This window comes from Onychomys torridus, chromosome 3, assembly GCF_903995425.1.
Source record: "Onychomys torridus chromosome 3, mOncTor1.1, whole genome shotgun sequence".
In the NCBI taxonomy this organism is placed as follows: Eukaryota; Metazoa; Chordata; class Mammalia; order Rodentia; family Cricetidae; genus Onychomys; species Onychomys torridus.
The window spans coordinates 148,031,526-148,175,704 of NC_050445.1; the positions used below are offsets into that span (position 1 = coordinate 148,031,526).

The window sequence follows — 144,179 nt, forward strand, 5'->3', positions numbered from 1 at the left end:
GTTCTTTCAGCCTATAAGAGTGCTTAAGAAGAGCTTTGAAAAAAGATTGATTTACTTATTTAAAATTTTCTATCTTTATTGTTATTGTAGGAATGTTTTACCTTCCTGTGTGTCTGTTTGCCACATGTGTGCCTGGTCTCTGTGAAAGTCAGACCAGGGCATCAGAGCCTCTGGGACAGGAGTTACAGGCAGCTGTGAGCCACTGTGAGGGTGAGGGGAATCGAACCAAGAGCAGCCAGTGTCTTAACCACTGAGCCATCTCTCTAGCCTCTATTTATTTATTCATTCATCCATTCATTCATCTCCCATATGCCTGCATAAGTTTCTGTGCTCTGTGTGTGTGTGTGTGTGTGTGTGTGTGTGTGTGTGTGTGTGTACGTGTACGCAGGCACCCGTGGAGGTCAGTGGGTGGCATGGAGTTCCCTGGCATTGGGGTTAGTTATAGGCAGTTGTGAGCCATCTGATGAAGGTGCTGAGCACTGAACATGGGTCCTCTGTGTGCTCTTAAGCTCTGAGCCACGATCTGCAGCCCCAGGAAGAGTTTCTAAACTGTCACTCTGCAGATGTGGCTGCTGAGGTGAAGCTTTGGGAAGCTGAACGGCTTACTTACTCTTCTCTCCTTCACAATCCCCTGTCTCTGCTAAGTCTAAATGACTGTGTCTTTTTTTGTTTGTTTGTTTTGTTTTTCGAGACAGGGTTTCTCTGTGTCGCTTTGCGCCTTTTCCTGGAACTCACTTGGTAGCCCAAGCTGGCCTCGAACTCCGAGACCCGCCTGCCTCTGCCTCTCCAGTGCTGGGATTAAAGGCGTGCGCCACCACGCCGACTGTGTCATTTTAAAATTATTGTCTGGGAAGGTTTTCTCAACGTTCGTACTCAGCGCGCCACTTCTAGAATATGACCACTAGAGGGCAGCAGGAACCTTAACATTTTAATGAACTCGTGAGTGTGTTGGGGAGAGGTAAAGGGAAGTGCTTTTCAGTGTGATTTCTAGATCTTGCATTAAGTAGTTTACTCACTAGAGGGTCTTGTCTGGAGTGAGGGAGAACTTTATAGCCTTACACGATTCTCTGCTGTTCCTGTTGAGATTGTGAACTCTCAGGCATGTCAATTTTATTGCAGTATTTCATTTTATTGCAGAATTTTATTGCAGTATTTTATTTCATGCTATTCCCAGGAAAGCAGCTTGGTAGTCAGAATATTTTTGAGCTATTTGTATTTTAACTTCTCAGTCCTCATTTGCCGTCAACATCTTTAGAGAGAGTGAAGCTGGCAGCTACTGATGTGACTGGGGATTCACTCTTAACTGTTGAGAAGCAGCTAATGCTGAATCTGCACTCCAACATCTTGAAAGTGCTTGTTGAATGAATGAATGAATGAGTGAATGTGTGAACAAATACTCCAAGTTTCAGTACCTACTGTAACTCATTATCTCAATAAGTCCCTTCATTCTGGACAGACCTTTTTAAAAAAAATTATTTTTTATTAAATATATTTTTATTACTTCTTTGAAATTTTCATGAATCTGTTTTGATCATATTCACTCCCCACTCCTCCCCTTGGCTCCTAGATCTTCATCCCCATCTTTTCTGTAGATGGATTTTTCTATCACACCTGCCAGCTCCCAAATAGCCACATGGAGACTTCTTGGTAATTATGAAAGCTTGGTCAATAGCTTAGGCTTATTCCTAACTAGTTCTTACAACTTAAACTAACCCATATCTTTTAATCTACGTTCTTTTGTGTGGCTGGGGTGCCTTTACTCTGTACTGCCCATGCTGCTTCTTCTCCGTCTGCTGGTGACTCTCTGTGGCTCCGCCCTTCTTCCCAGCGTCCTCTCTGCCCCCAAAATCCTGCCTAGCTATTGGCTATTTAGCTTTTCATTAAATCAATTGGAAGGCACTTTGGCGAAGACACATCTTCACAGTGTAAAAAAGATTATTCCACAGCACTTTTCCCCACCCCTCCCAACTTTGTATCACTTTAAAATTTCTTTAGCTGGGCTGTGGTGGCACAGGCCTATAATCCCAGCACTCGGGAGGCAGAGGCAGGTGTATCTCTGTGAGTTCGAGGCCAGCCTGGGCTACAGAGCTAGTCCAGGACAGGCTCCAAAAAAAGCTACAGAGAAACCCTGCCTCGAAACAAAACAAAACAAAACAAAACAAAACAAAACAAAACAACAACAACAAAACAAAATTTTCTTTTAAAAAAATCCCAGTTTGTGCTGCCCACATACTCACATATTTGGGGTCATCCTCAGGGGTGTGATTGGCCTGCCAGGGGACACTACCTTAAAGGAAACACTCTACCTTTCCTAGAAGTCATCAGCCATCAATAGCTGCTCATTTAGTAGTGGGGGTTTGTCTTTCCTGCTCCATGCTGGCGTGTTGACTGGCTCCATGTGTGCAGGCAGCCACAGCTGCTGTGGGTTCATGAGTCCACTGGTCCTGTTGTGTCCAGAAGACACCGTTACACCCTGGTACTTCCTGACACTGGCTCTTCTGTGATGGTTCCTGAGCCCTGGAGGGTGTGTGTGTGCTACAGATGTCCCCATTTGTGGCCGAGTACTCACTCCCCTGACACTTAACTTTCCACTTCAATCAGCTGTGACTTTCTGGGCTATTGTCCACTGCATGAAGAAACTTCTCTAGTGAGGAACGAGAGCTGCAGACTCAAAGAACAGTATGATATTATGCTCATTTAGAAAAATAATAGGTGTAGACTCACCCCTGAAGCCTGTGAATACCTGGACCATGAGTTCTTGGTCAGATTTATAGGACCAGGCATGAGTTTCTTTCTGTGTGGCAGGCCTTACATCCAATCAGAAAGTGGTTGGTTGTAGATGTAACTATCTTATTAAATAGAAACATAGAGCCAAATACAGAGTTGAGAGCCCAAGAGATCAGAGCAATAGCTGAGAGCTGAAAATCTTACCCTTCACTGCCGCTGCTGTCCTTCCCCTCAGCAAAAAAAGAAAAAGAGAAAGATATAAAAATGACAAAAGGTAGATTATTGAAACTTCTATGAAAAGAAAAAATAGAGAATATGAATATGATAAGATAAAAAGGTCAATTTTTGAATCTACTTTTAAAAAGGAACTACTTGTTTTAAATAGGATAAGTAATGAAAAATTTTGAGTTTATCAAATGTTACTGGACTGGACATTGTTAATATATATAATGGAATTTTTATCTGAATCTGTCAAATGTTAATGGACTAGACATTGTTAATGTAATTCTTGACTGTATATATTGTATATACTTATTTATAGTTTTTCTTGTATTAGTTATAAGCTTTTTTTAAAATTTTAGACAAAAAAGGGGAAATGTGGTGGTATTGTGTTCCCTGAAATATTGTGTACCCAAATAAACTTATCTGGAGTCAGAGACAGAACAGCCACAATTAAACATAGATGATAGGCAGTGGTAGCACACACCTTTAATGCTAGCATTCCAGAGGCAGAAATCCATCTGTTTAAGGATACAGCCAAGCAGAGTGACTCACACCTTTAATCCCAGGGAGTGATGGTAGAAAGAAGAAAGGTATATAAGGTGTGAGAACCAGAAACTAGAAGCTTTTGGCTGGTTAAGCTTTTAGGCTTCTAGCAACAGTTCAGCTGAGAGCCATCCAGTCTGAGGAAACAGGATCAGCTGAGGAACTGATGAGGTGAGAAAGCTGTGGCTTGTTCTGCTTCTCTGATCTTCCAGTGTTCACCCCAATACTTGGCTCAGGTTTGATCTTATTAATAAGACCACATAAGATTCCTGCTACAGTTGGTTACCCCAATAACATTTGGACCAATGCACATATTTTACCATGCCATTGTGCATATCTCTTAATGGCCCTTAAGAATTCTAAGGCCCAAATTAGCAGGCAGGCATATGTCCATGGATGGGGGCTGAGTCTGTCCAAATTCTAAGGACACAACTAACAGCTGAAGACCCAACAGAGCTCTGGAACTATCTCATCACCTGGGCAGAACAGAGTCACCAAGATTACCAGGTACAGGAGTAACCATTTGTTTAGAGCTGTTTTCAGTTGCTGAGTATTATGGGCTAGGAAATTGATAAAGAGGCAGAGTCTTATGTAGGCCGACATATGTGTCACTACACCTTGCTTTGTCCAGTTCTAGGGGTTGAACTTAGGGATTCATGTATGTGAGGTGAGCATTCTTCCAATGCAGCCACATATCCAGCCTCAATAATTAAGATTTAGGGACCAAAGTAACTCATTGGGAAGAGCACTTGCACCAAGACTGATGCCCTGGACCATCACAGTAGATGGAGACAACCTACTTCCCTACATTGTCTTCTGACCCCCAACATGCTAAGTCTATCTCCCCCAAATATTTTTAACAAATAAAAATGTATTTAGCACATGGCTTTGCAGATTGGGATTCCTAACACCTGGTGGAACCTTCTTCCTGTATCTCAGCTGGCAGAGGGTATCACATGGTAAGAAAGTGAGTGTGCTAACTCCATGAGGGCTAGCCTCAGGATCTCACTTCATCCTAACTACCTGCCACAGGTCCCACCTTCAAATACTGACTTAGCATAGACTTAGCAACTAAGTTTCTACAACATCAGTTTTTGGAGGACACATTCAAACCACAGTACCATTTATTCAGTTTCTAGTATTGTGTCTGGGAGGCAGGAATCCTGTGTGAAGTCCCAGAAATGTAGCAGTAACCAAATGATGTGGTACCAATTCCCAAGAAACTCAGCAACACTTCGTTCTGAGGGTCATCCCCTAGATAACAGTGGCAGGAGAGTTAGGGAGAGATGTAGGCAAACAGTGCCATTTCTCAAAGGGAATACCAAACCAAACCAAACCAACAAAATTTAAAAACTACTATTCAGCTTAAGTCGCTGGGGAAGTGAGATTACAACTGACAAGTAGTCCCAAATTGTGAATTTTAGCAGAAGAGGAAAGCTCTAAAGACTACAAGCCATAATGCTGAGGGTGCTAGACATTACGTTCTAGGGAAGAATGCCGTCCCAGACAAGTCTAAGGTCAAGATATAGGATGGAAAGAGAAACTACAAGAACCCCACATCTACTATCAGGGCACTGGGTCCCAGGTCCGTCCAAGGACCCCATGTGAGGCTTATAACAAGCTGGCCAGACACAGAGAGGACCAAGCTTTCAGAGATGGAATGAGTGGGCTCCTTTGTGGGGATAAGGGTTGAAGAAATGGTTGACAGAGCAAAGGCCTAGGAATGTTGCTATATGAACATCAGCAGCGTTATTCTAGTCAAGGTTTTTAACTTTATGTGTATGTATAGGTAAATTATTTTTAGAATCTTCTCGAAACCCAGACCCATGAAGAATATGTGTTCATTCTCATTTTTCCCCCATGAGCTGAGTTTGAGGCTATGCCAGGAGAGAGAGAGTCCCTTCCTCCACATAAAATAAACTCAACAGAGGCAGGAGGAGGAGGAGACAATTCCCCATCTGCTGGTGGCCATGTCAGAGGAACAGCAGATGGCAGTTGACTTCAGGGTGTCAACTCACCAGGAGGGGAATACCTGATGGGTGAATCTTGTATAAGCAAGGGCCTGAGACCCCAGACCCCAGAGTGGCTTTTGCTTCTCCTGTGCCTTCACATGTTTGCTGCTGCTGTCTTTCTCTGGTATCTGGCATGGTGTGAATGAGTGTGGGGAGATCCTCACTGCCTATAATATAGGGTGTTTAATCTCATGGAAACATTCTGTTCTACTGTCCATTTTTACCTGTGGATTGTTATGAAGATGATTTCTTTTTAAACTGTGCTGTTGATGATAATGTTAGTTTAAATAAGTTTTGATGATTAAAAATAAATAGAAGGAGATGTTACACAGCTAGGACCTATGTGTTTCACCTAAGGAGCTGCATAGATCACAGTTTAGGCTAAGGATTAAGAAAAACAATTGAGTCTCAGGAACCAGGCTGACTTGAATTCTTTGAATCTTAATGTTGGGAGATGTGTTCACAGGTTTCAGAGTGCATCATAGCCGAAACAAAGCCTTAAAATAACTTCGGGTTAAGTTTTGATTATAGCTTCGAGATGGAAAACCCTAGAAAACAATCTGAAGTTCACAAAGACACATAGCTGAGTTATAGATCTATTAGGTTAGGGTGAAAAATACAAAGCAGCTCAATTGTTACCAGCTGACATACTTTCCTTGCTAGGATTGGTTGGTGATCAAAGATAATGATTAATATTAATTCCTTGTACCCATTTCTGCCCTCAATCTCTAGATATAAAAAACTATTGATGAGTGGGTATGCATGCTAAAGATTTAGAGTAGAGCTGAGTAGAGCTGACTAATTGTTTTTCATGTATAAAAGTTTAGGTTTGTGATTCCTTCAAGATTCCTTATATGGTAACCTTTCAAGATAAGTAATAAAGTGATTGGTATTTTCTTTGTAACTGCAAAATGCAGCCTGCTAGTAAAAGAATACTTATACTGTTAACCTATAACAAGTTGCTGGGGTATGAATGTATGTAGCTTCTTGAGATAATTTGTTTTACACCTGAAATATGTAAAATGTTTAATCATGTAAGGGATATGGAAAACATATCTGTTTTTACTTGTATTTATTAACTTGAAAAATAGAATGTAACCACATTGTAATTTTTATATTGCCTAAAAGATTTTGCTGGGGTTCATAAGCTATAGAGGAAAAATAAAGATGGAGTTAGAAGGAAAATATCAAGACTGAGAGAATAAGGAAGAATACAGATAAAGGAGGAGGAAAAGAGAGACAGAAGGGACATTTCTGGATAGAGACAAAGAAAGAGGATATAGAACACAGAATAAAGAATGCAGAAGAAGAATAAAGAAAGAAACCATTAAGAGAGTGTGAGTGTCTTTTCCTCTTACCTCCTCAGATGATAAAGTGTAGTATGCTGACCCGGTGGATTCCTCTCAAGCCAGGCCGTGAAACCCATGCCAGTTCTGTGGTGCTTGGGTGACAAAGCCTGCTGAGAACCTGGAGTAGAACAGAAGCCCTGAGAAGATTCCCCAGTACCCCCAAACCTCCCACTAAACATGAGGCACAGAAGCCCACAGCTGTGTGAACACAGAGCTGTGGTTCCCTTAAGTGACTCCAACATACCTAAACCGAAGCCCAGCTCAGAAGCTCACTAGGTTGGCTGGTTGCTCAACAGAAGACAAATGTGTGTTCATTTCAGGGACCACTGACTGCTGTGGAATGCTGTTTTGACTATGTGAAGTTGTGTTACATTGTTTATGCTGCATTTGTTTAATTATGAAAAGATGTGTTACATTTGTTTCACCTTGCCTGCCTAAAGCATCTGATTGGTCTAATAAAAAGCCGAATGGCCAATGGCTAGGCAGAAGAGGGATAGGCAGGACTTGGGGACAGAGAGAATAAATAGGAGGAGGAATCTAGGCTTGAGAAGAATGAGAGAGAAGAAGAGAAGAAGATGGAGAAGAGGACAAGGGAGAAAGAGAGGGACACATGTGGGGCCAGAAACCAGGCAGCTGCCAGCCAGCCACACACTGGAGGAAGCAGGAAAGTAAAGCAGAGAAAGGTAAAAAGCCCCAAGGCAAAAGGCAGACAAAGAGAAACAGGTTAATCTAAGTTAAAAGAGCTAGCCAGAAATGAGTATAAACTAGGCTGAACATTCATAACTAATAAGTCTCTGTGTCATGATTTGTGAGCTGATTGGTGGCCCCAAAGAAAAAGCCTAGTACATTGGACCTCAGACTTCACTCTCTCTACACACAGCTCCCAAAACTCAGAAAATTGTGATACACACACCTAAATAAAACATTAATTCCTCACACAATTGGCTGCCAACTGTGTACGAACAAAGTCGAGGGTTTCCTGACTACAAACAAGGAATTCAGACCATTGTTAAGAGATCAAGCAACTCTCAGAAATATAACCAAAGCTGTACCAGACACGGTAGCTGTTAGACAGGGATTCACACCTTAAGTTCCCACGTTCTCTGGAACCTTCACACATTTGCTTAATTTTTTTCTTAGATTTTCTTGCAGCTTCTCTAGGCTCTAAAACAAATTTCTTTCAGTTCCCATGGCCTTCAGAGAGAGCACCAAAATTATAGTAGTGCAACAGTTTTATCTTTTTTGTTTGAAAGTTTATTTTTGTCACAGGGTTTTATGTAGCTCATGTGGCCTCAAGCTAACTAAGTAGCTGACTGGCCTGGGATCCCTGGTCCTCTCCTGCCTCTGCCTCCCAGATGCTAGGATTACAGGCTTGTACAACCATGCCCACCTAGAGTTGGATTATTTCAAAATACCTAATTTGTTCTAGAACTTGACATTTTTTTTGTGTATTATGTGTTTTAATTTTGTATATCAGCCATGGGTTCCCCTGTCTTCCCCCTCCTGCGCCCACCCCCACCTTCCCCCCAGCCCCTCCCCTCCATTCCCATGTCCTCCAGGACCAAGACACCCCTGGGGAATCATTTAAACCTGGTGGATTCAGTACAGGCAGGTCCTGTCCCCTCCTTCCAGACTGAGCAAAGTGTCCCTGTGTAAGCCCAAGGTTCCAAACAGCCAGCTCATGCACTAAGGACAGATCCTGATCCCACAGCCTGCATGCCTCCCAAACAGATCAAGCTATTCAACTGTCTCACTTATCCAGAGGGCCTGATCTAGCTGGGGGCTCCACAGCTGTTGGTTCATAAATCATGTGCTTTCTTTCGATTGGCTATTCCCTGTGCTTTTTGCAATCTTGGATTCAACAATTCACGCTCTTGCAGTCCCTCCTCTTTCTCAACAGTTGGACGCCTGGAGCTCCACCTGGGGCCTGGCTAAGGATCTCTGTATCCACTTCCATCAGTTATTAGATGAGAGTTCCAAGACAACTGTTAGGGTGTTTAGTCATCTGATCACCAGACTAGGTCAGATCAGGCTTTCTCTCGACCATTGCCAGCAGTCTACAGAGGATATATCATTGTGGATTTCTGGGGACCTCTCAAGCACTCTGCCTATTCCTGTTCTCATGTGGTCTTCATTTATCATGGTCTGTTATTCCTCATTCTCCCTTGCTGTTCTTGATCCAGCTGGGATCTCCTGCTCCCCTAAGCTTTCTTTCCCCCAAATCTTGCCCTTCATTACTCCCACTGTCGTCCAGGTTGTTCATGTAGATCTCATCCATTTCTCACAGACAGTGAGAGAAACAATCAATCAATGGGACCTGTTGAAACTGAGAAGCTTTTGTAGAGCAAAGGACACGGTCAACAAGACAAAGCGACAGCCTACAGAATGGGAAAAGGTCTTCACCAACCCCACATCTGACAGAGGGCTGATATCCAGAATATATAAAGAACTCAAAAAATTAGACATCAAAATGCCAAACAGTCCAATTAAGAAATGGGCTATAGAACTAAACAGAGAATTCTCCACAGAGGAAGTTCAAATGGCTGAAAGACATTTAAGGAATTGCTCAACATCCCTAATTATCTGGGAAATGCAAATCAAAATGACTCTGAGATACCACCTTACACCTGTCAGAATGGCTAAGATCAAAAACACAGAAGACAGCTTATGCTGGAGAAGATGTGGAGCAAGGGAACTCTCCTCCACTGCTGGTGGGAATGCAAGCTTGTCCAGGCACTTTGGAAATCAATATGGCACTTCCTTAGAAAATTGGGAATTCAGGGTTGGGGATTTAGCTTAATGGTGGAGCGCTCGACTAGCAAGTGCAAGGCCCTGGGTTCAATCCCCAGCTCAAAAAAAAAAAAAAAAGATAAGAAAATTGGGAATCCATCTCCCCCAAGACCTAGCTGTAGCACTCTTGGGCATATACCCAAGGAATGCTCAATCATACCACAAGGGCATTTACTCAGCTATGTTCATATCAGCATCGTTTGTAATAGCCAGAACCTGGAAACAACCTAGATGTCCTTCAACTGAAGAATGGATAAAGAAAATGTGGTACATATACACAATGGAGTACTACTCAGCAGAGAAAAACAATGACATCATGAGGTTTGCAGGCAAATGGATGGATGTAGAAAAAATCATTCTGAGTGAGGTAACCCAGACTCAGAAGGACAAACACGGTATGTACTCACTCATAGGAGGATACTAGATGTAAAACAAAGATGACTAGACTGCTACACAACTCCAGGGAGGCTACCTAGAAAACGGGACCCTAGGAAAGACCCAGGGACCACCCATTGACATCTTTTTATTGCCAAACTTAGGTCCCATAAAGCTGAGAAGAGACAAGAGCTTTTGTTTTAGATGCTTTTGAGCTTCCCAGGTGAGTCAATGGATCCTCAGAGCCGTCGAACAGTTGGCAGCAATTGTACCAATGGTTAAGTTCTCATTCTTCAGGTGTGTGAGTGGTGGGGGAAATGGGTAGGCTTGCCCAGGCTTTCTGACTTGGTCTTGCTAGCTCGATGGATTTCTGTTCCGTCATGGATGTTTTAAAGACGACTATAGGTTTGTTGTTGTTGTTCCTATAGAAGAAAATTATGCTGTGTACATTTTGCAGATAGAGGCTTTTCGAGCTCAACACGTGTTTGATGGTAAATGTGTTCATTGAAGACATGATGCTATTATACTAAGGCAGAAAACGGCAAGATACATTTTAGCTGAAATGTAACATGCACTTTCTGGTTTTGGTGTGTGGTTTCATTGCTTCATTAATAGTAATTTTCTTTCCTTAATTAAAAAAATATATCTTTGAATGTTGTTTCAGGCTGGCAGATCTTTGGGTAAAACCCTAGTTGCTGTCAAGGAAAACATAATTTTCCAGTCAATGTGCTGAGACCGCAGTTACACTTTCATGTAAGTACAAAACTGTACTGTAAGAGAAAGGAAAGTTTTGGGCACCTGGTGCCTCTGGATTCCCACTGCAGTCACACAAACATTGGTGTTTTGTGACTAACAAGCAGGAAAAACGGCTCCTCACACCCAGAGTCCATCTGAAGCATTGCTTACGTACTGACCTGGTAGGATGGCTGGCTCCCTTTGTCTCCGAGCTGAACCATGACTTCCCAGAGCTGGCAGTGACAGATCTCTGCTCACTCGTGTGTGCCGGGCCACCCTCAGACTCTTGACGCTTAGCTAGGTGTTCAGGCCGCAGAGGTAGATGACACTTGAGCAGAAGTCATTATGGAAAACTTCACGGGGTACATAAGACTGGCTGAATATTGTTCACCGTGGGGAGATTTTTAACAAGGGCATGAACTGAGGAAGCTGGTAGCAGACTCCATTTTACCTAGAAACAAGGAGTCGGGGAGAAGGAAAGCGAAATGAGAGATACTGAATAGATGGATTTATTTTAGTATTTTACATTTTTTAATGATTAAAAACATCAGTCAGATTTAGTTTAAAAGCACTTAAAGAGGTCAGAGAGGTGGCTCATTGGATAAGAGCATTAGCTACTCTTTGGGAGGACCTGGGCTCTGTCCCCAGCACCTACACAGCAGCCCACAGCCATCTGTAACTCCAGTCCTAGGGGATCCGACACCCTCTTCTGCCTCCATGGGCTCTGAAAGCACATAGCACACACATATAATGCAAGCAAATACTCATACATCTAAAGTAAAATAGATAGTAAGTCTTTTAAAGTGGATTTGAGTTTCAGACAATGCAGAGATACATAGTGCATTTTCATATTTCTATGTATAAGATAGGAAAACCATTGTATTAAAGATTTTTGCTAGGAAATTTAAAACAAAGGTGATTAGGAATCTATTAACAAATAATTACTATGTTATATTCATTTAATTTATTCTTTGCAGTGTTGGGGATTGAACCTGGGCCTCACCTATTATAGGCAAGCCCTCACTCCTGAGTTTGGAAGCTTTAAAGCCTTCTAATGGCAAGATTTACAAATGCAGTCCAGCTTATAGAAAACCATGGGCCTATTTCGCTTTGCCTCAGACCTTCTTTTCCTTCAGGCCACAGAGAACAAAGTGAGTAAAACTCTCTTTATAAAATATCCTGATTTTTAAAAGTCCTATATCGGGCGTGGGGAGGGAGGGAAGAAAAAAAAGTCCTATATCAAGAAGTATGTAATTGAATAGATAAAAATATCTAACCTATTTTAGGTACACACCCCCCTTATGCATATGCTAAACATGAACTTAGTGGCGTAAAAGTTCTTGTTTCCAATTTCACTCTCATAATTATTCATTTTACCCTATTTTCTAGGCAAGAAAACTGAAACAGGCTAAGCAACTTTATTAACTAATACACAACTGGGATGTCTCAAGAGTTAATTCCTGTCCCATCACATGGACCATCAGACCACTGAGAAACGTGCAGTCCATCCTCACATTAGTATCATTATAGCTAAGGTTCTCATGCAGTTTTAGTTATAGTTGGGTTAAGAGTCACAAGCTGCTTTGAGAGTACAGAAAGTTCTTCCTTGTCAATTCTCAGATGACAGTTGGCTTTCTGCTACTGTAACAAACACTTGAGGCAATCAACTTACAGAGACAGAAGGTTTATTTGGCTTATGGTTTTTGGGAATTCCATCTATGAAGGTTATCTTCACGGTTCATGATGGATTGAGCCCGTGGTAAGGTTTGTCATGGTGGGTGTGCATGGTGGGTATGCACACTTACTTCATGGCCAGGAGGTGCCATTATCTTCTCATAACCTCTCACCCTTCCCAAACCCAAGCCACTATCTCCTAAAATCTGCACCTTAAGATATTTATGATCCAAACAGTAGCATTTAACTATGTGCTTCGAACAAAGGCTTCAGTTGCAATGAGAACAGAAGAGTAAAGTTAGTCATGTAAGACACTGTAGAGCATCTGTGCTGATGAAGGTAGAGTCCAGATGTGGGTCTAAAATGCTGGCTGTATCAACTTACACAACTCAGAAATAATGGTAACACAGTTCTCATAGGCCAGCCTCCTACCTTCCTGTTTCTGCATCTTCATAAACCGTGTAGCTAACTCCATCCTGTTCTGAATCTGTTGGAAGTATTGAGCCCATACACCTCTTCCCTTTCAGCACAGATCAAAACCACAAGATTTTAAGGCTGGAGTCTCCCCGCGAATTAACAATTCAAGAATTGCCCTCCCTTTCTCTGTTCAGTTCCACGTTCAAATGTGTCTTGTCGTGAGAAGTATACCGTAGGGACCCTCTCCAAACTGAACTTCCCTTAGAGTTTGCATTAAGCCAAAACCTGGTTTCTTTGTCTTTATTCTTCAGTCATAATTATACCCACAGGAGCCACTGTTTCCCTTCCACAGATTGTATCCTTTGCACGCCACTATTTGTATGACATTTGTATATTGTTCATCTTAATCCTACAGTCTTCTCTCTCTTACTTCTCTCTCCCTCTCTCCTCCTTCCTTTCTTCCTTCCTCTTTTTGGTTTCATTGAGACAGGGTATCACATAGTCTAGGCTTGCTTTGAACTTATTATATAGCCAAGCATGGCCTTGAACTCTTGATCCTCTTGCCTCCACCTCCTGAGAGCTGGGATTACAGACATGTGCCATCATACCTGATTTTATGCAGTACTGGGAATTGAACCCAGGACCTTGTACAGGCTTGTCAAGCATCTTAAAACCGAGCTATGTCCCTGGACTCACTGATTACCAGGCTTAGTTTTATATCCCTTTGTGTTTTGTGTTCCTTCTCTGGATGGCAGCCCCCTGATTTCTAGATCCCATGGCTTAGGCTCACGAAATGAGCAGGACACAGACATCCATTCTGATTTAAGAGATGCAATCCCTTGGACTTCCAAAAAATTGTGGGAGAGCTGCATGAGAATGACCTGTGTGGGGGCTCTGCTCCCCCAGTTTTAGAACTTTTTTCCTTTAGAGTTTTGGGACATAGGAAGGCATAGCAAGGGGTCCTGAATAAACCCCAGTTAAGCTCTGAGGAGAACAGCTGGGGATGAAGATGATTTGCATCTTGCACCCTTCAGAAGGAGCAAGCCTTCCAGCCCAGTCTTCCCAAAGAAGTACAGCTTCTAAAATGCCAGACAAAGATGAATTGTGGCAACAAAGCAAGAAGCAAGATCACCCAATTGGGAACACCCAGGAGCCCTCACTTACCTGAAACCCCCATCTCCCAATGTGTTTTGTAGTCTGTTTTGCAGTTGAGGCCACACACAAAAAAGCATTTTGTCAATTTTCTTTGAGAACCCACCTCTGCAGGAGCAGAGCAGGACAGACAGCTGTTTGGTAGATAAGAAGCAGTTCTGAGGGGCAGCCTGGTGGAAAAGCCATGGGGAAGCCAGACATTCATCAACATGGCCAGTTCGAAAGCTTAAATGTCTAGAGCCTTAATTCACCCTGCCGAGTTGTTCTTTAGCCTCTACAAGTAATATCTGTTTGCCTTCACTGTGAGGAGATAAATCACAACACTGTTTAAAATTGTTAAGTGTGCGCACACCAGGCAGGCTCAGGTCTGAGCCTGGCTTTGAAGCTTCCTAATGGCAACATTATGAAACCCAGTCCAGCTTGGAGAAAATCATGGGCAGATTTTGGTTTGGCTCAGAACCTTCTTTTCATCTTTCAGGTCACAGAGTGCAAGGGGGTAAAAAAAAAATTCTGTAAATATTTTTATATTTTGAAGAACAGTTTTATTTTTCCTTCTTGCAAACTTATTTGATTTTGTCCAAAGGATCTGGTGTGTTCTAGAAAAGAGACCGATTGCCTGCCATTAGAAAATGCTTTCTTTCTCTTCATATGCCTTTTCTTTTATATATATATTGGTTTTTCAAGACAGGGTTTCTCTGTGTAGTTTTGGTGCCTGCCCTGGATCTTGCTCTGTAGACCAGGCTGGCCTTGAACTCACAGAGATCCACCTGCCTGTCTGCCAAGTACTGGGATTAAAGGCATGTGCCCCTACTGCCCAGCACCTTTTTTATATTTAAAACAAATTACTAGTATATTTTAAGTATACCGAGTGATGATACTCATTATGACACTTTCATACACATAGACAATGTATTTCAGCCATATACATTTGCCTTCTTACCGTCTCATGCCTGTTCCCCCAACTAGTCTCTGCTCACCTTCCTCCTGCTTCCGTGTGTGTGTGTGTGTGTGTGTGTGTGTGTGTGTGTGTGTGTGTGTGTCCGTCCGTCCGTCCGTCCGTCCCAGTGAGTTTCATTAAGACTGGTTACAGGAACACGGACATCTTGCAAATGGCCACACCACTGATGGAAAAGTCTGCCCCTCCCCTACCCACTCCTCAAGAAGGGGTGGGGCCCCAGGAGTTGCTCCTTCTTCCATGATGAGGTGTTGATGGACCCAATCTTCTACAAGTCTTACTCAGGAAATCACAGCTGCTGTGACTGGAGAATGACTTTCAAACAGAGTTTGAACATATGACTGTGATTTCCAAGAATGTCTTATCAGAAACCGAATCCTGGGCAGAGTGGGCTTTTGTTCTCTGTATAACATTAGAATGGTGATTCTCTTTTTCTCAGATCATTGAAAGTCCAGTCAATTTGCTTTCCATGGCCATTTAAAAATTTCCCTTCACAAAAGGCCCTTCAAAACTTCTTACCCATAACTGCTAAAGGGATATTCAGGCATGGAAAGTTGAGTCCCAGAGCAAGCTGGCTTTATGCCTGTCTGACTTTCAGTTTCTGTACTCATCGGGGCTGGAGATGCAGCTCAGTGGGCAGAGTGCTTGCCTAGCAATCACAAAGCCTTGGGCTTGATTCCTAGCTCCACATAGAACTGATCATGGTATCCCACATCCGTACACTTGGGAGGCAAAGGCAAGATGAATAGAAGTTCAAGGTCATCCTCACCTACATAACAAGTTTGAGGTCAGTCTGGGCTATGTGATACCTTGTCTCCAATGACAACATCAGTTTTTACACTCTGATTATACATTAACACCTGTTTTGCCTATTCCCCATAGATCCTGTTAGAATGAATCAAATAATTTCTGTACTGGCACTTAAAATGTACTAAAGGAACAGTTTGAAAGGCTGAATGATCACCAGATAGGCAGGCATTCATGAGTTTGTTGACTTCCTACATCAGCATTGTTATCCACTCTCAAACCCACCACAGAAATTCAACATCAGACATCCAGGGCTATTAGGTCCCAAAGTAAGGGGACCAGAGGTTTTCTAGGTCTCTTCACACAGTGGTATGTCTCCTGGGTATCTCTAAATCCAGCCAAGATGTCAATGACCTGCCATCATGGTAGGTATACAACAAATATTTGTTAAATGAATTCTTGGAAGGCTAGAGAAAGGAAGAGTAGTGGATTGGGATCCATTAGTGACTCTCAAAAGCATTCTGCAAGAGGTTGATTGACACCTTTTGAGAAGAACATTCTACCGTGAATCTTGCAAACTGATCATAATCAGACTCAAATATATACCTTTACTGATGGACCATGCAAAATGTTTTACACACACACACACACACACACACACACACACACACACACGGAGAGATATACTAATTGTAAAACCTAAAAGTCTATCTGGGCATAAAGCAACCTCTAGCAGAGAACCAGCCAGAACTCTGTTCTCTGAATATTCAGCTGGGAAATACTGACGTCACTTCCCCCTTGTATTTCCTCCAGCTCCTCAGGCTCCTATGCGTGTGGAGGAAATGAGAGCAAACTGCCCGTGGGCTTTGTAGTTTTGGTTTCATTCTCTTGGATTTTTCTACGATTTCACTACAAATATGTATTTACCTGCACAAGGAAAAGAACCTCCTTTTTCTGAGCTCCCTAATTTTTGGTACACTGGAATGTTTGGGATCCAACTCACTGCTAGGGGTAAATCACAGTACTTTAGAATTTTCTTTAAATAATTTTATAATACGAGAACCATGACCCATTCTGAATGTTTCGAAGATTTCTCCTAAAGGGTCAGAATTCTCAAGCTGTTTGAAAACATCCCTGCATGTGCAGATTGTTTCTTACTTTATTAGCTGCCAGAAGGAGTGGCCGTTATCCTTAGATGAAAGGGGAGGAGACGAGACTTGTGTGTCCCTGTACCCAAAGTAAAGGGATCAGAGGGTTTCTAGGCAAACATCATAAAAAGTGTCCTGTTTTAACTAAGTGGGCAAGGAACACATTTCTTGAACAGTATTTTTCAAAGCCTAACCTCATGCTTTAACAACCCCAGATGACTCAGGTTGTTGGCTTTCATGTTTCCTGGTTTGCTTTCAATGCCTGAATTCAGAAAAATGAGAGATGGAAAAACCCCCTCGGGTCACCCAGTTCATTTCTCTAAAGGAATTACCAGATGCGTCTCAGTACATAGAACCTCCTGTATATGTCAGTATACTAGAGGACCAGGAAACTCCGTTTGCTTTCTTTTTTTTTAATTGATATTTCCATCTTTATTGAAATACAATTGACAAAAGTAATATGTAATTGAGTTATATAGCTTGATGTAGGATATACATATACATTTAAAAATAACTTCAAAATCATTCTGTAATGTATTTTTGTTTTGTTTTGTTTTTCGAGACAGGGTTTCCCTGTGTAGCTTTGCAACTTTCCTGGAACTCACTTGGTAGCTCAGGCTGGCCTTGAACTCACAGAGATCTGCCTGCCTCTGCCTCCCAAGTGCTGGGATTAAAGGTGTGCACTACCACTGCCCAGCTCGTAATGTATTTTAAAGTAAAGCATACATGTCAAATATACACTCAATTTTCATAGTCTATTACTCCATGTCATTGATATGCATCTTACCTCTCTCAAGCCATTTTTAACTCACTCCTCTACTTCATCCTTTCTTTCTTTTTATTTTTGCAAGTTCTTATCCTTGCATTTATTACCACATTTCTAGGTCATTATGTTATTGTAGTAATAAAATTCCACAAATGTGACTTAAAATGGCAAAATGTATTAAGCTATAATTCTGACAGTCATAATTGAAGTAGACATTGAGAGGTTAAACAGCGCAATTCCAGCAGGACTCCATTCTCTAGAGGATTTTCTATGGCATGATGCCTGCAGGACTTGATTCTCTGGAGGATCTACTACATCATGATGCCCACAGATTCTCTAGAGGATCTACTACATCATGATGCCCACAGATTCTCTAGAGGATCTACTACATCATGATGCCCACAGATTCTCTAGAGGATCTACTGCAGCATGATGCCTGCAGGACTCGATTCTCTAGAGGATCTAAGTGAATTCCAATTCCTTTTATTTTCCATTTCTTGAGCTGACCAATATTCTTCCGCTCGAGGTTAGGAGTAAGCAACTCGATCATTCTAGTCTCTACTACCTGTTTACATATCCCCCTGATATGACTATAGTTTTTTATAAATAATTTTTGTCATACTCATTGTGTGATGACGTCATTATTTTGTCTCACACAGGTGGCTCCATTTTCAAGCCAAAGAAATACTGGGGTCAGTTTAAACACTATGGTAAATGTAGAGACTATCAAGAAAAGTCCCTGTCTTTAGTCTCCCTGTTACTCAGAATATACACAGTCACACACTGAGCAGGTAAGCTCACTCAGGCCGTGGCCTTTAAACCTCGAGGAGGCTGGAAAAACGGAGATAAGAGGAGGCAATCATAAGAGTGGAAAATATAGTTTTAGGGCCTTTATGCCCTTGCACTGGAACATGGGCACAAAAAGGGATGCAGCTGAGAGGCAGGGTGGCTCTCTTTAGCAAAGGGAAGTTTTGGGAGAGGGACTTGCACAGCTAAAAGTGATCAGCTACCTGCCTGGGAGAAGATTAGGATGCCAGCCATGGAGCAGGTATCTGGACAATGTTCTACATCATCCATTACAGCAGCGGTTCTCAACCTTCCTAATGCTGTGACTCTTTAATACAGTTCCTCGTGTTGTGGTGACCCCCATGTAAAATTATTTCATTGCTACTTCATAACTAATTTTGTTACTTTTATGAATCATAGTGCAAATACCTTTGTTTTCCAATGGTCTTAGGTGACGCCTGAGAAAGGGATCTTGACTCACAGGTTGAAAACCTCCACATTACAGTCTATCTTCACACTAGCTCGCTCTGGTTGGTCTCTTTCCCAGGAAAAAAATGATCATGGAGAGGTTCAGGTTACTCCTGGATACTGTGCTCATTTGATGGAAATGTATTTTCCAGTCTTCGTCTACTGGAAGTCTCTTTTTCACCAGGATGACACGTCCATCCTTCGGTATCAGCTTTTGTGGGTGGTAGTTCACGCCTATGAGAAAGCCTAGCTTATGAAGGTTGGGGACTCAATACAGCTGCTGTCACTGCAGCTGGCTGCAAGGCCACCGCTAATGTTTGCTTTCTCCCTCCTGGTGCCTCACTTAGCTGGGGAGATGGAACCCCATTCTTGAGTGTGGTGAACTTTGGCCACCTCATCTTTTTTGAGTTTGCTGTCTTATCTGTCTACTCACAGCTCGTCAGAGAAGTAAAAAGAAATGCACCAGTGCAGAGCCAGATGTCAAGTGTGGGCTTCCTGCCTCTCCAGGAGCCCTGCCTTCTCCTGATGAACAGGGTTGATTATCCCTATCAGGAAGATGACATCTTCATTTGCTACCTGGTCTCCCAGCACAAAGGACCTGAAGCTCCAGAGTATTTGGAACTGTGTGGAACTCTTTCTGGGTCCTTTAGTGAGGTTTCCCCTCCATGGGAACCAAGCTCTCCAGACCCATTGAGTAGAAGCACGGAGTTGAAGATATAAATCCCTCAAAGGGAATAACCCCAGCCTCTTTTGCTTTCACACCTTCATTGCTGGCTCATGTGTTCTACTCATTGGACACACTACTACAAATGTTTGTTTGTTTGAGGTTGTAACACATTCTACTGATAGGTACTTAGTATGCGGGAGTCACGGACTGGATCCACAGACTGGGTCAGCCTCTTTTGCTCCAAAGTGACACTGATGGCTGGGAATTAGGTACTGGGAAGGGGGCAGTAATCAGATAGATGATGATGTCTGCGTTTCTGAAGAGGGCCTTCAGGAGTGAGGCCAAGCCCTGGCTGATGCATAGATTAAGCAGAAGGAGTGTAAGCAAAGTCTCAGGGTTAGGAATAAAATTAATTTCAGGATAGAATTTTGAATCATTGAAGTTTTATTTTGGCTAATTTTGTTGAGTGGAAGAAGAGACAATCATAAGACCAGAAGATGCTAGTATAGGGGTCTTTGTACACTGTGTGTTGACCAGCTTTGGGATATGAATTGTTTTAGGATAAGGTTTTGAGTAGGGCAAGGTGACTCATTTTAGTGACTTACTTCAGGTGGGCACCTTCTCTAATATGTGCATACCCACACACATATACACATTAATAAAAGTAAAACAAATCTACAAAGAATGATATGAATGTACTATAAAGTACACCAATGGTTGTAGTTTCCTCTGATTGAGACCTTTCTTTTCAGAATGAGACTCAGGATGTAAACAAGCTCCACCTGATGAGGAAGCAGAGACTCAGACCTAGTCTGGGGTGGGCTTTTCAACGAGGAAACTGCTGTGGAGTTGGTTCTCCTCCTGTAAGTAACCCTTCACCCATATCCCTCTATGTGACCCCAATAGGATCTCAATGGTTCACAGCTTTGGTCTGTCATAAATTCCCTATCTGGGGATGAATAGACTTACGTGTGCATGCATGCATGTGTGAGTGTATGAGTGTGTGTGTGAGTGTGTGTGTGTGTGTGTGTGTGTGTGTGTGTGTATGTCTATGTATGTTGTGTTTATCGAGGAAAAGTCTCACACAATATCAGCTTATGTAGATGTTTAAAACTGCATTCATAGACTATTCACTTATATGATCATGGACAGAGTTAGATCAAACTCTGCCATTTTGTCACATGATTTCCATTGCTGTCTTTTCATTTTTTTTTCCCTACATGACCTTGGTACAGAGGTAATTTTTTTTTTAAATGCATGAGAGATGGGAAACAAATGAGGCAAACTCTAATTTCTATGTGGTTATACTTCCCCTCCAGAGTACACACAAGATTACCATAATCTCTGATTCTTGGTTAGGCCGGCTATGATTTCAATTTCTTAGCATTTTCTCCGAAGAAACTGAATTCACAAAGTGAAAGTATCAAACCAGAATTTATTATATATAAACACATTTCTTAACACTGTTCTTTCATTTCTTTCAACCTGGAGACAGGAAGGAGTAGTGCAGCCAGACAAGAGGTCATGTAGGAAACAAGCAATGCGTATGTGTTTGTGTACTTTGGTACTGCTACTGCAGGGGGATATAAAACGAGACTCGGGAACAGAATTATGGTTTCCTTGTTCTCTCATTTGGCTCCTCGGCGCTGCCTGAAGTAGCGGTTGTAGGCAGCGTTGTATCCATAGACCATGGCATAGCGCTCACACAGCTTGTAGTCGTCACAGGCTTCCCTGTTGATCTCATAGGCAGGCTTGTTGCGTTCCCGGACCCTGGGGAGTGGAGAAAAGAGGCCACGAATGAAGGGCAGAAAGATGATGGTACAGTCAGAAGAAAGGAAAGGTTGGGGGATAGTGGGTAGAGCCCTTCCCCCAGTACTAAGAGTGTTTGAAGAACAGGCATGGGGGAGAACAGGTTTCCATTTTTATATTATGTTTATGAATAAAAATAGAAGTTCTCTTTCTGTCTCCCTTCCTCCCCATCTCCTTTCCAGCCCCAAAGCAAAATAGTTTCTCAACATTCTGTTTTCTCTGCTTGCTTTTCAATTCTTTGAGTTCAAGCCATAGAAATGGTGATAAAAACCCTTCCCTACTCAGTTCAAATCTGTCCTAAGACACTGGGAGAATGGCTACTCCCATCAACTTGGGGTACACACCTCTCTTGGGCTTTAGCTCGCCATCTCTGCTGAGGGGACATAAAGGTGTTGGCGTTTCTCCTGTTGATGAAGGGACCTGAAACAGAGAATACATAAGTGTACTTTTAGGGAAACAGCTGATGAGAATATTTTGGGAATAATCTGAGGGGCACATACATCTGAAATCTCATTAATCTCCTATATATGTAACTAGAGATAGACAAAAATGTAAAAACCATATAAAGTAGATTCTATAAACTGCATGAGCGAAGGAAATGAATAACCATTTATGTGTCTTGGGGACTTGCCACACTGGCCACACCAAATCTTATCTGTTTTTTCTTTGGGCAATCCTTTGCTACTTTTGGTAATACCCACTCAGGGTGTTTGTAATGCATTTCAAGAGGAATTTTCTCACCATTTGACCCTATAAAGTAGATCAAAGACCACCAGCACAAGAACAAGTTAAATACTATGAAAATGAGGAACAAATTAGATACAAGAGTGAGGCCTGGTACAGGCGCCACACACTTGTGAGCCCACTCCCTGGGAGGTGGAGGCAGGAGGATGAGGAGTTTAATCTTATCCTCAGTTGTGTGCTGAGTTGGAGGCCAGCTGGGCTACAGAAGATAGCCATGGAGTCAAAACCCAAACCAAAACTGAAAAGCAAAACCCTCCAAATTAACCAAACAAAAATGTGGATACTGTTCTCCTGGCTGTAACCAGACTTTCCAAGTCTGCATACTCAGGCGCCAAATCTGCTGCTGACGCCTGTGGTCTCCTGGCTGGCTGGTCCCGTTCTGTGCCTCCTCAATTCCCATTACTCCTCATTTTCCATTTGTGTGGCTGATGTGATGTGCACTTAAAACTTCCAAGTGTTCTGGATGCAGTTTAATATCCTATTACACGGCTTGGAGTTTCAACGTTGCTCACTGGGACAGTTTTAGTCACTGGGTTGAAAATTCAGCTCTGGCATCCCTCCCTCCCTTCTCTGTCATAGACCTGATGGGCACTTTATTTAAAAAAAATAAGGTGATAGTCTTTAATGCAAGCAACTGAAATAAGGCAGCCAAGTATTTACTTACTGATTTCATAGGACTCCATGCTTTCGTGAGATTCTGAAATTAAAAGAAAGACTCGTGTTTTAGGCTTAGTTGTCACATGCTGCCATTGTTTAAATGTAGAGGTGGAAGGGGAAGGGAGATTTGAAAAGTCGGGACGAGCGCATTTAGCGAGGCGATTGTTAAAAACAAATTCCAATAGTATAGCAATTGTGAGTTGTTTCTGTCATGGCTTTGGGTGTCTCCATCTTGTTCGTCTTTCTGATATATTCAGGGGCCGTTTGAGAACAGAGTCAAGGAAGTTAAAGGTGGGTACGCGGCACTCCAGGGTGGTTATTGAGCCGCATGACCCAGACAGTTTCTAAGAGGGTTCGGAACGGCTCTTAAGAATGGGTGTTAAATTGGCAGCCTCACAAACCACCGGCTCCCTCTCACAGTTCAAAGCGGGCACAAAGCCAGGGTGGAGAGGACGTCAAAGCGGACGATTCTGCTTTCTATGTCTCTCTGGAACACAGCGGGCAAAGTGGGAACAGGAGACTGTGTGTGTAAGTGTCTGCCTGCCCACAAAGTGAAAAAAGGAGGTGAGGAAATCAAAACCGTACACAGAAAGTTTATGAATAATTCAAAAGCTGAGATGCATAACATTAGAGCTGTTCATACAGTTTAGGCTTATATACAACTAAATATGGTCAACACAATTTAAGCAGAATGATGTAAATAATTTGGCTTCAAACCTGTGAACAAATCACAGATGACTGAACAACATATAGGTAGCAGAAAAAAAGTATGCTTTGTAAACAGTTATGAAATTGATGCTTTCCTAAAATTCCAGCTGTAAAGTTTCTTTAAAAAATTAATTCACTGAATAAATACACTAAGCTCATCATATTTTCTGTCCCTAAAAGGGCTATCTTTAGCTAATACTTCCCATGAAAACTTATTTTCTTAAAGTAAACAATTCACCAAATATCCTTAACCCGTCAACACTCAAGTCTGACCAAGCATCCTTAAAGATAATACTATCAGGGTTGAGAATCAGCACATTTCTGAAATATCTTGGTTTCCAGGTATGTAGATTCATCCCTGCAAGAACTTGCCTGTTATAGAGCTCACATGCATCGGGATGTTTAGAATGTAAAACAGATGTGATGGAGACAGGGTTCGTGATACTCTGGGTTATAACAGAGAAAGGGGAAGGAAGAAGACGGGAAGAATGTAGAAGTGAAGGGAGGCCAGAAGCAGAACAAGAAAACCCCACTGACAGCAGAAAGAAGTTCTCACCATAGCACAGGGCTGCCACAGCCAGTGCAGCCAGAATGGCCAGAGGGAGCAGGCTCTTCATGGTGTCCCGGTGTCCCGTGAGTCTGCCTCTGTGTCTGGTACAGAAGCAGAGGAGAGGCTCTTACATGCTGCTGGAAAGGCTGAGCTGTTTTTATAGGAACTTGAGCAGCCGAAGGGGGAGGAACCAGCAGCAGGGGGCTGGGAAAGGTGGGATGGCTTGGCACTAAACTTGCCTTGGGACTTCTCCCAAGTGCTCATTCCTTCCAGATAGTATCTACACAGCGTGGGCAGTTTCCTCTCACTCCTGGTCTTGGCTCACTCCCCCCCCCCCTCTCTCTCTCTCTGTGTGTGTGTGTGTGTGTGTGTGTGTTTGTGTGCAGGATGCTGTCCTGGTGCAGAAGTTGTGGCCACCCTATGTTTTCGAGCCAGACCTGGGCACATGTCCATGGAGGGGGCAGTTACCACAAACACAGGTTTGCCTTTCGAATTCCTTCTCTGATCTACTTGCTGGCCCTGACCACTGGCCACTGGGGCTCAATTGGCAGACAGAACTGTAGTGTTCTCTTTGCTACCCAGCTGGATGGAGGAGAGGTCCTGGGGGAGAAAGGCTCCCACTCTCTATGCTGTGACAGCTTAGACATCCAGGTGATAGGCACTTTATGAAGTTTTTCCAGGGTTTCAGTGGGGTAAAGATGTGGGTACCCCAGTTTTGTTCATTAGCTACACAGTAACTCATTTAGTTTTGTGATGTTAGACTAGTCTTATGCCCTAATGTTCTCTCAAATTAATGCTACTGGTTGAGCAAGTGGGCAGGGATGAAGATACTCATTGCTCATGTTCTCACAGCACTGCCTTGCTGCTGAGCCAATGTGATAAGATTTTCATGGGCAGGATAAGGTACATGATACTGTGCTTAGGTGCTGTGTGCTAGCTACAGACCAGCAGCGAACCTCCCTTAGGAGTCAGAAATAGCTCTGGCCTATGCTCTCTACCCTTGACTGTAATGGACCTTCCCATGCAGGTTTTCACAAGTCTGTATTTCACTGTACTATAAGGTCTGGGGGCTGTTGCTTATCTAACAGGAGAATTTCAGTATGGTGCCTCTGACTATCTGAAGGATCTCTTTCTCTCCCTCAGGAAACTTTTCTACCCCATGGTGTCTTGTCTGCTTGGCCCAACAGTTCTGGGTCTCAGAAGCACACTCTAGAAGATCTGAGGCCTCAGGACCTTGAGCTTGGCATGAAACAGCAAAGAGACAGGCTGTGGCCTGCTGGACTTTCTGTCTTCCTGGGACACTACTGTCCCTCCACCCTGGAAAGGCTGTTACAGATGCTGCAGAATTCCTGTTAGACAATCTGCCAGATTAGTGAGCCCAAGAACCAATAAACCTCTGCTTTCCTCTTCAGTTAAAAAAGAGTTTATGGGCTGTAGAGGTAGATGAGCAGTTTAGGGACCTGCTCTTGGAGTGTGCTGGGGTTTATTTTTCCAGCACCCACATTGGATGGCTCATGACTGCCTGTAACTAACTATAACTCCAAGGACTCTGATGCCCTCTTCTGGTTTCTTTGGTGACCCATACACATGTACATGTACACACACACACACACACACACACACACACACACACACATCTTTATATTTTTAAAAATGTTTTTTGTTTGTTTTTGTTTTGCTTTTGTATCTATCTATCTATCTATCTATCTATCTATCTATCTATCTATCTATCATCTATTTATTCGAGCAGAGTCTCACTGTGTAGCTCTATCTGTCCTGGAATTCACAATGTACACCAGACTGGCATTGTATTCATAGAGATCCACCTGCAAAAGCCAAGTTCTGGGCTTTGTGTGTGTGTGTGTGTGTGTGTGTGTGTGTGTGTGTGTGAAGGTCAGAGGGCAACTTTAGCAGTTGGTTCTCACCATTCATGTTGTTTGAGGCAGGGCATCTAGTGAGTTCCCTGGTGATTCTATCTTCCTCTCCCATATTCCCACAGGCATGTTGGGATTGCAGATGCTGGTGGGGTTCTGGGGATTGAACTCATGTCGTCAGATTGTGTGGCTAGCACCTTTCCCCACTGAGCTACCTCCCTGGACCTGTATTGGTCCCTTAAAACAATGGAGTCATGAATGCCCTGCTGTCACTTCTGCACAATGATCAGATCAAGGCAACTGGCAAAGTTCTGGCTTCATGCACTCAGCTCCACGGTCCCTCCTCTGTCCAGATGGCAGCAGTACTCTTTCAGACCTCTCACGTTCCCCGAAACCAACACTCCTTGTCCTACCTAGCTTTTCAGCTTTTATTGCAAGTGTTTTAGGGCTGCCGCCACCAGATCCCTCGGGCTCACCAGCTTCTCTTCTCACAGTCTGGGATTTCACAAGGTCAATACTTTTCTTTTTTCTTCTCATTGTTCATCTATTTTTGAGTTTCCAATGGCAAACACCACTCATAAAAGCCATTAATGTTTTCAAATTCAGACTTTGCATTTCCTGCTATAGTACCATTCATTCATTCCCTGTCCAAATCTAATTTTGTAGACATTAGCTCTAATCATGTGATTCTTCTGATTGTTCCTTTGAGGTGTTGGGACTGTAATATAGAGCTGGCCTTATGCTAGCTAGGCAAGGCAAGCCCTCTGCCATTGAGCTGTATCATCCATATATGTAAATACACCATATATATATATATATATAATGTGTGTGTATGTGTGTGTGTGTGCGTGTGTGTGTGTGTGTGTGTGTACCCGTGTGTGTGTGTGTGTGGAGGCTGGAGGTTGATGTTAGGTGTCTCCATCAGTCACTCTTCACTTCATTTTTTGAGACAGGGTCTCTCACTGAACCTATAGCTTGCCAATTTTGTTTAAGTGGCTAACAAGCACACTTCAGGGATCTTCCTGTCTCTGCCTCCCCAGCTCTGTCATTACCATTGTGCCTGACTGTTTTATATGGGTTCTGGGGGATCCAACACAGGACCTTGTGCTTGTATGGTGAGCACTTCAATGACTGATATATTTCCTTAGGTCCTAATAAATTCTCACAAAGAGGACTTGGACCAACCTGTGAACAGGCATGGGCTCTGCACTGCAAAGGGCCCAGATGGATTCATTTGAATAAAGGGAAGAAAAGAATGGAGATAGAAAAGAAGTGGACAGGGAGACATGAATAGATCTTTGGAGTTTATGGTGAGTTTAAGATAGTTTGTGTTATAGAGATGAAAACCTCTAAGATACTCTTGGAATGTGAGATATGCTAAAAATAGACACAAGGAAGACAAAGAAGCTACTTTGGTTATTGATAGGATTGTTTGGGATGATAAATTATCACTTGAGAATCACCGCGAGTTATTGGAAGTTTCATCATTAATTTTGGCTGACAGTATGTATGCATTTTCCTAACAGCTAACTTGTAAATTCTGAATCATCTGAAGTTCCAACTTATGTTTGGATGTAAATAATTTTGACAGACATCTAGAGAGCCATTTCTCCTTCACCAAAGAGAAGTGCTGCTTAGAAAGAATGCTAGAACACTCTCAGGGGTGTCTGCAAAAGTGTAAGGCAGCCACACAAGTGCAAGTTTTCCTAATTTACAGAATTTTCTTGAGCAAGGCTGGCTGGGTGGTAACCAGGTAACAGAGGTCACAGAAGAATACAAGATCTCCAAACCTCACTCTCAGGAGGAAGACAGAAAATCATGGTTTAGCTAAACATCATTTGCCCATCCATCCATCCATCCATCCATCCATCCATCCATCCATCCATCCAACCACCCATCTGTGGTGGTATTGTGTTCCCCAAAATATTGTGTGTTCACCGAAATAAACTTATCTGGGGTCAGAGAGCAGGATGGCCACAAGATTAAACATAAGGATAGGCAGTGGTAGCACATGCCTTTAATCCTAGCATTTCAGAGACAGAAATACCTCTGGATCTCTGAGTTCAAGGCCACATTAGAAACAGCCAGGCATGGTGACACACGCCTTTAATCCCAGAAACCCAGCCTTTAATCCCAGGGAGTGGGGGCAGAAAGAGAAAGATTATATAAGGCGCAAAGAACAGAAACTAGAAGCATTTGCCTCGTTCAGCATTTTGGTTAGTTAAGCATTCAGGCTTTGGAGCAACACAGTTCAGCTGAGAACCATTGGGATGAGGACTCAGAAGCTTCCAGTCTGAGGAAACAGGATCACCTGAGGAACTAGCAAGGTGAAGTAGCTGTGGCTTGTTCTGCTTCTCTGATCTAGCAATCACCCCAATAACCTGCCTTGGGTTTGTTTTTATTAATAAGACTCTTTAAGATTCCAACTACACCCATCCACCCATCCATCCATCCATCCATCCATCCATCCATCCATCCATCCATCCATCCTTCTGTCTACCACCCATCCAATGTATTGAGTACTTTCTATGTACAGTTCTAGGATAGAAATACAGGGAAGGGGAAAAACACTACTATGCTTCTTATCCTTGTGCATCCAGGAGCTTCCAGAGTACAGATTTAGTGTGTCCTTTTATTTAAAGCCTCATTTGCAGCCAGACAGACTCAGAGAAGAACACGTGACAAGCATGGCTTATCACAGGGCTAACCTTTTCTATGTCACCCAGGTGCATCTTTGTATCAAGAGTAGCAATATCAGGGAGAGAAAGGGAGAAAGTTGCCAGCAACTACTGTGGGGAGATGCTTCCCAGAAAAGCATATTGGAGGTGTCCGCAAAGAGTCATCCCGTCTTTGGTATTTGTGAAGCTATTATAATGACACAGGAATTACAAAGTTATATTTTCTGCACCAACCCTGCACCCTCTCTCTCTTCTTACCTATCCATTTCTAAAAAGTCTTTTATTTTTTTTCCAGATGGCTAAGCATTTTGTATCTGAGAAATTTCCCTGGTCCAAGCAAAATAAAATAAAATAAAATAATAATCTTGCTGTCCCATGAGATTTATTTGCAGAATATTGGTTTTATGAGGTTGTTTTTTTTTTTTTTTTTTTTTTTTGTGGCAGAACAAAACTATTATTCTTTCCGGTAAAGGAAAAAGCAACTGAGAAGAGAGCAAGTCGGAGCCCTGAAGGTGAAATCAGAAGCCACTCTTGGGGACATTAGAAGACAATGAAATGAGAAACAGAAAGGAGCCTAACATTATGGACTCTTAAATCTATTCTTTTAATGTAGTGGTTCTCAACCTTCCTTATGCTGCGACCCTTTAATGCAGTTCCTCATGTTGTGGTGACCCCCAACCATAAAATTATTTTCATCGCTACTTTATAACTGTAATTTTGCTACTGTTATGAATCACAATGTAAATATCTGTGTTTTCTGATGGTCTTAGGCGACCTCCATCAAAGGGTCATTAGACCCCTAAAGGGGTCATGACCCCCAGGTTGAGAACTGCTGTTTTAACAGCCATTTCATGAATGGATTCTATGTCCCTGACTTCATAATTGACTTGGTTTTCCAGACATAGAATCATTTACTCCTTTTCTTGATTTGTCTGAGCTGAACTAAGGGAGAAGACGCAGCTGTCAATCTCAGGCAGGGGTGGATCTGTGAACTGCCAGTCAGGAGTTTCCAGGGCAACGCTAAAGCAATGGAGCTGCTGGTTGGGACAACTGTACCTTTTCTTTACCCCATACTATGTAAGCCATGTGCTTCTTTCTTATTGAAAATCTCATTTTTCAGAAACAACAGTGCCCTTTCAGGTAGGGTGGGGTTGTAGGAAGGCCTGTATAAAAGGCTTGGTCCTTAGAGTGGTGCAGTGGGAGATGATGATGGGAGTTTTAGTGGTGGCTGTGCATGCTCAGGTTGTTGGGGATATGGATGATCAGGTCACTGGGGATGTGGATGCTCAGGTTGCTGGGGTGTGGATGCTCAGGTCACTGGGGGTGTGGATGCTCAGGTCGCTGGGGTATGGATGCTCATGTCTCCAGGGTGTGGATGCTCATGTCTCCAGGGTGTGGATGCTCAGGTCGCTGGGGGTGTGGGTGCTCAGGTCCCCAGGGTGTGGATGCTCAGGTCGCTGGGGGTGTGGATGCTCAGGTCACCTGAGGTGTGGGTGCTCAGGTCCCCAGGGTGTGGATGCTCAGGTCGCTGGGGTGTGGATGCTCAGGTTGCTGGGGTGTGGATGCTCAGGTCACTGGGGATGTGGATACTTAGGTCGCTGGGGTATGGATGCTCAGGTCCCTGGGGTGTGGATGCTCAGGTCGCTGGGGGTGTGGATGCTCAGGTCACCTGGGGTGTGGGTGCTCAGGTCCCCAGGGTGTGGATGCTCAGGTCGCTGGGGTGTGGATGCTCAGGTCGCCGGGGTGTGGATGCTCAGGTCGCCGGGGTGTGGATGCTCAGGTCCCTGGGGTGTGGATGCTCAGGTCCCTGGGGTGTGGATGCTCAGGTCCCTGGGGTGTGGATGCTCAGGTCCCTGGGGTGTGGATGCTCAGGTCCCTGGGGTGTGGATGCTCAGGTCCCCAGGGTATGGATGCTCAGGTCCCCAGGGTATGGATGCTCAGGTCCCTGGGGTGTGGATGCTCAGGTCCCTGGGGTGTGGATGCTCAGGTCACTGGGGGTGTGGATGCTCATGTCTCCAGGGTGTGGATGCTCAGGTCCCTGGGGTGTGGATGCTCAGGTCCCTGGGGTGTGGGTGCTCAGGTCCCTGGGGTGTGGATGCTCAGGTCCCCGGGGTATGGATGCTCAGGTCCCCAGGGTGTGGGTGCTCAGGTCCCTGGGGTGTGGATGCTCAGGTCCCTGGGGTGTGGATGCTCATGTCTCCAGGGTGTGGATGCTCAGGTCCCCAGGGTATGGATGCTCAGGTCCCCAGGGTGTGGGTGCTCAGGTCCCTGGGGTGTGGATGCTCAGGTCCCTGGGGTGTGGATGCTCAGGTCGCTGGGGTGTGGATGCTCAGGTCCCTGGGGTGTGGATGCTCAGGTCCCTGGGGTGTGGATGCTCAGGTCCCTGGGGTGTGGGTGCTCAGGTCCCTGGGGTGTGGATGCTCAGGTCACTGGGGGTGTGCCTTTGGGGGGGGATTGTGAGACTCTGCCCTTTCTCGGTCACTTTACTCCCTGCTCTGTCAGATGAGCTGTTGTGTCCCACCGCACATTCCTGCCATGAGTTTTTATCTCCTCACAGGCTCAAAGAAACATGGCCAGCTGACACAGACTGAAACCTCCAAAATGGTGACTCAAAATGACCTCCTTGCAAGTTGATTGTTTCAGATGTTTTGTGGTGGAGAGAGAAACTAACCGACACAGGGACGAAATAGCAAAGAAGAATTGCTCCACTAACCCTGAGACATGAGTCTGTCCTGGGAAGTTTGCTCCTGGTTTTCATTCACTGTGTCATTTACTTTGTAAAATAATAGAATATTATCCACACTTAAGTGTATGAAAGCAGAAGCCTACGAGTCTCTAGTTTATGGAGGGTCACATGGTAAGTATGAGGCAAAGGGACTCGAAGAATATGGCTTTCTTTATAGAGAATAACCACTCAATATCCCCCGAGATTCTGACATCTGTTTACGCCACAGATTGTGTCCACAGAGCCAAAGCTAAAACTAAACAAAAAGATGTACATTTCAAAAATCACACTTTCCTCAGTTTCTTTTAAAATAGAACATCAGGAATTGAAGACTTATATATTACCATGGAAACCCAGAAAATGAAAATGACTTATGAAGCAGAAAGCGATGAACGTGGTATTAGATCCTAGCCCCGTGTCTCAATCCAGCACCCTGTTTTGTCTGCCCAGACATGTTCCAATTTAAATACGCGACATTCCAAAAACCTTTCAGCTCACTTCAGGAGTCACCGCGTGTGTCTCCTCCCAGTCTGGGACTCAAGTTTGCTAACTGTCATTTGACACTAGCTCTCTCTGGTCGGTGTTCTCTGGCGGCAGCCTTTTCCCAGCGCCTATAAAGCCAGTTTCTATAGCTACTTAGACCTCAAGGAGGAGAACGGGGATGTAGACTTAGTTTACAAAATGCTCTTTCAAGTCAAAGCAAAATAGACAGCAGGTTCTGTCGCCAGCCTTGGCTAGGGATGAAAGGAAGGATGGCTTTCTGCTTACCCTTTTAACCCTAGCAGTTTTTTCTGGATGAGAGGTGATGAAGATGAAGTCCAGAGACATTTTCCCATGGCACCACGGTCCTAGCTGGTCCAAGGCATCTTATATAAACTCTTTGCTGTCGATCCAGTCTCTGCTACATCTCCAGTGTCTCCGTTCACCATTCCAGTTCACTAAGATGAAAATACTCCTTCCTCTGCTGGGGAAATCTATCACCCCAGAGAATGGAGTGAGCTGTGGGGATTGAGGGAGGGGGTTGATGATTGGCAGGCAGGCTTGGGAGAGTTAGAGGTGGTACCCTTGGTGAGGTGGAGCTGCCAGAGAATAACGACAACAGGTCTCACCAAGTGGTGTAGAGACAGAATAGGGCTGTGTTCCTCACTTACAAAGCCACAAAGAAGATCATCATCTTACCCAGTTGCTACACACAGAACTCATGTATATATGCCTGGTACTCAGGACACCGATCCTGAATGATTGTGAGTTGCAGGCCAGAGCTACATAGACTGGTCCTAAAAATAAAAGAAGATGGAAATAATAACACTTTAGATAATGCTGACTGAAAGCAACTTTAAGAAACATCCTTTAAAAAAATAACATTAGGAGGGTGAGCCTCACCCGGCTTCCCTCTACCTTGTTGCCCTCTCAATACTTCAGTGCCTCTAAAATCAGCCACTGCATTAGCAGAACAGGACCCTGAAGGACAGACAGGCTTTATAGAGAGTAACACCTCATTGGCTAACATATGCTGTTTGGGAGATAAGAAAGCCTGGATTTGGACATGAATCCTGGCTCATGTATCTGCTTTTTTATGTGACATTCAACATGTTATTTAAAATCAAGAACCTCTTGCTTATTAGTGACATAACTGGCAGTTATAAAATGCAACTCTGAAGAATGTTGGCTAAGTAAGGACAGTACATATAGAGTTACCAGTTTAAAGGCTGTCAAAGATATCATGGAGCGCGCGCGCGCACACACACACACACACACACACACACACACACACACACCCATTACTAAAACAACAATAACAACAAAATCTCACTTGCTCATCTCCATCAAGAGTCACCTCCCCTACCTCTTCTTCAGCACTTGGGGACTAGACCACCAGTGATAATCAAAACAGAGGAAGAAATACAAAAAATAGATCTGTACCATTGAATCAACAAGGTCTTGTGCAGCCAGAAATGAAGTGGACTCTTGAAAAGCCTGCTTTGTTCTGACACCACCATTCCGTGGCCATGTGAGTCCTGAGCAAGTTATGAGTGCTTGTAAACAGAAGGGATGGGTTAGCCTGCTATAGTTTTGGGCTTCTAAATTATTCAATCTTGAAAAGATAAACAAGCTGGAGAGACAATTCTATGAGCCAAGGCCTGAAGGAACACTCAGTTCTTAATACAATTTCTCAAGGTCCTTCATGGGCTGCCTGCTCTTTGAATATACACACCTCAGCCTGCAAACCAATAGCAAAATAGCCTGCAAAAGCCCTTCAGAGCTCTGCCTGCCCATACATTCCATCTACCGCAACTTCTCAGTTCACCACAGGCTTTGAAATCTGTGCTACAAGAAAAACACTCTCTGCAGTCAGGGCTTGGATCCTGAGAGAAAACCCATTCACAGAGATCTAAAACTCTGTAATTTGTTTCCTTGACTACATAGTCTACTTACTGTAAACTAAGAAGTGAGGTAGATAGAGTCCATAGAGGAAGCTGAAAGAGGGCTCAGAGGAAACACTATGAGGTTAATATTAAGCATGGCAGAATACAGGGGTGTACCCTCGCTGATTGAGCTGAGAAGTGAACAGGCCTCGAGAGAGGAGTGTTTCCACATCCTAAGTCTTGCTAGAACCATGATGGGAAAAGTGCAGAGAAGAGGGGTTCAGTTGACCTGTAGAGACTCATATCAGCTCCGCCCTCTCGAGCTTCTGCAAACCTTCTATAATCACCGTTTACTTGAATTTGGGTGGCCTGGATGCTGGCTGAGAGTCTTCTGACTTATCAGTCTTTGAGTTTCCTGTTTTCTCTCTATCCTCTGCTATTTATTCCCTGACATAATGAAATTTTGGAAGAAAATTTTATTTTGATGAGATAATGAAAGACAAGTATTTGCTGGGATTCTTTGGGTGGGAGATACATAAGACAGGAGACAATGAGATTCCTTTCTTCACTTGTTCTAAGACAGTAGGAGAAGGGCTTGTGGAGCAGGTATGGCAAGGGGTCATGGTGCTGTGACTGAGAGTCTGACACAGATATTTATTGATTTTTATTGTTCTATCAGACTGTGAGTGAGTTCCCCGAAGGTAGCCTCTGGATCATTTTCATCTTTATTTATTTTTATTTTTGAAACAAGGCCAAGGCTATATAGCACAAGCTGGTTTTAAACTCAGAATCCCCCTGCTTCAGCCTCCCAAGTGCTGGGATAGCAGGTGTATGCTACCACAACAAATCTTGTTTATCTTTACAAAACACAACAGCTTCCCATTGTTTCCTGAACTCAGTGAGCATCACTCTCACATGATTCTCAATTCTGTGATGGCATAATCAGAGACCAAGAAAGAACTAGCACTTTGGAGTCAAGGGGACCCAACATGAATTTAGCAGGACTTGCCACTAACAAATCTCTATCATCTTTCCAATGCCCCCTTTTATGAGTTTGTTTGCTTTTTAAGATAGGGTTTTGATGACCTTGAACTTGGTATGTAGCCAAAGCTGGCCTTGAACTCTTGATCTTCCTGCCTCTATTCCAAGTGCTAGGATTATTGGAATATATCCACATGCTTAGGTGTCTTTCTTTTTTAATGTTTTTGTCTGGAAGAATAGAGGTGGTCATGGGAAAAACATAGTCATATAGTTATAGTCAGGATGTGCTATGAGCCACAGGAATATGAAATAGAGATTCAGATGTATATGATAAAGCTTTACCTAGAAGGATCAAGGAATCCTTCTGGAGGAGAAGCCAAATATCAAGGAATATTTGATGTTATTCTGCGTCTTCTGCTATGAATTTCATGCATGCTCATAACTTCCACAAGAACATTTTTTTTTTATTTTATTTTCAAGACAGGGTTTCTCTGTGTAGCTTTGCGCCTTTTCAGGAACTTGCTTTGGAGACCAGGCTGGCCTCGAACTCACAGAGATCCACCTGGCTCTGCCTCCCGAGTGCCGGGATTACAGGCGTGTACCATCACCGCCTAGCCCCCCAAAACTTTTAACAGAGTATTTTACCTGAAATTCTTCTCAAGCATCTTAGGCCAAAATGGCAAAGGACCAACCGCTTTGTCCTGAGTTAAGGTAAACACCCTTAGGGAGACACCACCTTGTCTCCTAGGCATAGCTTTGTTTCTTGTGCTAATGAAGCTCAGACTCTCTTTTCTCTCACAGCCCAAACTGACATTCCAGAGCAACTGACTCAGAACAAAAAGGTTTTGTGCACACCAGGTTCAGTGTTGCTATGAGGCAGGTCTCCTAGCTCCTGAGCAAAGTCACCACACCCTGCCAGTATATGTCGGCATAGGAAAATAGAGGCAGTTTTATTTCAGTGACTTACGGACTCTTTTACCTAACAACCTGTAAGACTGTAGTTTGAGCACATTTAACTTGTAACATTTCACCTAACCACTTATAAGAATATATTTTGAGCACATAAATTCCCTTTCTGACTCATTCCAGGCCTTATCTGACTCCATCTCCTCTCTTCATCCCCTTTTTGGGTTGCAAATGAAGCTGACTATCACTCCTCTTGTAGGAACCTTGGAAGCTGTGCATTGTATGTAAGAGTCAGGCTGCAGGTAGGGCTGAGACTAGTTCTAGAAGGGGAAGGGACTAAGATAGAGAGAAATGAAGATGAAGATGAAAAAAGAGCTTGGTTAGAACTAGGACTATAAGAGGACAGGAGAAGTGACAGAGAGGAGCAGAATGTGAGAACAGAATTGAAGCTGTGTAGATAGAATCTTGACTCAGAAAAATAAAGTGAATGGACTAAAGGGTTTCATGCACATAGACTTATTTAATGTCATCAAAGATTAGATTATCAGCTGGTCATAAAATCTTCCCGGACCCCAGGAGAGGTCTATCAAGGAGCTGGACCCACTGTAGACCTTAATAGGGATGAAAGGATATAATACATCTGTAGAATGTTATATGAAAATAGCTATTATTATTTCTAAGTAGCCATGTGTATTAGTCAGTTTTCCAATGCTGTGATAAAACACCATGACCAAGGCAACTTACAGAAGAAAGGCTTTCCTTAGGACTTACAGTTCCAGGGGGATTGGACTCTATCACCATCATGGTGGGGAGCATGGCACAGGTAGACAAACACAGTGCTGGAGCAGCAGCTGAGTGCTCACATCTTGATCTACAAATGGGAAATAGAGAGCACATTGGGATGAGAATGGAAGCCTCAAAGACACACCTCCTCCAACAAGGTCACAGTGGCTAACCCTTCCCAAGCAGGTCTACGAATCTGTATTCAAACACATAAGCCAATGGGGGCCATTATGTGACTCCAGGTAAGTCCTGATTGTAACATATGAATGACAATTGTCCCATGAATTGTTGTAATGATTCAGTGAGATGAGCCTTATAAAATATTGAGAATGTGTACCATTATTAAATGCCAGTTCCCCTCCGTTTAGGTCCAGTTATCTTTCCCACTTAATCCTCTTACTGTTTCTCTTCCTGGAACACATCCTCCAGGTACACTAAATACTCATTGCAAGATGTTTCTGTGTTGGTTGTCTTACTTCTGATCATTAAAAAAAAAAAAAATCATCTTTCCCTGTTTTCTATCTCTATGGCAACCTCAGGCAACTTGCTTCCCCTGTGTGTGTGTCTTTTGTACTGTATGTGTGTCTGGTGCCCCAAAAGAGAGAGGAAACTGTCGTATCTCCCAGGACTGTACTTACAGATGGCTGTGAGCTGGCATACGGGTGCTGGGAAAAGAACCTGGGTCTTTTACCAGAGCAGCCAGTGCCCTTAACTACTGAGCCATCTCTCCAGCCTTCAGGTATCTTTTAAAACTTAGCCCAAACAAGAGCTGGTATGTAATTTCTTATTTAGGCTCCCTGAGAGTGTTATTTTCCCGTTCTTTAGAACTCTCTTAGTTCTGTGTTCTGTCTCTCACTGGCACCTCTTCCCACTCCCCATTATAAGTATTCTGTGCTCTGTCTTGCCACCATGCTCATCCCAGGTATTGTGGACTAGCCATCATCTCTCCTTTCTTCTCTGCATGTGCATCTACAGCTCTGTGCTGACTCACTATGCAGGAAATTGTTGTCTCTGGAAAGGCGGAATTTGGTTTTGCTTACTGAACATGCATATCATGTTAAATGTCTCTTGTGAGTTTTTGCACTAACCCCATGACATTTTCTGTAGCTACTCATTACAGAATATTGATACCACCTGATTTCATGGCTGTATCCCACTGGATCTTGAACTTCTCAAGATAAGTCAGGAATTATGTTTTCTATCCCTTTGTAGCCTATTTCTGATATTTCTTCTGGCATACAGTAGGTGTTCATTTATGTTTCTTGAATTGAGCCAATCTGCAAATTGAATATTCATTGAACACAACAAAACTTCAATAAACTTACCCTTAACATTATAGTACAAGAGTGTATTTATTTATTTAGATAGAGTTTCTCTGTGTACTTTTGGTGTCTGTCCTGGATCTCTCTCTGTAGACCAGGCTGGCCTCAAACTCACAGAGATCTGCCTGGCTCTGCCTCCTGAGTGCTGGGATTAAAAGCATGTGCTACCACCACCTGGCTATATATTTATTTTAAAACAAGGTCTCACTATGCAGCCCTGGCTGTCCTGGAACTCACCACATAACCTGGCTGGCTTCAGACTGACAGAGATCCACCTGCTTCTGCCTGCTGAGCACAGTTATTAAAGGCGTGCCCCACCATACCAGATTAGTCTCTTAACTTTAATTGAAAATATCCCTACCCTTTAACTAATTGACATATTCAATTAAGATTTCTTGCCAGGCGGTGGTGGCACAGGCCTTTAATCCCAGCACTCAGGAAGCAGAGGCAGGTAGATCTCTGTGAGTTCGAGGCCAGCCTGGGTACCAAGTGAGTTCCAGGAAAGGCGCAAAGCTACACAGAAAAACCCTGTCTGGGAAAAAAAAAAAAAAAAAAAAGATTTCTCCCTCCCTTCTTTCCTTCCTTCCTTTTGTTACTTTATGTGTATATGTATTTTCCATGCAAGTACTACAATCTGTGTACCACATGCATGCAGTGCCTGAAGAGCCAGGAGAGGGCTTCAGATCCTCTGGGACTGGAGTTACCAATGGTTGTGAACTGCCATGTGGATGCTAGGAATTCAACCTGGGTCCTCTGGAAGAGCAGCCAGTGCTCTCGAAGGCTAAGCCATCTTTTTAGCCCTATATGAGGATTATTTTTGAGACAAAGTTTTACCTTGTAGCCCAGAGCTTGTGATCTTCTTGTCTCAGCATCTGAAGTGCTGGGATTACAGATGTGTGCCACATGCCTGATCTACATTAGGATAAGAAATGGTCATATTTGGAGATATAAAATAATGATATGGCATGCTCACTTTTGTGGTGATGTATTTTATACCCTAATAAAATTTGCCTGAAGATCAGAGGACAGAGCAAGCTACTTGTAAGGAACATGTAAGGCCAGGTGAACAACCCTGGTCAGGAGTGATATGCAATAGAATGATGTAAGAAAGCCACAGATGGAGTAGTGATAAGCTATAAGCTATGTGTGGAAGTAGGGATAAGACTAGAAACCTAGCCAGGAAAGAATATAAAAGATAAAGCCCCAGACCCAACCAACAGAGCTTGTCAGGCCCTCGTGTGAGATGACTCTCCTCTGCCAGAGATGTGAGATCCTGTCCCCAGTGCAGACATGGCTGACCAGGGGAAGGCTGACCCAAGATCCAGAGGAACAGATGTGGCAAGTCTGGACCTGTACACCTGGAGCGGTACTCCTGCTTCCACTTGGAAGACAGGATAAATATTGCTTGTAATCTTACTGTGTGAATAAATGAGTGTTATACCAAGTCTGAATCAAGAGTGAGTATTCCTCCCTCGTAACTGGGGTATATGCTCGCTACACTGCTAGATTAAACATAGAAGCCAGGCAGTAGTGGCACACACCTTTAATCTTAGCACTCAGGAGGCAGAGATGAGTCTAGATCTCTGTGTGTTCAAAGCCACCCTGGACTACATGAGATTGACTCAGTCTAGGAGAGAAACAGAGCCAGACAGTGGCGGCGCACACCTTTAATCCCAGCACTTGAGATTTAACACCTTTAATCTCAGTATTTGGGAAGCACACACGCCATTAATCCAAGCGTGAGGAAGGAAGTAATGGCTGGGTGGAGAAAGGTATAATGGGGCACGAGGAGACGGGAACTAAAGCTCTTTTCAGCTGAAGAGTCCTAGAGGTAAGATATAGCTGTGGCTTGTTCCTTTGTCTCTCTGACCTTTCAGCATTTACCCCAATATCTGGCTCTATTTTTTTTAATTATTATTATTAAAAGACCATTTAGCAATTCATGTTACATACTTTATTTGTCTTTGGCTGAGGTATTAACCCAATTACTTAAGTGACTGTCCTTTTATGAAATAGCAATATTCCTAAAAAGTTTTAAGATATTAACACTGGAAACTTAAATTATAATGTATACAGTCTCTTTAAGGAAAATATTAGTGAAACTTCTAGAACAGCAAGAATTCCTCAAGAAGAGCATATTATTTTTAAGAAGTTTCCTTACTGTGTTTGGGATGTCAATTCTCCTTCTAGGTATTTTTCTTTACATCTAGTGTCAGCACACAATATTGGCTACTCACAGGTAGAGTAAGTTCAATGGGGAAAAAACCTCACAAATTTAGGCACAATGGTACAAACTTATAATTCAAGCTCTTGGAGGCTGAGGCAGGAGGATTGCTATGAGTCTGAGGCCAGCCTGGGATACATACTGAGTTCCAGGATAGCCAGGACTACGTAGTGAGATTCTGTCTCAAAAATCTGTCTCTCTCTCTGTCTCTCTGTCTCTGTCTCTCTGTCTCTCTGTCTATCTGTCTTTAAATGTTTGTGCATGGGGCTGGAAAGATGGCTCAGTGCTTAAGAGTACTTGCTGCTCTTTCAGAGGACCTGAGTTCAGTTCCCAGCCTGTCTGCCTGTAACTACAGCTTCGGGGATCCAACACTCTCTTCTTGCCTCTGAGGCCACATGTATGCACATGGTGCCCATAAAGTCACACAAACACACATATGCACATAAAATTAGAAAAATGAATAAACTTTCAAATATTGGTGTATACCATTAGTGGGGCTTTTCTCCTCCTAAAATGTTACTTAAACCTAGATAGTTTAACAGACGGGTGCAGTACAAATTCACTCAGAATTGCTGGCTGAAAGGCTTTACTATCTTTTTATTTAAATCTTAATCTCAGGACACTGAAATGCCCCAGGACTCTCTCAGCGGCCTGTATTTGAGTTTATCTAAACATCAACCATGTGGAAACAATTCCTGCAAGTCGGCCTTGCCAGGGCTGTCTAACCACCCTGTGCTGCTGCTCTTTGTTCAACAGAGAGACGGGGAGTCGGTTTTTCACTTTGAGCCTATACAGGAAAAATCTCAACCAGACTGCCTGGCCCAGCTAGCACAGTACAAAACACATTGTAAAGATCAGATGTGGGGGCTGAGAAATCCACGTTAGGTTAGGTTGCTGGTTTAGTTAAGGACAGCGCTGGCCCCAGTTGTTCCAAGAACATTTTTATTATTGCACCATATCCCATTAGATTTACTTCTGGCCACACAGCATGAGGCATTTAGGCACCACTGTGGTATAGAGAGCAGCCAACATCTGCACCAGAGTTTCTACTCATTTCCAGGATCCTTTGGCTCCAAATCGCATATCCTCAGCAGTGTACAGCTCTGGTCCTGACCTTGTGAGAAAGGTCATACTGAAGCTTGTTCCAACAAATACACACAGATTCTTGGGGAAAAAAGAACAAGGAAGAGCTCAGTAAATGTGTGATTGTTAAAAACAAACAAACAAACAAACAAAAAATGCATTCATAAAGAATGAAGGGACTCCGGGAGACCCGTTTTTCTTCATGAACTTTCTGTTTGTTGCCTGTAGACACTGAATTTGTCTTTTTCTTTTTAACTTAAAAATTGTGCCTTGGTCTCTAGTAAGTTGACCAAGCCCAGTGGATGGCCTCACATAGGAGTATACGTGCAGCATAAATTGAATGGGATGGGTTCTAAAAAAAATAAGTCACAAAGTTGGGAGTGGGTCTGGGAAGAAAAGGGGTGAATAAGATCAAACTATACTGTAGGAAATCTCAAAAAAAATAAAAGAACTTTAAAAATTGTGCCTTATTTTAAATTATGTGGCATAAATGAGAAGCTTGTTTGGAGTAGATCAGGGAAAGAGAGAAAAGAAAGAAAGAACACACTCCTTAGTATTGATTATTTGTATTAATACAGTGAACCCACAGAGATCCACATTCTTCTCTATCCCAAGTACTGGATTAAAGGTGTGCACCATCATGCCCAGCTCAAAAATCTTATTATATTTATTTGTGTGTGCGTGCATAAGTGTGTGTGTGTGTGTGTGTGTGTGTGTGTACCATGGTGTGCACGTGGAGGCCAGAGGACACCTTGCTTGAGTAGGTTATCTCTTTCCACCATGTCAGTGCTGTGCATGGGGATATTGTTCTTTGTTTCTGCACTGATCTAGCATGTGCAAAGCCCTGGCTTAGTCTCTGGAACCACAATTAACAGGGCAAACACATAAACAAAAATGTCTTTAGCCTCTGAAAAGCCCCCAATTCCACACAGCCTGGGGTAATAAATGGTCTTGGCTCCTTTCTCCTGGATCTGTGTACAGTTTCCAAACATGGCTGAATAGCATATGAGGAGCAGAAAGAGAAGGCTCCCCATAGGAGGTGATTTTAGGGGGTGACTGCAGAAAGTGGTGTTTATTAGACTCCTCTTTCTGGCTTATAGTTTTCAGTCAGTTTTACCCATTCTTGTAAAAACATAATGGCAATTATAATGGAAGAGATAGAAGAACACATTTCAGTAATGTGGCCACACAGCTCAACATGGAATTTTGGTGTACGGTGCTTTCTGCAGCTACCCTGGTGTTGTGCTCCGCTCTCCAGTTCCATGGATCCTTACACTTTTTTTTTTTTGAGACAGGGTTTCTCTGTAGCTTTGGAGCCTGTCCTGGACTAGCTCTGTAGACCAGGCTGGCCTTGAACTCACAGAGATCTGCCTGCCTCTGCCTCCCGAGTGCTGGGATTAAAGGCGTGCACCACCACCGCCCAGCTGGATCCTTACGCTTTTATCCTGATTTTTACAGACATCATCCTTTCTTTCCTTAGACTCAGTCACAAGTTCTTTTTTTTTTTTTTAAGCATAAGAGCCATTTTTCTGGAAATGATAAATTAAAGCTTTTTTCCATTTGAATATAACATTTACTTTCACTCATTTTTCAAAGTCTAATTTTTTGAACTCCCTACTATGTGTAGGCAGGTTTATGCACAGGAAGCCAAAATTCTGTTCTCACAGAGGTGAGTTCTAGTAGAAAAGATAAAGACTAAGCAAACAAGGGAACCTCTCAGGGAAGGAAAGGGAAAGCTGGAAAACAACCTCTGAGAGTGTGCCCGTCTCACACGAGTTCCTGTCCACGTCTTCACACTTTGATGCTCTTCCAGGTCAGGTCACCTCCGTCTACCCTCGACAGATCTCCATCACTGCACTGCGCTATGCTAATGGACAAGGGTGGGACATCTCTTCCCAGGGGAAACAGTGCTTATGGAATGAAATAATTGTAAAAAATGTATGACTATGAACTCTGATAAAATTTATAAGGGAAAAATACAGTTAAAAATATGTCCACGTCACGGGATCCAGATGTAATCTGGGGGTTTGGAAGTAATTTTTAAAGGGACGGTCAGTCCACAATTTCAGTTATGAACGGGTGGAGGTGTGTGAGGAGAGTCTGGAAGACTGGAGAAACGCGCATAGCAGGTTGCAGGCAGAAGGAGGCTCTGAAGGTGACGTAAATTGGACAGGACTGTGTGAAAATGCAAAGCCCCTGATTTTAAAGGAAGCCCTGAAGAAATGCAAACACTGACTAACTAGGTGGGAGAAGAGAGCCACAACCCTATTTCAGTTCTGTAAGTAGTTAGACAGTGTTGTTGGAAACGTATAGACAGGGCAGGAGCTAGTGCAGACAGTCAAGGGGTGGGCGGGGCCTGCTACAGGTGACAGTTATTCAAGCTGTGACAGTGTCATGACAGAAGAAGGTAGGGCATGGGGTGGCATTTATTTAGGAGGCCATGCTGCCTCAGTTGGCATGGGAGTGAATGTCTTGTGTCAAGGATGGTGCCTTCAAATCTGAATACTACAATTAGTGATAATCTAGAGCAGCTCAGTTTTCAAGGAGAAAGTAAAAATGGATGTAATGGGTTGAGATTGTTTTGTGATAACTAGAAATGTAAAAACAAGCCATTAACTTAAGGCTTAGGGAATGTCAAGAAGGAGGGATCAGAAAGACCAGAAATCCAGAGGACCCAGGATGTCTTCCTAGAGATTATGTCTTCTATTGAGACAGGGAAGCTATACCCATGAGCTCTCTCTCAACAGTATGGTTTCCTAAACAAGATATCCACAGTGACAACACCAGTTGATATGCTAACATGGATGGGAGAACGTTACTAGGTCCCACTCCTAGATGAAGAGCTAGAGGCAGTTAATGGCTACCAAGGGAGGGAGAATTAATCCTCTCCAGGGCTGAGTCCCTTGATCCAACCCCAAGTGGCTAGGACTAAATATATATACATATGAACAATATTAAATGGACAACACTAAATGAACTCAGCAGGGGACACATGCTCATGTGTGCCTATGTGCATTCATGCACGTGCGCACGTGCTGCACGCAAACACACTTATAAGACAACAAGAAAGAGATCACAAATTTGAGAGGTTGTGGAAGGCACAGGAGGTGCTAGAGGCAGGGAGAGGGAAGTGTGGAGATGACATAAATACAGTACTCATGTGCGAAATTCTAAAAAATAAAATAAGTCATTGAGGTTCAGTGTTGGATCTGACCCAGAAATACAAACTTGGGATTATAAATTCATACAAAAAAACCCACATGCATCCATTTTCAACATTAATGAATATTTTCCTCTTCCTGAATGGGTTCCCACTTATTTCCCCTGTGGAATGCTCAAGTATTTTTACCTACAATGGGTAAAAAGATGACTCTTTATGAATGAGTGTCATTTCTGTTTCCCTAGTCTTGCTCCTTCATGAGTAATAATAATAAAACCAAACACTGTATTGCATAATTCAACAAAATTGAGTTAAATATAGAGAAATTAAAACCCATGAGTCCACGGGTGGTGATTTTCATAGAGTAGACACGCTTGTGGTTTGACCAACTGAAAATACTGCTAAATCACTTTCTTAGGGATGACTCTAATTGAGTTTGTGTTCCCGTTTATGAAGACAAGAGAAAGTCCTTTCCACCCTGGAGGCTGACTCCAGCTACAAAGGCAACTTAGTCACTGGCAGGACTTCAGACCCAAAGTTTCAATCTGTCATTGTTTTTGTGTGCTGTGGGCCTCATTGGCTAATGTAATTCAGCAAATATGGAGTGTTTTGTATACTTTTGTAAAAGATTTTTGTCTTTTTTTTTTTTTTTTTTAACCACAAATCTTCCCTAATACTCTGCTTCAGGTAGATTAATGACAAATCCTATTTTCTATTCCCTATCTAGAGACCAAGGCCAAAATGAACCTTGGCCAAAATAGCCTTGTGGGATCAGTTTGAGCAATCTGGAGGGACTGGAACAGACAAACTGAAGGTGCTGTCACTGAAGGGAACCATAGGAGTAAGCCTAGGGACTGGCTCTCGGGAAGGGTGTGAGGATGTAGATGGGATGCGTAGGCAGTCAAGAGTTGAGGTCAGTAGCTCCCGGCAAGGAGTCCAGGAAAGGAAACTCCTAAAAGAGTCTGTGACTACATAGAGATGTCCTGCGTTTCTTGCCCCAGAGCTGGGCAGGTTTTGGATGGTGTTTAAAAGCTCAGGACCATCTTAGTGCCTAGTCTCTTTGCTTCTTGTCAAGGCATTCTTCTGAAATGTGTTCCTTCACTCATTTGGCTCCTTCCTGTTTTCTATGGACCAGCAGAGGTCCTATTTCTTATGTAACCACTGATAAGCTATTTAATTATCCTTAAAACAATTTGGGTATAAATCTGTTTCCTAATCTAAATGCCAACACATTATACTGTGTTTATTTCTGAAGGGACATTTGAAAGCCCCTGTGAGTCTTAAGCATGGTGCTCTTTCTCTAGTAATTTCAGATACTCTTATTTAGCTAGGTTTTAAAAATTTCTAGCCATTAGGAACTAAATAAACACCTAAACTAGTTACATTTTAAAATGTTGCACACAGTGCATGTTTGTTATGTGGGAACCTGCTTGGGTTTAGGAATCATGCTTCCTTTATATTGCTTTATATATTTTGTAGAGCTAATAACAGTACTCCCTAGTAATTAAGTCAGTTGTTCTCAGTGAGTGGGTTGCGACCCTTTGTGGGTGGAATGACCTTTTAACAAGGGTTGCCTAAGACCATCAGAAGACACAAATATTTACATTATGATTCATAACAGTAGCAAAATTACCGTTATGAAGGAGCAGTAAAAATAATTTTATGGTTGGGGATCACCACAGCATGAAGAAATGAATTAAAGGAGTGCAGCATTAGGAAGGTTGAGAACAACTGTTTTAAGCGCTTATTATATTCAAGACACCTCGCTTAGTTCTAATTCTCATGGAAAAATTTCTGGGTAGGAATGTTGCTCATATTTTAGGCTTGGAAAGCTTTATCTGTTCATAGATAGACCCAGGGAAGGCTAAGGCTGTGATCAGAACTCAGATCTGAATTCTTTCTACACTCTGGGTTACCTTAAAGTTATTGTTGTTTCAATAATATGAATTGTTGCTTGTATAATTCATCGTTTTCATCCCCTAGAGCTTTATGATCATTTCTGGAATCAGACTGCAAGGAAGGAGAGTGGGACTGGGGGAGAGAGAGGAAACAAAACCTCAAGTCTGCTTTTGTCTGTACTCTTTTTATCAGTCTTGGTTCTTCTTTTTGTTTACAAACCCTCATGTACAAAAAGTAATTTCTTAGATTTCAACTTTTCCTCTTCCCTGATACAATTCTCATTATGAATGTTTGGGGTTGGCTATGTCTACAAATTTCTAAAGACTACTTGAATAACTAGTTAAATTTCAAAATATTAATTTGCTCAGAGGGGACTAATTTATATGATCATCCTGGGAGATACATACACACAAAATTTAAAATTTTATTTTATTTTAAATTATATGTGTGTGTCTGTGCCTGCATGTGCTAGTGCATGTGACTACAGGTTCCCAGAGAATCCAGAAGAGGTCATCAGCTTCCCTTGAACTGGAGTTATAGACAGTTGGAAGTTGAAAGACATGAGTGCTGGCACCCTCATTATGTCCTCTGTAATAGTAGCAGCACTGTTACCCACTGAGCCATCTCTCCAGCCCCTACACACAGAGTTTTTAAAAGTAATTTTTTACAAATTTTCTTAAGGTTATAATCATGTCACTTCCTCTTCCCTTTCCTCCCTCTCCTCCTCCCATGTACCCACCCACCAACCACTCTCTTACATGGCTTCTTTTTCTTTAATTATTGATGTATCTATCTGTACAGATAGATGACATAGAGATATGCACACTGTATATATTAAAAAATACAACAAGGCAACATGCTCAGTATGTATGTTAATTATATGTTTGTTTCAGGGTTGACCACTTGGTATTGGGTAACCAACTGGTGTTCTCCTCCCTAGGAAAGACGATTTCTGCTCTCTCAGCATTCCTTAGTTGCCCATAGTCTTTTGTCTGAAGTTAAGGCCTCAGGAGCTTTCTCCCTTCTGTGTTAGCATGCCTATTGACATCGTTCTTCTTTGGGTCACGGTTAGACAGTCATGTTGGTGACACTTCATAGTTGTTTCTTTTGATATTCCTAGGAGACACAGTCTCCCAGCAAGTTCGCTGTTCCTCTGACCCTTGGAATCTGTCCTCCACACACTACTTTTTAGAGGAGAAAACCAATGGTTTTAACAAGTTCATTTTTGGTGGTAACCAAGCTAATTTTCCTTGCTTGTGGTGTGTGTGTGTGTGTGTGTGTGTGTGTGTGTGTGTGTGTGTGTGAGAGAGAGAGAGAGAGAGAGAGAGAGAGAGAGAGAGAGAGAGAGAGACTATGTATGTGTACTCTTACAAGGAGACCCAAACCAACACACTGGAAGGAGAGCCAAAGCCAAACATTACAGTGCAAGATTCAGATAAAAATGCAGCTCGTTCCCTGGAATTGAGGTGCCAACTTGCATAAAAGGAAAACAAAACATTCTATGAGGGTGCAGGTGAATAACTTTAGTCAGCACTAAAGATCCCGAAGAACTAACTTTATTTATTCTTAGCTTTCCCGTTTCAAAGAGGTCAGGTGCTGAACATAACCTCTAGCAATAATCACGTGTTGGAGCCCCAGATTCCCAGGGCTTTGGAGATCAGATTGGCAAGAAAGAGTGTAAAGGAAGCCGGAGGAGGATGTTTATTTAGAATAAAGACCTTGCCCTAACTTCCTGAACTGAAACCAGTCTAGACTTATTTTTTTTTTCCATTTTACACAATGTCCGAAACAGAATAAATTTATTAAAACCAAATAAACTGGGGGCTGAGTTTTGGCATGGAGTGCCAGACAGGAATGGAGTCAGCTGCTGTGGGGTTCAGGCTAAGGCTGATTTGTAAACCAGGACTAGATTAAAGCTACTTTGGCCTTAACTGAACTAAATTATTTTTGTGACCAGAGGACAATTGAGAAGGCAAACATCTGGCCTGATGTCCAGGTCAAGGGTCATAGGTCCATCCATTCAACTCTCCTTTCCTTTCAATTTTCGAAACTCAGAATGTTAGTATGAAACTTTATGACCATTTTCTCATGACTTTTGTGTAGCAGAAACTTAGCCTTGAAGAAATTGTCCACCCCTAAATTACCAGGGTCTACAGATGGGAGATCCAGTTCTGTCTCCTGTGGGCTGGGAAAACACGCACACACAGGGGTGTGGGGCCACAGAGCCTGTTCTCTATGAACTGGTAGATCTGCAGAATATCTGATTTCTCTCTTCTCACTCTAAGCTGGTTTAAGCTATCTTCAGGATCACTTTAGGATCCAGGCACCAGTGAGGGCATGTTTATGGAATGGTAGTTCCTAGGGATTTCTGAGCCCAGGCCAAAGTCAGCATGGATTTTTATATCTCAGAATATTTCCCATTCCCCATTTCCTTTTGTCCTCTGTGTGCACATGGGAAAAGGGAAAAGCTCTTTTAGTTCCATTTCACATGGAGGAAGAATGGGGCACAACAGTAACCCCGAGTTGAGGTTAACAGGGAAGACAGAATCAGAGCCCAGATCTCCCTTGTTTTAGTTTTCTTTATGACAAGGCATGATTTTTCCCCCCAGGTTCCTCCATTAAAATGAACCAGGAAAGTTGTTCAGTGAATCAACACCAAAGGGAATGCATATTTTATGGTCATTTTTGCAAAAGATGCTTTTTATTAATGTGCATAGACATTCTGGCTTTGAGAGATGTATGACATGAGACCATGACGGCAGTTTTAGCTGGACTCTATGTAACATTTGCGTGGATTGGGTGAAAGGACAGAATCATTCATTCTCAGAGCTTTCTGTTCTGAAAAGCATTCTGCCCCATCTATCCACGCAGAAGAATGGAACTAGACCCTTATCTCACCAGAGAAACAAATGTCAATTCTAAATGGACTAAAGACTTAAACAGAAGACCCCAAGCTCCGACACTACTAGAAGAAAACACATGGGAGATTCTTCAGGATGTTGGCCTAAGCAAAGTTGTTTGTTTGTTTGTTTTTTATATGAATCTAAAAACATAGAGAATAGCAGCAAGTATTGACAATTAAGATGACAGTCAGCTAAGATACTTTTGAAGACCAAGGGAAATGAAAGAATCAGGAGACAGCAGAGTGGGACAAAATATTCACAAATTATAATCTAACAATGAGTCTATATTCTGAATTTATAATGAAGTCTAATAACTCAACAGCAAAAATAATTTAAAAAATCAAATAAAAAAGTGGTTGTAAGGGCAGGCAAGATGGCTCAGCTGCTAAGAGTGCTTCCATAAGAGCCTGGTGACTTGAGATGCCTGGAATCTACTATAGAGAGAGACAGCAGATTCTCAAAAGCTGACCCTGACCTCCACATGTGCAGTGGCACACATGTGCTCACAACAGACACACACACACACACACACACACACACACACACTCACTCACTCACAAATAACTAAAAATTTAATTGGGTTTAAGAACTGACTGAATATGCAATTCTCAAAAATAAAGAAAAGAAAAGAAAAGAAAGAAGAAGTATATGGCCAACAGGTATATGGAGAAATGCCCAACAACACTAACATTCACCTGGAGGCCTTAAAGTTAAGTGAAACAAGCCAGAGAAAGATGAGCCCCTTGTGATCTCACGATCTCATCTGTGGGATCCAAGAATCCACTGGTCTCATGGATGTTGAGAGCAGAGGCTGAGGATGTTCAAAGGTCTTTGTCAGTGGTACACTCTTGGATAGGAGGAAGGAATTTTGGTTTTTATGGCACAGTAAAGGTTAATTCTATTGGCAAAAAAATATTTGTTTCAACACAGCTAGAACACAGGATTTTGAATGCACATACCAGAGAAAAACAGTCTATGTTTAAGATGATGGGCATGCTAATTATACATTGATTCAATTATTATTCTTTCTGTCACCTCCTCTGTATGTGTGCGTGCGTGTGTGTGTGTGTGTGTGTGTGTGTGTGTGTGTGCGCGTGTGTGTGTGTGTGTGTGTGTGTGTGTGTGTGTGCGCTTGTGAGTCGAAACATCACATTAGAGTCTATACAGATGTATAATTATTGTTAATGAGAATGCTCAGTCTTTGACTTCTAATGTCCATCTTCCTGTGACAGACACAGAAGTCTGGACGTTCCGAGGCTGTGCGTCAGTCAGTCCTACAAGTGTCGAATGGAGGAAAGAACCTTAGTGGGCTCAGTAGCTGCTTGGAAAAGCAACTTTATTTTTAGGTAATTTCTCCATTCTTTTGAAATACTTCATTTTCAGACAATTGTGAACTTTTCTCTAATTTCAGAGGTTCAATCTCTCTATAGGAAAGAAGAAACAGGGAGGTTAATCACAAGGATTTTGAGTATCTTTTGTTTAAGGGGTGTGTTCCATTTAGGAACACACTCAGGAATTCACAGAGAAGCATGAGAGGTTGAGGTAAGTTCCACACACAACAGGCTTTGCTGTGGTTTGGATTCTATTCTGTTGGGTGACTAAGATCTGTTGTCACTAATACATGCCCTTTCCCAAATATGCCTTCTGGGATCCTGTCGATGGTTATCACGGCTTCCCGTATACATTCCTTGGGCATCAAAGCACAGGCATCTTTTAATTTTAGTCCTGAAACTTCTCTCTCTGCTCAGAAGTTGGAAACATTGTGCTTAAGTGGGACATTTTGAAGGCTATGCACTAAGTGACTTAACTTTTTGGAAAATGACCGCACTAAGAAACCAAGCTGTGATTAAACTCACCTAGTTTGAGGAGGGACGGCTTTCTCCTGGAGGTATCTCGGGAGAACTTGGGCATTCTCTAATCTGGCAAATCAGAATGAAAGTTGGAAGTGGAGAGTTATAACCCGATGACAGTTCTCAAAAGACAGCTTTAGTAAAATCAACATTCTAGCACATGGTCTGGCTAGCTTAGTTCCGTCCAGATGGAGCATTACTGAGGCCATTCCCCACAGTTACCAGCTGGATCAGAGAGGGCAACAATTCCTGACCTTCTTACGCCCACTTTCTAAGTCAACACCACCTCGGGCAGTTCTTGCATTTCACAATCGTGTAAGTGCCTTACCACAAACCACACTGCCCTTCCTCAAACACCTCCCACTTCCATGGTTGACTGACAGCCTCTTTCCTGCTCCAGCTCTGCTGTGTCATTAGTGGAGTTCACAAGAAGTATGCGAGGTAAATAGAATGAAGTCAATCTAAGAGAGGTGTCACATCCGAGGAGTTAGATCACAGGTATCAATTTCTCATTTTCACTGTCATGTGCTTGCCAAAGTGTGGTAGAGTGGAGGTTACACATCACTCAGGTAATCTCTTTGGGACCAATATGATTCTAAGGGCTGTAGAAATTGCAGGAAAAGCCAGAACCTTTTATGTACTGTTCAATGTGTATCTATTTCCTCTCAGATACTTTCATTCCCAAGTACTCTCCTCTGTGCTCGGCCATGTTATCTCAACATACTGGAAGCTTTGCTCCATGTAACTACCTGGAGCTACTGTGAGGACTAAAGTTATGTTTTACATTTTAAGTACTGTGCTTAAGAGATTTATAAATCAAAAATGCCTCTGACCAATAGGCCCAAGGACAGATAACTTCCTAGAATGCTGAGGCTGCTGAGGGCTGTTGTTTGTGTAAGATAGTGAGTCACGTGTTTTCACTTCTGCAAATAAGGTTGGTTGCCCCAACTGCACAGGATGTGCTTGATCACATGTAGGCAGGAAGTACGTCAGGACGTCTGTTTGTCCCCATTGGACGAAGGTGTAAGTATGTAGCCTCGTGGGTTTTGCCTTTATAAGCACCTGACTAACATACTTTTAGGTCATTCTTTGGGAATCCTGGGTATGGACCTAGCTAGTGTCCATTGTCCTGGCCAGTATTTAATCAAGCTTGATTCAAATTTGGCTCAGATTGTGGTAGTGGTCTTATTCTCGTCATTGGGAGTAACACTACATCCTAGGGAGAGGAGATGGAGAGAAGCAGAGACAAAGGCTGTTGAGTTTTTAGGAGAAAGGAGGAAGAATGGGCCACTGTTGGGTAACTGTCAGCAGAAGGGTGACATTCCAGAAGGGTCGGAGCAGGAAGTGAATCAGGAAGTTGTCACTGACAACTCTTGGTATCCAAGGAAAGGATATTTAACAAATGATAAGAGACTTTAAGATATTTAGTTGGTATAACTTAACACTATGGTCTGACTAGAGCCAAATTTAACACCAGTGCTCCTAACTTGTAATTTCTATCCATCTCTGTTTTCTTTTTGCTATCTGTTGTCATTGTCCAAATATATGACTACCTGTTAAGTACATTAGAAATTCAAGCATACCTCAAAATTCACATGATCAAGGAGAGAAGGTAGTGAAATCAAGATGATGCTGTGTGGGGTTTCGTCTATCCCCCTCATTTATCGTTACCTGGTCAATAAGTGCTTGATGAAGGGCGGGGTGGGGGAAGGCCTCTCTTTCTGCCACTAGAAGTTTGCTCTAGTTCATGTTAGACATGGACTACACTGATTAAACAACATCCCCAGCCCTGCTCTGGTCTTTCTGTGATGACAATAAAGATGTATTTTCTGCACAGTCAATGAGGTATTTCTATATTTTTTTAGAAATCTTAAATAAGCTCATCCTGTCCTCAGGAGTTGCATGGCATCTACCTGTGATGATCAGTATTGGGGTAATAAGGCCTGGTCCCCATTTTCCAACTTAGGACAGTTCCATAAGACACCATAGCATAAAGATCCCCATAGGACAGTCTAAGACATTGTTATGTTTTCCTCCGGTCCAATACTACTTCCTTTTCAGTACAACTCCTAGGAGCTTCCCCCAGTAAACCTCTTGCAACGGAATTTCATCTCTTATCCTTCTCCTGGGCAATATGAGCTTCAGTCTAAGCTGTTTGTTATTGTTGAAATTCTTAGTTCACCACAGCCTGAATGGTGTCAAATACGTTCTTCTTCTCTTCCTTGAACCTAGGCTAACTTTATGTTGCCATATTGAGACCACTGGGTCTAATGTAGAAGTTGAATCATGCCATGAAGACGTGAGTAATTATTTGGAGAGTTAAATATTAATGTGCAGCTTTCCACATGACTTTTTATATCCTACAGTAGTGGCCTGACCCTGCCCAGCTCTTCTCTCCTCAACACCTTCCCACCATGGCTCAACCTTTCCATGGTCAAGTTCACAATACTACTGAAGTCTGGTTCCATAATAGGAAATGATTTATCTTACAGTTTGGAGAGGGCTAACTGTTTTGTATTTGTAGATAGGCTTTTAAAATTCATTTATTTCTTTGATTTTTCCCCTATGGTTCTTTTTCTCCAGAGGTTCAGATCCCCAAAGTCCCTGGAGCTTAGCCCCAACCTTTTCATGCTCTCCATGTCTCCATCTCTCTGTGCAAAGTCTGTTCAGCTAGGAACCAGGGGTCAGGTCCATCCCACTTCCTGTTTTCCTTTTTTCTTCAGAGACCTGGTATTTTTAGAAAGGGGAAACAAACAGGATTGGCTCCAAGTTGAGCTGTGAAATGTGATTTGTCCATGGGGAGCCTTTCCCCTTTCCTGGTAGATTTTTCGTTGTGCCTCCTCCTCCATCCCTGGAGACTCCCTTGGGCCATTGCTTACTTCCTGTTCCTTGCTCCCCACAGCACACCTCTTCTCCTTTCTCCAGCTTTCTTTGTCCTGCTGATCTCTGTCATGGTCCAGACACAGTCTGGTGGCTGCTGTGTTCCACTACAACAGAAAGTTCTCTGCTCAATGGCTCTTCATCCAAGGCCAAGCTTGCTTGGCACCTTCATAGCTAGTTAATAAATATTTAAATGAATGATTGAATACATGAATAAATGACACTTTCTCATACTGCACAAGATCCATCCTATCTTTCATCTACCCAACATCTGTATTAATACAGATTTCATGGACACAGCCTTCCTTTGAGGCACAGCCCGATGAGGTGAGCTGGGAGAGGAGCTCTACAGCAAGTGAATGATAGGATAATTTATAACTATGATGCTTTGACTTCTGAGACATCACTGGCCCTAGAAAATCTTCCCTTCCTAAAAACCTGAGTAGGCAGAGAGACCAAGAGCAAAGAGCTTTAAATCTAACCTGATTGTGTGACCTCATCTGAGCACAGGATAATGTATAATAATATAGTTTATCCCAAGTCCTTTATAATATCCTACTGTTGTACTGGGCTTTTCTCTCTGGGGGAGTGTGATGGCTTTTCTTGGTTGTCAACTTGACTACATGAGAGATTCCTTGATTGATTTGAAGTGGGTGAATCCACTTCTAGTCTGGACCTTTGAGGAGGAAGTCACACATTTATGATCCAGATCTTGAGTAGGAAAGGTACATGTTTTAAATTTGCACCTTTAGTCTGGGCCATACCTGCTAGAAGCCTATAGGGACATGGAAGAAAGCTTTGTTCGTTGACTGCTTGCTCATGCCTTGGCTAGCAAATCTATTCCTTCACTGTCATTAGGGCTTACTTCTTCAGGATTCCAGTGTCTACTGAAGACTAGCTGAGACATCCAGCCTCATGGACTGAGCAACTTCTAGATTCTTGAATTTTCTGTTCATAGCCCACCATTGTTGGATTAGTAGGACCATAGCCTGTAAATGATTCTTACATATCTCCTTTATACATATTCTGTAAGTTCTGCTACTCCTGAGAACTCTGACTAATACAGAGAATTACTTGTAGATTCCAGGGTTGCTGAGGTTGAACTCATGCACCTACCAAAAACTATTGTTTTGGTTTAGAAAAGACCATGTTTGGTGAAACTATTTCTTTTCCTCTGGATCCTAGAAATACCTTCTGAATTTTCAGGGAATTCCACAATAACATGCATGAGATTAGCCTAAGTTTTCCTTCAATTTGTGAGGTCTCTACTCCAATACCAGAGAGTCAGAGGCACTTGACCGCTTGGCAGGTGTCCTGCCCTCCTTGAGAGAGCAGTGACTGCCTTTGCTTCAACAAATCAGCTCCTCCTTAAGTCTCTGTGTCTGAGGAGATGGGTGACTCTGGAATCACGGAATCTAAGGGCACCAGGGTTAGCCAGTTTCTAGAGATATCGAACAAGCCCCTGCTATTCAAGTTTCAGATGCAAACAAACTCATAGAGAGTCCTTACCCCACCTACCTTCCTGATGGGATCTTATGTTCTAACCACCATACAGTTGTCCTACTCACCCCAGAGCCAAGCTCTAGACATCTAAGGACAGTCTCCTATGCCTGTGAGCCTGGGCATACTATTGAACTCAGCTTTTAACCCTCCTTCGTCCTCACCCTTCCTAGCCAATTCTTCCTCATGGGAAGCACTGTGAAGGCTTTTGCCCACACCTCTCTGTTGTTCACACTGCCACCCAAGTGCTGGAGGGGCTTCCCTTGTACACCCTCCCCCATGGCATAGTCAGCTTTTATTTCTTGCAAATTCTGCATAACAAATCATCTTAACACTGGCGGTTGTTTTCTGACCTGGTGGCCTCACTATGTTGAGTAATAATGAAAGTGAGTTAGAGACAGTTATCTCCAGAATTTTCCTTTCGGAAGGTCCATTCATTTAAGGAAGTCAGTAATGAGCCTCTCTTTTTCCATAAGCTGTGAAAATTGGAGAAGTGACATGATGTGGAGAAGGAACACAGAGTGTCACCGTTTCCAGACTTTCCTTAATATGTATCATCACTCTGGAATCTCAAAACATCCTATGGAAACTATTTTATTATCCTCAACAAGCTTTAAATTAACCTTCAGAGACAAAAAAAGGTTCTCCCAAACTGGCCGGTGGTGGCTCACTCCTTTAATCCCAGCACTTGGGAGGCAGAGGCAGGTGGATCTCTGTGAGTTAGAGGCTAGCCTGATCTACAGAGTGATTCTAGGTTAGCTGGGGCTACACAGAGACTCTGTCTCAAACAAAACAAAACAAACAAACAAACAAAATGGTTCTTCCCAAGTCCAGAAAGAAGTCAAATCCAAACTTTCCTGTCATGCTTTGCTCTGCCTGTGTGTAGGCCCCCATCATAGTCTTCCAAATCTTCTGATATCTTCCTACTTCCATGGAGTAACAGCACATTTCATACCTCAAAGAAAGGGTGGGGTTTTACCAGTGAGAGCTAATGAATGAACCCATGGCACAAAACATCTGAGATGTTCCTAAGTATTCCAGCAAGTGTGTAGCCCTGGGGAATGAATATAGTCTTAGCAAATGATAAACCAAAGACAAGGAAGAATCTAGACATGGCAGAAGTCACAGTAGGCCCCCGCTTTAGCCAACAGAAATCTCTTCTTTTGCCAGCTTTGGTTTCACACTTAGAATCCCAGCACTTGGGAGGCAGAGGCAGGAGCGTCTTGAGTTTGAGGCCAGCCAACCGGTTACACAGGGAGGGAACCACAGAGACTTCAAATAAACACACAAACAACCCCAAATCCCTTCTCTCTAAAGGAATTTCATCTTCTGGTCTTGAGACCTGAGAACTACAAAGAACAGGATCAGCATTGACAAGGACATGGAGAATTCCTGGCTGTTTTGAAGAGCCATGAGCTCATAAGGAGTAATTCATTTCAGCACTACAAATCCACAAGCATAAGCAAACAAGATAATATCTGACAAAATTGCTACAAAATGCCATGAACAAGCACAATAAACTGGACTTTGCTAATACCTATGGAGGCTGTGTTGGCTGTCAGCATGTGATGGAGGGTATGTTAGGATAAAAAATGGTAAAATTAACCCATTATTAAACATAATATAATTTGGGGGCTTTACTAAAGCTTGAAGTATTACTATTTTAAGCAAGAAAGAGGGAAAGTTGAGGAAAAGGGAAGAGCGAAAATGATCAAGTGATAAATACACTGGAAATGAAAATGATAAAAGGTTGGATTGTGTGGAAGACTGGACACCATGTAAATGGGCTTAAAAGTAACCAGGAGATAGCCTGAGAGTCTGGCTAAGTAGTATACCACTCACCTCACATGTGCAAGGCCCCAAGTTCAATTCCTAAGGGCACCAAAAAGGGAAAAACATGACACCCTCCCCACGAAGTTGAAGGGGCGTTTAGGTCAGTGATTCTCAGTCTGGGGCTTCTCAATCTCAACCCCACTGAGAGTGTGCAATGACTCTTTCATAGGGGCTGCATATCAGATATCCTGCACATCAGATATTTACATTACAATTCATAACAATAGCAAAATTACAGTTACAAAGTAGCAACAAAAATAATTTTATGGTGGGGGGGTCGCTACAACATGAGGAACGGTATTAAAGGGTCACAGCATTTGGAAGGTTGAGAACCACTGCCTTCCTGGTGTTAGAAATTTTCAGAGTTGCAAGAAAAGACATCCTGAGAGGCTGGGAAACTTCACTCAGCAGGGGATCATTCATCAGAAATAATTCCTGAGTGGAAATGTCAAAATGTCAAAGAAGCATTCTGAGATGATCCTGTTGCGTGCTCCTGTGACTGTGCAGCCCTGGGATGGACCCGGTGACCCCTCAAGCTCCTGGTTTCCGTGTTATTGCAAGAGCTGCTTTCCCAGTCTCTTTTCCAGCCACTGACCACGCCCGGGGCCACGGGGTCAGCCCACAGAAAGGAACAAGCAAGCCTTTCACCCCTTGTCCCTCACTTGGAGCCGCCCTTCTGTTCATCTGTGGTTTTTCAGCTCTTCAGCACTTAGACCCTTTTCTTTAGAGCCAAGGACCTGGAGGGGGCGGGAGGGCTATGACAATGTAGCATCTGTGTGTGGACAGTAACAGCCTGTGGGCAGCGACCCACAGTCAAACTCCCCTGCATCCCGGGTACTGGACCGCACACCTTACTGGCAGTAACCGTGGTTAGTCTCAGCGTGCCCTGGCACCAAATGCCCCCAACTTCTTTCTTTCCCTCACCTTTTACCTAATTGACTCCCTGGTTCCTTTGCCACATTTGTATCAGTCCTCACGCAGGATGGCTGGGGCCCACCACTCATCTCACCCACACAGGGAAAAACACATCAGTGGGTCGTGACCTAAAAGGAAACAGCCCGGGAGGGCGGGGCATGTATTGCTGAGCTGGGCCGCTGGGTTCCCTCCGAAGGCTTTGGCTTGCAGAGAGATGCCACCCTTCTTTTAACAGTGTTGGATTTTATTTATTCCACGGGTTGCTGATTTACACGGGGAGCAGCAATCACTAAATGAGTGTAGCTTTTGACATGCTCTGTTTCTGACGTGTTCAGAAACTTGGAGACATCGTTGAACTTTTGGAGAGAAATAAACCCAAAACATGTTTTTGTTCTTGGCCCCAAGTCAGAGAAGGATATGTGCTTATGAAGGAGGATGAGGTTTCTATCCTCGGATGACCCCCAAAGGAAAAGGAACTACTGTGCGAGCCCAGTGCCGGGTACCAATTAAAATGTCAGTGACCTGCCGGAACAGCCTCTCTCTAGGAATGCTTTTCCTTCACAGAGACGCCCAGTTTCTGAAGCCCCTCTCTCCTCATTATTCACTCACAGCGGGAATCTAGGCTGTGTGAGAGAGGATGGGAAGTTGAAAACAAAAGAGGCAAGAAAGGGAGATGTTCAGACACAAAGGGAGCATGGCTATCCTCCCGCCCCTTGTTAGAACACCAGATGAGATGACCATGTTTACTGCTGCAGAGATTCGAACTGCCCCCTTTTATTCAGCACGGAATAGACACATGCAGAAGTACCAGAGAGCCTCAGAGCTCCTCCTTCCCAGCATCTTCGGCTGCATTGTGATCTCTCTGAAAAACACAATGATGCTGAATTGAGAGAGCAGACTTGATAACTCTTGAAAAACACCTGAAGTCACCTTTACTTTGAACTGCTGAGCTCTTCTGTTGTTGATGCTGTTTTTGTGTTTTTGTTTTGTTTTGTTTTTTGAAGAGGTCTCACTATGCAGCTTGGGCTGGATTTAAAGTTATTATGTACCCCAAGCTGGATTCAGACTGTGGCAGTCTACCCACCTCAGTCTCCAGAGTACCTGGCATAAGCCACACTACACCTCATGCATGAGCTCTTTATATAGGATTTAAGTTATTTCCCATTGATCCTTGAATAGAAAATGGAGAAGTCCCAAGTTTTTGTATACAAATACTTTGCAAATGACTGTCTCTAGCTAAAGGTGTCCTATCTGCTCAAAGTCACCCTGCCCTGAAAGGAAATGCACAGAGAAGAGCAGCTAGAGATGGCTTTCCCTGAAGCCCCACACTCACCAGCAGCACCCTCTTTTGGAATCCATCGCAGAAGTCTCGGACTTTCTCCACTGTAACTTCTGTGATGGGCAGTGTGTCCCACTTGTCATCCACAGTTTCATAAATGGCCAAAGCCGGCAGCTGAGACTCCTTTAGTTTGAAATAGGATATCACCTTTCTGTTTTCCCCTCTGCCACTGTCCACCAGAACAAAGAGGACCTGTAGTTGGGGAGGGGTTAAAGGAAAAGGTCCAGCTGAGAGCCTGGGGACAAAGAGAGGCTAGTGATTTCTGTCACTACACAGACTGAATTCATGGTCTGTATCACATAATTTTAGTCTAAGTTAAAGCCTGGTATGATGGAGCACACTTGAAATTCTGGCACCTGGGAGGCAGAGGTAGGAGGACCAGGAGTTCAAGGCCACATTGCAAGTCAGCAAGTTTGAGACTCGCCTGGGCTGTATAAGAACAACCCCCTTCCAACACATCTTGATTAAATTTAAATGAATTTGAAATATATTTTTGTTGCTTTGGTATTTTATCCCTCTAGTCAAATTTAACTACAAGAATTTTAGCCAGTTGTGGTGGCACATGCCCATAGGATTTGCTGAAGAAAGAGGAAGCAGGAGGATCATGAGTTCAAGACCAGCCTTAGCTACATATTTTTGACTGGGCATGGTGGTGCATGCTGTTAATCCCAGCATTTAGGAGTCAGAGGCAGGCCAATCTCTGTGAGTTTGAGGCCAGACTGGTCTACAAAGCAAATTCTAGGACAGCCAGGGCTGTTACAAAGAGAAACCCTGTCTAGAGAAAACAAACCAAACTAAACCAAACCAAACCAAACCAAACAAAGAAAAAACAACAACAACACCACACACACACACACACACACACACACACACACACACACAATTAAAAAATTGAAATTTGGGGTTGGAGAGATGGCCTAGAGGTTAAGAATTAGGCTTTTAGCATACTAAACCAGGTAGTTCAACCCCGGTAACTCTAGATCCAACACTCTTACAGTCTATCTGGGCATTTTTACACCCCCCCCTGCCCTTTGCTCCCCCCCCCCCCAATTAAAGATAAAGACAATCTTTTTAAAAAGAATTTGGACTTTGGAGACACATTGATGATTCCCCAAGCAACAAAGTACAGCCTAATGATTAAGGCAGAGAATGAGGTTAAGTCTGCATCTGTCTTCCTGGCTGTGTGATTTGCAACTCAGTTTCTTTGAGACTCAGTTTTCTTATTTGTAAAATTTCTGGATGGGGGCAGAGAAGAAAGGAGATGTTACCTTCAGTAATTGTAGTACATAGTAAGAAGCCCTACCACAGTGGCTCCCCAGAGTCAGGGATAGTGCTCTTCCTTGCTGTATGTACACACTTTGAATATAGTAGCTGGTAACAAAACCAAACCCTTGTAATAATATGGGACAGTGAAAGCTCTTTGAAGCACATGGATTGTTTACTTCTGGAATTCACCATTTATTACTTTGAGCCCATGGGTGACTGGATAACTGAAATGTGGAAAATGGGACCACAGATGAGCTGGGGAGGGGGAGGAGAGGATGGGGAGGGAGCTGTTTATTAAGTCAGGTCTACCCAAATTGGAAATCCTTGTGGTCTGCTGAGCAGAGGATTGTCTGTATTCAGGAACACTCAGGGCTCCCCTTGTCAGGGGACCAGTCCTCCCCAAGACAGCTTACGTGATGGGTTTCATTAGAAAGGCTTCTGGTTGACTTCTGCAATGCAGGGGTAGATGAGCATGGCTGTTTCAGAGACACCTGGTTTTTTTTTTTTTTTTTTTTTTTTTTTTTTTTTTTTTTTTTTGTGTGTGTGTGTGTGTGTGTGTGTGTGTGTGTGTGTGTGTGTCCCTATCATATAGCCTGAATTTTACTAGTAGCTGAGGGAAGTCTTGGCATCCAGAGGTCTGCGAAGTTGGGCTGTACAGTCACTCATACACCTAGGGAGGCAAATATTTTGGGAACAATTTGTGGAGGAATAGGGCAATGCAAAATAAAGAAACAGGTACTTAGCGTAGTCACTGGAAATGCGCAGGGGCTGAGGATCAGGTCCTCTCCTCTAAGGGTCCTCCAGTTTGTGCATGAAGGTACTTACTGGTCCATGCATCTACAGCATCCCAGGCATGCACTTAGGAAGCTGAAAAGCCACTCACAAATGATGGCAGCTGTCCTCCCACAGACACTGGCCCTGTCTTCCATGCTATTTTAGGATGCTTGTCCACAGACGCTTCAGGTAGTCTGCCTGTTTTCCCTGCATCTCACTGAGCTAAAGGGCATGTGCAAGGAGAAGTAAAGATTACTAGTCTTGCATTTGGGATCAATAAGACAGAGTTGGCAACTTGCTCTTTTGAAAGGAAGAGGGTATTCACTTAGAAGTTGTGGATATTTGTTGGTTTGTAATCTGTACTTTTGAACAGAATTACTCAAGGACCCCATGGCGTCATCTGGTGGCTATTTATGTTACTGCATCCTTCTAGTTCTCTTCCCTTTCTGCCTATCACCAAAACCCAGTTTCCTCTCCCATTAGCACCTACCGCTATTTCCAGCCTGTGCCCAGAATGGACAGGGTAATGTGAGTTAGAATCAAAGAAGGGAAGTATACAAGAAGGTCTGAGGTAAGAGAACAGGGACTGGGTTAGCTGTGAGGACTGAGAGGGGGTCTCAGCGGAGACAGAGGGAAAGCCTGGACCTTCTTGTTTCCGGCTGTCTGCATTACCCAACAGCCACTATGGAAGATGTCAGTGACCACTTCGCCTTCCTCAGTGTTCAGAGAGGGTGAGAAAGATCAACAAGAGTCTACCTATTTGTTTAAGCACAGCCTGTGAAAAATGTTTCCAGGTCATAAAAAATAGAGTTAGCCTATCTTTTTGGCTAGTCCCATTATGGCATATTCCCATTATCCCACTGCTCAGGAGGCTGAGGCAGGAGGATTGTGGGTTTGAGGGAAGCATGGGCTACATAGAGAGTTGCAGGCCAGCCTGAGTTATGAGATCTTATCTGAAATACATAATAAAAAATGAATTTAATCAGTACATTTGCAATCACTTCCGCCTATTGATGGGGCACTATGGGGACAGCTGAGGCTATCTAGGACAATGGTGAGGTATGATGGAAGCTGACTTCCTGCAGACACTTTCTTTCAAAGTGCCCATAGATGAGGAGACACCGCCACGGGACTCAGAGATCCTGAAGCAGGTCCAAGGAAGACCCGATGTAGAGGGCAGACTGTTTTGAAATGAAGGGGCCTCAGATGACCACATGCAGAACTGCACCCAGGAGGGAGGCAGATCCAGGATCATGGTGCACTTGAGGTAGGCACCAGGTGTTTTGTAGGTACTCATGTGAGGAGTCGTCCCTGCTGTCTGTCCCAGCCTTCAGGGGTTATGATGAGTAAACCAATTCTGACTAGGTGATTTGGCTTCAGCATATTTATACTTACTGTCTCCGCATATGTCAGTGTGAAACAGACAGCCACACAGCTGGAAGGAAGACTGATTACTTGGGTCTTAATATTGCAAAAGAAAGTTCCTTTAATTTCAAATTTTTTCATTTCTCCCACTCCTTACTTCATACCCTTGAAACCATACTATAGTCCTTCTCTCTAACCCCATCTTCCTGTGGTGGTGACCATCCCCGACTCACCTGTCCCTGGAAGAGCTTAGCTGCCTTCTGGAATCTCAGCACACTCTGTTCATACTCTGGGGAAGCCTTGTTCATCATCAGGAGAAGATGAGTCTGAATCATAGTGCTAAATAAGCCAGCTGCAATCTGGAAAATTAAAATGTGTTATAGAAGAAGGATAGGAGGAGGAAGGAGGGGAAAGAGAGTGAGAGAGACAGAGACACAGACAGACAGAGGTATGTCAATGCAATGAACAGAATGATACAAAGGCAAATAACTTGTAAGATACTCTTAAGTTTCACCACCTTAAATGTGATCAAAACACCTTGTATACATGTATAGAATTATCAAATAATGAATAAAAATATTTTTAACAAGTAAAATTAACTGGATGTTGGAGAGATGGCTCATGGGTTAAGAGCATATTAATCCTTCTTGTAGAGGACATTCCAGCACCCATATGGTGGCTGACAACTGTCTGTCACTTCAGTTCCAGAGGATCTGATACCCTCTTCTGGTATCCCCTGGCTCATGCATATATGTGGCGCACATACATTTACTCAAGCGCATACACATATACATAAAATAAATGATTAAATGTCTTTTTAAAAAGTACAATCATTTGGGAGCTGGGGAGACAGCTCAGGGCTTAAGATCCTGTACTATCCTTGCACAGGACCTAAGTTCAACTTCTAACACCCATGCTGGGTGGCTCACAAATGGCTTTAATTCCAGCTTCAGGGGATTTGACACCCTCTTCTGGCTTCTGCAGGCACCTGCATGCATATGGTGCACATACTACCAAAGAGATACACAACATGCACATAGTTAAAAATAATGAAAATACATCTTAAAACTGGGCACAGCCATCTGGTTTTTGGTTCCTGTGTAGATCTTCTGGCCCTCACTAAACATAACCAAACTGAGTAGCTAAGAGGACATTGTGGACTTGATGGAAAATCCAAGATTAGGTCACAAAATATATAACTCTTTGTTATACCTTTTATTCTGGGGGCAGCTAGTCCAGCATGAGGCTGTCAAGGAGCCCTAAGGATGGATTTATATGGTAACAGAAGGCCTAAGGATGGATTTATACAGTGACAAGAGGAACGGGTTGCTGGCCACGTGAGTGAACCTTCTTCCAACTAGCTTCTTCAGCACTGGTGGAGCCTGCAGATGACATCAGCCTGGCAAATGCCTGCAATCTGTCCAGAGACCCAGATGTCCAGAAACATCCAGGCACTCCATGCCTACTGGCTGACCCCAAGGAAGCGTGTGAGCTGGCCACAGAGGGACTGCAGCCAAGGCAAGTGTGGTCAGATGAAGTATTTCCTAAAGGCCTGGTGTTGGACTTCAGTGACAGGTTCAGTTTACATTAGTGACACAGGGTGGTAAGTAATTGATTCTTCTTATAACAGTCTTTGTAGTTAGAGTAACAGATTCATGCTACTTAAGTTCCGAGTGGCATCCACACTTGTAAAGCAGAGAGGATTCTTGGGAAGAGTGGAGAGACAAGAGCTAAGGAGCCATCTCTACAGAAGGAATGGGAGTGTAGAAGTCACTGGTTTAATCTCATCAGACACAGCCCGTTCTGCACAGCAAAGCCACACCGAGTGTGTACATTAAATGTACATGCAGGATCAGGGCATGACTGTGATTTTCTGTCCAGTTTTTCCAGTACAAATGCTTGTAGTACATGGACAAAAAATAGCAGTTGTTGAAGGGACAGCTCTCCAAATGAGAAGGGACTTCTTCTGAGAGGTGAAGTCCTAATAAAAATTAAACATGCTTCTCTAAAGAGGTTCTTTCCTGGCTTTCTCTTGAAGTATCTTGCTGACCCTGATAATTTGAAATTTGAAAAAGACACAAAGCTACTTTGTAAGCTGAGAGCTGGGCTAGGTCTAAGAGCTCAGGAAGATGTGTCCTTGCCCTGCTTGGCTGGCATCTAGGACACTATGACACCAGGGTCATGTGTACAGGAAACACTAGTTCTGAGTTCACATGCGGTTCTGTGGACACAACAGAGACAAGAGTCAACCTCTAGGTAAAGAAAGCTATGATGGTTACTCTTGAGTGTCAACTTGATTGGATTTAGATACACCCAGGAGACACACTTCTGGTCATGTCTGTGAGGGCATTTCCAGAGGGGTTTGAAGAAAGAAGAGCCACCATGAAGATGTGTAGAACAAACCAGGATAGAACAAACCAATGGGCTTCAGTCCTGGATAGAATAAAAAGTAAAACAAGGAGAAAGTGATCTGAGGACCAGTACCCATCGCTCTGCTTCTTGGCTATGGATGCACTGTGACCAGTTCTTTTATATCCTGCCTATATTCCTTCTCATCATGATGGGTTGTGTCCCCTCAAACTATGAGCCAAAACAACCCCCCCCTCCTTAAGTTGCCTTTGTAGCAGCAACAAGAAAGGCAACGAATAAAACCAGCGTTCTTGGTCATAGCTCGAGAAAGGTGATTTAGCGACTGTCTCAGAGCCACTGACCTTCACAGAGCACACTCACATAGCAAGACTCCAGATTCCGAAGTTCTGATCCAGGGACCTTAGCTTTACATTTTGGGCTTTTTTTCTTACAAGTTGTGGTACTGGTTTGTTTATTTCTTTGTTGAGTAGGAAAGGATGAACTGGTCAATCTTAAAGGGTTAGTAAGGATATTAACATAAACAATGTGCCAGGTGTTCAGTGAAGGACAGTTACTAACAGTGTTGAGAACATCTCTGCAGTGGGGGCAGGATCCTCCATGACACAGGAACACAAACGACTGATCATAGGGTCAATGTTTACCAGAGGGTTGTATTCTGTCACCCAGTGGAGGTTGTTCATCTGAATGAAACGGCTCAGCTTGGTGGCATCTAAGTTCTCGATGTCTTCAGCATCCAAATGCAATTTTTCATTATCAACCTGGGGAAAGGAAATAAGACACAATGAAGGGCCGAGAGACCCCTGCAACATCTTTGAGATTGTTGGTAAATGACATTTGACGATGAGGATGGGACAAGCACTGAACACAGCTCCAAACACAGGAAGTAAGTTTCCTACCCTTGGGGACATTTCTCTACTTGTCTCTTAAGGGCTATTTTCATGAAATATAGTTCACTGATATACTGAATTATGCATTTTCCACCAGTGCAGCCGTTCTGAATTCCATTCTCTTAACCTCTGGCTGATTTTTCACTTAGTTACTTTCCATTATCCCTTTTTTTCTTCCTTTGGTTGGGAGTTGCTCAAGCTTTGTTTATCCCTTTAAAGACTGCCGTTATGTGACACATAGCTTTTAAGTTACCAGAATCTAATATTAGTTGGCATTTACATCTCCCTGTTGAATATTATAACATATATTCAAAGATAGAAAACTAAAAAAATTAAAAGATTATCTTAAGCAAATTAAACTTATGAAATAATAAATGTCAAAGTATAGAAATGTACTTTTAAATTAGAATATTTGGGGGGAAAATCACCCAAATCACTGGATATTTTAAAACGTGAAGTACTGGCTGTCAATATAGATCAGTGGTAGAGCACATGCTTGCTTAGTGTGTGTGAGATCCTAGGTTCAATTCCCAGCAGCTAACACACAGAAATGGGGCTGGAGATGGGTAGACCAGTTGGTAGAAGGCTTGCCCAGCTTGCAGGAAGCCCTTGGTCTGATCTCCAGCACTATAGGAAATAGACATGTTGATTCTTGTAACCCCAGCATTCTGGAAGGAGAGGCAGGATGATCAGAGACTCAGGGTACTGGTGCTGCACAGTGAGACTGAAGCCACCCGGTACACATGCATGTGCTAAAACCTAAAACACTCAGTAGGAACATTGAGAAAAAGATGAACGGACAACAGAAAAGTCTCCATGGACCTCGTTCAGCTTTATATTCCCAATATTCTTACCAAGCCATTAAATAAGTAGAAGGCTGTTGTGGTGGTTCATGTCTTTAATCCCAGCACTTAGAAGACCAGGCAGGAGGATTGCCAGGAGTTCAAGGCAGTCTGGGCTACATGGAAAGTTGTGGGCCCTCCTGGGCAATAGAAGAAGACCTTGTCTTAAAGAAACAGAACACACACAGGGGTTAGAGAGTGGTTCAGAGAACTTGCTGCTCTTTCAGAGGGTCTGAATTCAGTTCTCAGTACCCCTGGTTGGGTGACCCTCAACAGTTTATAACTCCAGCTCCAAGTAGATCGGGCACTCTGCTGACTCTGCCAGCATCTGTTCTCATAGGCACATATCCACACACAGACACAGACAAGGACACAGACATAAGGACATATTCACAAAGACAGGCAGACAGACAGACAGACAGACAGACACACACACACACACACACAGGAAAGGAGGAGGGAGGGAAAAGGAGGGGGAGAGAGAGAGAGAGAGAGAGAGAGAGAGAGAGAGAGAGAGAGAGAGCTATTCTCTTGAATCTTCTCTATTGCTTTAGGAAGGGCTTGCCAGCTGGCACAATATGTCACACTTAGGACTTTGCTATTGCAAACACTCAAATCAGCAGCAGCATAATCAAGGCCCTCTAAATACTGAGTATGTCCAAATGCTTGAAGATTATTTTTCTAGGACATAGACGCCTGGCTCCTGTGTGCAGGAGGCCCTGCCCTCCCTCCGGTTTCCAGGCAGTTCCTCAGGTTTCCCAGAATTGGAGAACTGAAGCGCCAAGAACTCCAGGTGGATTTCTGGACTCAGGAAAGCAGAGGAGAGACAAGGGTGTGCAGCAAGGGTAAAGTTCCTTCCCTGGGCAGTGAGAACGCTTCGGTCTACCGCCCCCTCCCTGGTGTGCAGCAGGGATAAAGTTCCTTCCCTGGGCACTGAGAGCTCTTTGGTAAACCGCCCCCTCCCCTGCAGGCACTCAAGTTCTTCCAAGGAAACACACCCGACTATTTCATTATTTCCTAAACTAATAAACTCAGGAGCGTTTGTGTGTAGGGCTCCTGGAGGCAAATCTTGAACAGGAAGTCTGCTTTCCGTCAAGGGGATCATTTGCATAATGCACTGGAGAGAAAGTTCTACCCCAGAACAAGACTTTGGGAACGTTTTTAAAACATCTATTTTGTGAGTGTTTGGAAGGAATTTTATTTAAGATATCCTCCCCAGGAACAGAGTCTCCGAAAGCAGAAAAGAGCCCTCTGGAAGGGCCATGAGCTCAAGCGTTTTGGACACTGTGCATGTAGAGACCTCAGCATGTTCTGTTCGTTGCTATTAGGGTACTTCTTTGCATTCCTGCGAGCTAACAATCATTTCAGAAAATTCATCACAACCCAGTTTATTCATGTTCTCTCTTGTTTTATTTATTTCATGAAGCGGGGAGGCTCGTTATTGGTCTTCTATGTAGCCAAAGATGAATCTGAAGCATCAGACCCTCCCAGCTTCACCTCCCTAGTATTGGAATTCCAGGCATGTACCACCACACCCTGTTCATCTTAGTTTACACTACAGTCATAAAGCAACTTGAGTAGCACCGAGAAAGGATTTGTCCAACAATTCCCTCATGTCTCTGATTTTATATATGTATATATGATATATATGCTCAGATGCCATGTATTTTTGCATATCTGTACACACACACACACACACACACACACACACATATACTTTTGGTTTTTTTGAGACAATGTCTCCTGTAGTCCAGGATGGCTTTAAATTTGCTGTGCAGCCAAAGGTTGACCTTTAATTCTGGTTCCTCCTGTCAGTCTCCTAAGGGGCAGCATTATAGGTGTGCACCACCATGGCCTGCTAAATGCATCCTTCACAAAAGTGTTTTGATAATTTGACATGTTATTTTTCTCATTTACTAGATTATTTTTACACACCCATGTTACAGGGGCCAAGACTGCATTTCTTGTTGGCTACTGAACTTGGTATCATGTAAAAATCTTCCATGTGTTACTGGTTTTGGCAGAACGTAGGGGTCATGGAAAACAACTGGGGGCTTAGTAATGTGGGACAAGGCTAAAGTCTCTGTAGAGAGGCCAGGAGAGGCTATATAGGTAGGGTTCTATTGCTGTGAAGAGATACCATGACCATGTCAACTCCTATAAAGGAAAACATTTAATTAGGGCTGGCTTACAGTTTCAGAGGTTTAGTTCATTTTCATCATGGCAGGAAGCATGGTGGTATGCTGGCAGACATGTGCTGGTGAAGGAGCTGAGAATTCTACTTCTGGATGGGCAGGCAGTAGGAAGAGGATGCTACACGGGGTGTGGGTTGAACATCTGAACCACAAAGTCTGCCCCCAATGACACATTTCCTCCTAGCAGTGCCATTTCCCATGGGCCCATGGGGGCCATTTTTATTCCAATACCACAGAGTCCCTTGGTGGAGATTCAGTCTCAGCTGCAGTGGAGACCCGAGCATATTTGAGATACCAGGACTGTGTGATGACCGCCAAGTACAGTGGTAGATGTGGAGTGGCACCAGTTTGAGCCTCCCAGATGAGATACGCGTGCTGTGACTGACAGAGCCTGAGCGAACTGGAGCTTCTGAAGACCTCTGGAGTCTGGAAGATTCTGAGTCCAAGACACGGACAGTGTGTAACTGATATCGTTGAAGTTTGGTTTTGCTTTGATTTGATTATGGCTGTGCCCCGGTTCCTACCTCTTGGAGTAGGAATATATTTAAGTTTAAAAAAAAATTTTTTTTAAACAAGAGCCCATAGACTTTGGAATATTAGAGGGACTTTGGTTATTTTAAGAGATTTTGAACTTTTAAAGAGACTAAACTCTGGAAGTGTTTGAAATTCTAAAGACCTGGACTTTCAAAGCTCTTTCTGCTTTAGGTTGTGCTATGAATATGAGATTTTGAGGATGAACAAGAACCAAAGGCAACAGTTGAAGAGTGATGCATTTGTGTGTCCAGTTGACAAGGAGTCAGTTGTGCTGGTTAGCTTGTGTCACAAGCTAGAGTCACCTGGAAAGAAGACTCCTTAAGACTGGCCTCCAGGCAAGACTGTTAGGCATTCTCCTGATTAGTGACTGATGGTGGGGGGCCTCGGCCACCATCGATGGGACCCCCCTCAGGCTGGTGGGCTGAGTTACATAAGAAAGCAGGCTGAGCAAGCCATGAAGAACAAGCCAGTGAGTGGCACACCTCCATGGCTTCTGCTTCAGCTCCTGCCTCCAGGTTCCTGCCTTGAGCCTACCCTGATTTCTCTCAGTGCTAGAGGGTAACCTGGCAGATGTAAGAGGAAATAAACCCTTTCCTCCTCAAGTTAGTTTTGGTCCTAATGTTTCATCAGAGCAACAGAAACTCCATGGTTTACAAACACAGCTTTTGCTGGTCCGATAATAATGAGTCAGTGTATTTTTACGTAATTATTATTTCATCGGACCTTTAACTATATTCTTACTGTTGCAAACAAAGTAACTCTAAATTCAGAAAATTTGCTACCAAACTATATAGTATCTAGTTTAAATTCTGAGATATAAGCCTGGGGTTTAATTAATACCAGGGGCTAAGGGAAGTGGTTTGGGATAAAGTTTTTGAAATGTAGACTTCAGAAACATTAAATAAATACAACCCACAATTGACAGAGATTTTCTTTGGGGGCTGAAGAAATGGCTCAGGCATTAAGAACGCTTGGGGCTCTTGCAGAGGACCTGAATTCAGATCTCAGCACCCACTGCAGGTGGTTCATAACTGCCTGTACCCCAATTCTGATGCCCTCTTCTGGCCTCTGCAGCACCCAAAAGAACATACAAATACACACAGATGCACAGACACAGAAAGACATGTGTGTAATTTAAAAGAATCATTAAATTAGTTTTAAAAAGAATTTCCTTGAGTGCTTTAGAGAGCCGTTATAGCACAGTAGGAAGGTGGGGGTGAGCATGGAGTCAAGCAGTACTTGGAAGTTGAGGGTTGGCTCAATCTACTGGAACGTTAGTTTTCTTATTGAAAATTCAGGGATAATATTCTTTCTTTTCTTTTTCTTTTTGATTTTTTTTTTTTTTTTTGAGACAAAGTTTTCTGTGTAACAGCTCTGACTGTCCCAGAACTTAGTTTGTAGACCAGGCTGGCCTTGAACTCACAGAGATCCAACTGCCTGCCTCTGTCCGTAGTGCGGAGACCATCTGCAGTAAGAGAGGTAGATGCTTGGCAACACACGTCTTTACTCAGAGACTTCTGGAAAAATTTCTAGGTTTAATAAAAATACCCAGAGTATTTTCATATTCCCCTCTCTTCTCCTTATGACATGCTTCCTTATGGAGCAACTGCCCCCCCCCCCCTTTTTTTACCTGAGGCTTCTTCAACTTCTGCTGTAACTTCTGGGACCAGCCCACACAAGAGGATAAACGAAAGGATTAGGCACCTGGACCTGGAGATTTTCATTGTTCTCCTGTTCCAACCCTAGATGTTGAGTTTGGGGGTGCCGATCCAGGACAGCCTGATGTAGTGAAATGGCCGTGGGTTATTAGTGCTCTGGGAACTTTACAGCTGGCTCCAGGGGAACCTTCACCTTCTGTGATAAATGGCTCAAAGTGGCAGGGCTTTGGAACACATCCAACCAGAGGAAAGACAGGTTAGTTCATTTAAATAATAAAAATATGCAAGTACCCTGTGCCTCTTATTGATTTTAAGTCGGAGGCTACAAATACAGCTGTGAGTTGATCCAGTGTCTCTCAACTTAGATTGTTGATGGGGGAGGTGAACACAAAAATCAATGATTTAAATATGAAACAGAGAGTGGTGAATATGGAAAATTTCATGGGCTATTGTGAGAGATGAAGAACACTCGAGGCAATGCGGGTTGATGAAAGATAGCTGTCTGCACGGAGCCACAAGCAGAGTCCTGGGTGAACACGATTATGCAGACATCGAAATGTGTGAAGGACATATGCCAAGACAAAATATTATAACTGACAAACGCAACTTAATAGAAGGCAGGATTTATTTTGGTTCCCAGTCAGTCATGGCAAGGAAGGCCATGTCGGTATGAGCGTGAGACAGCTGGTCACAATACATCTCAGTCAGGAAGAAGAGATGGTGTTCAGCTCGAGTTCCTTATTTTATTCAGTCCAGGATCCCAGCATGGAGTGATGCTGTCCATGGGTGGGGTGAGTCTTCCCACCTCAATGGACCCAGTCTAGAAGCTCCCTCACAGACTTGCCTAGAGGCCTTTCCCCTGGGTGGTTCTAGACTCTGTCAAGCTAACAGTCAATATTAACAAGACATCTCATGGGAGGAATTAAAATCCAGATATGAAAACAGAATGTGTGTGAATATTATCCACTGAGAATTATGGAAAGGAATAGGATGATAGATATCGGGGCCATCTTGCAAAAGGCGTTTATGGAATAGACTAAGCTAGCATAGAGGCTTCTTCATTCAGCAGATGTTGAGAGCCCATGGCAGAGTCCCAAGCAGGAGTCAGAGTTTGATCTGGCCCACAAATCAAGTCTAAGATGAGAGTTCTACAGGTTGTGGGGTGTACATCTCAATCTTAGATGAAGGTCCCCTAAGCAAATATTAGATAATGAATGAAATTCAGAATGTTCACTCTATGTTATACTAGCACTCACTGACCATTATAATGTAACAACCTATTGGCAAGGATCCGTACACCCCTGTAACCATGGCTCTTACCCATGCCCCCATCTAAAAGATGACTCAAAATGTGAGCTTCTGGTACCATGTTTGTTTGAAGGAAAAGGGAGGGGAAAAGAGGTCCTCAGTCACACATACAGTTATTTTATTCTTTTCTTTTTGTCTTGTTTACAGTGTTCCCCCCAAAAGAAGAGCCCCTACTGGCAGGGAAGGTGATGGTGGGATTCACTGATCCGGAAGAACCCAGTGGCAAGGATGAATTTCTGAACAGAAGGCAAGGGAGCCATTAATGATATAGCTTGCCATTTTCTGGTCTTCAGTACACAAATTGGAAGAAAAGAGAGTGATGCTAAATGAGATGGAGAACTTTGGAACTCTGGCCCTGCTGAGGGGGAGAAAGTTTGAGGGAACAAGCTGGGTTAAAGCCTAGGTTTTAAGTCTCATGTGCAGAGAACACCTTAAGAGATGGGGTAATATAAAACACATCAGTGAGGAGACTGTGTGTGTTTGATAGAAAATGGATCCAGCTGTGAACAGGGAGGGGAGAGGGAGAACATAATCAATGTGGCTGGAAGGATTCTTCTGGAGGGGAAGTAGTGGAGGGAAGGACAGACAGATGCCTCATTCTGTCCAGTCCTTCTTAATGGCCAGGTTCCATTCCCAGGTGAGGTGGTCCTGCTTGTCATCATCAGTGAAGAAGGACTTGTTGTGGTAAGTGCCTCGGGCCAGCATGCCCTTGGGAGCCTCCTCTACTGGAGTGAGGAACTCATACTCTTCTGGTCGGGGGCCGTAGCTGCCAACCATGAATGTAGCTTTGTCCACTAGGAAGAAAGAAAGGTCCGTTAGCGTTAAGACTCTGGTATAGGAAAGGCATACTAAAGCGGGAGAGCCTGGAGTGCAGCTTACATGGCTGGACGCCCAAAGCAACGGTGCCCGAGCCTGGATGAATATCAGTTTTCCCTGGGGCATTTTTTTTCTTATTTTTTTTTTCTACTAAGCCAGGTGTGCATGGTTCCATTTCCGGCACCAAGGAATCTGGGGCAGGAACTTAAGAGCAGGTAACTGCACGCATAGGAGATCTTGTCTCAAAGACCAAATAATCCCCTGAGGCAGATATATTAGAGCATTTTAAAACCCAAAATTCCTTTAAGAAAATGTGATTTATGTTGCCATTACCCCAAAATGGGGACCGAGGTTCAGTAACCTGTGGACGCCAAAAATAAGTCTTTAAAAAAAGTATCAGAGTTGATTACGAGTATTAAGGTAGAGTATTAGTGTCTTAAATCAGTGGGGTTGAAGCCTCTTTACAGAGCTACAGCAGATTGCTCCACTAAAAATGGACAGTCAGTCGGGCCTCAGTCGGGCTGTCCGGGCTCTGCAGCACCTGGGTCCTTTTTCTTTCTCTATATAATGGACTTTAAAGACCCCTTGTCATTCTAAGAAAATCTTCGTTGGAGAAGGTTGCTGTAACATCCCGTGATCAGAATAGGTAGAATTCAGGACTTCAAATGTTAGATGAGAGGAGAAATCAGCAAGTTGGTCAGAAGTTTACAAGTGGGGAATTGGAACAAATGGGGAAAATAGCCAACCGACCTCGCTTTTGAGAGGACTGCTGGGGTGTGGGTTCAGAACCCCCGGGCTGAGAAGGCTAAATGGCAGCGAGTGGCTGAGAGGTAGGGTGCAGCTGCCTGCTAACTGTTGCGCAGTCTGGACGCAGCTGCGCACACGCTTGCCGGAGTGAGTCAGCGCAGCCTCTGGACTCAAAGGAAATAGGAAATTGAACTAGGTTCTCATGAGACCAGGAATTAGCAAGGCCAATCAGTGCTTCTCGAGTCTACAGTCATCTCTGGAATTTGATAGAGTGATTTTTCTGTCCTGAAGTCATATCAAAGAATAATTTCTCCTGGTCCCTTTCTTGATTTGGGGGACTGGGCTATGTTGTCTTGTGCCCAGGCCTGGTGTACAGAGTAAGACAGGTCAGGACGGAGCGTAGAAGTGTCTGGGTTATGTTCCTGCCCCAGATATGTCCAGAATGACAGCGGAAGGACCATGGGGTTCTACATTTCAATTACACTGCTTTTCCTCAGCCCTAGAAAGAAATGTTTTCCCTTTTCTTTGTTAAGAGAGCAAACACTGTCTCTCTGTCCGTCCTCCCCATGGTACCTGGATGCCCCCCAACACACTGCCTCTCTGTCCCTCCTCCCCATGGTACCCCTAATGCCCCCCAACACACTGCCTCTCTGTCTCTGCTCCCCATGGTACCCCCGAGGCTTGCTCCAACACACTGTCACTCTTCTGCTCCTCCTCCCCATGGTACCCCTGGAGCTCACCCCAACACAGTCTTTGGGCAGGTCTTTCTTGTCTTTCTGTCATGGTTTTACATTGTAGACTGTTTATGCTTTTGAGTATTAGGTGTATGTATGAGTGTGTGGTGTGTGTATGGGTGTGTATGGGTATGTGTGCGTGGGGCGCATAGGGCAGAAATTGACCTCAGGTGTTCTTTCTTGTTTTTTTGTTTGTTTGTTTGTTTTTTTGAGACAGGGTCTTCTCACTGGTCTGGAACTTACCAATGAATCTATGTTGGCCATGATGCCCAGAGATCTCCCAGTCTCTGCCTTTCCAGGAGGGGATTACAAATGCATGCCACCATACTGGCTTGCTTCTGGGGGTTCTGGGGCCTCAGACCTGGGTCTTCATGCAAGCACTTTACTGACTGGATTATTTCTTCCATTTCTTCACTTTTGATGACCTTAGCTTCAATTTATCTTAGTTACTCTCCTCATGTATGAGTGAGTAACAGACTTGGATTCCAGATTCTGAATGTGGAAGTCCAGTGGCTTGCCTTATGTGAACCTGGCATCCTGAATGGTGGTCTCAATGTCTAGGTCTGATGCATCTGTGTATGTTTTCCTAGAGTGGGCCTGCCATCTACCGATACTTTTCATCCAGCTCTTGTAAGCTTATAACCAAAGGTTGTTTAACACCTGAGACAGAAATACCAGTGAGAAGCTTGGGATACTCTCCTACCTTTCATTCCAGTCCGATATGTGTGCTGAACATACTTCAGGCCAGACACAATATCCTTGTTCACCTGTAGGTGAGAAGACCCCAAGGAATTCAGATTAAAGACTTTCAGTTATTTTAAAAAAAATCTTTCCTCTTCATGCCATCTAGCTAAACAGATTGAGTGCTTCTGTAATAGTTCAGTGTGTTACTCTTAGAAATTAGAGACATCCAGTCACAAGAGTTAATGTTGCCAATGCAGGCTTAATCACTGACTACTGGAATATTTCTCAATGTAATTGCTTTTGGGGAGGGTCTCAATATTCTTCACCATTTTCTCCTTCCTTAGTGGCCTGGGCAATAATTTCTAGCTCTGTCTCCCTAATATACTAGCAAAAACACTGCCCCTGTCTCAGAGAAGGTTATAAAAATACCAATGGAAAATTTTATGTAAGTCTGTGGACACCATATCCCCAGAAATGATCCACCTCGCCTATGAAAAACCAACAGCAGAGAGAAGAGTGGTAATGGAAAGTCAGGCCTGGGAGAGGGCTGTGGAAGTGAGATTGGGAGGTAAGGCTATGGTCACACCAAAACAGCCTTCCCATAAATATGGATGAAGCCCACTGGAACCCGGCAAGCCCCTTCAGCTTCTCCGCGCTGTACGTTATCTAAGATATTGCTGCTTTCACTAGAGTCTCAATGAAAATCCACTCGGATGGGATGGTGCTGTAGGCCGCCCAGTGTTTTGTTTTCCATGACTCACTGTACCTGGGCCTGAACTGGGCTGTCTGTGAATTTTTCGCTGTGGTCATGTCTACATAAACAAGTCAAAGAGGACACTGAGTCATGGGCTGAAGGGCTTGGGAAACTTTCAACAGCAGAAAAAGTAAAGCACCTATGATAATTTCCCCTGTTAATAATTTGTCTCTTGGTACATATGGTGGATACAACAGTTACAACCAAACTACCAGGGCTGTCCTTCACCCTCCTGAAGGTGAACTAGACAAACGGTGAACATGATCATCTCAGATTCCAAACTGTCTAGTTAGCACCTGTGATAAGCAACCCAGAGCAGCCAGAATCTATTGGCGAGATGGTGATAAAGTGAAGCCCACATTTCCTAATCACTCTCACATCTAGCTCATTGTAATGGGAGAAATGAATGTGTCTTTATACAAGTCTTCAGCCTGCCCCTTGGGCCCAGTGGCCTACATGTTCAGTTCAGGTAGATGAGACCACAGCCTGCCCCTTGGGCCCAGTGGCCTATGTGTTCAGTTCAGGTGGGACGAGACCACACATCAGGAAAGGCAGTAACAAGAACTTCAAAATAAGGCATCTGCTGGGTGAGCGGTGCTCCACAGAGGAACCACTTTATAGAAACATACAAAGGGCAGAAAAAAAAGATGAATATTTATATAATATCCTCTTCTGCTCACTCCCCCTTTCCACTGGCTCTCCCAACTCCCAAAGCACGGAGTTTTGGTGACAAGAATGAAACTGGAGGCTGTGGAAGTCAGGGGGACTTCATATCTCTAAGAGGCAGAGGACGGGGTTTAGACCCAAGGAATCACCCTAGGTCAGGGTTCTAGGGCGTTGTCAACTTCAGGATAAGAAAAAGAACACGAGAGAAACAGAATGCTGAAAGGTTGTAGGTAACTGGTATTATAAATGCAGTTTCTTTGAATGTTGCCAAGAAAGTCAGTAAAGATTTAAATTGCGTTTTAATTACTCATTACTCTGATCTGGGTTCCTTCTAACTGTAGCTCCAAGCTGGGACAAACTACAGGCTGATTCACCTTTGCTTGAGTTACAGATAGAGTGGACTTGACGCAAACCTCAGAAGTGGGTTGGACTCGAAAATGCCTCAATCCACAATGCTGAACGCTCTAGTCGGTGACCTCCCTTAACCTCCTTAGTCAGTCAAAATCTCCCCCGGTTGGGTTTCATTTGCAAACCTAAGTTTTCTAAACTGGCAGCACAGTAATGCAAATGGTTCAATCCTGGATGGACGGGAACTGTTCTAGGGTTTTAGGTAGGAGGCTTTACCAACAGCCCAGATGCTCTAGCACGGAGAAGTATGACAGGAAGCAATGCCATCCACAGTTCAAGCAATGGTTGTGTAGGTGTCAACAAACATTTACAGGATGGAAAGGAAGGATGGAAAGACTTTAGGCATTTTAGCATGTAGTAGAGAGTGGCTGTCTAGCCACCTTGAATCATATCCTGCACCCAGGGGAAAGGTGGGCCCAGTGTGCAAACAGAGAGAGCAGATGGAGTCTCCCCTGGTGGAGCCTGGAGAACATGACTGGGTGGGAATCAGTGGCAGCCAAAGCAAACAAACCCTGAAATGCAAAGCAGTGCATCCCTCACTTATTTGCTTTCAAAGTCAAGGTTATTTTTCTGGGAACTGTAGTTACTCACTGGGATGTGTGCCTATTCATGAGCTGTGAGCTTACTTCTTGTTTAGTTTTGCTACATTTTATCTGCTCACCTGCTTTACAAAAGTCACTGAAATTCCTAGCCACTCTGAAAAGACCATGGTTCCTGGATCTGAATGATAATCGAGCAGTTGGAGTATCCTGTTTTCTTTTCCTTTTCGTTGAACCATTTATTTCTAGGATGTGTCCATAAAGACCCACCATTTACAAAGCTGTGTGAAATGGTGGAAGGAAGAGGCACACAATTTTAGCTAGCCTCTGGTTGCTTAGGTTGCATGAGGAGGAAATGGCACAGGACACAGTAGTGTGTGCCTCATGGATGTAAGCATCAGGCGTTCTGAGAGAGTGTGGTGTGATGGAGGGAGAGGCTGAGATGGCCTGGCTGGAGAAACCTGGGAAGCAAGGGTGGATCTCCACAGGAAGAGCTCAGAGGTGGGCACAGGTTGTTTTAGACTCAACCTGGGAAGTGAGGACAGCAACAACCGCCACCAAAAACAACAGTGAGAACAAGAGAATACCAGCGTGATAATGCAAGAAATGCATTATGGGAAAGTTAAGAGCACATGTGGGAGATACTTACTTTGAAGTTAATTTTGACCCTATATTCAATACCTTCCTTTAACACAAATGTTTCCTTTTTGAGGGCTTCAAGGTCACCTGTAGAAGAGGATTTAGAAAGTTAATCTCCTCAGGAGCTCCTGCATAAAGAATGAAAACCAAGGTTCAGAGCCTTCTGCTGGGCCCATCTGGGATGCATGATTCATAAGGATCTTAATTCAGATAGCATTTGAGGTTAGTGGTCACACACACACACACACACACACACACACATACACATCTATACTACCTAGAATGTTATAGTTCAGTTATTTTAAAAGAACATGGTAAAGGGTTTTCCTACAAGTTTGATGTCAATGCCAAAAACACACAAGCTTTATAATTAATTGTAGTTGTAAAGATAAATCCCTTTTCCCCAATTAGTCCTGATGAAGGTAAATATTTTTTATTATTGCCAGTAACAGCAAAGTATCAATTAACTGGCCTCCTTAGAGGAAAGTTAGTTAATATTCTTTCTATTGAAAACTTCATGCACATCCATAGTCAGGTAAAGATAGCTTCTCAAAGAAATATGAGGAAACAGACACAAGAGCAGCAGCTATTGGTGTTCATAAGATTGATAAGCTTTCAATAGGCTTTCCCTCCATTGATTCATATCGTTGATATCATTATTATCACCAATTGCAAATTGGTAATATATGGCATATTCTAGCTTTAAAAACTGCTTTTCATTTTTCTAATAATTTAATTAGGTTCTCACTTCAAACTTATTGGACTTGCATTTGCAATGTCATATCACACTATTTTCTGTAAGGAAGATTATTTAAATTGTAACAGCATTAGGGCTCATAATCCTGAGAGCTGCCTTTAAATCCTGGGTCCTGCTTAGGAAGGTTATTATACTTTATTCTTTCCTCCATACTTTCCTGTATAGTTCGGTTGTGTGTGCATGTATGTATGTGTGCCTATGTATGTATGTGTGTGTGCATGCATATGTGTGTATTTATACGTATGTGTATGTCACTGTGTGTGTATGTGTGTGCATATGTATGTATGTATGTGTGTCTGTGTATGCACATGTGTGTGTTTCACACAGCTTTGAGTAAGTATTTTACTTCACAAACACTGTTACATGGCTTCATCTCAGCAGCTTCTCGAGGACAGAAAACCAAATTTGGACTTCGAAAGAGCAGGCTTTCGTGCTGGGTTCTCACTCTGCTCTGTCACACCTACTCTCGCAAACTGACAGTTGTGCCTGGCCGCAGGACACGGGGCTGAGTCTGGGTGAGAGAGACTGTTTTTGTCCTGGAGAGACGCTGCAGCAAGGGGCCGTGAGTGTGAGTGTGTGTGTGTGTGTGTGTGTGTGTGTGTGTGTGTGTGTGTGGTGTCTGCTCTGCTGAATTTGGTTGAACAGGAAGCCTGTCCTCTCAGGCCCTGATTTCCTCCCTCTGACAGAAAAGTCCATATAAGGTAAAATGCACATGTCCTGTGAGAGGGAAGTTCCTCAGACTCACAGCCCAGAACTGTGCTTTCCTGTGCTTCAGTGAAGTTTTGAATTCGGCAGCTGATTTCCCCTCCAGATCCACCTTGGATGCCCCATTTGGCTTCATGACCCTCTTCTCACCCCCACCCCCTGCAGATGCCTGTTTTCCCATCAAGTCCACCTTCCCAGTCAATGACCATCTCCTCTAGACTGCCTAGGAGAGTACTTGGCTGTTAGTCACAAAAGGTGAAAGAAACACCGTGGTTTGGGTTTTTTTGTTTTTTGTTTTTTGTTTTTTTGTTTGTTTGTTTTTTCTCTTTTTGGTAGGAGAAATTGTTTATGGCATGGAGCTTTGAGCTTTGAGTGTGTTGAGCAGGGGAGTATCTACCGGTGTTTGGGAGGTCTTGGGATGTTCCTCCCCTTCAGCTAAGGCCACAGCTGGGAGAGGATTGGAGCTTTTGCTGGTGTTCAGATATATAAATCCTGTAAGTCTAGAAGTGCATAGCATGTGTCAAAATTTCCATCTGCAGTCTTCCCTACAAGAACAGCTGCTTCTTCCTCCACGTGGAAACACAATCTGAATTAAAAATCATACAAGTAAACATCAAAAGTGAATGCATGGAGGCTGGGGAGATAGCTAAGCCAGGGAAGTACTTGCCATGCAAGCCTGAGGACCTGAGTTTGACCTCCTGAACCCATGTTCAAAAATTTTCAGAAACAAATAATCTCTCCAAATAAAGAGAGCTGGGCATTGTAGCTCTTGAGGGACAGAGACAGGTAGATCCCTTCCCTAGGGCTCTCTGACCAGACAGACTAGCCCAGATGAGAGATCGTATGGACTGGCACCTGAGGCAGACTTCTGGCCTCCACAAACATGTACACACATGCGTATACACACCAAAGGTGTCTACCTCTCAACTGCTCCATTCCATGGAGTCTGGAGCTGGAGTTTTCAGTAAGTGACAAGCAGTGGACACTCAGAGTGCAAGCGGTTTGTAGACAGACCCCAGCATATACGTTTCCAAGGGCCACCTAATGGTTTTCTCCAGGGGGGCTTGGGGACAAAGATCAAGTTTTCCCTGTGTTGTCTTAGACCCCTCTGAGCAGTAGAGATGTGTTCACTTACCAGTAAGGTCCATAGTGATTGGTCCTGGTGCACTGTCACAAACAAGGCTAAGCCGGGTAACAGTCACATTGGGGACTGTTGGGTCTGCAGGGTTAAAGAGAAAATGTTAGAACAGGGAAAGGGCACTTGTATGGTGTGTGTGTGTGTGTGTGTGTGTGTGTGTGTGTGTGTGTGTGTGTGTTTCAGGTTGTGGATGAGGGAAGAGAATATAAAGAGAAAATAACTTCTGTATGTGGAGTAGCATTAGAAATAAAATGGCAGATTCACTATGCTTGGTATTGATCTGTATAGAAATGGCAGAATTGTGATTTTCTAATTCAGGGATTTGCTGACTGTGTTGGATAGTTTTGTATCAAGTTGACAGGGACTAGAGTCATTTTGGAAGAGAGACCCTTGCTAGAGAAAGTGCCGCCACCAGACTGGCATATGGGCAAGCCAGTGGTGCATTTTCTTGATTGATTAATGTTGGGGGAGGGTCTAGCTTGTTATGGAAGGTGTTTCCCCTGGGCTGGTGGTCCTACGTGCTATAAGAAAGCAGGCTGAGGCTGCTGGTGGTGGTGACACACACCTTTAATCCCAGCACTTGGGAGGCAGAGGCAGGCAGATCTCTGTGAGTTTGAGGCCAGCCTGGTCTACAAAGTGAGTTCCAGGACATCCAGGGCTACAAAGGGAAACTCTGTCTTGAAAAAACAAACAAAAAAAAAAAAAAAAAAGAAAAGAAAAGTAAAGAAAAAGGAAAAGAGAGGAAAAAGAAAGCAGGCAGAGCAAACCATGGCAAGCAAGCCAGTAAGCTGCACTCCTCCATGGCTTCTGCATCGGCTCCTGCCTCCAGGTTCTCACCCTGAGTTCCTGGCCTGACTTTCTTCAATGATGGACTGTGATTGTGGACGCATGAGCCAAATGAATAAACCCTTTTCTCTCAAGTTGCTAACTAAGACATAGACTCATCTTAATTATAAGTCTCAAATATTGAGACATTGTCTATTTAGGCCTTGTCGCCATGTCTTGTTCTGGCTCAGTGTGTGTGTGTGTGTGTGTGTGTGTGACAGACAGGCAGACAGATAGACAGACACACACACACAGAGAAAGAGAGAGAGAGAGAGAGAGAGAGAGAGAGAGAGAGAGAGAGAGAAGAAACATACAAGAAAGAGGAAATAATTAGGGTCTGATGGAGACCAGAATACAATATAGTTGTGGTCTGAAATTCTAAGTGCTCCCTGGGGGTAATTTTTGTCTGCCTTGCCTCTGACTCTCACACAGTCTCCAAAGGAGTCTTAATTATACAGCCCACGACCTTAGTTAGGCAGCACGTATAAACTGTGCTTCGCCCTCCTAACCATGTAGCCCCCTGCCGCTGACTGTGGGGACAGCAATGCGTGCCTCACTGGAGGCCTTGCCCTGTCTCCTCCCGTGCACACATACCTGCTATCACAGGAACATCTCCCAGCAGCGTTTTCTTGTACTTGGTCAGACTCTCATCATCTTTATCCATCTCCTGCAGCTCCTTCAGGGACTTCTGAGGGGGTGGCTTGTAATTGAGCTTGCTGTCCAGGTCATCGTCCCCCTCTTCCAGCTGTGGCTGTGCGTCCTTCTCAGTCATCTTGATTCCTCTTGATTTCAGAGAAAGGACCATTAGCTAGTTGGCTTACTGTTGGTGCCTTGATGGAGATCTGTACTCATCAGGGATCTTCAAATTGTTGCTTAACACATTTCTTGAAATGTATACTCTTTTCAGTCTCTGACTTGTCTTAATTTTTCTTTTTAGAAACAAAACTATAGCAATAAGTAGCTCACTGTGAACAGTACATGATAGTGAAGAAACAAACAGTCCCAGTGACCAATAACTTTAGCTCTCTTTGCTACTTTGCTGTTGCCTGTATACAGTCTGAGTTACGGTGACTTATAGATACAGGTAGACCATCTGTGGTCAAATGGCTGGTTTCTTCTCATGAACTTATTCTTTCCTTGAATACTTGCCAGACCTCTAAGGTGACACTTGGAGAAACACAGACCTCTGACACTTGCCTGGGATATATGAATGGGTCCCATCACACACTGCTTACCATGGCTTAAGGACAGACACTGGGTCCTAGATTTTCCTTGAGTTTCTGCCCCCACCCCATAACACTTCTGTAGCTCTGCATTTTATGATTTTCATTGACTGATTCATTTCACTCTGTATCCTGTGTTCTTTCGACATGCCACCAAACAGCAAAGGACTAAAATCCTCTAGGCAAAATCATAAGTGCAAATTTGTTATTAGGGGTCTTCTGTCAACCTTCCCTTTTCTTCGAGACCTTGCAGTGTTTTCCTAGATTTCTAGTGACCCTATGCTCTCTATACACTGCAGGTTAGCTATGAGTGTGGCCTAATAGAAAATAATAAACTTACTTAAAATATTATGAAATTCATTTTACAAAGATTTTCAACTTGATGGCATGATTTTTGAGCACGAAGTTTATATGTGACAACATTGTATAATAGTGTTATCTACAAGGTCTCCTCTGGGTGGACCATGGGACATTCCTTCTCTAATCATTATCTACACTAACTTGACTTGTGTAGACAAAATTGTGGAGGAAATCTAGTAAAGTTATCCTCATGTGAGTGTTGATGAGCATCTGTGGATACTAGATTTTCAGAGCCCAAAATTTAAGAGGTAAAACAGTCCAGTTCTCACTGAATCATTGGGAAAATTGAGAACTGATGGTTAAGAGGTTCCTGGTCACACAGTGGTGAACTTGATAGTGTGAGGCTGGAAGCAATGAGAGGTGCTGCCTGGGAGATGCCTGGCTAAGGATGTCAAAGTTCCCATATCGTCTTGTCCACAGGCTAAGCCTTCATTTCTCATAGTCACAAACCTAGAAGACATTAGCTACCACATCTCATCCATAGTGACATTGTGGACCTCTGGGAATTCTCTGGGAATGAGAAAATTTATGGCCCAATTCGATTGTAGTTCTGTGTTTCAATGTTACTAATACAATAAGAAGAAAATTAATTTGGAAATGGAGACAAACAAAAGAAAATTTAATGAAACAAAAGAAAGAGAAATGGGGCGGGGTGAGTATGGAGAAGGGATGAAGGAAAGGCTGAAATGGAGGAAGGGAGAGAAAGAAGCAAGGATTCTCTTCATTTATCTTGCAGCAAAACATCAGGCCAAACACCACAGCCCTGAATAGCTCTGAAAGCCACATTGCAATGCCCAGGTCCATTTCCCACACAGAAAGGAAGCATGTGTGCCCATTCCTTTGATAACCCTTGTATCACTTGAACCACATCACTCAAAGCCAAGACTCCAGAGAGCGGCAGGGAAAACATAATGACTAATCCAGCTCATATTCCAAACAATATTCAGAGAAAAAATAGAATGAACTGGTAGGACAAATAAAGAAGGATGCAGTGGGTGGATCTTGTAATTTGGGGGGCAATTTAAGGACAAGCTTTAAGGAAAGATGAAGAGCAAGCCAGATAAGATAAATTAGAAGAGACAGATTCTCATTTCGTGGTCATAACAGCTTAACAGATGAGTATGGTGGAGAGTCTACAACCAACTGGATACAGCAGCAGGCTATTTACAAGGACCAGGGTGGCCCAGTTCACAGGAAAGAACCTTTGGGATATATCACTCTGTTCTAACAGTTCCTCATCGAAAGCCTGACTGTTAGATGGTGACATCGCACCCATTCATCAGTTCAAGATGATCTCATTAGCTTGCAAGAGCTGTACTTCTTCAGCTTTAGACTCCAGTTCTTGAAAGGAGTAAGAGAAAGGGGGAAGGAAAAGGAGAGGGAAAGAGGGGGGAGGGGAAAAGAGATGTGAGGGGGTAGGAGAGAGGGAGGGGAGGGAGAGGGAGAGAGGGAGAGAGGGAGAGAGAGAGGGAGAGAGGAGAGAGGGAGAGAGGGAGAGAGGGAGAGAGGGAGAGAGGGAGAGAGGGAGAGAGGGAGAGAGGGAGAGAGGGAGAGAGGGAGAGAGGGAGAGGCTGCCATAAGACTTGTAAACTTCTAACTATATGACCATTGTCAAATCAGTTCCTCTATCATCTGGGTTTTCATCTTATTTTAAATCTCATGTAATTTAGATTTTCATAATTCATTGCAAACATAAACATTTCATAAAACCATGGAATCTTTTAAAAGACGTTGAAGAGGGAGGACAATGTGTGTGAGGTGTCTGGAATTGGTACAATAAAAGCAGGAATTTCAGAGCTATATTACAATAATTTGACATAATTATAGCATAAGAAAAAGATACGAGACCAGATGATCCAAAGCTGCTCACTGTGAAAGGCGATTATTTGGTAATAAACACAGAATAACTGAAAAGGCAACTCTCAGCCAAAGCCTTTTAAGTAAAAAGGAGACTACGGCTTATCTGTTAGCTCCTATGGTTTACAAAGCCCTTCACTTCAGAACATACTGGCATGCTGGTCAGAGCCAGGGAAGGAACAGAAGATGATAACTTCAGTCATACTCAGAAGGCCTAGCTGGTGGTCCTTCATCTTTTGGGAGATGATAGGACTCTTAAAAAAAAAAAACAACTGATAAGCAGGGGCTGAGATGATTCAGTCGTTATGAGCACTGGCTGCTCTTGCCGAGGACCTGGTTTTGATTCCCAGCACCCAGGCAACTCATAACCATCTAGAACTCTACTTCTGGAAGATCCATCACCCTCTTCTTGCTTCTGGGGTCCACACACAGACATGCATGCAAAACATCCATACACATAAAAATAAAAAAAAAAAAACAAAAAAACCTCTTTTAAAATGTGACAAACATCATGGTCTTTAGTCCAAAGAGGAAAAGAATCAAGATATAAGTCTTTATTCTTTTAGTCAATAGATTCATGAACTCTGAAGCCCTTCATAATCTTTATCATGGCATAAGAGCTCTAGGTTGGAAATATGAACTTGAACCTATAACTTCCTGTTGAATGCAGTGTGGTTAATTGCTACAGAGGAAGCTCTTCCCCCTGAGGCTCTGCTGGATCATTGAGATTGAACCTCAAAGTCAAGACTGTATTTATTCACCCAGATGTTGGATATACAGAAGCAGAGGTCATCAGGTGATAACCATGCCTCATGAGCATGGGCATGCGGCTTGTGGTTAGATCTGTGCGATTTGGGGGTGTTTATCTCCATACTGAACAGTCCCTGTCACACATGGAGGTTGTTGGTTCTGGCCCCTCACAGTGAACTCTTAGGCACATGTTTCAGCCTTGAGGACTCTACTTTACTTATCTTGAGAGATGGGGGACTAGGGCATATGGTCTCTAGATGGTCTAATGTCCCCAGCCTATCTCTGTAAGAATCTCCCTGCCTGAAATTGTGTGGTACCTAGCTACTGTTCAGTTACCTTACCTCATTTGTGTATAGGAGAGAATAATATCAGCATTTAATTATTTAAATTTCCTATGACTTTCTGAAAGGTGCCACATTTTACATGTTATGTAACTTACCTTTTTTCTCTTAGATGTAAATCATTTTTCTTTATCTAAACCCTTTCCATAACAAAGACTATCATAAAAATAGCTGCAAATAGTTACTGAACTGCTGTGAGCAAAAACTTAGCAATTACATGCTTGGTGCAGCTCATGAATTATTGAAAGGAATCACCATGCACTGTGAGGGAGCTACATATTACAGAAACAGAAAAAGACAGGAGAAAATAGTAAATACAACTGAACCTCAGGCCAATACACACATGTATGGATATTAATATAGCTTCATATGAGTTGTTGGCCATAAAAATAAATTAGATTCTTCATTTGTGGGAAGTAAATCCTGTCCCTGGCTAATTTGTTTGATAAAGCATGGGCTTTGACAAAGTCAGGCCAGCTCGAAGCCTGGCTCTGCAACCAATTTCTTATAGATCTAAGCAAGCTTTTAACTTCCATCAGTGATGTAGGAAAACTGATTCTCCCTCCTGGCATTGAAAGGTTGAAGAAAATGTGAGTTGTGAACTATACTGGCCAGTAGATGCTCAATAAATATTCATTCCTTTCCTTGTCTCCTTTCCTGGCCCTGACACTGTGTTTTGTGGTGTGTAGCTGCCTACGTGCCAAATGCTTGTCCAGGGTATAAACTGAGTCCAGCCTTTCCTCCTCAATTTGTAGTCTTTTTTTCTGAGGAGTAAGCAAGAGACCTGAAGATCAGGGACTTCTGAGGACTGTTTATAAGTGGAGTTGAATGTAAAAATAGGACGATAACTACTGTATTGTTTTTGAAATACCTCACATTAACAATTTAATTTTAGATTTTTTTTTATTATTGAATCTTCGCCTGCCTGAAGCCAGCGCTTAACTCTGAATGGTAAGGTGAGTAAGTAGATGCAGAGCAATTGATGGAGAAACTCCCTCTGGCTCTGGAGGAAAACGCTGGGGAGATTTAACGAGGGTGAAAGGCTGGACCGCTAGGGTGTCACCCTGCACTGAGTCACTACAAGGAAGAGGTAGCAAGTAGAGAAAGGGAGAGGTGTAGGGGTGGGGTGGAGTGGGGTGGTGCTGAAGCAGGGGGTTTCCCACAGTAGGGCACAGAGCAGAGAGCTGGCTTCTTTCTGCATGCTGCCGGTCTCACAGCTAATTGAGACTGTGGGCTTTGATGCTGCTGCCTGGTCTCAGGAGGCCCCGGCTTATCTCCCAGGTCATCCTCAAGGCCTCCTGGTTGCTTCTGGAGTAACCTCCAGTCTTGCAGCATTTCTAGCAAGATGGAAGATTTGGCCCTTCCTGGGCACCGGAAGGCCACTGTCTACCAAGTCAGCTGCATGGTCAGTCCAAACTCTGAAACTAGATGAGAAGATCCGAGCTAGTGACTGAGAGGGACCCATCTTGTATGATGCAATGAAGGTTGTGATCTGTCCAGAAGGAGACGTAGTTCTAGAAACAGAATTCTTTATCTCTCTATTTTCAAAAATCTCCCTTCCCCATTTTTAAAGACAGGATTTCACTATGTAGCCCTGGCAGACCTAGAACTCACAGAGAAACCTCTACCTCCCAAATGCTAGGATTAAAGGTGTGCGCCGCTACTTCCCAGAAACAGAATTTCACCTTTCCCTTCCTGAGAGAAACAGCCTGTTGTCCCCGCCTCTGCATTCCTGTCATGCTCTTCCAGCCCTGGTTTTGGTGCAGAAGGAGATAAGGCGAAGAATTACAGTGCTTCTCCAACTGCCCACCATGTGACACTCTCCTTTCACAAATAATACTTTAAAGGAACCCTCAAAGACAGCTGTGCTCTGGAAGCCATGACTAATCCAAAAACTAGACTCAAGTAACTCCACATAGGCACCAAGGTTTTAAATGAATGAGGCGTTAGAATTCAAGGACAGCTTCACGACCAGTTGAACTTAAGTTATTAGACCTGGTGGAGCTTTAGCCAGCGTTGGCTGAGGAGATCAGAGTGTGATCAATAAAGAAAAAATTAGTAAGAGCTTATTGTACGGATGAAAGTCCCATGATGTTCCAGGAGCAAGCTAGACCTGGGACCCCCTACTGCAGAGTCTATAGGGGACTCCAACCCACCATCCACCAAAACAGTCCCTGACAGAACAGCGATTCCGCCCTACAAACAAAGGCACTCTGCATGGCGGGGTGGGGGTGGGGGGTAGAGAAAACGTCTTCCATGGGCATTTTCTAAGGCTATCTACCAGCTACGTGACTTCAGTCAAACTACCGAACACTTCCGGTTTTTAACAACTTTCTCCATCGCGCAGTATGAAAATCTTGAGTCTCTCAATACCAAGCAGCTTGGCACAGAGAAGACGCTGAGCCAAGGCCGGCTGTCTTCTCTCTGCTTGCTTTTCACCTCACAGGGCTTCTCCCTTCCTGCTAGCTGAAGTTCATCACATATTGTATTCCCATAAATTCCCCTCAGAATAACTCCGTTTTTTTGAACTTCCAGTGAAAACCAAACCAAGAGACTGCTCAAAGCACGTCTCCCTAGGGACAGACCCGTGCCCCTGCAAATGGTGAGGGACCAGATTCCAAGGGCTGGAAGATGCCCATGAGGTTTAGGCTCGTTAGCCATGGTTGTTCCTCACCGGCTGAGTCTGGGCAGGGTGGATGGAGCGTGGATCACTGTTCTGTCAGAAACCCACAGGTCTCACACAGGAATAAGCTGGTTTTGCCACCAAACGTGTGCTATATATGAAACTGGCAGGGATCCACTCTTTCCACAGAAAGAAATGACAAGATGATTGACACTTGCTGGTGACAGATTTCCAGCCAGCAGGCCACCACTGATCTCTTCTGGAGTTCTCATGAGAGTATTCAATGTGCCCACCCTGACTTCAGAAGGCTCTTGGTGTCTCTGTGACCTGCCTGTGGGTGAAGTCTACCTCGCTCAGTTGTAGGGAAAAACTGCTCAGGGTTTCTCAGACCTCTGTCACAACTTAGCCCAGATGGGGACTTTAGGACAGGCTGCCTGCAAGGTGATGAGAGACGAAAGCATGTCAAGTCATCCCTAAAGCACTTCTAATGAGGCCAAAGTTCCGCCAGGACAGCCTGGAGGCCCACCGACCCTGCGCACAGTAGACCCACCTCCCTTCTCCTAGCCTGTCTCTCTAATGACCTTCCCGCATCTTCCGGGTATGCTTTAGCTCTCCCTGATGTGAAGGGCTGTTTTGTTTGGGCAGTAACAGCGAATATCTTTCTGCCCATCCCACTGCAGGAATTTAATCCTCCGCTTTTGCTAATGGCTTAGTATTTGACAGCTCCGAAACACATTTTTCCCCCTCTTTGCAAATAAGTCTCTTTAAAGTGTGCTTAAAAACAGGAAACCGTACAGCCCCACCCCAGCACAACCCACCATCCACCAACACAGTCCATCTCAGCGCAGAGGTACAGTTTTTCTGTTCCTGAGCTTGGCCCAATTCCAGCTCCTGCCACGCCAGGAAACAACCCAATGCCCCCATTCCGGGCATTCCCAGAGCCCTTCTCTAGAGCATTCCGGTAGCAGGGTCCCGGTCCTACCTCTACCTCTCCCAGCTCTGACTTCCCCTTTTCTGCTCCAGCAATCTCTTTAGCACTTTCTTATCGTGAAGTTTGGTTTAAAGAAACACCCTTCTGAAAAACAGCAACAGCTCATTAGCAGGGGCAGGAGCTTGGTTCTGAGATTTCCTCCATGGCTCCGCGCCCACCTCAGGCATTCAACTTACATTCAGGCTTCACGTCTCTGTCTGGTACCGCTGCCTCTCAACTCTGACTTCTGAGTACTGGCAGTTAGAACAGGAAGGAAGTTAGTGAGAGAGAGAGAGAGAGGGAGAGAAATGTTTTAAACCTACTTGAAGAGGAAACCCTGGGCTGTCTCAAATCCTGTTCCTTTGCGCTGCCTATCTTCCGATCAGCCAACTCTGAGCAGCATTCTTGACAATTAATGACACATGTGCAGCAAACCAAGCCATGTGACATGAGCTGCATGAGTGTGCATGCTGGGGGATGGTCCTCACGGCCATGCGTGCAGTGAATTATTGTGTGTGCGTGTTTAAAAGCCATAATCTCAGGGAGAGACTTGGAGTCCCCAAACAGTAGTAATAAATTTGTATAGGCTTTAGTGTGTACTACTAACTTCTGCTTCTGTGAGGCCCCTGCCAGCTCGCTTGTGCTCTCTCTCTCTCTCTCTCTCTCTCTCTCTCAGAGAATTTGCTGGCAGGAAATGCTGAGTAGAAACTCTGAATGTTAAATGTATATACTTAGTGCTAAATTTAAATAATTTATTTTCAGACATTTTTGGAGCCTTATTTATTGGTTCCAGCTTTAAGATGTTGCTGTGTATTGAACCACAAACCTTCAAATGAAATAAAAAAAAAAGTAAAACAAAACAACAACAAAAACCCCACCGCCATTGGTTATATCTAGGAATGCAGATTGCAAAAGAAAATTCAACTTCATTAATTCATCATCTAACACAGAAATACGTGATAATCACATATATGCTAAAATTGACTTTGTAGCTATTTGAGGGAATGGTTTGTGAAGTCATTTAAATGAGAACAAGCTGCCAATGCCATATGCAAAGCTTCTGAAGAAACAGTTGCAGTGTTCTATGTCTCACTACTCTACATGCTCCACTGACCACAGTCAAAAAATGCATGCTCATTTAGACTAATATTTCAATAACCAGTATTTGTATCAATACACTTAGTGCTTGCTACTGCAACAATGTCACTTGGCAAAAATGGTAATAATTCTGTCTTCATCCAAATATGCTGCATGGTCTTCAGTTTAGTTTGAAAGTCACTGCCGGGGACTACATTTGGTCCTCAGGGTGGAGTCTGCTGGATAGTTTTATATAAACTTCACCCAAGCTATACTCAACTGAGAGGAAAGAAACTCAACTAGGAAAAAATAAAAAAAAGCCTCCATAAGATCGGGCTGCAGCTAAGCCATGAAGGGCATTTTCTTAACTAGCGATTACTGAGGGAAGGCTGAGTCCATTGTGGGTGGTACCACCCCTGGGCTGGTGGTTCTTGATTCTATAAAAATGTGGGCTGAGCAAAGCCAATAAGCAGCATCTTTCCATGGTCTCTCCATCAGCTCTTACCTCCAGGGTTTTGCTCTGTTTGAGCTCCGGCCTGGCTTCCCTCAATGCACTATGACATGTAAGCCAAGTTCCTTTGGTCATGGTGTTTCCTCACAGCAATAGTGACCCTAACGAAGACAGGGTGAATGCCTGAAACTCAGCACTCAGAAGGCTGCATCAAGAGGATTTCAGATTTGAGGTCAGCCTGGGCTACATGGCTACATAGTAAGGTTATCTCACCAGTAATAAAAAAAACCCAAACAAATACATAAGCAAACAAACAGGAAAACAGTACATAATTAAATTCGGCAAAGTTAAGAACGCCTCCAAACAGAGCCATTTTGTAAATTTCAAGAGAATATGTAGGCAGAAGACAATCCTTTAAATACAATGGATTGTTGTACTATAAATAAAAATACTCTCTAATTGAAGCTAAGACACACTCAACCATGCCAGGTACTGAAAAACCTAGCTAACTATTCAGTGATGGTGAAGTCATGTTATAGAAGAGCACACCAATTGGTTATCAGTTAGTACCAAAACAGTCCTGAAACAACATACAAGTAACATTATACAGAGCAAGGCGATTATATTGTGGCACATGCTTTTAATCCCAGCACTTGGGAGGCAGAGACAGGCTCTGTGAGTTTGAGGCCAGCCTGGTCTACAAAGTGAGTTCCAGGAAAGGCACAAACCTACACAGAGAAATCCTGTCTTGAAAAACCAAACAAAAAAGGAAAATATATATTTATGTACATATGTGTGTGTGTATATATATATTAATAATGGGGGAAAAGGTCAGGAATTTGAAAGTGTGGGGGGCAGTGGTAGAGTTTGGAGGGAGGATAGGAAAGAGAGAAATGTAGTTGTATTACAATATCAAAAATAAAAAAATGTATATGATGGGCTGGAGAGATGGCTCAGTGGTTAAGAGCACTAGCTGCTCTTCCAGAGGTCCTGAGTTCAATCCCAGCAACCACATGGTGCCTCACAACCATCTGTAATGAGATCTGGTGCCTCCTCTGACCTGCAGGCATACATGCAGACAGAACGCTGTATACATAATAAATAAATAAATCTAAAAAAATGTATATGATTTATCCAGGAGAAAAAGAAGGTCATACTTATTCATTTGATACTATTTGCTGAGTATTTCTCTTCCAGACAGTTTTAGGGGCACCAAGGTATATGAAAGTCAAACCTCTGCTGTCCAAGGGAACTTATGTTCTCATGGGAAGACAAAGAATAATCCATAGAATACATTAATAGAATAAAACATACTTAAAACCTGGAAGTGGTGGGGGTCAAGGTCTACCTGAGCTCACCCATTCTTGTGCTAAGAGAGACAATACCACTAGTCAGGCCTGATTCTCTTTTCCTGCTGAGCTGAGCCCAGTGTATTCCTAGAGTCTGTTAGGGAGGCACTTTAGGGAAACGTACCAGAAGGCAAAAGCTGTAGACCCATATGGATCTGTGTAGTCTATGCACCACTCTTTATACACAGAGAAATTCATAATTTTTATCATGATTTCAGAGGGGTTTACAACCTTAACATATTAAAGATTACTGTAGCATGAATCTTAATAGTTCTTATTAATAAAAATAAACCCAGAGCCAGGTATTGGGGTCAACCCTGGAAGATCAGAGAAGCAGAACAAACCACAGCTACCTCACCTTGCCAGTTCCCCAGCTGATCTTGTTTCCTCAGACTGAAAGCCTCTGTGTTCTCATCCAAATGGATCTCAGTTGAACTGCTGCTCAAAAGCCTAAAAGCTTAACTAGGTTGTAGTTTCTGGTCCTCTGCCTTATATACCTTTCTGCCTTTGGAATGCTAGGATTAAAGGTGTGTGTGCCACCATTTTCTGGCCTCTATATCTAGTGGCTGTTCTGTTCTCTGACCCCAGGTAAGTTTATTAGGGTGCACAATATTTTGAGGAACATAATATCACCACAATTACTGCTTTGAGTCATCATATTGATGATACATTCATGGAATCTGTCCTTCCATGTCCACATGGTGGGTGTCCAGGAAACTGACAGGATCTGCAAAAATGTTGCTATGGCAGTCATTTCCACAGCTGATCTCTTCCTGTGTTTTTCTGCAGCAGGTCATTCTTTATATTTATTTACCAGAGGAGAAAATGAAATAGATTCCTTCTTAAGGATTGAAACAGCAGACACTGCCCTTACAGCCTGTGCTGAGAAGGATTAGTTGTTGACTAAGGCTCCCTTCCTGTATCTAAGAGTCTGCAGACAGCAAACAGCGCTTTCATGGTGGTCAGAAGAATTCTGTTTCAGTACACAGGCAGGCTAATGCCAAGTGGTATCACTAAACTTTACAAACCTGCTTAAGGATTTCCCGAACAGTGATGAAACCCCGGAAGGATTTTCCAGCTCCTTCAAGAGTACAACAGAAAGGTAAAGCCAGATAAATCTTGCATAGGGTCATACCTTTGCCAGGAGCCTCTAAGAATGTTGACACACACCCCCACCCCCCGCTGGCTCCTGACACTACTATGATTTTGTGCAGACATGTTTCTTAAAGGACATAAAAAAAGACACTCAGAGAAGGCTTTCTGCCCTAACCTCTGCCTGCTCTGACATGTGTCCGGATACAGTAGTCTTAGAAAGGAGAGAAAACATCTGCTTCTGACCTCACTGTTAGCACCTTGGTCTGACTCCCCTGTCTAAGCCTCTTTTTCTCATCTGAACTTTTTGAACTCTCTTTTGTTATAAGCTATAGCACAAGCATACACATTAGACCAAGCTGGACAGGGTGACAGTCACCCACTTCATCTTGTCCCATGGTCTTCAGGGGATTAGCACTCTTGGAGCTGTGATCTCCTTGATAACACCTTCTGAGATCCTCCTGAGGACCTTAATGAGGCTGCTAATTTTCTTTTTATTAATGGAAAGACTGATATAGCAGGGAAAACACCAAATCACAGTCAATGTACAAAATAGTAATACACTCATTTATCATCATGTTCAATTATGAGGAACTACACCCATTTATTCCCTCCAACATTACACACACACACACACACACTCAGAGAGAGAGAGAGAGAGAGAGAGAGAGAGAGAGAGAGAGAGAGAGAGAAAGAGTTATGGTGCTGTAGGTTGTAAAAAGGTCCTGAACAGAGGTAAAGAAAGTGTGACATAATCCTAGACCCTAAACTTGATAATTGTATAAAGGCAGAGACAGAAACAAATTTATGACTTTTCATAGGGTAGAAAAAATGAGTTTCCATGGTATTTGAGGACACAAATGAGGACATAGGGAAGGCTTCCTGGAGGTGACTGCAACATGCTCAGTTTGAAGAACAGTTGATGCTGGGTGGTCAACGTGTGAGAAGAGTGGAGACTGTAGAGGACCTTTGATGTGGAGGAGGTGTGTTGGCCGTGGTGTCCTACAATGGAGCAGCTTGTGTAGGAAGTTTCTAAGGGCCTTGCTGGCTCTTTGGTGCAGAAAGCTTTTTTGTTGGCCGCCAACTCACAAATAATGACATGGGCGGAGACTTATTATTAGTTATGAAAGCTTGACCTTATCTTAGGTTTATCCCACTAGCTCTTATAACTTAAATTAACCTGCTTTTATTAATCTATGTTTTACCATGTGGCTTTTTTACCTTTCTTTCTTTATGTCCCCTTCTACTTCCCCTCTGTGCTCAGAAGTCCTGCCTATACCTCCTGCCTTGCTATTGGCCATTCAACCTTATTAAACCAATCCCAGCAATATATCTTTACAGAGTGTACAAATATCCCACAACACTTCTGCTAACTCAAGATTGCTGGGATGGATGGGTATGGTTTTGGACATTGGTGATCCCAGCGATTAAGTAGCAGAGGCAGGAGGATTCTATGTTTTAGGATATCCTTACTACGTATCCAGTTCTAGGAAAAGTTTGGGCTAGACTTTCTCAAAAGGACAAAGCAGGGCAGCTGGAGAGATGAAGTGAAGGCTGATGGAGGTAAAGTGCCTGAAGAAGAAGGATGGGAACTATGTTTGAGAGGGCAGGCTCAGAGTATAGAGCACACTAGACCACATTAGAACATAAGCCACACTAACGAGGAACTTAGGCTTCATGCCTTCAGTGGTAGACAACCACCGGAAATGATGGAGGAACATGATACACTTTGGATTTCACATCGTTTGTACACAAGATCCATTCAGTTTTGAGGCATGGACCAGAGCATTTGACACAGAGGAAGTCAGATCTCAGGAATATGTAGGAGAAACTGGCAAGACTTGGTGATTGACGGATGTGAAGGATGAGGGTAAGAAGAACACATGGATATCAGACAACTTCCAGACTTCCTGTTAGGGTCCTTGGTGTCCCAGCCACTGGAAGGGAGGGACAGATGTGTCGGTGGAAATAACAGCTTGCATTTGGATCTGCTGAGGGTTGAGTTTGAATTCAGATGTTGTTGGTAAGGTTATTTCTGTCACACAAGACAACATATCAAGCTTGGATTTTGATACCTGGCACAGCATACAGGCAAATCGTTGCCACTTGTCTCAGCCAGAGCTTCAGAATGGGTCAGACAGTTCCAGCCAAGAATCCAGTGCAGAAGGCACTGTCGCTTTAACTACGATGGTGACGGAAATGCTCACTTAAACCAAAGAAGCAGACAAGATCACTCAGAAGGAGTGAAGAAAAAACTTCCCAAGCTTGCAGAAATTCTTTTGAGCTCTATTTCAGATTCATAGCCTGTTAACTACTGCTGGCACCCTGGTCCTCTACTGTACCTCAGCTGGATCTCCAGAGCACCTCTTCATATATTCCTGTCTCCACACTAGCCCTACAGCACTCAGAACAGAGTCAAGACCACGAGTCTTCCAAGCTGCTAGGGACCATGTATCCATTTAGAATAAATGGGGCTTGTGGGTGGGGCTCAGGTGGTAGACTATTTGCCCACCAGCATGGAGTCTGAGTTTGATCCCCAGCACTGCACAAGCCAGATATGGTCGTACATGACTCTAACCTCAAACCTCAGGAGGTGGAGGCAGGAAGATCAGAAGGATATGGATGGTATCTTGTCTCAAAACAAAAAAGGATGGGTAAATGGAGTCCTTCCTGTGGCCTAGGGAGGTTGTTTGGTTGTGTCAGCCAATCTCCAAGACCTGCCCCAATGATCCTGATCTTCATACCAGATGTGATGTTGGTCTGTGTAACCTATAGAATACGGCAGAAGTGATGGTATGTCACTTCCGAGGCTTTACTATAGAAGACATCATGCCCCTTCCTCTGACCCCTCTTGTACCACTCAGTTAGTGGGAAATGGGGTACTATGATATAATGATACTTAGGACCCTATGGAATGGTCCATAGGGAGAGAAACTCCAGCTTTCTTCCCAAACTGTAGGAGTGAGCTATTCTGAAGTGAATCACAGGGCTACACATGACTATAGCCCTGGATGATAGCTTGCTACCGTCGAAGACCCTGGACAGGAGCCTCCCAGCTGTGTCCCTGAACTGACCCTTAGACATGCTCAGAAAAGATAACATGATTATTGTTGAAAGCTGTTGCCCGTCCCAGGTGGGGCTTGTTTCTCATGCGGCACCTGTAGTTTTTTTGTTTTCTCTTTAGAAGCCCACCATCCAGCTCCCAAATAAATACACAGAGACTCATTCTTACTTATGAATGCCTGGCCTTAGCTTGGCTTGTTTCTAGCCAACTTTTCTAACTTAAATTATCCCATTTCTCTTTAACTAGGTATGGTATTATTGTGTTCCCTGAAATATTGTGCAGGCTAATAAAACTTATCTGGGGTCAGAGACAGAACAGCTGCAATATTAAACATGAGGATAGGCAGTGGTAGCACCCGCCTTTAACCCTAGCATTCCAGAGACAGAAATCCCTGTGAATCTCTGTGAGTTCAAGGCCACATAGGAAACAGCCAGGCTTGGTGACACATACCTTTAATCCCAGGGAGTGATGGCAGAAAGAGAAAGATATATAAGGCAGGCATGAAGACCAGAAACAAGAAGCATTTGGCTGGTTAAGCTTCAGGCTTTCAAGCAACAGGTCAGCTGAGAGCCATTGGGATGAGGACACAGAAGCTTGCAATCTGAGGAAACAAGACCAGCTGAGGAACTGGTGAAGTGAGGAAGCTGTGGCTTGTTCTGCTTCTCTGATCTTCCAGCATTCACCCCAATAACTGGCCTCAGGTTTGATTTTATTAATAAGAACTTTTAAGATTCGTGCTACAACTAGGTTTTGCTTCTGGGCTTTTACCTTCCTTTATTCTATATGTCTTTCTTTCCTTCTTACTCTCTGGCTGTCTGTGTGACTAGGTGGCTGGCCCCTGGTGTCTTCCTCTCCTTCCCCTTTCCTTGCTCCTTCCTTCTCCTCCTCTTAAGCCTAGACTTCTCCTCCTATTTATTCTCTTTGCCTGACAGCCCTGCCAATCCTTTCTCCTGCCTAGCTATTGACTGTTCAGCTCTTTATTAGACCAATCAGGTGTGTTAGACAGGCAAAGTAGCACAGCTTCACAGAGTTAAACAAATGCAACATAAACGAATGCAAAACATCTTTGCATCATTAAACAAATGTTCCACAGTATAAATGAATGTAACACACCTCAAACTAATATTCCACAACAGGCACCAGCTAATTAATACACTCGTATCTGGTCCCCTGACTACTCTAAACTCATACCCTACACTTGGCCACTGTTTACTCCACTGCAGTCTCTCCATAAGAAATTGTCTCCTAGTGTGGAGACTGATTCTCTCTGTAGGAATGTGTCTTTTCCTAGACCCTCATACATAATTTGCTTCCTGTCATTATTTAGGATTCTACTCAAATATTAAGCCACCAAAGAGGTCCTCTCTAACCACACATCTAAAATAGTGAGAAGCTGGAGGGATGGCCTATCAGGTAAAGGCACTTGCTGCTAAGGTTGACAATCAGCTCTATCCTCAGAATCCACAGGGTGGAGGAAAGAATTAACTCATACAGGTTGTTCACACACACATGCCATAGCATGCATGCTCTCCCCAAAATAAATAAATGCAATAAAAATTGTGCTCTCCAACCATTCATATTTGTTTTCATTTATGAAATGAAACATCCAAAATTTTTATACATATTTTCCATTTCTCCCCAAGAATGAGAGTTCTCCTGGGACAAAGACTTTGTTTTATTCACTGCTCTCTCAGGGGCTAGAGCCTTACTCACACTGACCACAGGCTATCAACAAGCATGGAGGATGAGTGTAAGAGGATCATACACTGGGGAACAGAATCTATGAAAGGGGAAGTTGTAGGTACCTGGCTAGGGGAAGAGGAAGAGGAGCTGGAGAGGGCAGGATGGCTTCAGGGGGTGGAGAAAGAAGTGAGTCCAGAACAATCATGCCAGCTGACCCAGGCCACCTACATTCAAGCTTTGCATAAACATGGATTTGACTGCTTCTGTGTTATGTTTCTTTGTCTCCTTGCTGAATACTTTAGAGTGGATTTTTTAAAAAGCTTTGTCTTTTTGAAATAATGATAGGTTTATAGCACACTGTAAAGACACACAGCCTCTTCTTGGGCTGTGTCTGTCTCTCACTGTCAACATCTTCATTAGTTATGTCCAGATTCAATGCAGGACATTGGCACTAGTACAACATGGAACACTTACTCAGATTTTTCTCTCTCTGTATATGTATGTATGTTTTTTTTGTTTGTTTTTTGTTTTTTGTTTTTTTGGTTTTTTTTTTGGTTTTTTGAGACAGGGTTTCTCTGTATAGCTTTGTGCTTTTCCTGGATCTCACTCTGTAGACCAGGCTGGCCTTGAACTCACAAAGATCCACCTGGCTGTGCCTCCCGAGTTCTGGGATTAAAGGCATGCGCCACCACCGCCCGGCGTTATGTATGTGTCTTTATGTGCATGTGTGTGTGTGTGTGTGTGTGTGTGTGTGTGTGTCTGTCTGTCTGTCTGTCTGTCTGTCTGTCCATGATTAAGATATAAACTATCATCATCAACCAAACATTACCTTTTTGTTATCTTTATCTGTTTCATTTATAGATGGTCATACCCACCTCCTCCTATACCATCCCAAATCCCTGGCAACCACTAACCTAGTCTACATTTATAATTTTTTCAAGACTACTTCACAAATGGAATTGTGTACACTTTTGAAGTTGGCTTCTATTTGGCATAATTCCCTTAAGGCTCATCTAAGTTTGTGTGTGTGTGTGTGTGTGTGTGTGTGTGTGTGTCTGTGTGTGTCTGTGTATGTACTCTGCTTCTTCCAGGGCTGGGCAATGTTGCGTGGCACAAACATACCATAGTTTATTTACTTGTCAGATCACTGGACAGTTTTTAGTTTGGGACGAGTATGAATAAAGCTGCTAGGACATTTGTGCACAAGTCTCTGAGTGAAACTAAATTTCCCATTCCCTAGATAAATTCTTAGGAAGGCAATGGTTAGGTTGGATAGTAAATCCGGGTTTAACTTTAGAAACTTTAAACTAAAGTTCAACTTTGGTTTAACACCTAGAAAAACACCTGCCAGATGTTTTCCAGCACCAAGCACCATAGCTGGGACGTTCTCCATTCTACTTGCAGTGCATAGGCAGTCCAGCTTCTCCACATCGTGCCATCACTGAATATCTCCAGTTTTTAGGGATTACCACTGGTCATCTCTTTCTGTGCTTTGATGCACACTTTAGTGTGGGCTACAGTAAACAATGTATGTATTTGTCATGTATGAATCCTCTTCTGTGAAGTGTCTATGTTTTTTGTTCATTTTCTAATTGAATTGTTTGCCTTTTGGATGATGCTTTTAGCTGGCATGTATTCATTGTACACGATAGTGGGTTTCTTCAGGACATTTTCATGAAATACATAGTGTGCCTTGAGTATATCCCGCCCACTGCTGTCCTTCCTCTTTCTTGCCCTTCTGGCTGGTCTTCTTTGTTCTAGTCTCACCGCTCCTTCCAGGTCATCTGCACGTGGTTTTATGTATGTTTATTAAATCAAGGATATACAGTGAGGGATGATGTGCAATGCTTTTCTTTGATAGGCTTAATTCGATGAATGTAGTCATTTCCATTTGTATCCATTTTGCTGCAAATGTCAAAGCTTAATCTTCTTTATGGCTGAAACAATTGCTGTGTGTGTGTGTGTGTGTGTGTGTGTGTGTGTGTGTGTGTGTGTGTGATTTTCCTCATCCATTCTCAGTGGATGGACACCTAGGTTGTTTCCATGGCAACTGTTGTGAACTGAGCTACAGTGAACACTCATGTGCAAATGTCTCTGTGTTCTGTTGACTTGGAGTCCTTCAGCTAATACCTGGGAGTGGTACGGCCTGGTCACAAGTTTTAGTGTATTGAGACGTCTCCATGTTGACTTCCAGAAAACTGTTTTATTTTACATTCTTACCAGCGGTGTCTAAAGCTTCCTCCTCTTTCTGTGCGTTCTCACCAGCATTTGGGATTGTTTTCTGGGTGAGATAAAATCCCAGTGTAGATTTAATTTTCATTTCTATGATAGTGACTGAGGTTAAACATTTAATATATTTTTATTGTAGTTGTCTCTTAAAAAAAGACAAGGTTATGCAATGTAGCTAGATTGGCCTTGAACTTCTATCCTGTCTCAGTCTCCTATGTACTGTGATTAAGGGTTTGTACTACTAAGACAGGCTGTGTTTAGTCATTTAATACTGAATTTTCAAGAGGTTGTTGTTGTTGTTTGGGACAAGGTCTCTTTCCACTCATGCTGGTCTCACACATGCTATATAGTCAAAGACCTTAAACTTTATGCTATCCTAATTCTTCCTCCCAAGAGTTGGAGCCAAAGGTGTGTGCCATCACGTTTACCTCCCAAGAGTTGGAGCCAAAGGTGTGTGCCAACACATCGGACTAAGAGTTCTTCATTTTTTTTTAGATACCAGTCCCCTGTTAAGCATGTGATTGGTGTATATTATCTCCCAGTGCCATTTTTCTTTAAATCATCAAGATTTTTGTTTGTTTGTTCATTTGTTTGTTTTTAACAGAGTGGGCATTTCTAACTTTAATGAGGTCAAACAGATCACTTTCTGTGGCTACAGATGGTATGTTAACTCACAGTCCCAAGACGGCTTCACTTTGTTTATAAAAGTGTGTGTATGTGTGTGTGTGTGTGTGTGTGTGTGTGTGTGTAACAACAATAATGAAAAAAGAGGGCATAGATTTGAAGAAGAGAAAGGAGAAGCATATGGGGGTTTTGGAGTGAGGAAAGGGAAGTGGGGGTGATGCAATTATAATCTCAAAAATCAAAGAAATAATTTTTAAAAATTTCATAGTTGTACATTTATGTCTATGATACATTTTGAGCAGATGCCTGTACAGGGTGCGAGGTGTAGGTGTGAAATTTGGAGTGAAGAAGATGTGTGAAGCTTAGGTTAAGATTATTTTTAATAGTGCTTTGTTCTCTGCATATCTTAGACATGGTGTTGAGGGTCCTGCACAACTTGCTAGACAAGCTACCCTCCTTTGTTGCCTTGTTTTTGCACTTTGCTCAAAAACTAATTCTGAACATTTGTTCGAGAGCATATATCTGGATTCTCTAGTGTTTCACTGATCTGCAGAATCATTTCAGAATGCTTCTACTCTGATTTTGCTGAGAGTTTTTGTTGTTGGTTTGCTTGCTGACTTTGTCTTGTTTTTAATTACATTAGACTTTGGGATCTTGCCAAATACTTTTTACTATAGTAACTTCATCTCGGACTTTTGCATACATGTATATAATATATTCAGAACACTCTTACTTCCCTCCTCTCTTACTTCCACCCACCCCTGAAAGCCCTTCATCCTCTATAAAAGTATCTTTCTGGCATTAATATATTTTTGTTTTCGAGACAGGGTTTCTCTGTGTAGCTTTGCGCCTTTCCTAGGACTCTCTTGGTAGCCCAGGCTAGCCTCGAACTCACAGAGATCCGCCTGGCTCTGCTGCCCGAGTGCTGGGATTAAAGGCGTGCACCACCACCACCCGGCAATATTTTTTGTTTCATTTTGTGACCCACTGAGTTTAATTAGGGAAATCTGGGTAACTAGAGATATGGAACTATCCTATGGAGGCTGATGTTCACCAGTGGATACATATCTGAAGATAATGACTCCCTTCACCACCGCCTCCCAGAATTCATCAGTACCCAATAATTTAGTGGAGAAGAGTAGGGCCCCATGAGCCCCTCCATCATACATGGCTGGCTGTGGACAGGGCCAGTCTTGTGCCAGGGCCAGTGCAGGCAACCTCAGCTGTTGTCTCCCAGAAGATATCATGTGATAGCTCATTTCCCTATGATCAGGCTCTTAAAGCCTTTTCATGCTTTGTTTTTCATAGTCCTTATCTTTTAGAGGGGTGGTATAAATTTCTTGTTTAGGGCTGAATATTCAACTGTTTCTTATTTTCAGCACAGTGTACAGCCAGGCCTTCCTTTGGAGTGGGTCTAGACCCCAATTAGAAAGCGATTGGTTGTCCCCCATAGGAGTTGTACCACTATCACAGCAGTGGGCAAACCTTGCCTCTTTGGTATTGTACATTGTAGGATTCACATCTGGGTAAGACCACACATGCCTTTTCTCCTCCAGCAGCTTTCATAGCACCTCCAGATATTCTGGAAAACAGCCAGCCGGGGGAAGCTTCCAGCTCAGTTCAGTTTCACTTCTCTATAGCTTACAACCAAGGCACACGGTGTCTTCAGCCATAGGGTCTTGCCATGCAGTTCTGGGAGGTGACCAAGAGGAGTTTAGGAGCCTTGGGGCCTCCTGATAAACAACTCGTAAGGATTCATATGGCTTCTTCACACACCCTTTGTTTTTTGTTAACTGCCCGCCCCCAGTGTTTTCATCAACTGACAGATAATACAATTTTTCTTCTTTAGTCATTTAGTTAATTTAGTCTTCATTTAGTTACTATGATGGATTATGATTGATTTCAATCAACCCATTTGTTTATGGTATATTATTCTTTATATGATGGATTATATCGATTGGTTTCAATCAATACATTTGTTGATGGTGTATTATTATTTGCATATTCTGCTATGTTTGATGTGCTATGCATTTTTGTGTATAAATGCATTAAAGATACTGGTTTGTACATGTCAGTTTTTTTGCCATCTCTTTCGGATTTGATGCTTTGGGAAATCAAACCTCATGGAAGGAGTTGGAATGTTCTTCTAAACTCTCTTTTCTAAAAGAGAAATACCACATTTTAAAGTAACAAGTTACCCCTTTCCAAGGTTCAAAATTCTATTATAGTTACTCAAAATGTGGGACATTAGGGAAAAGAGGGACCCAGGTTGTATGTTCCCCTCGGGCTCTATATGCATTAGTAAAAGTGGGAAACCCTGTCTAGGGCACTCAAAACATGTGTTTTCTAATTCTCGTATATTTTAAGAAACATCAAAGAAAGCTTCAGGATTAGCGCTGAAGTTAAGATGCTTACAGCACAGCTAAACTTTTAATTACTTGATACCTGACCTGTAATGACTTCCTTATGTAGGATCAACAGCCCTTCCCCATCTACCAGAAAGGATCAAATGCTAAAGATTACAAATGTATAGGACATGGCCTAAAACTCTGACTTATTGTATTTAATTTTAAAAGAACAAAAATAGTTTTTTTTCTTGGTGGTATACCTGAGTGTTGTCATGTGCATCATTTGTATATCCAGGTACCATGTTGCCTATCCCTATCAGCTGTGCATCCATGTACCATGTTGCCTATCCCTATCAGCTGTGCATCCAGGTACCATGTTGCCTATCCCTATCAGCTGTGCATCCAGGTACCATGTTGCCTATCCCTATCAGCTGTGCATCCAGGTACCATGTTGCCTATCCCTATCAGCTGTGCATCCAGGTACCATGTTGCCTATCCCTATCAGCTGTGCATCCAGGTACCATGTTGCCTACCCCTCAAAGTATCCCTCTTGTTTTCCCTTTGCAGTAATGACCAGCTTGTTTAACCTCTGGTTTACTCTCTAGTGCTGTGGTTCTGACTTGCTAGACTGTTATCCATAAAACTGGAAGGTATAGATTTTTAACACAATGTGAATCACCTATCATTGTAACCATTGATGGTCTCTCCGCCCTCCCATACACTTCTGCTTTTCTTCCTTCTCTGTGTTTTCATCAGTGAGATTCCTGGCAGTTTTACTTCTTTATATAAAATCTCAGAATGTTGCCTATCCAAATTCTCTTAGAGGAATTCTGTGCTGATTGGTCATCTTGCTTAGAGTTCCTGGTTGATAGATCAGACATAGCATCACCAGAAGTCTTCTAAAATGACGCTAGCCAATTATTTTTCCTCCACCCAGCCCTGCTGAAGGGGTCAGGGTCCTTTGCCTTCTACAATTCCCCTTGTATATGTTTTGTTTGCTTTTGTTTTTGTTGTTGTTCTTTTCTTTCCAGGTGTTCCAAACTTTCTTTTTATTTCGATTAATCACTCCAGTCATTCTTTTAGTGTCCATTTTCTGGTTGGACACATGCTTCATCTTCCTCTGCCTCCCAGTGTCTTTATTTCCTCTTAATTCAGAAGGATACACTTACTTCATATAGGATTTAAGGTCTCCAGTCTTCTCTTTAAGAACTTGAAAGGTCTACAGCCTTCTAATCCTTTTGGTTTCCAGTGAGAAGCCCACTGACATTTAAGTGACTTACCCAACAAAGATAAGGTATTTTGCTTCCATATTTTTCAGTTTTGAAAGACAGCCTTCTGAAGCTTGGTTATGATCTATTTTGGCACAGATTTCTTTGAGTTTAATCCATTGGGGTTTGCAAGGTTCTTAATTCCAAGTGTGTATGTCTTTCACCAAGTCTGTGAAATTATCACCCAAGGACTTCTGTTTCCCTTTCAGCCTATTCCTTGCCACCATCCTCCATAGATGCTGATGATGCTGGGTTGTTCAGTCTCGCAGGTCTCTGAGTTTTTGTTAAACTGTCTTGCTAAATTTTTCACTTTTCTTCACATGGGATCATTTCTACAGCCCTATTTTTAAGCTCATTGGTCCTTTGCTATGTTCTCTGTTCTGTGGCTGAGCCCACATGTTAAATACATGTTATGTTGGTCTTTTTTTTTTTAACTCCAAAATATGCATCAGATTTTTAAACTTATTTCCTTAGGTGTCTTGTTATTGCTTAATGGAGGGTTAAAAAATTCAAATTCTTCACTTGAACTTCTCTGACACCATTTAGGTAAAGAACAAAGAAGGGGCCATTACAATTGGCTTGATGGAGAGGAGCTGAGCCAGGGTGGCTCTTCTCCATCTTCGTTAAGTTTTCTTCTGTGATGTTTGACTACAGGAGAGTGGTTTTGTTTTTAATCTATTTTCTGTTTGGCTGGGCCACTCACTTGGCTTGTGGAGAGACATGTTCACTTCTTGTGGAGTTTTGTTATTTGATGTTTGACTACAGGAGAGTGGTTTTGTTTTTAATCTATTTTCTGTTTGGCTGGGCCACTCACTTGGCTTGTGGAGAGACATGTTCACTTCTTGTGGAGTTTTGTTATTTGATGTTTGACTACAGGAGAGTGGTTTTGTTTTTAATCTATTTTCTGTTTGGCTGGGCCGCTCACTTGGCTTGTGGAGAGACATGTTCACTTCTTGTGGAGTTTTGTTACTTGTTGCACTTTTCCAAACATGGGTCAGGATCCACGAAGCAAAAAGAAAACACAGGAACTTGACAGCTACATTATTCCTGGAACCCCAAGACTTGCCTCCAGTCAGTCCACCATCTCTCAAATGTTTTATTAACATTTTTATTTTTGATAATAAACCTTATTTGGTATTTTTCAATTAAAAGAAAAACCCTGCCCAAATTAACCAGACCCAATGTCTATACATTTCAAGGAAATTCTATGTGGTTAGAATAGCCATTCTGAAGCTCTGAAACTTCATGTTGTATTTCATACTTTCACTATTAAATATATGTTTATGTGCTTACCCACCACCAACAAGTGAAAAGTTCATGATAATTAAAGTTAGAAAAAAATTAGCCTTCTATCCTCTTTCAGGACCACGGACTTTCTTAAGAATGCTGGAAGTTCAGCCCTGGCACTGTCAATCACTCCTTTTACACATAAGAAGGCGGAGAATCTGCACACAGAGCAAACAAGTGATGCCTCCAATCCTGTGCACAAGCCTGGAATAGCACTTCTCAAATGCTACTGTGCAAACAATCAGTGTAGACTTGATACAATACAGGTTGATTCAGTAAATCTGCAGCAGGCGTTGAAAGCCTACCTGGGAAGTTCTCTCTCTCTCTCTCTCTCTCTCTCTCTCTCTCTCTCTCTCTCTCTCTCTCTGTGTGTGTGTGTGTGTGTGTGTGTGTGTGTGTGTGAGCACATGCATGTTTGTATGTGAGCACACATACCTATGCACATGGAGACCAGAGAAGGATGTCAAGTACTCTGCTCTGTCATTCTCTGCTTCATCCCCATGAGTCAGTCTCTCATTGAGCCTGGGGTTGGCTAGTGGTCATGAAACCCAAGTGTTCTTCCTGTCTGCTTCATCCCCCTCAGTACTGTGGTTATAGGCACACACTTAGCTATGCCCACTATTTACACAGCTTTGGATATTTGAACTCAGGTCCTCATACATGGACATCAAGCACTTTTACATGCTTAATCATCTCTCCAGGGTGCTGCTCTTTGATTGACAATGATCTGGAACACACACTCACACTGCCTTTGTGTATTAAGTCCTTCTTTGAGGAAGTGGAGACTAATATTTGAGGCTCCAACAAGTAATGATCCAAACTTCCCTGTGCCTGGTGTATAGAAATGCAGACATGAATTATCATGGAATTGCTCAGGAGAGAGCAGAGGGCCCCAGCCCAGGACTAAGCACTTTGCTGGTTCTAATTTGTTTGGTAAAGAGCACGAGAAAGCATATAAACAACTCTTAAGCTGCTTAGCTACTCTTGTAATCTGCTTGGGGCTGCAGGTTAAGAATCTTTCCTTGCTTTGGGAGGATAAATTGGCATTCTAGCTCTGTAATCTTGAGGAAAGTGATTCTCTAACAAGTAGAAATTTGAGGAAGGTGTACTCTAGTTCTAAGACAAAGGAAGGGAGCGAACAGAAAATATGCATCTCATTCCTTGTCTGAGTTGCTATGATGTAGTTGAGAGACCATTGAAGATTCAAGGGGTTACAAGTGTCCACCTTGCTCCCCACTACTTCCAACTTTATAAGCAATTTTGAATGTGTCACTGAATTTCTCTATAATAAATGTAGCAAAAAGGCTGAAAGGCCCATGAGCCTTTAAAACGCATGTAAAGCCATGCACAAATTAATACAAAGTGCTAGATGTGCTTTGAGTTAGAGTTGCAATAACTGAAAGAAAGCCTCCAAATCATGAAAATAGACAGGAAAATCTCACAATTGGTTTTCAAACGTCACCTGTTCTAAGGTCCTAGCAATCTCCTGGACTCATGCTATATCGAATGTTACTGAGCTCACAATGATTGATCTTCAAGTTTCTTCTCTAAGAGGAAGTGCACACAATGTCGCTTAGCCAGCGCTGTTCTGCACTCTTCCTCACTGCCTCCATAAACAGCATCCTTACAATGGTAGAGGACATGGCAGATGGCTCTCATGTGTGTGTGTGTGTGTGTGTGTGTGTGTGTGTGTGTGTGTGTGTGTGTGAAAGCACAAGGAGAAATAGGTTCAGGAAAAACCAAAAGTGGTAATGGAGAAACACAAATAACATTGAATTCCAAACTGAGCCTCTGTCGCAGGTTATCAACACTTTGTGCTCTGTGAACTTCATGTTTCTTCACTGCTAGAGGAGGCCCTTCTCATTTGGTAAGAGCTCCTTTATCAGGAAACAGCTAAGTCTGTCTCACCTCAGCTCCTCCCATGTTCTTTGCATCTGTTTGGCCTTCTAAGCTTATGACGTCGGGCTTAAGCGCCAAGAGGGATAAATCAGGATGCAAAGATCCTTTTGAGTGCTGTGGAAAAGGCAACTGGACAAGTTACAGGAACAGCGTTCAGCTCCCTGACTTATTAACTTGTGGTAAGTTTGAGCACAATAATAACTAACTAAAGGGTCTTGGAGGGTTGATCTGGCTGTAAAACAAAAACACACAAGAAGAGAACACTCTGGGCTTGTGGGCCTGACCTGAAGTTGGGGTTGAACATGGGACAGAACACACCCAAACCTCTTTATAATGTCATGTGACAAACTAGTGCGTGAATCGTGGTTATTACCGTTCACTGCAAACCTTGATTACTGAATTTGTTCACAAGGAACCTAGTGAGACCCTCCCTGTTTGTGGCTTCCTGGCAAACAGTTTTCTGGGAAAGGATGGATCTGGGGCATTACACAACCACAGCACAAATAGTTCCTTACTCCCAGGATGAACTTGAGGGTGACAGGACAGTGTGAGGATAAGGAGAAAGCAGCATGGGGTGGCCGCAGGGCAGTGTGGGTGGCCTTGTCTTGTCCCTTTGAGGTTAAAATGTCTCTCTGCTCTATTCTGAAGCAAGGTACATTCTGGATTGTCTTTTAGTGGCCTTGCCTTGGTTCTTTCTTGGATCTTCAACTAACTTAGTTCTCGCTGTCTCAGAGCAACCCTGGTAACACTTAGTTAGTGCCCATGTCTACCCTTTTCTCAGTTCATTGAGCATGAGTCAGTCCATCTTCAGAAATGTCTTTTCTGGAAGGATCTGGAGGTCTTGGGTGGTGAAGCAGCATCTGGAAGCCTGTGCCAATCCTTCCACACCTGCTTTGTCCTGGTGAGATTTGACAAATGATTATCCTCTGTCATTCTGCACAGTTAAGCATTGCTGCATTGGGTTTAATGTGACATATCCTAAGCTACCTCACATGCTGTGCCTCAACACATCACTTTGCCACATCCACCTCTTTCTACGGAAGAGCATTTTGTAACCTCAGAAACAGGAAGGATAAGCATTGCACTAAACACAGGAACATGGGTTATCTCACAAAATATTGGATCCCTTGACACTTGGAGAGACACAGTGTGAACTAAATCCAAGTCTGATATTCAGTGAGGGCACATTCAGTTTCAGGATAGAAGGGAAGCACACATTTCCTAGGAAGTGCAGCCAGGGTGACCTTAGCCTTTGGTGATATCTATGGTCAATAGAATTCTCTTCCAAGGAAAGCAAAGGTCGTATTTGTCTCTTCCCAAAGACTTTGCAGAGACCTAGAGGGTAAGTGTGTGACAGAAACTCTGAAGACCAGTCTGATTTCTCAGCTATTTTAAATTGCAGCAGCATCCACATGTAGCTCACAGACCAGCAGTCATTCACAGAGCAAACACCAAGGTTAAGCCTGATGACTACTCTGTAAGTCTGTGAGGAGTCCTCGTTTTTACTTTTTATTATTTTTAATTCTAAATGTATGTATGTACATGTGAGTATTTGTGCATGTTGGTGCATGGGATCATGGACCTGAAGGTCATGGATGCTCGAGACCAGAGGCATTGGAAATCCCTGGAGCTGGTGGTCCAGGTGGCTATGAACCACATGATGTGGGTGCTAGAGACTAAACTCTGGTCCTTTGGAGGAGTAGTACATGCTCTTAAGCACTGCATCCTCTTTCCAGCCTGGTTCCTCTTCATACAGCACATTAAACTTAAAGCACACGTGAGTACTGTCAAAGCCTGGAGGCCCACCCTCAACACTACATAAACATACAAGAGAAGTTATGCCACAGAGGAAGTATCATGAGGAGATAGAAACATTAAGTACAATTTTTAAGTTCTGGGGTATGCTATGGGAAGTCAAAGGGATTAAAAAAGGCATCTTAAAGCAGGATTTTGAGACCAGAAATCAGTTAATAGTTGGGGCAATTGAAGGAGCCACCAATAAGGACTGATGACAGTCCACTCAAATGCAGGGCAAGGACTCTTTAGCACTTGGCTGAGGAAAAGGTGACTCCAGAGGTGAACACATCTGGAAACCATTGTGTGGAATATTATTTTAAGATGTGTTACATTCTTTATGCTGTGGAACATTTGTTTAATGATGCAAAGATGTGTTGCATTTGTTTAACTCTGTGAAGCTGTGTTACTTTGCCTGTATAAAACATATGATTGGTCTAATAAAGAGCTGAATGGCCAATAGCTAGGCAGGAGAAAGGCTAGTTGGGCTAGCAGGCAGAGAGAATAAATAGGAGGAGAAATCTAGGAAGAGAGATCAAGGAGCAAGAAAAGGAGAAGGAGAGGGGAACACCAGGGGCCAGCAATGGAATAAGAAGTAAAGAAAAGATATACAGAAATAGAGAAAGGTTAGAGTCAAAAGGTAGACAGGAAAATTTGTTAGGAAAAGCTGGCTAGAAACAAGCCGAGCTAAGGCCAGGCATTCATAAGAAAGAAAAACTCCATGTATTTATTTGGGAGCTGGGTGGGCCCACCAAGAGCGAAGAGCCCAACAGTAAAGAGTGAAAACAATGACTACAAACCATGGGTCTGTTCATAGGGCTTTCTTGGCTTTGTAAGGGTCTAGTATAGAATTCCTAATATAGAACACTTCATTTCAAATACAATGTTTTTATTAGCTTCTTTAATGTTCTTTGATTCATTTTATGAAGAGGAGGTCAGAAAAGAGTCTGAAACATACCAAGGACACATAGTTTTGTGGAGCAGGAATTTTAAACCACACAACCCAGAGGGTGATTTGACCTGTGGAAGTTACCTTAATCCTTTATATTTTGAACTCAGTCTCCAATACAATAGTTTCTCCAATACAATAGATAAAATATAAAATTCTCAGCTCATTTGGAATCTCTGATAGATAAAATTTTAAATATATTTTCACTAAAATATTGTTACTTAGCTAGTAATCTCAATTCTATTAGATTTTCAGATTGGAGGTAGGGGACTCATGGTTTATTACTGTTTTGAAAGAATTGGAAAGTCTAAGAGTCTGATCTGAGATCAAGTCCCTAGCTTTCCCCTCTGGCTTTGGCACAGCTGTGATATGTCAGTGACTGGTCACACATGCTGAGAGCAATGCTGCCCTTGGCTGGTTGCCCACCACGCCTCCTGGATTTCCAACCACACTTTGGAGAGGCACAAACCTTGCCTGTTGACAGAGGCCCGCTGTACAAGAATGAGTTTCAGTAAACAGAGGCGCTGGCACTGCTCTCCTTAAAGCCACTGAGGGCATTGTGAGGTGGGGCCAGCTACTGTTTTCTCCATGGTCTGATGGAAAAGTCATGAGGTCAGACCTCATCACTCATGGGCAAGGACTTTCCCTGAATCCCTTCACTAATTTATTCACCCACTCAACCAACACAGCACCTACAGCAAAGTCACTTACGTGCCAACAGCTATGGTAGGTATCGAGACTAGAGAAATGACTCCAGGCTGGAAGAGTGGACACACAAAGGACATTCCAGCAGGGATAAGGATGAAGGTAACAACAGCAGGACAGAGCAGTCAGGTTCATCCCTGGCACTGTCCACAGATTGGCCACTATCTTCCTACAAACAGTTGGAGAACTGGAAGGCAAGAATGGTTACCATGATAGGGAGGAGAAGTAAGGACAAAGAGTCCTGAAAGTCCAAAGAGAAGATTCTGAGGTGGAAGTCCCACATATAACATTAGAGGGCATCCCAGTGAGGTGGAGTAAATAACCCAAGTTAAAGGTGGACAAGGACAGGGTCACACTAAGAGCATCAGCATAATCCAGGAAAGGTTAATTAAGGCACCTTCTGCAAAGGAGCTCCCATGCTTTAGGTCATGGAAAGAGTTGCCTCAGAGGAAGAGGTTAAGGCTATTTGAGTTCTTTGGAGCTTTCTGGAACCTTCCTTCCCAAGGTAAACTTTCTTGAATGTTGAGAAAGAAAAGGAAAAAAATGTTGAAACTTATAAAATTTAAAATTTATTTTACATTTTATTTTATGTGCATGGGTGCTTTGCTTGCATGTATGTCTGTGTATCACAGGCCTGCCTGCTGCCTTTGGAGGACAGAAAAAGAGATTAGAATCCCTGGAACTAGAGTTACAGATGGCTGTGAGCAGCCACATGGGTGCTGGGAACTGAACCCTGATCCTCTGCAGGGGTAGCCAGTACTCTTAACCTCTGAGCCATTTCTCTAGCCTTGAAGTTTAATTTTGTGTGTTTGCCTTTGTTGATATTTTCTCCTATGGCTTATGTTTATATGGCTAGGCATGTCTGTGGCCAAATTACTCTGGGTATACAGTGTTGGATAGGCTCATGGTTTGCACAAGAGATAATGTAGAAGATATCTGAGAGATGTGTGGCATCTCTATCCGGACACAGAGTTAGAGAACAAAAGCATTAGCCAATCCCCATGGTCTGTTCCTCCATTTTTGCATGTTGTTTCAGGCTCCACTGAATATATTCATTGTTGTCCATAGGTCTGAAGTCCTTCTGTCCAGCTGGCTATGTTGTCGCTCCTCAGAACTAAGTGAAAAGTCTCTGAGTTAAGTGAGGATTAAGCAAAGAACACCAAGGCAAAGTACACGGTGTAGAAAGTATCCTTTAGTTGGTAGCTGGAAGAAGATAAAGCTTCAAATATCTATAACTGCTCTAATCCTTCATATCACTCAGATAATTCCCCTTCTTTTTGCAGGATTCCTCGAGGGGAAATATAGTATTATGATGAAATACTATCAGATTTTTTTGGGGGAAAACATACTATATCAAAATTTATTTTTTGAGACAAGGTCTCATGTCTCTGAGAGTGACCTCAAATTGGCTATATAGCTAATGATGACCTGGAGCTTCAGATCCTCCTGTCTCTACCTCTGGAATACTTGGATTACAGGTGTGCAACATCAGTCCTGGTTTTTCAGTTCTGGGAATTGAACCCAGGTCTTTGTGTGTGCTAGGCAAATACTCTATCAACTGAGCTATGTCCCCAACCCTCATCCAACTATATTTTTCATTTTCAAAATCTCTTAGTTGACAGACCATTGCACTCTACAGAATATCTTCATTGATTTGTAGCATATTTTCTAAAAGTATTTTCTGCTGGTTTGCTTGCATCAACACAAAATGCCAAGCTCCAAGTGCTCCCAGGTATGAGAACACAGTCCTTTTGACTCTGAGCATCTTCATTTCCTTCCACTCTCCAGCGAGCCTGAAAGCACACCACACCACACCACCAGCCGTCCAGGGACCGCCAAGATGAGTGACACCACTTCTCTGGGGCCTCCAGCGCCAAGCCAGGGTCCTATTACCCCACGCAAAGGTCCCCCCAAGTTCAAGCAGAGACAGACCCGACAGTTCAAGAGCAAGCCTCCCAAGAAAGGTGTGAAAGGGTAAGTGTAAGACGAGAAGGAAAGGGGCTTGTGATTTTCTGTTTCCACAGATAGCTTTAGGTCTGAGAACATACCCATCACGCTGTTATGCAGACTCACAGAACCTTCCACCTTGCCCTCCATTTTCCTCTCCAGCCCATCTTTGCAGAAGCTGTCCGTTTTGGGGGAGTTATTTTCTTTGTAAGTCCCCAGGAGAATGGCCAGTTTTAAAAGGAAACTAGAGCTTTTCACAATGATCTTTAACTTGACCTTCCAGATTTTTCTTGTCCAGTCTTTTAAAAAAATATTCTTTAAAAACTTACTTTATTTTAATTATGTGTACATATGGTATGTCTATGTGTGGGTGTATGTGTTTGAGTGCAGATTCCAGGAGAGGCCAGAGGAGGGTGTCGGGTTCTCAGAACTGGAATTACAGGGTATTGGGAGCTGCCCAAAACTCAGGTCTTCTGCAAGAGCAGCGAGCTCTTTTAACTACTGAGCCATCTCTGCAGCCCCATTTTCTGTTCCTTTATGCAGACATACCCCATGCTTTAACCTGGAATTCTGAACCATCAGTCATTTCCAAAGAACACTGGGTTTTATTTTGTTATTGTTGTTGTTGACTTTTTTATTTATCTTCATGTCTTATTTCCTCAGTTCTCCATATTTTTCTATTGCTCTTTTGAAAAATTTTATTTTCAACACATTCCACAGATGTTAATTTCTCTTTCACTGCTACTTAAATTTCGTCATCACTTTCATGTTTATATTATGATGCATTCAGCCACCATAACTTGTGCTATTTTATATTACATTTATTCATTTATATCTTTTCACTCAGGCTAAGATCACTCAGAGAAAATTTGTTTTTTCTTTAATATTCTGTGCCTAATGTGACTCCCAGAATGCAGTAGATTAATTAACTAATGTTAATGTCTTATTGCTTAATCATCTCCATATTTATGAAATGAAGATTGAGGGCTGGCAGGATGGCTTTGTGGGTAAAGGAACTTACTAGACAATCCAAGCGTTCAGAGTTCAGTCCCTAGAGCCTACTCACATGAAGATGGAAGGAGAGAACTGACACCATGAGATTGTCATCCTACCTCTACATGCACACCATGGTGTTTACACAAACAGGTACACAGACACAGATACAGACAGACAGACAGACACACATACATACACATGCAGACAGACATGCACAGAGAGACAGACAGACACAGATGCATATAGACAGACACATACACATACAAACATACAGACACACACACAGATACAGACAGACACATACACATATAGACAGATAGACACACGCAGAGACAGACAGACATAGACAAACACACACACACATACAGACAGATGTCCACAGAGAGACAGACACATATACAGACAGACACACATACAGACAGACATATATATGCACATACAATGAAACTTGTATTCACATTAATGTGAATTAATTATCCACATTAAATGAAGCTTGGAGTCAGTTGTAGGGTGCGTACAACTTTTCAGCTCTCTGCATTAACTGTGTGAGAGCTCATGCCGTAATCTAGGAACTCTGGAGATGCAGAAGAATCAATAATAATTCAGGTTCAAGGCCAACCTCTGGTCTTATGCTGTGTCTCTAGAGGTAAAGTACACCACTCCCCACTAAGGATACACTGCACCCCTGACAGAGTGACATCTTCTTGGATCTTGTTCAATGTGGATTAAAGTTTCTCAAATAAAAGACTTAAAACTTCTTTTTTTTTTTTTTTTGAATGGAGAAATCTTCCCGGGAGTAATTTCAGCGTCTTTCACCTCTGGTCTCAGCTAATGTCTCTTTTATCCATCTACTTTTTTGCCTAGGTTTGGAGATGACATCCCAGGCATGGAGGGGCTAGGAACAGGTGAGCTATAACACATTTAAGTGAGCATGTGGCTTTGAAGTTTCCTCTTTGCAGAAACTTCAAGCTTCAAGGGTCAGTTTAAAGCTACAACACCCATGACATGGGATCCTTTGAAGACAGAAAGGTGGGGCTTTAATTTCACCCTTTAAGTATGTGTCTACCTACATGAAGACATGCTAAAGGAAACGAAAGTAAGTGTGAGGTCTAATGATAGCTGTTGTTTTATTAAACAGCTTTTGAGTGCATGCCACAGCCAGCTGTAGGCTTGTGAAATGGAAGATTCTTAGAGTTGATCCATTCCGACTTCATTTTTCAGAAGAGGAATTTGAGGCCGACTGAGGGCCAGTGTGAAGCCACAGCCTGAGGAATTAGAAAAAAGGGCAGGGTCTAGAGAGATCTTCCACTCTGCCTGGCGACCTACTCCTTACCAAGTTCCTCTTCCTCACATCCCATAGCACCAAGAACGGGGGTGCACACGGCACCAGGAACGGGGGTGCACATAGCACTAGGAACGGGGTGCACACGGCACCAGGAACAAGGACACACAGCAACAACAGGACAGGGGTACACACACACACACACACACACATACACACACACACATACACACACAGTGCGTCTGATGCAATCCTTTTAGTTGGTGGGACTATTTTCTTTCATTAGATAATGGTTGTAATTGCTATAGGCGGGTTTAAAAATGATCAGACTCTCTTTTTTGTAAAGAAGTTTTAGGTTTACAGAGGATTTAGCAGAAGGTCCGGAGAACTCATATCTTCACTCCTGCTTTTACACAGTTCCCGGTAACCGACATAATAATGCACAAGTCTGGCACTTGTCAAGTGTCTCTGTCAGTCACCTGGCTGTCCTGACAAAAGGCCATAGCACATACAATTCGGAGCTTGTTGGCACCACATGGCTCTAAGGAGTCTAATGACCGTGATGGTTGTGTAACTGTCATATTGTGTCAAATAGATTGGTTTCATTGCCCCAAACACTCCCTCACCTCTACTGGGTAATGTCTTCCTTCCCCAGCTGCACACCTCTGAACACCACACGACTTTTTACTGGGTCTTACTTTCACATTTTCTGAAATGTTATAGAGTTAGATTTATACAGTATTTAGCTTTCCTCTCCTGGTTTCTTCCATTTAGCAATATTTATTCAAGTGTCTTCTGTCTTCTTATGCTTCAATAGTTCATTTCTTTATTTTCATTGTATGTGTACGCTTATTTGCCTACATTTATGGATGTGTGTGCCTGGGGTCAGCAGAAGCCAAAAGAGGGCATCAGATCCCCTGGAACTAGAGTTGTAGATGGTTATGGATGAGCTACTGCATGGGTGGTGGGAACTGAACTGAGGTCCTCTGGAAGAGCAGCCAGTGCTCTTAACCACTGAATTATCTCTCCAGACCCAATAGTTCTTTTATTTTTATTGCTAAATAATATTTCATTTTATGAGTGAATTCTATTGAAGGACATCTCAAATTCTTTTAAGTATTAGCATTAGTGAGTAAAATTGCTGCATGTTCATGCTTGAGCACGTGTGTGTGTGTGTGTGTGTGTGTGTGTGTGTGTGTGTGTGTGCATGAACAGTTAAGGTTTTTGTGTGGATATAATGTTGAACTTGTCTAGTACACTAGATACATGGTAGCACTCACCGTAACCAGTGTATTCATCTTTGTAGTCACATGCCACCCCTGGATCTCAAATAGGTCTTATGCCATTTGTAAAGCTTACTAGCTGCCCTCTTAGATACTAATTTTTGTAATGTGGTCAGGGACATTTAGACAAGCATAGGGGGATAGGTGAACTCCCCTACTGGAAAGAGAAAAAGAGATTTCCATCGTGGGGGGGGAGGCCTGGGGTCTTTGGCCTGGTTTGAGCCCCTTCTATGTAAGTGTATTATTTTTGGCTAGCGATGCCTTCTCTGGAAATGGGCAGGGGATGGGGATGGAGGAGATACCATCTTCCCTGACAGGGGCATGACTAGATGATGTTCTGAGGCTGCTTCTCAGTACATGTCTGATGCAGCTGTCTGGAAATGTAAAGAGCAAGCCTGGGAGCTCACCTTGGATCAGTGAGAAGAGAGTCCACCCAGACTGTGTCAACTTAAAGGGCCCCACTTCTCTCTCTCTCTCTCTCTCTCTCTCTCTCTCTCTCTCTCTCTCTCTCTCCCCTCTGAGACAGGGTTCCTCTGTGTAGCTTTGTGCCTTTCCTGGAACTCACTCTGTAGACCAGGCTAGCCTCAAACTCACAGAGATCCGCCTGCCTCTGCCTCCTGAGTGCTGGGATTAAAGGCATGCGCCATCACCACCCGGCCCCATTTCTCTTTTTAAGCAAGCTTCTATCTTCCCAAAGAGAGTGCAAAATGAACCCAATACCCAGGTGTGTGTGTGTGTGTGTGTGTGTGTGTGTGTGTGTGTGTGTGTGTGACAGTTACGTGAGTGCTCACTTCCTCTTTGGCTATGGGGCCATTCCACATGCCTTCCCAGGAATGGAGGGGCATATGTGTAGATAACTGGCATTGTTTCCTCCAGGTGAGTGGTTGGCTGAGGTATTCTCCTATCTATCTCTTGCAGATATCACGGTGATCTGTCCCTGGGAAGCATTCAGCCATCTGGAACTGCACGAGCTTGCTCAGTTCGGGATTATATGAGGGGTCCAGAGCACAGCTGCTCTCAAGAGCATCTGCTGGAGATGTCATGTTTTTACTGAGTTGATCTTTTTTGAGTCTTGAAATCCAGTGTTTGGAAGGAATTTCTCTGACATATATGGTCATTCCCCACAAGTTACTGTGGTGGTCTTTCTTGTAGTGTAGCTCAGCTTCAGCAGTGCCAAAAAGGCACCTCTGTTGGGGCATTTCAAACTTTACACTTTCCTATCTGCTGCTTTGAAGTCGTCTGCATTCTCCATAGTGCTTACATGGAGGCTGGACACTACTATATTAGCAGCAGAATTAGGGGGTAACATTAACATATTGGAAAGGCTCTAGTAGAAGGATTGTTATGGGTCAGCCTGGGCTACATAGTGAGTTCCAGGCTAGCTTGAGCTACAGTGTGAGACCAGCTCTTAACTAACTAACTAACTAACTAACTAACTAACTAACTAACTAACTAATGCAGTACCTGGGGCGATCTGAACAAACACCTCCAAATCTACTCGGGCATCAGTGACATCTGAGAAACAATTCCACTCAAGTTGGATTTATCTAATTGGTGACTTCAATTGTGATTCCTTCTAGGACCCTGAGTAAGAGGCTGTTTCCAGGAGCAGCAACAACTTACAGGCAGTCATACCACTGTGGAGGGGTGCTGTCCTTTGCCCCCTTGAAAGTGTTAGCTGCCTAGAGATCCTGGAGGGGATGAGGCCTCGTGTGCCCCTTTCTGGTTCCTTCCAGAATTCATTAGTTTACTTAGCTCCATTGTTAGTTCCAGTCTTTTAATGACAGCTGCCATCACACTGCTCTGATTTCAAGATGGTGGTGGTCATGTCACGCTGGGAGAGCAGGACCCTACAACAGTGCGGGCCGCAGTCCTCCCTTCTGTGGATAGAGGAGTCAGGAATCTTGACTCTCTAGAGTTGCTGCATTAAACGCCGCATGCAAACGTCTAAAGGAGGCGTGGCCACACAGGAAGTAGGTGCAGGGCTCACAAAAAGCCCTAGTGTTAGGAGTCAGGAAGTCATTCTGCTTCGCAAATGGGAAAATCACATACTTTAATTTAACCTGGGTACCTCAGAGGCTGCTTGCGGCTCTGACGCAGTCTGATAAAACTGAGACTTAAACTCGCAACCCTGACCATGTGAGCTTCTGTTCCAGGGCTCTGGTTCCAGAAAGCTCCCTTTCACACCTTCGTTCATTAAAATTATTCTGCCCCGTGGCTCCAGCTGAGAGTCACAGGCTCTTCAGATACCCACTGACCAGCTTTCTGTAATGTATAACCAATCACTTTTAAATCATCGATGAGAAAACTCCATATGCTGTGAAGTTTTGACTCTGATGCAGATTTGCTTCACATCAGATGTTGTGTCAAGGGCAATGTGCACATAGCTCTTTCCACAGTACCTTCACAGCAATTGTGCAATGCAGATGCGGCCTCTGGCTTTATGCTTTGGCACTGAGAATGTGAATTTCTTCATTTCAGTTTTGCAATCTGTGGTAAAAGAATGGAGCAAATTAACTGAACAGAGAAGGGAGGATAGGAAAGAGAGGGTCAGAGCTGTGTCCTGGCTCCACCAGTGAACTGCTTTACACTTCTGGGAATAAAACTCACCCATGTGGAGCCACCGATTTGCCTGAGTTTCGTAGTTTGAGGTTCATAGTAGTGGTAAAATCAGTGGCTTTGTGACCCTCAGCACCTAAGCATGGAAAGGAGAGGGGCTCAGCACTCAAGAGATTGTCCCTTGCCATAGGCTCCATGTGAATTATTTTGTAATGACAAAATTATCTTTTAGCAATAAAGCTAGAAATAGAAGAGGAAAGCAAAATATAAACTGGAAAGCAGAAGTGTTTAATGAAGGAGGCAGCGTGGGAGTGTGGGCATCCACCTCCAGCAGGAGCTCCCCACCCCCTCCTTTTCTTCCTACCAGACACTTTGAGTCATCAGCTCTGCAGATGACAGCCCACCCCTGGTCTGCTCCTCCTGCTGAGGTGTCCTTGAGGCAGGGAGCTCTAGTTCTCCAGCTGGGTAAGGCCCACACTTTGTTCACTTTATAGATGGGACTTTTTTTCTAAAGATGAAATAATGTGGACAAACCAGACTGCAGCAAAGGGTCTGTGTTGGTCACTTCTCTTGTGGCGGCGGCAGAACACCCAAGGAAACAACTTGAGGGAATCATGCATCTTGGCCCACATTTTTAGAGGATTCAGTCCACTGTGATGGGACAGCTCACATCATCATGGCAGCTGGGAAGCAGGGGAAGAGGTGGGATACAGGGAGATACAGACCCCAGGAGCACCTCACTTCCTCCAACTAGATCCCACCCCCACTTTCAACACTTCTCAATACATTATCAGATTATGATTTCATCAAGGGACTGATCTGTTTACTATCTCAGACCTTCAGGTCTGCTTGTTTCAGGAGACACTGTCACAGACACGCGTGTCTTCCTGATTCCGTAGCGATCCCTCCATCCTGTCAAGTCGACAACAGAACCAACCATCACACAAACATCCACCGGCCAGGGTGGAGAAGGATCAGAACAAAGAATGCTACAGGAGGATCAGTGGCAGGAACCAATAACACAGAGCCTGGAACAGAAACTGGTAATGACCAGCAAATGTTTGCGAAGTTGTAACTTGAAAGCAGAACAGCATAGTTCATGCAGGAGTCCAGCAATGAGGGGGGGGGCTGGTGCTGATGCAGTCTGCATTCCATCTGTCTCAGTTGGGATTTCTATTGCTTTGATGAAACACCAGGACCTAAAAGCTGTAGTTAGAGTTTTCCTGCCTGGCCCAGTCAGGACAAATCTCTCTTACCCGCCAGTCCCACAGTCGCTCAGACCCAACCAAGAAAGCACACAGAAACTTACATTGTTTAGAAATTGTATGGCTGTGGCAGGCTTCTTGTTATCTACTTCTTCTATCTTAAATTAACCCATTTCTGTTAGTCTATACTTTGCCACATGGCTTGTGGCTTACCAGTGTCTTTACATGTTGCTTTTCATGGCGGCGGTAGGCGGTGTCTCTCTCCAACCTTCTACTTCCCAGAATTCTCTTCTCTCTTGTCCCGCCTATACTTCCTGCCTGGCCACTGGCCAATCAGAACTTTATTTACACAGAGCGATATCCATAGCAAAAAGCAAGTTGGGGAGGAAAGGGTTTATTTGACTTAGATGTTCACATTATAGTCCATCACTGAAGCCAGCCAGGACAGGAACTCAAACAAGGCAGGAATCTGAAGGCAGGAGCTGATGCAGAGGCCGTGGAGGGGTGCTGCTTACATGCTTGCTCCTCATGACTAGCTCAGCCTGCTTTCTTATAGAACCCAGGATCAGCAGGCCAGGAATGGCACCACCCACAATGGAATGAGCCTTCTCCCATCAATCACTAAGAAAATGCTCTACAGACTTGCCTACATCCCAGCCTTATGGAGGCATTTTCTTAACTGAGGAGGCTTCCCCTATCAGATGCTTTTAGCTTGTGTCAGGTTGACATAAAACTATCCAACACACAATCCAAACTCAAGTTCTTTTGTTTCTATTCTTAAACTCCAATTCTATGATTTTTCAGGGATATTTTATTGTACAAGCAGCAAATATGAAAGCGATAAAATATATTGTCTCAGAGTTGGGGCCCCAGAGGTGCCAAATTCAAAGAAGGGAATTCGGAAGGTTGAAGAAAGGGATTTTGGAGGTGGGGTGATGTTAAATGCTTGCTGCTTTTGCAGAGGAATTGAGTTCAGTTCCCAGCACCTGTGTGGGGAAGCTCGCAATTGCCCGTAACTCCAGTTCAGCACATCTGACGCCCTCTTCTGGTCTCTGAGACCACTCGCACACACATATAAATAATGATAAAACAATTTTTTTTTTTTAAAAAAAGGGGAACTGATAGTAAAGGTCAATACAATAACTTGGGTGCGGCAACTGTGAATGCTATCATTCAAAGAAAGCTGAGAAATCAGCTGTAACTATCAGACGGGAGATTTAGCCTGCTCCAGTGATCCTCTGGGAGATCAAGAGAGGACGGTATGCAGCTAACAAACACACATTCCAGCCTGTTCCTGGGACTGAATGGAAGTTGAGGTTGGTTTAACCTATAACGGAGACACTGCTACCTTTCCTGCAGCCCAGCGGTAGCGCCCAGTAGTAGCACAGCTGGACACAAAACGGCCTGGGGAAAATGCAGCGCCAGGCTTTGACCCACTGTGCAGCTGACCTCGGCTGTGAACACAGAGGAAGAAGCCCCTTAAGCTGAAAGAAGGAAGGAGAATGTTCTCTGGACAGCAAAAGAAGTAAAGCGGGATTGACCGGTTAGACCAGAGCGTAGCCCGAGAGAAACAGGAAGTGACGCGACACGGGAAACACACAACTAACATGTCGAGTGTGACATTAGTGGTCTTAAAAGCAGAAACAAAGCAGGACTTCTGTTGTAGAAAATCCCATCGAGAAAATGGGCTGTCATGTGGACTGTCAGAATTATATCTAAACTAGTAATGCTTTTTGCAACCCCAAGTTCATCCTTCTTAGCTCCATGAGGCAGAGAGGAAGGATCTAAAGTTACTGGTTTTGTGTGTGTGTTGAGGCAAGGGGAGCTTTGTAGTCCTGGCCTGGAACCCACTACCTACCCCAGGTTGGCCTTGAACTTGTGGCAATTCTCCTGCCTCACCCTCCCAGATGCTGGTTCTGGGATCATCAGAATTTAAAAGCAAAATCCATAACTGTTTCAAGATATGGGCCATGGTATGGCTTTTGGCATGAACGGTCAGGAGACCCGAGAGTTTCCTGGCTCCTCCATCAAGTCCCTGTATAACTGGTTAATTAATTTCCCTTCTTTGGGGATGAAATATTTGAAAATATAGCTAAGATCTTGGACTTGCCAAAGTATCTCTGAGCACAAATTTTCAAAATGTAATAACTCTAAATATGCTTTAAATATGAAAAAAATGTTCACTTTATGGCCAGAAAGAAGCTCCCAGCACAGAGCCTGGGGTTCCTTTTAGGAGACTCTAATCATTTTCTTCCTCAGCTCTCCGGAGCGCAGAGTGAAGTCAAATTGTGTAGAGGTCTGCCATCTAGTGTCAGGAAGGAGAACTTTCGCATTTCTCTGCTCTCCAGCCACTTCTGAATGTTTTCCTACTCACTGACCAATGTGTGCTGTTCACACTTGATTCTGGAAAGGGAATCCACACACAATGAACATTAAAGGTCGAACAGTTAGATTAGTACAGGGCAAATCTCATCGCTATCCCATTTACCACGTAGTGTTTTAAGGCTTGGACCATACAGAGTTTGTGTATTTCCAAAGAATTCATTTTGATGTCAAGTAACACCATATTTCCTGTTAGTTGTTACTTACAGAAAGGGAACTTATCAATCCTTATTAATATTTATAGATTGACTGCATACTCATTTGATTTAAAGCATTCCTAGATTATTTTATTGTTTGCTAAGTTGAGGGTTTTCTGATATGAGGCTAGGGAGAGGGCTCATTAGGTACTGTTTCCCACAGGAGCATGAGAACCTGAGATTTTACCCCCAACACACACATTGAAAAGTTAGATGTGAGGGCACATGCCTTGCCTAGCCCTGGGGACAGTAATGTGAGGGTCCGTGGATCTTGCCGGCCAGGTAGTTTTGCTGAATTGGTGAACTCCGGGCTCAGTGAGAGACATTGACTCAAAACATAAGGTGGAGAGTGCCTGGAAGACACCTGATGTTGAACTCTGACCTCTTCATGCATGTACAAGCACATATGTGTATGTGCACCCAGTAACAGGTTCGTACACACTATACATACACATACACACAGCCGCCGTCCCCCAAGCAGGTATTCTCTGAGACATTGTCATGATTCTCCTGTTCTGGTGTCTTATTACTTGAAGAGAGTGAGAATGGAAACAGTTGCCATCATTTTAAGGTTCCGTCTGTAGTTTGCAATGTCTGTTTATAGACTAGTGGATCAAATATAATGAATGACTCAAAAAAGCTTTAATTAAAAAAATCATGTATCTCATCACTTTCCAGTCCCTTACACTGAGACTGTTTCTCTGGCCTGGATGGAGTCAAGGTAAAAGCGAGGACTCAGGCATGGAGGGCAGTGGTCAGAACAGGAAAAGCAAAATAAAAAGGCTACTTACTGTGTTTGCATTATTCAGCAGACCTCCCAGGTGATATATTTGAGACCTATTATGGGTAAAACTCATGATAAACTAAAACCTCAATACATTCGACAATTTGCTGAATGAATAAACAAACGATGTAAATATAAGATAAAATTCCATTATAAGACATACAGATCAATGGAGGTGATGAAAGAGCATGGAGGTTAAAAACGACATGAAGAGTATTGGGGGAAACTGACATATCGTCCTGACAAAATCTTAACAAGCAGGAAGAATTCTCTTGGTACCTTCTGTGAGAAGGTGCAGCGGCTGTCACACTCTCTAAGATGTGGGTGGGGCGAGGATGCTAACACTCCCTGCTTCCATCCAAACAGCACTGGAATCTATCCAGATTGGGCTAGGGATATGGTTCAGTGGGCAGAGTGCTTGGCTAGCATGTGGGAAACCCTGGGGTCAGTCCCTACTACTTCACAAAAGACGGCATGGTGGCACATGCTGTCATCCCAGGACTTGGGAAGTGGAGGCAGGAAGATGGTACGCACAACGTTAGGCTCAACTATATAGTGAGTTTGAGGCTGGCCTCAGGTACATGGGACTCCATCTCAAAATTATTGAAAAAAAAGAAAATGAAGTTTATTCTATTCAAAAATATTAGGCAAGAAAAGGAAATAATAGACATCCAAACTGGAAAGAAAGTATACAACTGATTATTGGTGGCATAAACATACAAAACTCAAAGATCTCACTTAAGCTCTTAGAAATAAATAATTCTGCAAGTTTCATAACATACCTAACCAGCATATAAAAATCGGTTTGTCCCTGTACGCTAATGTATTAATTCCTTTTCTGTTACTGTGACAAAATGACATGATCAAAAGCAATGTAAGGAAGAAAGAGTTTATTTTAGCTTGTGGTTCCAGAGGGTTAAAGTTCACAATGGCAGGAAAAGCCGGTGGTAGCCCTGGCTGATCACAGTCTCAATGACTGTGTTATGTTTGTTATAGTCATTTCTGTCTCTGTCACTATGAATCTTCTACATTCAATGTAAAGACAGGCTAGCACATTTGTGATGAGATTACCGTGACAAGAGTGTCATTACTGGGAGATGCTGTGTGGTGGGGAAGGCTTGAACAACGTGTTTTCAGAAATGATGAATTAGCTAAATAGATCCAGGGCTTCTGCTCCCACCATCTCATGAGTGAATTATAACAATGCTGGTAAATAATCTTCCTGTCATCGGTCCTTTTGGCTAACGTAATCCTTTGGACTGCAGCCATCCTCGGACTTCCCAGTGCCAAGAACAGAACTCTGTAAGGACAGTGACCTTGTACACTCTCAGCTGCTTCCTGCCTGTCTGGCATGGAGCCCAGCAGATAGTAAGCACTTTGTAGATGGTTGTTGAATGAACAAGTGATGAATTAAAAGACTTGGTCCTGGGACTGACTGGGAGATGGCTCAGTTGGTAATGTGCTCGTTCACGCATGAGGACCTGAATTTGGCTCTCATCTGGGCATGGCGGTGCATGCTTGTAACTCCAGCTCTGAGGAAGCAGATCCCTGGAGCTCACTGACCAGCCTGCCTATTGGAATTGGCAAACCCCAGATCTCAGTAAGAGACTGATGCAGAAAACCAAGTTGATAGCACTTGAGGACAACACTTGAGGTTCACCTCTGGCTTATACACACAGCTGGGTACTGGCATGCCTCTCTTAGCCAAAGGGGACCAGCTTGCATATTGTCCTTCTCTTCTTGGACACTCACTTATTGGAGTTTATGAAATGCTATGCTGATCTAGACAATGTAAATGTAAAATTCTAAGTTCAGCTGAAACTGTCATAGTTTCAGAAGGGGCTCCTCCTGTGAACCATGAAGCTTCCTAAGATGCACCGACCAGAATGTTGCCTACTGGGTTAGCAGAATTCTTCTGCTCCATATTTTCAGGAATTCCTGTATTTGAAGTGAGTTTCAGTTTTCTATTCAACACTAAGACTTCAGCAGATAATAGATTCTACTTTTACCTCTGTTATATATATCACAGGCTGTGCTGGTGGGAGTTGTAAAGAGGGGTAGTAATATTAATTAATTATGGGGTTCATTCATGAGGTTTTAGACTTTGTTATTTTTGTTACTTTATTCAATAGATTAAAAAAGAAATTGTGTGTGTGTGTGTGTGTGTGTGTGTGTGTGTGTGTGTGTGTGTATGTATGCATACACATGCAGATGCTCATGGTAACCAGAAGAGGGCACTGGATCCCTTGCAGCTGGAGTTGCAGACATGCTGGAGCCTGAACTCCAGTCTTCATGATTGAGCAGCAATTGCTTTTAACTACTGAGCCCTCTCTCCCTAGGCCCCAAACTATGTAAGAGAGGAGAAATTGAGCTGAGTACAAGCTAGCTAGTGAGCATGTATTATTCACTCACCTCTCTGCTCCTGACTTCTGATATGATATGAAGTTCCTACCTTGACTCTCCCACAGTGATGGACCTTAGCCTGGAACCATGAGCTGTGGTAAACCCTCTTCTCCTGTGTGTTATTTTCCTTCAGGGTATCTTATCACAGCAACAGACATGAAACTAGAGCATACAACCTCTCTCTGTTTCTACACACACACACACACACACACACACCCCTCCCATGTATGGACAAATATGTACCAGTATGTAGTATGTGTGTATCTTCTCTAATAATACACAAGAGAATTTATTTCACAAGGAAAGAAGAAATTAATATTTGGCATCTCTTATGTGCCTATGAATTACATTAATCCTATTTGGTCATGAGAATAATATCATCTTGAGTATTACTGATGCCAGGATTTCTGCGACAGGAGAATCTGATTTAGTTGTATCTAAACAGCCGAACTACAATTAAAATCTTGGCCACTGTACACCAATTGAAAAGTTCTTTTTCTTATTACAACTGCTTGCATAAGATTAAAAAGTACTTAACTAGCAAAGCTCAATTTATCTGTTGTATGAAATTATAAAAAGGAGTATTTATTCCTGGTATATTTGTGAACAAGATATAATTGGCTTTAGTTAAAAACTAGTCAGTTATACAATAACATCTCTGCTCAAGGTTTAGGGAAATTTATATAGTTCTATTACTATATAATTTCATAAACATTATTATACATTTCATAAAAATCTTTGGTATCAGCTATTTTTTTTTAAATGTAATGTTACAGGTTCGCTTGTGTTTTGCCAGAGGAAAAAATACATTGAAATCTTTTGGTACCTGTGCATAGAAATGGGGTCTTGTAGTCACCAACAGAAGTCAAGGTGGGTCCACACCCCAGTGTCCTGATGAGAACCGGGCAGAACAGATACAGACAGACCCAGGGGAGGCAGCCCTGGGAGGACGGAAGTGGGGACAAGCTGCCAGGAACCAGGGAGTGCCACATGCAACCAGAAACTGGAAGAGGTGAGGCATTATTCTTCCCAGCTGGCTCTGTGGTGGCCCAGCTTCATACTGGAACTTTGCAGAACTGGAAGAGAATGTGTTACCATTGTTTTTATGCCATTTGGTTTGTGACCCATTACTGTAGACGTAGGCAGATCACATCCTGGGTTAGACTTTTTTTTTTTTTTTATCATTTATTCACTTCCCCAAACCGGAGGCTCCTGCTCCTGCTACTACTCCTTATTCTTGCTGATGCCAGAGATGGGGAGAAAAAAAAGGAAATCCAATGTCATTCCTGCATTCATAGTTCTCTGGTGAAAAGAAATGTTAAGCAAGAATGCACACGAAACTTAAATGCTACCTGTGTAAGTGTTGCGATTATTTGTGACATGAAAGACTGAATGTGGATACGATGGATAACTATTCAGGTGAGGTCATCAGGTCAGGCATCCTGTAAAGGTGTTACAGGTGGGGATACCCCAGGCAGAGAAAGTCCTGGGCAGCAGGAGATCAAGCAAGTTCAAAGAACTGAAGTGGGAGTTTGGGGAGGAGAAAAGGACATATTGAAGAAGCCAGAGAGGCAGAGGTGGGCACAGTGCACTGCCAGCCCATCCAATACTTTAGCATTTACTCATCCAGAAACAGTGAAGAAGAGTCGAAAGTCAGTGCTTTGACCAATGCCTGATGAAGCAACTTAGAGAGAGAGAGGATCGTGGCTCCTAGTTTGAGGGGATGCTGACACAATTCATCATGGAGTGGGGGCAGGATAATGGCAGGAGTGAGCACCTGGGCTGGTCTTGCTGGTCTTGGCAGAACAGGAAGCAGAGAACAGACAGGGACTGGGTACAGACTATAAAACCTCAGTGTCCAACCTCAACAACCTACTTCCTGCAGCGAAGGTCCACTTCCTCCTGAAGATTCCACAGCCTTCCAAAACAGCACCACCAGCTGAGGGCCACACATTCACACACAGGAGTCAGAGCACAACACAAGCCTGGTCTGGAGAGATGGCGTGGTTGCTGGAGTGGTATTTGAGTACTTCCTGGCTTTATTCCCCTCAGATCTTCCTTTAACCTGAAACCTGGGGAAGACAGAATTCAAGGTCTCTGTTGCCAAAGTCATTGTGGAACACTTGGACAACAAAGGGTCGTGCTGAACACCCTGGTGGCTGGTGCGTCAGGGGCTCACATTAGAACAATGAGCGTGTGTGTCTTAGAGCCCGGAACTCCCAAGGAGTAAAGAGGGAAGGAAAACAGCCGAGTAAATTATGCTGGTCAGTTTCATACGTTAGCAGCTGAGCTGTTGGAGCTGGTTACTCAGTCAAAACACTCAGGGTACAGTGATACGAAAGCATTCTGAAGACCTGTCACAGCTACAGCCATCTGACTAGGTAGAGGACATTACCACAGATGATCTAGATGGACTTGGACTTGACCCAAAATCAGAACAATAGTTTCCTGGAGGGAGAGGATTCCACCCACTGTCTGCAGCGTCCCATCTTGTTGGATATTTCAGCCCCCTTTCCCTTGACAGTCTTGCAGAGCTGACACCTGCTCAGCCAGTCTCTGAGTCATGATATCCATCCTGACCTGGCAGTCATGAGCCTTGATTCTCTAGGGTTGGTTTCTCCATTTGTTTGTATGATGTTTCTTATGCTTCTCTGGTAGAATGCTGACTGGCCCATCTCCAAAAACAGCTGGAGGGCTGAGCATGGTGGTGTGGGCCTAGAATCTCAGCACATAAGAGGCTGAGGCAGGAGGATTGCAACTTTAAGGCCAGTGTGAGCTACACAGAAAAACTCAGTTTCAAAAAAAGAAACAGAGAAAGGAAGGGAGAAAGAAGAGGAGGGAAACATGGAGGGGAAAAATAAAGTATTGGAGGGACAGGATGTAGGAGGAAGACGATTCCCCACGGTGACGGGCAATTCAAACCAAGAGACACAATGTTCCGTGATTACTCTGGAAGTGGATTGGCATCCAGATTGCTCTAGCCAGGGACTGGGCAGGTCTCAGGTTGTAGAATTTGAAGGCTGAGGGTGGGAGGAAAGCCTGAAGAGACCTTGGTCTCTGAGTGTTTCTTAAGGCCTTTTAAAATTTTTCCTTCAATCATTTCTCTTAGTTCTTTGCTCTGTGCTATTTCTACGGGTAAGACTAGTGTTAAATGGCCTTACTAAGTTGGACTTAGGCTGCCATCTTGTGGATATTACAAAAATGTTGTCCATAAGAATAAGCGCCACATTCTCTCTCTCTCTCTCTCTCTCTCTCTCTCTCTCTCTCTCTCTCTCTCACTCTCTCCTCTCTCTCCCCCTCTTCTCCTCCCCTCCTCCTTCTTTCAGACAGGCTCTTACTGCATAGCCTGGGGTGATTGAAGTTGGATGCTGACTGTATAAGAAGAAGGTGTACTGTGAATCCTCCCTCATCCTCCACCCTGAGCCTCCTCTTATCTACACTATCAACGTTGCTCTCATGCCTCTCTGGTCTGTGCCTTATCCCTGTGGTGGCTTGGAAAGAAAGCTTAGCTCATGGATCTGAATGTTCATTAAGTTGCCCAGTTATAAATATTGTGATGACAACTTATTTTATCTTCTCAGCCTTGGAAGCTTATGTTTGTAAAATTAAAGCAAGTGATGGATGATCTAATGTCCCTTCCCATTATCAACATTTCTTAGAAATGAATGTATTCTGATGGTGGGAATATAACTCAGTCCATTCCATTGTGAGAAACAGGATAGAATAAAATTAAAAATAGAACTTCCATAATGGTCCAGCAATCTTACTACTGGGCAGATAACCAAATAAAATGAAATTATCCCTTGGTCATTGCATCAATGTTTACCACAGTCAAGGAACAGGGACTTCAATAGACATGTAAAGGAAATGTGGTGTACACAGACAATAAAGTGTCATCCAGCCTTGAAGAAGAGGGAGGACCTTCGTTGTAGTAACACAGGTAAGCCCACATGATACTATAAGTGAAATAAGCCATGCAGAGAAAGGCAAATCACACGTTTTCCAAGGTGGAATGTTAAAAACAAGTGAAACTCATCGAAGCAGAGGGTAGAAGCCAGCATGAGGGAATTGGAGACGTGTCAGTGAACAACCTGACAGTTTCAATAAGAGAGTAAGTTCAAAAGCTCAGTTGTAAATAGTGGTGACAAATATAAATAAAAATATATTGTATTTGAAAAATTACTGAGAGATTTTAGGTGTTTTTACCACCCAAACTATGAGTATGTGGGAAAGTGCATTTGTTAAGCATTCTCATCTAGCACTCCACAATGTGTGCATATATCAAAACATAGTACTTCATACCATGAGTATATACAGCACCACCTGTCAACTTAAAAAACAGTGTGTGGCAAGTGGGTGTGGTGTCTTGTGGTGGTATTGTGTTCCCCAAAATATTGTGCACCCTAATAAACTTATCTGGGGTCAGAGACAGAACAGCCACAATATTAAACATAGAGGATAGGCAGTGGTAGCACACACCTTTAATCCTTCAAGAGGCAGAGATCTACCTGGATCTCTGTGTGTTCAAGGATACAGCCAAGCATGGTGACTCACGCCTTTAAACCCAGAAAGCGAGCCTTTAATCCTAGGAAGTGATGGCAGAAAGCAGAAAGATGTATAAGGTGTGAAGACCAGAAGCTAGAAGCATTTGGCTGGTTAAGCTTTTAGGCTTTGGAGCTGCACAGTTCAGCTGAGATCCATTTGGATGAGGACTCAGAAGTTTCCAGTCTGAGGAAACAGGATCAGCTGAGGAATTGGCAAGGTGAGGAAGCTGTGGCTTGTTCTGCTTCTCTGATCTTCTAATACCAGGCTTGTGTTTGATTTCATTAATAAGACCATTTAAGATTCATGCTACATCCCAGCACTCAGGATGTGGAGGCAGCAGGATTCAGAACTCAAGGCCAGTCTGGACTACATGAGACCTTGTCTTAAAAAATGGGAAGGGAAGACTGGAGGGAAAGGCAGATTGTGGGGAGGGGCAGCAAAAGGAGGAGAGATAGATAGATGATAGATTGATTGATGGATGGATGGATGGATGGATGGATGGATAAGATGAATAGACAGACAGACAGACAGACAGACAGACAAATAGATAGATAGATAGATAGATAGATAGATAGATAGATAGATAGATGGTAGATAGATAGATGATATATTGATGGATGGATGGATGGATAAGATGGATGGATAGACAGAGAGAGAGAGAGAGAGAGAGAGAGAGAGAGAGAGAGAGAGAGAGAGAGAGAGAGAGAATCAATAGTAATGGGTAAGTGCCTAACAATGCTTTGAACTTCTAGGTCCTCAATTGCTCATGCCTTATTGATTAGGAAGTATTTTTAAGATCTCTTCTGAGATAGTCAATAGGATATAGAACTTAGGAAGCCTAAATGTTTCCAGAGACCAATAAGAGATGGAAATTGAGTCTGAGTGGAACCAGAGATGTCATTCTGAGGAAAGTACAGGCTTCCTGCCAGGGGTCATCTGGAAGCAGTGACCATTGTGAGTTTGGACCCAACATTACACATACTCAAAAGAAAATAAAAAAGATTGAGTTTATATAAATTCTGAGCAGAAACATGAAGAGAAGGGCTTTTAATGCCTCTGAAAAGAATTGAAATTTATATTCATAGCATTAAACTAAAAACTGCTCTAAACATTATAAAAGTTAATTTAAACAATTTACAGAAGGTGAATAGAGTTTACATCTATTCTGGATTAGTGAATGCACACTGGAACCTCAATATTTCAACATTGGATCACCATAAAAACACAAAGATTTGCCTGACGCCCTTTGTATTTCAGTAGTCACAGCACTCAGAAGAAGCAAGGCAAGTTGGAGTCCAATCATTTGTGTTTTGCCTCAAGCAAAGGCCCGTCAGAGCTATGATAGCTCTTGTGGGATGTTATTCTAGCCTGGTGACTAAGCGTACCACTAAGCTACAAGAGGCAAGATTTGCCAGTGAAGTTTCGAAAGGAAGACTGGCCTCCAGAGTGTTACCTCTAGTTTTTAATGTCATTTAAAAACCTGCTCTTATGCTCATCACTGGATCTCATTGAGAGGGGTCATTTCTGATACCCAGCAGGTAAGCCTGTGTCCAAAGAACATACTGAATATGAGTCCTTCTCTCCTTAATCCCCAACACACCTCAGTGTTCAGAGACTTTGCTGGTGTAGACTTTTATTCTTCCCAGAACTGATATACATAATATACCTTGGTCTCACTATTTTATGGGACATGATGTTAATGGGCTTACTCAATATGAGTTGCGAACAATTGAAATAATGGCTTATATGCAAGAAATTTAATTTAAGATATTAATCCTCATGAGCTGAGATGATCACTGTTAATTAGCAATTTATGTGTGCTTGTCATATTAGGAAAAGGAAGTGGATGGGACATGCCTTGGTCCCTACAGACCTTTAGTTTTCTCTAAGCCTACGTCACTACTCTTACATACTGGATGCTTGTTGTCCATGTTCCCTATTAGGGGAGTGTTTTCTGTGTTCCTTTAAGGATAATGTGTTAATGTCTTTGCTGTTGCTATGACAGAATACCCTTACAAAAAGCAACTTAGAGGGAAAAGGCTTATTTTGGCTTATGGTTCCAGAGAGACAACTTCCATCATGGCAGGGAGCCATAGTAGCAGAGTTCATGGCTGGCACAGCAGTCCAAAAGCCGAGAGAGCACATTCCATCTACACACAGGAAGTGGTGAAGGTGAGCAGGAAGTGAGGTCAGGATCTAAAGCCCACCCCTGGTGACCTCTGTCTTCCATCAAAGCTCAGCTGCCTCAATGTTCCACACCTCCTGCAATAGTACCATCAGCTGGGGACCAAGTTCCCAGACATATGAGCCTATTGAGGACATTTCTCCATCAAACTATCTACCACAGAGAGAATTTGCCTTTGTTCCCTGTCACAACTATTTTATCACCTAAAAGATGTCTGGAAAGATGATGAACTAAAAAAACACTTCTTGGACAATAAATGAATGAGACTTTATTTTTATGTGCAGCTAATGACAAAGCCATTATGCTGTCAGCAGGGTTCTGCCCTCCAGCTGTGTTAAAGCCCTTCCTTGTTAATAATCCAAGTTCTCAAGATACTGTACTGATTTATTAAGTTACTGTCACGCTACTCTAAATCAGTGTGTGCTTGGCTTTGTGACACTGGGAAGGGACAACCACATGCATCTGTTGGCTTACTTTGGCCTCTGGGTGGACACTAGAGTCTGGTTGCAAGAATGACATAGGTGCTCAGAGTGGTGGTAGTACACACCTTTAATGCCAGCACTTGAGAGGCAAAGGCAAGCGGATCTCTGTGAGTTCAAGCTCAGGTTTGTAGTTGGAAGTTTTCCTGTGTCATGCACAGTCCTACAGTTGCTTGGTCCCGAGTAAACACAGAGGCTTATATTGCTTACAAACTGTATGGTCTATGGGTCAGGCTTCTTGCTAGCTAGCTTCTATAACTTAACTCAAGCCATTTCTATTCATCTATATGTTGCCACATGGCCATGGCGTTACTGGTCTGCTGGCATTTTGTTGCTCCTTGGGCGTCTCCTTGACTCCACAATTTTTCCTCTGGTACTACTTCACCTTATCCTGCCCTGCCAGGCCAATGCAGTCTTATTTATTATCCAACAGGAGCCACACATATTCTCAGCATACAGAAAGACATCCCCCAGTACAGGTTGGTCCACAAAGAAAGTTCTAGGACAGCCAAAGCTACACAAAGAAATCCTGTCTTGAAAAACAAAAAAGAATGAGATAGGTTTGAAGTCCTTATTCTTGACAGTTTTTTCTGTCCCATTATGGGAAGCTGGTGGGTCCTGCCCTCCAGTTCTTTCTATCCTCCCACTCTGTCTGAAATTGTAGCCATGGCAGTCAAGGAATAAGCTTTCCTTAGAGTGCAGATGTGGGTATGGATCCAGCTCCTCTGGGCTCCTCCAACCCCATATTTCCCTTTGTTCTGCCTTCCCTCGGGGTGCAAACTACTTCTGGAAGTAACCTCTGTGCTCCTCAGTGTCCCTCTTCTGCATCGTTATCTCTGTTCCCAGTTCCTCTTTACTAGTTGTGATTAACTTGTGATAGTTCCCTGAACTAGAATGTAGTGGTTAAAAATCCTCATCATTGGTTCATAATTCATGTGCTTCCATTCGTTTGGCTATTTGTCCCTGTGCTTTTTCCAATCTTGGGCTCAACAATTCACGCTCTTACAGTCCCTCCTCTTTCTCGACAATTGGACACCTGGAGCTCGACCTGGGGCCTGGCTGAGGATCTCTGCATCCACTTCCATCAGTTATTGGATGAGAGTTCCAGCTCGACTATTAGGGTGTTTGGCCATCTGATCACCAGACTAGGTCAGATCAGGCTTTCTCTCGACCATTGCCAGCAGTCTACAGAGGATATATCATTGTGCATGTCAGGGAACCTCTCCAGCACTCTGCCTATTCCTGTTCTCATGTGGTCTCCATTTATCATGGTCTGTTATTCCTTGTTCTCCCTTTCTGTTCTTGATCCAACTGGGATCTCCTGCTCCCCTAAGCTTTCTTTCCCTCAAACCTTGCCCTTCATTACTCCCACTGTCGTCCAGGTTGTTCATGTAGATCTCATCCATTTCTCTGTCATTGGGTGATCCCTGTGTCTTTCCTAGGGTCCCATTTTCTAGGTAGCCTCCCTGGAGTTGTGTAGCAGTCTAGTCATCTTTGTTTTACATCTAGTATTCTCCTATGAGTGAGTACATACCATGTTTGTCCTTCTGAGTCTGGGTTACCTCACTCAGGATGATTTTTTCTAGATCCATCCATTTGCCTGCAAACCTCATGATGTCATTGTTTTTCTCTGCTGAGTAGTACTCCATTGTGTATATGTACCATATTTTCTTTATTCATTCTTCAGTTGAAGGGCATCTAGGTTGTTTCCAGGTTCTGGCTATTACAAACAATGCTGATATGAGCATAGCTGAGCAAATGCCCTTGTGGTATGACTGAGAATTTATTGGGTATATGCCCAAGAGTGCTACAGCTGGGTCTTGAGGGAGATGAATTCCCAATTTTCTAAGGAAGCACCATAATGATTTCCAAAGTGGCTGTACAAGCTTGCATTCCCACCAGCAGTGGAGGAGAGTTCCCCTTGCTCCACATCCTCTCATATGTACCAAAGGCTGTGGAGCCCCCAGCTGGAACAGGCCCTCTGGATACGTGAGACAATTGACTAGCTTGAACTGTTTGGGAGGCATCCAGGCTGTGGGACCAGGACCTGTCCTTAGTGCATGAGCTGACTGTTTGGAACCTTGGGCTTACACAGGGACAGTTTGCTCAGCCTAGAAGGAGGGGACTGGACCTGCCTGTACTGAATCCACCAGGTTTAAATGAATCCCCTGGTGAGTCTTGGCCCTGGAGGAGATGGGAATGGAGGGGAGGGGATGAGGGGAAGGTGGGGGTGGGAGCAGGAGGGGGGAGGACAGGGGAACCCATGGCTGATGTGTAAAATTAAAACACAAATATAATAATAAAAAAAATTCTCATCATATCCTCTAGCCTACAATTACACACACCTCTATGAATTCTATTCTGCATCGTTCTAATAACTTGCTATAGACATGCAGGGCTTGTTTTAATTAAAATACAAGATGTTTATCTTAATTTAAAAATATTTTTCTAATGATGGGCATTTAAACTCATGAAACAGAAAATAATACAGAATATCAATATTTTTTGATATGTATCAATTTGAACACATTGCAACTGGATTAATGTTCTTTCAGAAGAAAGACTTTTTTATGTTCATGGGTGTTTTGCCTACCTCTGTGTCTGTGCACCATGTTCATGCAGTGTTCAAGGTTAGAAGTAAGCATCAGGTGCTGCTAGAAGTGGAGTTATGGATAATTGGGAGCTGACATGTGGGTGGTGGGAGTTGAATCTAGATCCTCTGGAGGAACAACCAGTGCTCTTAACTGCTAAGCTGTTTCTCCAGCACTACTAGGGTTAACACTATCCATCTATCTGTCTATCTATCTCTCCTCTCTCTCTCTCTCTCTCTCTCTCTCTCTCTCTCTCTCCATCTATCTCTCCCTATCTATCTATCGATCTATCCATCCATCCATCCATCCATCCATCCATCTATCTATCTATCTATCTATCTATCTATCTATCTATCATCTATCCATCCATCCATTCATCCATCCATCCATCTCTCTCTCTATCTATCTATCCATCCATCTCTCTATCTCTCTATCTCTCTATATCTATCTATCTATCTATCTATCTATCTCTCTATCTATCTCTATCTCTCTATCTATCTATCTCTCTATCTATCTATTTATCTATCTATCTATCTATCTATCTATCTATCTATCTATAGTGTAGCATTTCTCTTTTTAAAAACTGTGCCCCTTCCTAAGAAAATGATCCACCTTCAATAGTTCATAAATGACTCATGAATTTGAAGGGCACATCTTTTTGTAATATTGAGGTAGGGAAATATTTTCTGTAAGTTTAGAATTCTATACCCACACAGGAATGATATTTAATCATTCTTTAATTTTTTTTTCTTATATGGAATACTTTGAATCGTTTTCAGGCAGCTTAATTTTATGAAACTACTTGCATGTTCCTGAGGGGTGTGATCATAGCAAGAGGGATGTTGACATGGAAAGTTTAGCATTAGACTTTCTTTGTTTTTTAAGTTTTTCCGAGACAGGGTTTCTCTGTGTAGCTTTGTGCCTTTCCTGGAACTCACTTGTTAGCCCAGGCTGGCCTTGAACTCACAGAAATCCACCTGGCTCTGCCTCCTGAGTGCTGGGATTAAAGGCATGTGCCACCACCACCCAGCAAGTTTAGCATTAGAGAATTGTGGGTTATGAAATGCCATTTCCAACTGGGGCAGAGAGAACACCTTCAGAGTAGACAGTTAGGGACACCTGGGATGGGGCCACAGTGGGGACACAAACTGCCTCTTAAGACTGTTGAAGTTCCTTATCGTTTATTGCACAGTCACATCCACAGTAGACTTTCATTGGCCTGGGGTCCAGCAACCAACCTGTCACTGTTAATGACAACATCTTCTCATGATCTGCAAGAGCTGAGAAAGCGCTTCCCTGGGTTTCTGTCATCATGGTTGACCTGCAGGCAGGAGTCCACTCACTTCTCACCCTCTCACCAGCTGCTGCAGCTCCTGTCTGCTGAGTGCCTGTCACTGGCTTCAGCACTATGTGCTCAGTAGTGTCTTCGATTCTTCACAAGCCTGTGGAGTTGGTAGTACAGTGACAGCGATTACCATCATTGAATGCCCAAATACAGGTGGTAAAACCTGTCCTTAGTCAAATCAGGTCTAAAGCCTGGTGTCCTCTCTTGTTTCCTTCTCCTCCAATTATAAAAGATAATACATGTTTATGTATAATCGTGCAGGGGCAATTTTCTTGTTCTACATTAAAGATAGCCATACAAAATTCACATTTTTACTGCTTCTAATCTTCCATGTTTTTTCCCATGTCTTAAACTGGCATATGATGCCCTTTTTTATTTGTAGGATGAGTATTGTGAAATCCAGAATAGAGTCTTTGTTTGTTTGTTTTGTTTTGTTTGATATAGGGCTTCTCTACAGATCCCTGAATTGTCCTGGAACTCACTATATAGACCAGGCTGGCCTTGAACTCACAGAGATCCATCTGCCTCTGCCTCCTGAGTGCTGGGATTAAAGGAGTGAGCCCAACTCATCAGTATCCATTCTTAAGGACCAGCTCTAAAATGATTTACTGTTCATGATTCATTAGCACATGAGAATGATGGTTTAACAGAGAGCGTGTCTGGTACCCTGGTACCCCCTGCTGGTGACTTTCAGAGTTGTTTTACCATTTGATGCCTGTAGAGTCCTGGGATAGTGTGACTGGTTCTTACCACCGCACTTAGATAAGAAGGACTGTTCACTATTTCCCTCTAGCAGCTGGCTTAGTGCATAGCCCATCTTTGGTGTTTAATAACTGTAGGGTAAATTCATGGATGTCTCTGAGTTTGCCAAACACATACTGGCCTTTGCCTTCTGTGCCTACATCTACCCGGAGGAACGTCCATATGCTTAGACCACCACCAGACCTCCACAAATAAACAAACGGTGCTGTCCTGTGGTATTGATGTTAATGAAGGTGATGGAGCTCATGTGGACAAGTCACTTCTGAAATGATCTAGAGTAAGGAGAGCCACTCTAGTCAGACACTTCCATAACTGGGTTTTGCTGTTTCTATTGGTTGTCTTATTGCACTTAGCAAAAACCTGGGTCACACCAGCTTAACAAAAAGCAAAGTTAGATGGTTTTTAGTCTAACTGAAAATCAGAGCATAGCAGTCTGTTTGAGACCTTGACAGATCCTAGAGCCCAGCAATCCTGGATGGGTCTTTCTTCATGTGATCTCACCTTTCTTTTTTTTTTATTCCTGTGTTCTACACTGGCTTCAGTCTGCACAAAGTCTCTCTTTATTTGAATGGAAGACAGACAGAGCAAGACAGGACAGTAAATGAGTGCTCCCCACATCTCATCAACACAGAGCCAGCAACAGCCTGGAAACACTTGGAAAGGCAGTATTCTTGGGCCCTACCCCAGACCACCAAATTAGAAGTTCCAACAATGGGACCAACATTCTCTGTGTAAACAACCCTTCAAACGATCACAGTATACAACAGAACTTGGGATCTGTGTGATTGTGAATAGGAAGTTGAGGTATCAAATAAATGGTCATCATCCAGCAACTTTCCCAGCATGGAGGTAGCAATACATGGTAGGTGACCCCCACATGTAAGATACACTTTTGGAACTCCTCTGAGATACAAGCCACTCACCTGAGAAAACTCTAATTAATCTGCCTCAATTATACTTCTTATTTTGAGAAGTCATCAAAAAGAACAAAGTTTAGTAAATCGCAATGCTTTGGTAAATCCAACCTCTAGACAGAGATGACTAGAAGACATTGGGGTCAGCATTTGTCAGAGGAAAACATCAGAGCCCCTTCAGACTTTGCTGAAAGCAAGGTGGTCACTTCCTGATTGAGATCATCAGTAAACATTTCAACTATAAGCCACAGATCAGAGGAGGGAGAAATCAGCCCAAATTCCTTGTGCTCTGAGGACAGAGGGGCCCTAGAGACTATGAAAAATCCTCAGGGACCCCAGTTTTCTCACAATCAGTAACAAGTCAATATGAGATACTAGGCTCTGTTTTATCCATTGTTTCAGATTCTAATTAGCATCTGCCTTTAGTCTTTAAAAAAGATTCCCTTCCTCTAGGGCCAGTGGAATTGTGCCCCTATGAACCTGTCACCAAACCTCTTCATGTAGTAGTGTGACCGGGTGGAGATGGGGACGGCAAGTTAGTGAGTTAAATAAAATAGTCCCAGTAATTATTCTAAAGCTGTTAATGTAATAATAACTAGTGTTTGTCAGTCTCCTGTCACAGGCTAGGTCCTTCTGTAAAGATTTCAACTATACTAAGTCATTTGGTCTTGCAATGATTATTTATTTTAGAAGAAATAACTGCTGCCACTTCCCAACTAAAGCAGATTCCTTTTCAGATTAAATTCGCAAAGCTCTGTCCTCTGAGCAGGCTACTATTCATAAGGCCCCATCTCCAAAGCCTTCTCAGCTGAAACAGGTAGCTGTTTGCCCCTACCCAGTGCTCCCTTCTGTTGGGAGGGCTGTGGAATAATCTCACATGGGTGTCTTTGTATGAAGCTGTTCTTTGTTGAACCCACACTGTGGGGAACAATTTTTTTTGAGGTGCACTTGCACCAGCTGGCCTCTCTACTAACTCCCACCCCTCCCTACAATTCCTTAAAGTCTTCATTGTGTGTCCCCTCTCCAAGCCCTAAGCCCCGAAGCTGTTCGTCCTTTCTCCTGTGCCCCAGAAGCTGTGTGATGATCCACACAGACCATCTGAATCTCACATGTTGAGACTAGTTGCAAATTCATCCTAATCCTTAAGATCTGTTCAGAATGTTCTATTCTATTTTTTAACTCTGCTGGCTGATTAGCTAGTGAGCTTAAAGATTCTAGTCTGAGCAGAAGAGCGGACATCATTTTACAGACTCTGTTTATAAACTTTACCTCAAGATGTGGCTGACACGTAAACTTAGCGGCCACAGAGCCCCAAGAGTGCATTGCAAAGAAGCTATGAGCTCTCTCTGAGAGACAATATTTATAAATGGAATATAATTACGATCCAAAGGCACTGGGCTTCCAGAGATAGATGCAATAAAGTTAATGCAGTAACGAGTTTACTGTTTGATCTCCTGGGAGGAAGGGTTTTCTGGGAAATCTGGAGCAGGCTGGGAAGAAGCAAGAGAGATCAAGAAAGCAGGCAGCAAGGTGAGGCTCCTTCCCATAGTGGGTGTGTTCCAGACTGTTCTTTGAAAACAGTGAGAGGCGTCTGCAGGGAAGAATGTGGCCCCCAAGGAGGGGGATTTTGAAAAGCATTTTCCAACCTGATACAAACTTTCTCGTGGGAATGTCTTCCCCACAGATGTTTTCCCAAAAGAGGCTTTCTCTTATTTTCCCAGATAACTGGATTAAAAAAAAAATTAATAGTAAGAACCAGTCCACAAGCTGGGTAACACACAGCCTTTATCCTTGACTCGGAAGCTGGGGTCAGTAAGTTTTACTGAGCAGATGCTGTGAGCGATGTATTTTATTTCATTTTCTGAGAGATAGCCGGACGAATAACTTGCCCCCTATCCTGAAGAGGCAGGAGGCCAAGGTGAAAGGGAGACACATTCTAAAGGAATTACGAATATTAGTTATCCTACAGCAGGCATTGTTCTCCATGCTTTTGATACAGTAACTCGTTTCTGCTGCCATGGCAACCCCGCAAGAAGTCATGGTTTTCATTTAACGGAAGAGGAAACTGAAGTTGAACAGCTTTATATAACATGTTCCATGTCACAGAGCTATAAACAAATAGTAAATTGAATCAGCAGGAGCTGAACTGTCTGCCTTAATGTTGCAGAGGGGGTCGGTCTGAGCTTGGCCGTGGTTAGTTCAAGTCCCCTGATTGTCAACAACACAGGCTCTTTCTTTACGAAACTAGCCTCTCCTGGTTTTCTTTCTCTCTCTCCTCTCTTTCTCTCTTCCTTTCTTTTTCCTCCCTCCCTTCCCTCTCCCTCCCTCCCTCCCTCACTTCCTTCCTCCCTTCCTCCCTTCCTTTCTTCCTTCCTTCCTTTCTTCCTTTCCTTTTTTCTTTTATAATAATGAAATCAGGAGTGAGTTGAAAGTTCCGTCCAAGAGTCCCACTTGCTGATTTGGAGAAAGTAATCACTTGAAGTCAATCTTTGTTTTGCTGCTAGCCTTGCAAATATCCATTAACGGTTTTTATGAGATTAAATGAAGCACAGTTTGTACAAATGGTGTTTTTAAGGAGTTTTCTAGCCAGAGCCAGGGCAAACGTGCAGCTCTGGTTGACTTTACAAGGCTTTTATGTGAAGGAATTTTTCTGAATTTTTTTTTTTAACTTTTTTATTTTTTTGTGACACTGAGGTTGTATTTTAGGATTCACATGTTCTGGGCCAGAATTCACCCCCGAGCCAATGCACCCTCAGCCCTGTTTTGCTATTTACTTTGAGACAGGATGTAAATGAATTGTCCAAGCTGACCTGGACTGGGTAATCCTCCTGCCTCAGCTTCCCAAGTATCGAGGATAATGGGCCTGAGCTTCATTCTTTCAGAAAGTGTCCATTTGTCTAAAATGCACTCTTCACTTTAGCAAGACAGAATCAAAGTTTGTTAACTGATGTGTTTATTTGGAATGTTGACATTCACAAATAATTGCTAAAGCATCACAGAAGAAACTCTTAAGATAATTTATAACCCAGCTTCTAAGCATATTATGTGCATGTCAGAGACCAGCAGAGCTTACTCCGGTTAATCTGGTCCTTCTTAGAAAGTAAAAGAGAAAAGCACATGGTCTCTGCACAGGGCTTTCTGTCTGGCTCTCCCTACTGTGTGCTTTCTCCTCGGATCCTGGGCCAGCACATCTATGCCCGCCCCACACCCCAAACCCTTGAGACATCTCACTGTAGCCCTTTCCCTGGCAAATATTGAAATCACTCTTTTCTGTTTCAGTCCTTAAATCCAGTGCCTTTTAGACCGTTTAGCGGGATAGCACAGGAGCCATCGCAGCCATGGATGAATTCACTGCTTTAGGCTCCTGTGACACAGCACCACATGCTGAGGGGTTTGAAGCGAAGGAAATTTGTGAGTCCTCTGGTAACACAGGAAGCTAGGAGTCTAGCACTAATGAGATGGCAGGGCTGTGCTCCTTCAGGAAGCTCCAAAGGAAGGCTCTGGTAGCTTCTGGAAAGCTTTGGAATTCTGTTCTTGTAGCAGCATCAGTGCCTGTCACTGTTGTCACAGAGACTCACCAGTTAGGACTCCTTTATGCCTCTGTGCTTACGTAGTCCTCATTCTTCTTTAAAAACATGCCTGTCTGGAGCTGGGGAGAGAGAGAGGAGCACATGCCCTGCAAATGTGAAGAGCTGAGCTCGGTACCCCAAAGTCTTGAAAAAAGCCAGTTATGCTAGCACACACTTGTAATGACAGATCTGGGGAGGCAGAGAGAGGTGGATCCCAGAGGCTTGCTGGCCAGGCAACCTAACCTGGTCAGCCAGCTGCAGATGTCAGAGAAAGACTGTCTCTATAAACGAGGTGGGTAGAGCTGAGGAATGACACCCAAAATTGACCTATGACCTCCAGAGGCATGCACGCGTGTATGCACATGCACCCTCAGTACACACATACATGTATACACACACACACACACACACACACACACACACAGAGAGAGAGAGAGACGAGAGAGAGAGAGAGAGAGAGAGAGAGAGAGAGAGAGAGAGAGAGAGAGAGAGAGAGAGAGAGAGATTGGATTTGGATTTAAGCCCTCTCTAACTCGGTATAATTTCACTTAAACGTTGATTCTGCAATTTTAGACTTTGAAATAAGGTTACATGCTAAGTTTGGCAATAGATAGAACGTGATGAACACTCTTCAATTCAGTACACCAGGTCAGCCGTAAGGAAAGTCCAATCAACCTAACAAACATTGCTTTATTTTGAGAAGGGTTGTACAATTCCATCTCCCCCAAACTCTGTTATAATTTTAATTTTCCTTGGTGGCTAGGAAGTGTCCCATAACCTTCTTGGGCCCCCAATGGGTAAGGAAAAAAAACAACTATACTCTCTGAGGTTAAGAGGCGAGAAGACACTTAGGAGAAGAGAGGGTGGTCAGGGTGGAGCTTTTGCTGAGTAGCCACCGGCTTGGAGAGCCAGGACTTAACTGTGGACATGGACTTCAGGCTGGCTTGTCGGCCGCCGGCTGGCAGACTCTCGTCA

The 144,179-nt window shown here is 43.2% G+C and overlaps 4 protein-coding genes across 6 annotated transcripts; 1 reads left to right on the top strand and 3 right to left on the bottom strand.

Moving 5' to 3' along the window:
- Positions 1 to 20,983: 20,983 nt before the first annotated feature.
- LOC118580521 (matrix Gla protein) lies at positions 20,984 to 24,155 on the bottom strand. The gene is made up of 4 exons (XM_036182294.1): positions 24,008 to 24,155; positions 22,751 to 22,783; positions 21,687 to 21,762; positions 20,984 to 21,303 (listed from the first exon to the last, which is right to left on the bottom strand). Exons 1-4 carry the CDS (start codon positions 24,066 to 24,068, stop codon positions 21,162 to 21,164), a joined length of 312 nt encoding a protein of 103 aa, XP_036038187.1. The 5' UTR covers positions 24,069 to 24,155; the 3' UTR covers positions 20,984 to 21,161.
- Positions 24,156 to 58,700: 34,545 nt separating this feature from the next.
- On the bottom strand, positions 58,701 to 71,179 carry Erp27 (endoplasmic reticulum protein 27). Its single transcript, XM_036181991.1, has 6 exons — positions 71,086 to 71,179; positions 68,739 to 68,809; positions 65,639 to 65,755; positions 62,861 to 62,986; positions 59,217 to 59,414; positions 58,701 to 58,745 (listed from the first exon to the last, which is right to left on the bottom strand). The coding sequence occupies exons 1-6, from the start codon at positions 71,177 to 71,179 to the stop codon at positions 58,701 to 58,703; spliced, it is 651 nt and encodes a 216-aa protein (XP_036037884.1).
- Positions 71,180 to 72,517: 1,338 nt separating this feature from the next.
- Arhgdib (Rho GDP dissociation inhibitor beta) lies at positions 72,518 to 90,353 on the bottom strand. 3 transcript variants are annotated; one of them, XM_036181584.1, is made up of 7 exons: positions 90,155 to 90,247; positions 89,970 to 90,062; positions 82,428 to 82,615; positions 81,006 to 81,089; positions 78,419 to 78,495; positions 75,422 to 75,485; positions 72,518 to 73,215 (listed from the first exon to the last, which is right to left on the bottom strand). In XM_036181584.1, the coding sequence occupies exons 3-7, from the start codon at positions 82,603 to 82,605 to the stop codon at positions 73,016 to 73,018; spliced, it is 603 nt and encodes a 200-aa protein (XP_036037477.1). In that variant the 5' UTR covers positions 82,606 to 82,615; positions 89,970 to 90,062; positions 90,155 to 90,247; the 3' UTR covers positions 72,518 to 73,015. The 3 variants fall into 3 exon arrangements, with proteins under 3 accessions (XP_036037477.1, XP_036037478.1, XP_036037476.1); XM_036181585.1 differs by lacking the exons at positions 89,970 to 90,062; positions 90,155 to 90,247 and adding an exon at positions 90,281 to 90,353; XM_036181583.1 differs by lacking the exon at positions 89,970 to 90,062.
- Positions 90,354 to 113,616: 23,263 nt separating this feature from the next.
- Positions 113,617 to 118,279, top strand: Pde6h (phosphodiesterase 6H). Its single transcript, XM_036180339.1, has 3 exons — positions 113,617 to 113,750; positions 115,584 to 115,624; positions 118,203 to 118,279. Exons 1-3 carry the CDS (start codon positions 113,617 to 113,619, stop codon positions 118,277 to 118,279), a joined length of 252 nt encoding a protein of 83 aa, XP_036036232.1.
- Positions 118,280 to 144,179: the final 25,900 nt, after the last annotated feature.

Bases quoted from the DNA above. Each gene is read 5' to 3' on its own strand.
- Erp27 (XM_036181991.1), bottom strand. From the start codon at position 71,179: ATGAAAATCTCCAGGTCCAGGTGCCTAATCCTTTCGTTTATCCTCTTG. The intron at 65,756-68,738 runs GTAACACATGGA...TCCTTTCCCCAG, and splicing joins CCTACGTTCTGCCAAAACCA to GTTGATAATGAAAAATTGCA. The intron at 58,746-59,216 runs GTGAGTGTGGGG...TGTGTTTTTCAG, and splicing joins TCCAAAAGAGGGTGCTGCTG to AGAGATCACAATGCAGCCGA.
- LOC118580521 (XM_036182294.1), bottom strand. From the start codon at position 24,068: ATGAAGAGCCTGCTCCCTCTGGCCATTCTGGCTGCACTGGCTGTGGCA. The intron at 22,784-24,007 runs GTGAGAACTTCT...TTTTAATTTCAG, and splicing joins TGTGGCAGCCCTGTGCTATG to AATCTCACGAAAGCATGGAG. The intron at 21,304-21,686 runs GTGTGTACCCCA...TCCACTCCCCAG, and splicing joins CGAGCTAAAGCCCAAGAGAG to GGTCCGGGAACGCAACAAGC.
- Pde6h (XM_036180339.1), top strand. From the start codon at position 113,617: ATGAGTGACACCACTTCTCTGGGGCCTCCAGCGCCAAGCCAGGGTCCT. The intron at 113,751-115,583 runs GTAAGTGTAAGA...TTTTTTGCCTAG, and splicing joins CCCAAGAAAGGTGTGAAAGG to GTTTGGAGATGACATCCCAG. The intron at 115,625-118,202 runs GTGAGCTATAAC...TATCTCTTGCAG, and splicing joins CATGGAGGGGCTAGGAACAG to ATATCACGGTGATCTGTCCC.
- Arhgdib (XM_036181585.1), bottom strand. From the start codon at position 82,605: ATGACTGAGAAGGACGCACAGCCACAGCTGGAAGAGGGGGACGATGAC. The intron at 78,496-81,005 runs GTAAGTGAACAC...CCTCTTCTACAG, and splicing joins AATCACTATGGACCTTACTG to GTGACCTTGAAGCCCTCAAA. The intron at 73,216-75,421 runs GTAGGAGAGTAT...CTTTCTTCCTAG, and splicing joins ATATCGGACTGGAATGAAAG to TGGACAAAGCTACATTCATG.